At 51.9% G+C, this 130,360-nt stretch overlaps 9 protein-coding genes across 12 annotated transcripts; 6 read left to right on the forward strand and 3 right to left on the reverse strand.

Moving 5' to 3' along the window:
• The first annotated feature begins 29,718 nt into the window (after positions 1-29,718).
• MAP1A (microtubule associated protein 1A) lies at positions 29,719-44,503 on the forward strand. The gene is made up of 3 exons (XM_031053873.2): positions 29,719-38,425; positions 40,026-40,258; positions 41,150-44,503. Exons 1-3 carry the CDS (start codon positions 29,734-29,736, stop codon positions 41,303-41,305), a joined length of 9,081 nt encoding a protein of 3,026 aa, XP_030909733.2. The 5' UTR covers positions 29,719-29,733; the 3' UTR covers positions 41,306-44,503.
• A 2,678-nt stretch (positions 44,504-47,181) lies between these two features.
• Positions 47,182-90,890, reverse strand: PPIP5K1 (diphosphoinositol pentakisphosphate kinase 1). Of its 4 annotated transcripts, none has more exons than XM_034065950.1 (31): positions 90,870-90,890; positions 86,805-86,974; positions 86,341-86,422; positions 84,985-85,180; positions 84,808-84,898; positions 84,478-84,563; positions 84,088-84,242; positions 83,027-83,128; positions 82,593-82,754; positions 81,441-81,562; positions 80,880-80,981; positions 80,066-80,152; positions 78,926-79,001; positions 78,289-78,398; positions 77,625-77,710; positions 77,153-77,281; positions 75,613-75,734; positions 74,690-74,872; positions 73,661-73,802; positions 72,805-73,028; positions 71,680-71,807; positions 71,085-71,199; positions 69,559-69,666; positions 68,224-68,340; positions 67,804-67,968; positions 66,629-66,719; positions 61,650-61,772; positions 58,472-58,534; positions 50,449-50,586; positions 49,914-50,027; positions 47,182-48,888 (listed from the first exon to the last, which is right to left on the reverse strand). In XM_034065950.1, exons 3-31 carry the CDS (start codon positions 86,389-86,391, stop codon positions 48,227-48,229), a joined length of 4,050 nt encoding a protein of 1,349 aa, XP_033921841.1. In that variant the 5' UTR covers positions 86,392-86,422; positions 86,805-86,974; positions 90,870-90,890; the 3' UTR covers positions 47,182-48,226. The 4 variants fall into 4 exon arrangements, with proteins under 4 accessions (XP_033921841.1, XP_033921840.1, XP_033921842.1 ...); XM_034065949.1 differs by having other exon boundaries at positions 86,341-86,515; XM_034065951.1 differs by lacking the exon at positions 61,650-61,772 and having other exon boundaries at positions 86,341-86,515.
• Positions 90,891-91,656: 766 nt separating this feature from the next.
• On the forward strand, positions 91,657-100,297 carry LOC101881446 (creatine kinase U-type, mitochondrial). Its single transcript, XM_034065971.1, has 9 exons — positions 91,657-91,844; positions 96,394-96,592; positions 96,955-97,050; positions 97,168-97,389; positions 97,841-97,926; positions 98,917-99,040; positions 99,366-99,500; positions 99,719-99,844; positions 100,049-100,297. The coding sequence occupies exons 1-9, from the start codon at positions 91,696-91,698 to the stop codon at positions 100,163-100,165; spliced, it is 1,254 nt and encodes a 417-aa protein (XP_033921862.1). The 5' UTR covers positions 91,657-91,695; the 3' UTR covers positions 100,166-100,297.
• Positions 100,298-102,634: 2,337 nt separating this feature from the next.
• Positions 102,635-111,129, forward strand: PDIA3 (protein disulfide isomerase family A member 3). The gene is made up of 13 exons (XM_034065965.1): positions 102,635-102,861; positions 103,408-103,486; positions 104,337-104,454; positions 104,884-104,991; positions 105,845-105,974; positions 106,174-106,290; positions 106,772-106,897; positions 107,381-107,563; positions 108,080-108,188; positions 109,058-109,186; positions 109,912-109,991; positions 110,503-110,560; positions 110,793-111,129. The coding sequence occupies exons 1-13, from the start codon at positions 102,710-102,712 to the stop codon at positions 110,910-110,912; spliced, it is 1,509 nt and encodes a 502-aa protein (XP_033921856.1). The 5' UTR covers positions 102,635-102,709; the 3' UTR covers positions 110,913-111,129.
• Positions 111,130-113,884: 2,755 nt separating this feature from the next.
• LOC117436659 (peptidyl-prolyl cis-trans isomerase FKBP8-like) lies at positions 113,885-115,839 on the forward strand. The gene is made up of 5 exons (XM_034066128.1): positions 113,885-114,119; positions 114,202-114,368; positions 114,611-114,878; positions 114,946-115,118; positions 115,198-115,839. The coding sequence occupies exons 1-5, from the start codon at positions 113,885-113,887 to the stop codon at positions 115,837-115,839; spliced, it is 1,485 nt and encodes a 494-aa protein (XP_033922019.1).
• Positions 115,840-115,966: 127 nt separating this feature from the next.
• SERF2 (small EDRK-rich factor 2) lies at positions 115,967-116,566 on the forward strand. The gene is made up of 3 exons (XM_034065975.1): positions 115,967-116,021; positions 116,199-116,307; positions 116,383-116,566. The coding sequence occupies exons 1-3, from the start codon at positions 116,015-116,017 to the stop codon at positions 116,444-116,446; spliced, it is 180 nt and encodes a 59-aa protein (XP_033921866.1). The 5' UTR covers positions 115,967-116,014; the 3' UTR covers positions 116,447-116,566.
• A 1,911-nt stretch (positions 116,567-118,477) lies between these two features.
• On the reverse strand, positions 118,478-122,068 carry SERINC4 (serine incorporator 4). Its single transcript, XM_034065976.1, has 11 exons — positions 121,925-122,068; positions 121,688-121,834; positions 121,180-121,358; positions 121,033-121,112; positions 120,855-120,948; positions 120,581-120,792; positions 120,271-120,366; positions 120,074-120,200; positions 119,867-119,939; positions 119,363-119,646; positions 118,478-118,920 (listed from the first exon to the last, which is right to left on the reverse strand). Exons 1-11 carry the CDS (start codon positions 122,009-122,011, stop codon positions 118,704-118,706), a joined length of 1,596 nt encoding a protein of 531 aa, XP_033921867.1. The 5' UTR covers positions 122,012-122,068; the 3' UTR covers positions 118,478-118,703.
• An 818-nt stretch (positions 122,069-122,886) lies between these two features.
• On the forward strand, positions 122,887-123,744 carry HYPK (huntingtin interacting protein K). Its single transcript, XM_034065973.1, has 4 exons — positions 122,887-123,105; positions 123,217-123,272; positions 123,390-123,441; positions 123,573-123,744. The coding sequence occupies exons 1-4, from the start codon at positions 122,920-122,922 to the stop codon at positions 123,666-123,668; spliced, it is 390 nt and encodes a 129-aa protein (XP_033921864.1). The 5' UTR covers positions 122,887-122,919; the 3' UTR covers positions 123,669-123,744.
• Positions 123,745-124,048: 304 nt separating this feature from the next.
• Positions 124,049-127,637, reverse strand: LOC117435839 (microfibrillar-associated protein 1). Its single transcript, XM_034065970.1, has 9 exons — positions 127,493-127,637; positions 127,198-127,417; positions 126,716-126,845; positions 126,276-126,463; positions 125,672-125,780; positions 125,440-125,600; positions 125,038-125,197; positions 124,769-124,858; positions 124,049-124,666 (listed from the first exon to the last, which is right to left on the reverse strand). The coding sequence occupies exons 1-9, from the start codon at positions 127,569-127,571 to the stop codon at positions 124,484-124,486; spliced, it is 1,320 nt and encodes a 439-aa protein (XP_033921861.1). The 5' UTR covers positions 127,572-127,637; the 3' UTR covers positions 124,049-124,483.
• Between the last annotated feature and the right edge of the window lie 2,723 nt (positions 127,638-130,360).

A 130,360-nucleotide genomic window follows, 5' to 3' on the forward strand; every position in this document is an offset into this window, starting at 1 on the left:
TTTGCCTGACTTCTACCACATCTATTCACTTTTGTACTGCTCCTGAGCAGTGAGCTGACTCCTGAATAGAATTAAGGCTATCATAATCTCAAGATCTTTCCCCAGTGGTAATAACTTTAGTTAGCACTAGTGTCGCCTCATGTGTGATTTATGCTGAGATAAATAAAATGCCAAATGAAACTTGGCGCTTTGAAATCTCCCTTAGCAGTTCATCCTCAGCCATGCTAAGAACTTGATATTACCCATAAGCTTTGCCACCAGTCTGCTTTCTGCCTTTTCAGGTTGTTTATGAATATGGTGAACAGCACAAGCCCTGGTGCTTATATGACATGCCCTGTGAAACTGTAATTGCACTAAATCAATACAGCCTTTGATATTTTGACAGGCTTATTTGGTTTTTATTGAGAAGTAAGATCATTTTGTGTAATGCCATGTTCATTGGCATTCATTTTGTATTCTATCTGAATCTTTACTGCTGAATGCTCCATCCCTGGCAGTGTTCAAGACCAGGTTGGATGAAGCCTTGGGTGATATGGTTTAGTGTGAGGTGTCCCTGCCCATGGCAGGGGGGTTGGAACTGGATGATCTTAAGGTCCTTTGCAACCCTAACTATTCTATGATTCTATGGGTTTTCCAGTCTTCTAAGACTTAAATGCCTGAGCACTGAAGCTCAAATTGCAGGCTGAGAGCTTCTTAGTCAATCTCTTAGATCTTGTACAGAAATTATCTGTTTGTACAGACTTAGCCTGATTGCTGCAGTCTCCTACCACCATTAGTGTTAAAATAGAAAGAATTTCATTGTCTCTAAAATATATTCTTAATTTCTTCCAAATACAGAACAGAAATAATTACAGAATATTTCTGGCTCTATTTGACCTGCAGTGCTAAGCATTAAAGCAAGAGATAGGACAAAAGCAAAACCACGTAAGATCATATATAAAACTTTAATTCAAAATGCTGTTTTTACATCTTTAACAGATGTTTTTAATGCAAAGACAGCTCCTGGAAACTGCACATCTACAGAGTTCTCTTTGATAATATTGGGCTGCATTTTATGCATTTAAAACCAGTATACTGACTCTTCTTTGGTATCTAGACCTTGCTAAGACAAACAAGATAAGTAAAGGGGAAGAAGGATTAAGTAGGAAAAGAATATTTAACATGTGACCATTTCAATAGCTGTATATAACTTTCTGACTGATGTATTGGTCTGTTCCCTCTACTGTGCATGAATGCAGTTTCCCAGCTCTCTTCCTTTGCTTTTAAAGGATCCCTGTGTTGGTGTGGGCTTGAGGGAGTCTCTGAGCAGCTGTTCTCAATTCCTGTTTACCTGACTGTTGCATGTAAACAGTTGGAGTTAGGGGGCTTTGGGTGTTCCAGTGTTGTCCACTTTCTGGGCCTGAGAACCCTAGGCTGAGCTGTTCCCATATATGAGCTCATGGTAACATGTAGGAAGGCTTGGCCACAGCTGCTCACAGTGGGTTCCTCAAGGGTGAAGCATCTTCACTCACAGCCAGCAAATGTGAGTGAAGCTGTGCTATCTCCCTGCTGTGGTGTAGAGCAGAGCACCTGATGGCACTAAAGTGAAGTGGACTGCTGTGTCCTCAGCTGTCTGTGCTGGTGTACAAAGTGCATGTGCACCCCCCAGATGTGGCAGCCTCAGCCTGAGGAAGGTAAGACTGCTTCTGCTGCAGATTCAGAAGAGTGGAAAACTGTGGAAGGAGTCTGTTAATTCTGTTTTGCCATGAGATTAACGGTTGTCATGTGCTATTGTAATTGTAATGCCATAATTCCTGCTTCCTTAGAACACAGATGTCCCTCAGTCTGAGTGGCTCTGTTCCAGGATTTTGTTTGATTTGTCTTGCCCTGCTAACCATGGCATTGCTAGAACGTATGCCTCTTTCTTTGTAAGAGCTTAAAACTGCAGAATGGAGGCACTGTTTTCCTTTCCTGATCTGGTGTTGCTTCTTTCTGGGAGCATCTGAGATGACATGCTTTCTATTTGGTACTGAGGAGTTATAATAGTCTTTGTGCTAGAAAACCAGGAATTCTGGAGTAGAGTCAACAAGGATCATAAGGGCCTGTGTCTAGATGCATCTTCTTTTTGAAATACCAACTTGCTTTCACTCTATTCTGTGTAATGGAATGCCCTACTTGATTTGGAAACTTTAAGGTATAGTGTGCAAAAGCAATCGGCTTTTTCTGATTTCTGGCCAGGGCAAATGTGCTGCTGCAGAGAATCCACATCAGATCCCTGTAAGTTTTTATTTTGTGCTTTATGCTGCTGGCCTATATGAAGCAGTGATGGAACAAATAGGTCAGTCCCTGAATGCGAGCTTTGGAAAACTAGGAGCACTACAAACAAAATAAATTAGCTACCTGAAGACAGTTTCCTATTTTTATTTTAAACCAAATTAATGTTTTAACTATCATTTGTGGGGATTGATTTTTTTTGGTGGGGGTATGTTTTTGTGTTCTATAGGCATTTTAAGGTGAGGTGTTTTTTCTTTGTGTCATGTTGCAGCAGTCTGCCATAAACTGCAGGTCATTGTTCAGTGGCTAGTTACCAAGGGTTAAAGTCATGCCTCACTTCTAGCTTGAATTTATTTATTGTGCTTTCCAGCAACCATATTGCATTCTGCTTGTACCTACTAGGTCTGAGTTCTCTTCTGGAAGAAATCTTATTACCTGCAGCTGTCTTCTCACCTCATAAAGCATTCTGTTGCATAAGCAGGCTAATTTTGGGTGGTTTGACCTCAAGCAATGCTTGTAGCTGTGTCAGGATCCTTTCAATTTTAGAATCTTGGAATCTGCCTTTCAGAATTTAAAACCCTAGTCAAGATCAAAACAAAAGAACAACCAACCCAACAACAAAATGGGGTTGTCTTTGTAATGACCATGTTACTGATCACAGAGTTACTCTATAGCCCAAGTACACCCACAGCTAGCTCTGGACACTGAGCTGAGCCCATGGTGCTGTTCTCAGCTGTGAAGTTACTGCCTCACAGTTGACTGCTAGAATGTAACCAACATTACACAAGCCTGGTGTAAATTTCCTGCTCTTGTTTGTTTAGTCCAGTAGATAGATCAATGCTTTGGTACTAATAATGAGTTTCAGTTAACAAGTACTGTATTTTCTTGCAGGTAATCTGTTCCTTGATAACAGTTACCCGAGATTCTCCTAAAAATATCTTGAACAAATATTGTTTCACCAGCCGTCAGTCTTTTAAAACTATTTGGACTGTTCCAATATAAGCTAACAATCTTCTAGACTGTGTAACTGTTCTCTTTCTGCCTGACAAGACAGATTGCCTGACACAGACCTGTCCTTGGCTGCCTGAATGGGCTTCCCCACAGAAGCAGGAGTCATAGACCAGATCTTGATACTGGCTTCAGGATGGTTTGTGACTTTAGTTCAGGGATAGGAGACCTCCTAAAACTACAGGGTATAGCTTATAATAAACAACTCTGTGTAGCAGTGCTATGCTGCATGCATGCAATCAGCTCACATAGATGTGATTCCTTGGAGGCTAAGTTGCGATGTGTTCCAGTGGTCACCACAAGCTCGTTTCTTGTTTTGTATGGGAGTGTTATTCTTTGACCTGCTGTCTCTAAATGGGGTACTCTAGGCATGCATGTTCGTTAAAGAAAAATGTTCATTGCAGCCAAAGATTCCTGCTGTCTTGGGGGGAAATAGTAGATAATGAGCTATTGGGGGGGGAGAGGGGGTGTCATTTGCTGCAGAGAGAGAGTAAGACACTGCTGCAATGGGAAATCTAGCCAAGCCAGGTACACCTCTCCTTTCTTTAGTCATCACTTAGGACTGGGTGTGTATGGGAAGCCTGCTAGCAGTGCAGTGCTTGTGGGAGAATTCCTGAGACAGATACAATTTAGAATAAAGCTTCACAAGACAGACTGTTGATATAATTATTTAATTAGAAATAAACTGCTATAGTTACCTGCAACTCAAAATTAGTCTTTACACAAAACACAAACTACTGCTTGACGAGATTTTCATTTGTTCTCTGCATTTATCTCCACAGACAACTCAACTTTCAATTTAGTGAGTTCCTTAGATCAAAGCTCCTAGCACTGAGATAGCCACAGTCATGAACTCACTGGTAGCTTTTCTGAAGTTAGAACTTGCCCTACTAAATAATTAACTCTTGCTTCTAAACCAAGACATTGTAGTTAAATGTTGTGGGCAGTTCATGGAATTAAAATTCCTGAAGTGTATATGGAAGCAAAGGGTAAAGAGTGAGTTTGTCCTGGAACGGTGTTTTGGACTCTTCAAGGAAAGTGGAGGTAGTGTATTGTAGTGAGCCTGTTCTGCTGTACTGTCTTTCATACATAAAGGTTTGAGGCATCAGGATCTGTTTGAATGGGCCTTGAGAGTAGATTAACCCTTTAATTATATGGAAAAGGAAAACACTGACAGGGGAATGGCTGGCCCTTTTTTCAGGATACAGTAAAAGTCTATTTTGTTTTGTTCTCTTTAGTTCTTTGTGTGGTAAATGTGAATAATTCAACGATTTTCAGTCCTTTGTTATATGGATTTGGTGGAATGCATTTTGAATCCATTAAAACAGTAGGGTTCTCCCCCAGTGATATTGGTCTTTATCTGTAGAACTTTCCAGGACAGACAAGCTGGATGAGACTTAAATTTCTCATGGTTAAAGAGGAAGAGACAAGTGTGTGTGGGGGAAATCTAAACAACTCAATAGGAGAAGGCCACGTTTTTGTTGCAGATGACCCCTTCTCAGTAGTTTTACTCATACTTTTGTGAAGTGAAGCCTGTTTTGGGTTTTTTCTGCCTTTGTTTTTGACAGTAGCTAGTGTGGAAGTGGTTATGGCTATTCAGAATGTTACTTTGCCTTAAGGTAGGTGAATTGTCTGAGTTTGACCTAATCCTTCCTCTTTGCCTCTGAAACTTTATTGAGTACTTATGATTCTGCAGGAAAACCTGCAGTAGACAGTTTGACTCCTCTAAAGAAAGTTCTCCTGGAATCACTGTTCCAAATACGGAATTTGAGTGCTTTTTTTATCCTGTTTCATGGAGATAATTGAAAGTGGTTATTGATTTTATGTTTTTTCATTTTTTCCCCTTCTCCTCCATTTGTTTTTCATCTCTGATTGCATACCAGCTACATCCTTTCAAGAAAGCATGTGCTGCAGTGCTGATATCCTACAAGAGGGCATAAACCCAAGAGAGAATAGTGTCTAAAACAGATGTCCTATTTGATCAATGTCTAAAGAACATTTGATTATTTTCCATCTTTTCTGTTTCTTGACTAGTTGGTCTTGTAAGCAGGAAATGGCAGGTAACTGTAGCATTCAAACCATACAAACAATTTACTAGCACTAGTTTGGAAGGACTAACGTTTTCTCTTTACATTTAAAATATGCCTGTTCTGTAATCACAGCATTTGGTTATTCCTTCTAGTATCTTTGCATGTAGCAGCAACTGGCTCTTGTGGCTGTTAGTTTCTCTTAGGCTTTGGGGGTTTTTTTGCTTGTCTTCAGACTTCGATTCATTGTGAGAGAAGCCTCCATACAATGCCAGTTAAATCTGCATGAACCTGACAGGTTATGGGCTCTGCAGCTTCTAGAAATGTGGCAGCACTGTTCAGCATTGCTTATGGAAAAATTCCTGCAGTTCTACGTCCTTATTTCCAGTTCTGAATATCAAACTGAGGAGAAAAATGAAGCAAGATTTGACCGAGTCACAGAAACATGGCACTGTAGTCAGAGTATTGTCAACGTAGCTTGTCTTAGAAATTTTACCTGTGCCAAAGCCAATTCTGTATCTTCCTCTACCCTCTCATCAGCCTTCCTTTTGGTTTGTCTGGCAGGCTTAGCACCCTGCCTTCCATTTGCATCATCTTCACAGTTGCCACTGATACTTGTTGCCTGTCTTGTAGGATCCTGCTATGATTTTTGTCAGAACCATCCTCTGTAAAGCATCAGAGCATCTGTAACCTGGATAACAGGCATCTGGTGAATCTGCGCCTCTGGACTGACACTCTTCAGAAGGATGTTAGCAGCCTTTTGCCTCTGTTCAGGTGCTGGAAGCAGAGTTAGACCAGCAAGTTCCAGGCATCAGACCCTTCTTGGGGCAGCTGTTGCCTTTTAATAGAAATTCTTGGCTGCTTCAGAGAGAGTGTGATCCGAGGCAGCTTAACATGTCTGGCATTAAAAAAGACCCTTTGCAAGAAGAGGAATGTTGTGCCATATTTTGGCTCTTGGAACTTCACTCACATTGCCTTGGTTGCACTTCTTTCTTGCTTTCAGTGCTAGATCTGGTTTGTACCTTCTTCCCTTTGTGTGTCTGTTGGAACATGTGGAAAGCTTTGCTGTGCCTCTGGCTGGAGCAGTTCTGAGGGTGCTGATTGGGAACTAATGCTGGCAAAGGCATCTGAGCATTGAAACCAAGTGAATACTGTAGAAAGCATAGTTTTTTTCTTCAGGAAGATGCATGCTGCTTATTTGAAACACTTTTGGAGAAGTCTTCCATTGAACTCAGTGTTAGTTGTGTTAGGAAAACGTGAGGATTTGATACCAGTGTCAGTAAGAAATCACTAGCATGAGATCCTTGTCCCTCCTTTCTCTCTGCTGCATTAAGCCACTCCTTTGGGTGCTAAGGAGTCATGCTGCACTCATGCAGGGGACATGTGGCAGTTCTTGCTGTGCTCCAATATTTGCCTCAATCCCTCTTGTCATGTTCCTTTTGGTCTTTTAGTACTGCTCGTGTTTGCTCCAGTTTTGCAGCCTTGATTTATAAACCTCTTTGTCCTTTCCACTGAGAGTTCTAGACAGGTCATCTTCTGTCATTTTCCCTAAAGCTTTTGAGTTGCTGAGTTAAATTAGGATCACCATTTTTAAAGGCTTATTTTCTGGGACAAGAGACCAGTGTTGCCACAGAAAACTTGCACGGTTCATGAATTCGCTTAGAGTAGGTATTGGAAAAGAAGCTGGTAAGAGGTGCTGACAGCCTCTCTGTTCCTGCATTAACACAAAAATCAAACCTTACTTGAAGATGATAAAGAACTAAAGGGAATGGATGACTTGGACTATCTACCTTATAAACCTGACAAATATCACAGCAAGTTGAGAAGCTAATTCCTATTAGCTCAGATAATCACTCCTTTGGCCCTGAGGTATGAGAAAGATGAAAATAATATTCTCAATTTGAGTAGGAGAAGCCTAAATATGTAGTTGTGTTGGACCTGTAAAGCAGCTGTAAGAATCAAATACTCAAGGCATCAAAGTTTTCTTGAAATAGAAATATACATACAACTAACAAGGTGTCCTTCATTTCAGAAATGGTTGTTTAAAAAATAAGGAAACTTGCGAGAAGTGCAAAACAAACAGTCAGAATTTAAGCAACCATACAGAAGGAAAAGGTAAAATATCTGTAAGTAATAAAAGAGCTAGGAAGTAGAGAAGCCTTATTAAATAGTTGAACAGAAAGATGCACAAGTATTCAGCAAAACCAGGTGTCCTTTAAAAACCTCCTAGTGAAGCTGTAGAAAAGAGTAAAAACTGCTGTATCTAGGTAGAAGTGAGGATAGCCAAGAGGATTTTATAAGTGATTTGCCAAAGACTTGAACGATCAGTTCTTTTGATTTACTGAAAGCAGATAGCCTGCACAAGTCAGTAACTAGATACTCAAAGAAAAGAAATCCATCCAAGAGGATGGATGCAAATAAATCCCTGCACTTCTCTACAGTCTTCTCTGCACAGCATGCCGTGATGACAGCCTGCTACCTCTTCCCTTGTAGTTGCTATGAGGGGTTTATGTGATGAGCTCTCACAAGCCTGGGGTGCTGCCTGCAGAGGTTAGGGTTCCATGCGTTGAAAACTCTGTGCTTTTCATGTAGGGGTTTGGAGAAATATCTGTTCTTTCTCATATAATGCTATCAGGACTGTAGCTGAGTCAGGCCATGGTTGCTCTGTCTAACCACTTTCAGAAGCTAGTCCATGAGAATGTTCTTGTTAAAGCCTTTGGTCGGTAATAGTGAAGAAAATGTAGTGTATTTGGGTGGAAGACAGTGAGCAACTCAGAGCTATTGTTCAGAGAAGCACAACCTCTCTAGACTCCAGATGTATTGCAAGTCCTATTCAGTATTCTGCTTTAGCTGTAGTTCTTGGAGACCTTGTATTTCATAGACCCACAGGCTTCACTTACATGAAATGGTTTAAGTGTCATGGTAAAGCATGGAGCTGTGACCCTGGCTGCAGCCTCAAGTGTGAAAATAGCAAGTTACTTTTTAAAAGGTTTTTCTGTGTTATTTCTGCAGGTGTGGGGAAACAGCCAGTCTGTGGCTTCTCAATGTTTGTGTTCCAGAACATCCCAGTCAGTGTGATGCTGACTCAGGTGTGCAGTGATGAAGTAAATGTTCAAACTGTTATTAGTGTAATTCCATACCCTGAACCCAAGGAACAGAATTCCTCAGCCAAAAGGCAGGATCTTTGTTTCAAACCATAGTGATTCAGTGACTTGTCTCTCTGACTAATTGGAGAAGTTTATCATGTTAGCACAAGTGGGGGAAAACTCCACCTCTCTTCTTTAAGTCAATAGTAGAAATAAATCTTTCCTTGCATCAGAGGATAATAGTGTATTTAAATATCAGTGTTTGAGTGGTTCTTGGAATTGAACATTAACAAGCCTTTACCTCAATGCTAGGAAGAGTACGTGTTCTCTGGGGTTTTGTGGAGGGGGGTTGTTGGTTTATGGAGGGCAGAGCATGACTGATGTTGGGTTTGGTTTGTTGTTTATTTTTTTCCCCTTTTAAATTCTCAACCTCTGTATCTCTTGTTCCATGATCCCAGTGCCTGGTCTGTGCTGTCCTGTAACTGTCAGGTGAATCACCTGATTTCTTGAAGAACTGGAGAAATGGAAATGGTTTTGATCATAACTCTGTAGGTCTTCCTGGCTTTAGAAAGTAGCATTTGGGAACTAGAAGCTCAATGCCCTCCGTTTGGGAACTGGGAGAGACTTTAAGCTCAGTAAGTGCTTCCCTCATCAGTGCCCCTTTTCTTCTGCTTTTGATAGTTGTTTTTTAGGCTTTCTGAGATTTCTTTTTCTTAAAAAGCTAAAAAGTTACCTGCAACTGATGACACAAAGGCAGGAGAGCTGCTCTGCAGGAGGCTTTTCAGGCCAGTTATTTAACTGATGCATGGCAAAGGCAATAGCTGTTTTAAGGAGTTCTTCAGCTCCCAGTCTTGCCGGTTAAGCAGTTCTTAAATGCCAAAGAGCTGCGCTTTGTGAATCCACCCTGCCATTTACAAAGTATCGAGAGCTACGTTCCTGGCTGCTGGGGCCTGGACGTGTTTCCGAGGGCAGAAAGTGAGAGGTGAAATGGGGGCAGTGGATGCGCCAGACTCCAGCCTGCAGCCTTCAGGCGCTGCCGGTGCCAGCGGCACGAGAAGGGTTAAGGCTGCCTCCGGCCCCCGCCGGGCCGGGGCGGGGGAGCGGCGGCTCCTCCTCCGCCGTCGCCGCGCTCGCCGCAGATCGCGCTGTGCCGGTGCCTCCGCGGCGCTCCCGGCGCCCTCCGACGGCTGCTGCTGCGCCGCCCGCCGCCATGGTACGGGCGCGCCGTGGGGAGGGGGCTCTGGGGGTGCGGGAGCGGACGGAGGGGCCGAGCCGCTGGCTCAGCGCGGGGCGGACGGAGCTCTTAGCGCTTTGTCCTTGCCGGGATGCTCTCGGTGGCTCTGGAGGAAGATGCTCCTTTTTGTGCTGGGGTGACTGAATTGCGGTACCCGGGGAGGGGGCGCAGCCCCGCTCGGGCTCTCCTGCTCTCCTCTGCCTTGGCTCGGGCTGGGGCTGCTCTGCCCTTGCGGGGAGCAGGTGAAGGAATCTGTGCTGAGCATTCTATGACAGATGCGGGTTTTTTGTTCCTTGGAATTTGGTCCTGGGGAGGTGGGGGATTGTCATTGATGGTTAAGGGTAAGGGACCGGTGGCAAGAGGGAAAGGTGACTTCAGATGGAGTGTTTGGGATTTTGTTTGTTTGTTGTTTGTTTCTATGGGCGGTTTTTTGTTTTGTTGTGGCTTTTTTGTTGTGTTCCTTCTTTCCTTCATGATCTGAGGACCTCGCCTTTTCTCAGCTGCTTGTGGCTCAAGTATAGGAACAGAATCCGAATTCCCTAGCTGCTCAGCTGTTTACTGCACTTGTGGTGTTAGCTCAAACAGGGGAAGGGTGTATTAAGATGGGTCTAGAAAAGAATCTGAAGAAGATACTCTGCCTGCTAGGGACTTACGGAATCCTGCAGCATTATGACTTATCCCAGTATGGCCTTTCCTGAAGGTGGTGTGCTACTGGAGAAGGAAGGCGGTGGCATAAGGCATCTCATGGATGCTCCCTTTGGGCAGGGCTTGGTGAAAGCAGCATTAATGTCTGTATCACTGCTCAGCTCTGCACTGATGCTGGAATGAGGCTAATGCCAGGCAGGAGGGGGGGGGGAGGGTTGTTAAGGATGACTGTTATTCTGCTGATTAGATGCAAGAGAGCCCCTTTCCAATTTCTTTTTCCTTTGGTGCTGCACACCCACACTTGATTAGTTTTGAATCAGCTGAAGTCTGGCTTTAAGCTGCTCAACCCTACATTCTTCTGTTACAGGAAGACAGAAAGCATCCAAATGTGTCCAGTTAATGGGAGAGGAAAAAGAGAAGGTTCTTGTAAAGTGTGAGTGATGTAGCTTTTCTAGAGAAACAGAGGAGGCCAAGCTTGGAGCTGATTTTCATCCTAGTAGGCTTTAGGGAGGGATTTTGTGCTTTAGAAATGAGAATAGCAAAGTGCTTTGTTTTTTCCTAGCAGTGGTCCTTTGTCCCTGCTATGTTCCTTATGCAGCACAGAGGTATGAGGGGCCAGCTTTTCCCTTGATGATTATACCACTGCATCACAGTGGTATAATGTGGTGATGACACCTTTGCAGTCCACAGACATGGGGTTCTATTTTCATAAGGTGTCTTTGGCATTTTTTAGTGTTGCCACCACCAAACATGTTGTTGAGAGTGTGAAATCATCTGTACACAAATACTAAAATGTATTGAAATGTTTCAAAATAGGGCCTTCTACCTCCAGGGTCGAGAGCTAGAAGAGCTGGAGAAGGGCTTGGCACGTTGCACAGACCAGGGTATGTGACCATGAATATCTGCTGGTTTGGGTAAGAGGGAGCAGGAGGAGAGGCAAACCTCATTGCCCAGGGATGGAGCAGTGAAAAGAAGTCAGTAGTGATGCCAACAAACCCTCTCTTAATAGGGAAAAGAGGGGGCTGAGAGTGGTCAGACTGGGGCTGTAAGTGATGGGAGGGGAGGAGGAGGGAGCTGGAAGGGAGGAGCGTGGTTGTGCGCACACACACACACTGCGGCAAATTCTGCAGCTGGTGCCTGCTGGCTTATGACTGCAGAGGAAACAAGCTCTGCTTCAAACTCTGATCTCAGACAAGGCTGTTTCTATTCCAAGTAGCTCTGGTTCCACTGTGAAAAGCCCTGCACGCTGGGCACTAGTCCAGTGTGATAGGGATTCCTCTTTCTTCTGATGGGGCAGGGGGCTTTTTGCTGTATAGGGTCAGTACCCTCCCTGTCTCCTTGGTGGCTCCATACTGGTTGACTGCATCCAGACTGCATGATTGTCCTTACACTTTCTCCAGCAAGTAGCTATCACATATAGGACAGGAACCCTTTTTTAACTCTCCTTCCTCTCCTTTCCTGCAATCTGACAAGGCCAGGCTGTCACATCCTCCACCCTGCTCACATTCTGCAGACAGAGAAGTAGCTTTGCAGTAGTTTTTTTCATGACAAAACGATCCATGTCCTGTCATGTCTTTTTGCCACTCTTCCTCGTGTCTGTGTTGCTGGCATACCTGAGTCACATCCTCAGCAGGTACAGTGATAGATGGATGATGGACTTGAGCATAGGAGTATGGTGAGCAATAGCCAGGAGAGGCTCTCTTTGGTGAAAGCAAGGAAGCCATGTGTACATGAATAGGAGGTGCAGTGTGTTTCATTCAAAGGACTATGCCCAGACACTATGGTAAGGGTGGAAGAGGAGTTCCTCAGCATGAGTTTGTATGTAACATGGTCCTGTGTTCCCTGTACATGTTCATATTCAGCCCATTCCTAGATAACTCCTGGGATGACTGCATCTCACAAACCAAGAAGAAACTGAGAGCCAAATAAGGATCCAGGAATATTTCTTTGTGATAGGTATGTGAGTATGGAGATCCTCATCGGTACTATTTCTGGCCCCTTGGCTAGCACAGCCAGTATGCTGTGTGCATTATCACAAGCTGTCCACTACTAATTGATGGGTAGAAGTGAGAAACCTCCAGGCCTTTGAAAGAGATGCTATGGGAGACCAAAGAAGGCCGGATTGTCTGGTTAGCCCACAGGGACCTGACAGTAGTAGCTAGCTAAAGACGAAGGGTGTATCTGCTAGCCTGTGAAATCTTTATTAAGCAGAAGTACGTGAGGAAGAAAGGGAGGTGGCAGAGCATATCCATCAGCCCAGTAACCATGTATGAGGAAAGAGATAAGTTATATATAAAGAAACAATGCAAAGTGCAAGGTCCTACACCTGGGTTGGGGCAACTCCAGGCACAGCTACAGGTTGGGCAGAGAAGAGATTCAGAGCAGCCCTGCAGAGAAGGACTTGGGGTGTTGGTCAATGAAAGACTGAACATGAGCCAATTCAGTGTGTGCTTAAGCCCAGAAACCACCCATGTGCTGGACTGCATCAACAGGAGTGTGAGCACCATGTTGAAGGAGGCGATCCTGCCCCTTTACTCTGACCTCAACTTGGAGCACTGTGTGCAGTTCTGGTGTCCTCAGCATAAAAAGGACATGGAACTGTTGGAACAAGTCCAGAGGAGGCCACGAGGATGATCAGGGACTGGAGCACCTCCTGTATGAAGACAGGCTGAGAAAGTTGGGGCTGTTCAGCCTGAAGAAGAGAAGGCTGCATAGAGACCTCAGAGCAGCTTCCAGTATCTGAAGGGGGCCTACAGGGATGCTGGGGAGGGACTATTCATTAGGGACTGTAGTGATAGGACAAGGGGTAATGGGTTGAAACTTAAACAGCAGAGGTTTAAACTGGATATAAGGAAGAAATTCTTTACTGTGAAGGTGCTGAGGCACTGGAATGGGTTGCCCAGGGAAGTTGTGAATGCTCCATCCCTGGCAGTGTTCAAGGCCAGGTTGGATGAAGCCTTGGGTGATATGGTTTAGTGTGAGGTGTCCCTGCCCATGGCAGGGGGGTTGAAACTGGATGATCTTAAGGTCCTTCCCAACCCTAACTATTCTATGATTCTATGACTGTAGTGACAGGACAAGGGAAAATGGGTTTAAACTTATACAGGGGAAGTTCAAGTTGGATATAAGGAAGAAGTTCTTTACTGTGAGGGTGGTGAGGCACTGGTACAGGTTACTCAGAGAAGTGGTAAATGCTCCATCCCTGGCAGTGTTGAAGGCCAGGTTGGACAGAGCCATGGGCAGCAAGGTCTAGGGTGAGATGTCCCTGCCCATGGCACTGGGTTGGAACTAGATGATCGTAAGGTCCTTTCCAACCCAAACCATTCTGTGATAATTCCATAACTTGCTGTGCCTAAATTCTGTGCCTTGTTTTTACTTTTGCTTCATACTAGAGAAATTGAGATAAGTTTCTCCATGTGCTGAGTGGTGGCCACAGATCAGTTCTCCTCTTGCACCTTCCTCTCCAGGCTCTCAAACTTTATTACTAATGGAACAGCAAGTTGTGTATCTGGGTGTTCAGGAAACTTTGTCTGTCTGAGGTTTTATTCATAGATGAACCTGGTCACTGGTGTCCTGGGCCAGCAGGTTCTTGGTTCCCCTGAGACAGGCCTTTAAGTCTTGCTGAACTGATCCCTTAACTGTATAGAATAGCACTGAGTTGGCTTTTTATTTTATTTTTTAAATGGTGAATTCCATTTCAATTCATTTCTGTCTTTCTGAAAAGTAGCATCCTGGTTCCTGGGATGTCTAGAAGAAAACGAGTGAGCCCTTTCTTTGGTTTTGGAAGTAAAGGCTTGGATATTTCCTCTAGGAGAACAAAGGTTGAGGATCTCACATGAAAGGAGGCATGTAAGTCACAGAGGGGGTAGGATTTAATATGCACATACAGCATAAATTGTGCGTCTTTTTGCACATATTATTGTCTTTCATGAGCCTTCTTGTGATGCACCAAAGTCTCTGGCAATTTACTAGAACCTGCCTCAGGGCCCTGGCTTTCCCAGTTCATGCAGGTGTGTCGGTTCCTGTGTCTGGCATTCTGCAGAGAAAGTCTTTTGTAAGCTCGTACTAACTTCTGAGATCTTGGAGAAGAAGGTGCGATGGGGAGAGCTCATCTACAGCCGCCAGTCAGGCATGTGGAAATCTTATCTCCTTGTCTTTAGTGGGAAGCAAAGGTGAGAACAAATCAGAGCTTAGGCACAGCAAGACAGTTTCAGACCCCTCCTATGGGAAAGGCTGAGCCTCTTCTGAGTCTCCTGGTTGCCAGCGAGACACCTCAGGCAGCAGTTGCTTAATAAACAGTTGTTATTGAAAATGTGCATAAAATACCTGACCTGAAACTTGTAGTTTTAAGATTGGAAAGGAGGGTCCATTCCTGCCCCTGGGGTACTGGCCATGATAAGAGAATAAAAATACCAGCTGTCAGGACATGAGCAGTACAAGCTGCAGTCCTAGCTCTCACCTGGAGATGAGTCCAGAAGCTGCACAGTACCACTGCATGGCTGGGCTGGCATTTGCTAGTTCTGCTTTGCAACTATTTTGGTAGTCTTGAGAAAAGTCCTTTTGGCAGTTTCCAGAGAGAAGATAAAGGCTTTAAAAGCTCAGCACTGGTTTTCACAGTGTTCAATAGCTACAAATATTTTGTGCTAAAACATATGGCAGCATAACTGGCAAGTCTGTGTCATTTGTTTCCCCTATTGATTTTCAAGATAAGAGATTCAGTTAAATACGTTTGCACTTGCTGTAGCTAACCTTTATTTCACTGGGATCCAAGCCTCTCACCTGTGCCACTCTCAGGTTAAGCTCTAGTGCCAAATTCTTAAATAACTGAGGAGAAAATTGGAAGGAAAATGCCATTAGTATCTCTTTTCTGAATGTTGCCTGAGGAATATCGGTCAACAGGCACGGAAGCTGCTGGTAACTATCTTGGAGAAGTAGGCAAGAAGCCAGTGAGTTACCTTCCCAGTGACTAGACTTACGTTGCAAAAAGCTTCCTAAACTGGTTTGAGAGGGGTAAGTTGAAGTACTTGGACAGAAATGTGAGCACTGGCCAGGCTATGTAAGATGTAAGTGGCTTCAAATGAATACAACTCCTTGCCATGAAGGAAAGCACTGGAGAGGGCAGTTCTCTGGCTCTGATCTGTGTGGCCTCTCTTTGAAAAGCCAGCTTGCAGGCTGCGAGGTGTGAGCACAGTGGCTTTGTCCAGTTCCTGCTTGCTAGAATTGCATGAGAGTTTTCATGGCTGTGGGGCTTGTTCTTGCTGTTGGTCCATATTTGAAGGCAAAGACAATTGTTAGGGGAGAAGGGGGAGTGAGAGCATGGAAGAGTCCTGTGCTTGCGTGGCTGTGGGGCAGCTGAACAAGTGAGAGGCCCTGAGACAAAAGTGTTGTGGTGGTGGAGGCCTCTTCTCATCCTTTTTATTGTCCCAAGTCAGTAAGTTCAGTCCCTGATTCCACTGTGCAGGCTGCAAGAGACCTGGCTAGACTGGGTAGCATGAAGAAGCAGGGGCTCATGTTACGAAGTGAGACTTCACTGCAAGGCAGACTGATGGGAGGCAGTGGCTGAGGTGACTTATCACCAGTACTGAGAGGAGGTGATTTCTCTCCTCTGCTAGAAACCTCCCTGACTTCTCCCAGATGCCTCTCTTCAGTGCTGAACCAGACAGGGCCTGCATTTGCTAGCAGAAGACACAGGAGGCCTTGAAGAACTTAAAACTACTTTTCTGTATTACTGTCACAGTACCCCATGCTGCAAATCAGATCCCAGGAATCCAGACAATGCAGAGAATCCAGCAAGTGGCAACTAGATCCAGGAGTGTAACGTCAAAACACGGCAAAGAAAGATGTTGGCAGAGGTCAGCTGCTTTTTCTTTGCAGAATAGAGTTGTCCTCTGCTTTACTACTCCCGGGCACAGAGAGTCCATAGCTGGTTAATATCTGTATCTTAAATGAAGATGACATTCAGCACATCATCTTCAAAACAAGCAGGTGAGAGGGAAGAAGAACTATGTAGAATGAGATTGATATCAGTATGGAATAGGAAGGAGGCTTGAGGAGTCTAAATAGACGATAAAAATCAGAAGCAGGAGCTTCTTGCCAGAAATTTGGCATCTCGATAGGTGAACATGAGGAAAATGCAAAATTGTTTATTTGTGGCAGGCATCCCTCCCTAGGTACAGCTGAGTTCTGTCTGCCTCAGGCTGCCTCATTATACATTTTCTATTGATCAGTTGTCCAAAACGGCCCCCCAGAATAAAAAAGCCCATCAGAACTAGGGCAAATGATGGGCAGTACCTCCAAGTCAGTCAGCATTACCCAGAGACTTCAGAAGTAGGAGAAATGTACAGTTTTCTTGAATCTGTGCTATGTCCTGGTTGTAAGAACATGTACCCTGTGATGCATATTCTTATTAAAATGGAGAAACTGGAAGCTGTCCAGCTCTGGAACAGGACATCTGCCTCAATGCCAACAGAAACAGTTTTATGGGAGCCTCTGTTCAGGAATGGACAGCAAATAACAGCTGAAGTCCCACTGAAAGGAAAACATGAAACATTGATTTGGTTTCTGAAGGGACCATCTACAGGTCTGCCAGGGGCTGCTGGAATGAGGGCACCAGATAAGAGGGTATCTTGGGGTGTGTTAGGTTTCCTTCTGTGTGTTTAGCTGGAGACATTTAAGAAGTTACAGCTCCAGATCTTCACAGCTGGAGACAGCACCTCTGTGCAGAGCTGTGTTCTTGGTCCATGTGAGTGCCATGCGCTGTTTCACAGCAAAAGGGTACAAGGCCAGCTTGAGTCAACAAAGCTGCTTGAGGGAACAGGGTCTCTTGTGACTGATTCTGCACCTGCCAAACTGGACAGAAGCACTCATCTTGCCTGTTACTGTATGTAGCTCAGTGGTGGTGTAACTTCCAGTTGAGTTAGGAACAGTAACTTCTGGAAATAGATACAGCTGTTTCCAGAGTATCTGTGTCTTCAATTAGTGGCTCTAAAATGGCTGAGCTATCCAATTGCTCTTTAGCATAAAAGTGAGACAGTGTGTGCAGTTAGGAAACAATGAGATGGTTGCTATGGTTGGCACAGTATAGAAAGAGAAGTTGCGTGGGAGAGGAGCTGGAAGTGGCATGAAAATATAAGAGGGAGGAGGGAAGATAGGAAGACCCAGACAAATGGTTAGGAGGAGTATCTCTGGGATGTGCCAAGGGCCCACAGCCTCCCATACCTTAAAGAATGGTTCACCTCCTTCTCTTGCCCTGCTGCGGGTTCACCTCATGTCCAGGAGGTGGTCTGCCATTCTGCAGAGCCTGCTCTTACTCTGAAGCATTACTAGATCTCCTGACATGCAGTGACAGTAAGGTATGAAATATCTCCATCTAGAGCCACAGAAGGAGTCCTGAACATGCTGTCAGACACCTCAACCCTCTGTCCTGACAGACCCAGCAATGATTCTGGAAACCAGACCTTGTTCACCATTCTGTGCCCTTCCTGCTTCCCACAGCAGCTCTCCACACCACATGCTGCTGGTTTTGACTGTAATTAATAATCTGTTGTGCTTTCCCATATTCTTTAAAAGCTGCTGCTCTCTGGTCCTCCCAGAGAGAGTCTTTGACCATAGTGAGTAGTCACTGCTGTGTTTTTCCTTTCTCTGAGCTGCCTAAGATTGTTCTCAATTTCACTCTGATTCTGCTTCTGTTGAGAAACTTCTTTCCTTCTTGGAGTTGTCCTGCTGATAACTGTCTTCATCCTGTACCTTTTACACTATGTTGTCCACTTTCAGAGTTCTGCAGCTTTTAAGGCTTTTTTATTTCCCTCTGAGCTATTCCAAACTTCGTGCCTATTTTGTCCCAGATCATCTACACTCTTCTTTCCTGATCTTAGCACTTCACAGTACCTTTTACACTGAGAGAGTTGGGTTATACCAGTGTTTCCTGAAAGCACATCCGTGCCCAGTTGTCCTGTTTGTCCTCCTGAAGAGAACTGAGTAGATGCACTGGTTGTAAAACTCTCAGCTGGAGCCTTTGGAGGAGTACAGAACATCATCGGCTGTGCTCTGACTTCACCTAATGCTCTCCATGTGCTCTGTCCTCTTCCACTTGCTCCTCTGTGTGCTGCATTGCCAAGTCAGGCTTGAGGCAGTGCCTGTCACCCTTTTCTCCATGTGCAGAGCCACACATCAGGAAACCCTTGAATTCTAAGGAGTTTAGTGCATGTGGTGGTATATTCCCAAGAGGGTGATCTTCTACCTCTACCCAGTTTCAGTCTAACCGAGATATAGTTACTAGTGGTAAGTATACCATATGTGCCCAGAATTCCCATCATTCTGTGTCTGGCATGTTAACTAAAGCTAAAACCAGTACCTGGAGATTGGCCTTTGTCAACCCTAACCGTCTTGCAGCAGGTCTGGGCTGTTACTCCCACAGTAATGCAAGGATGTCCAGGTGCAGAGAAGCTAAGAGCTCATTCTGAGATGCACAGATGTGTGGATGAGGCGGAGCTGAGTGGTGACCTGGCAGCTGCTGGCTGTGTGCTGGCTGCCAAAGCAAGCTTTGTGTTCATATCTTTAAAGCCTGAGGCAGTGTGAGGGGCTGGCCCTGCCAGCTGTGCCCTGGCAGGGTGCTCAGTGAGCTGGGTGCCCCTCAGGTGCCGGTGCAGGACACTGCTTCCAGCGAGTGCATCCATGCCTCTCACTGACAGCACACGGCTTCCCTGCTCTTGTGGAGGGCTGGGTCCGTACTGGGCAGGAGATAGGAAGCTGTATTTGCACAGGTGGGATAAGAGGCAAGACCCTGCTCAGAATTCTGTGCAGGACCTTTCATGTGGCCCATATAATCTCTGTCCCAAGGAGCTGTAGCTTGCTGTACTCAGTATAGTCCTGCAGTGTTTGTGCAATAATGCATTGTTTCATTTTCTCTGAATGGACACCATCTGGGGCTGGATCCTTTTTCTCCCATTGGCCCAGAAGAAGCTGCAGTTGGAGTCTTTACAGCACCAGAATGAAAGTCAGTCACTGTCTTGGCATTGTGATGGCGTTTCAAAATGAAGGAAATGGCAGGCTTTCAGCTTGCACTAATTCATGTTCGTTATGCAAAACTGTATGCTCTGAGAACCCACATGAATGATTTGACTGTCTTTAGAGGTGGTCTTTTCTCAATAGTCAGAAAGACCATGTTACACAATGCTCAGCTCTTCACTAAAGTGTAGCAAAAGTACCGAACCCTAGCGATGTCTAGGATCTTCCTGTAAGAAGAGTCTCTTCACAAGTGCCACTCTGAAGACATGTTCATAATATCATTCTTTGCTCATCACTTACTCATCCTAATGGTCACAGCAGAACTAGAAGAGTTTCAGGGATAGGTGACTGGATATGAGGGACTAGAGAAACTCTTCTCTTCAGGAGCTGATGGCAAAGACCAAAGGTTTTCTGCCTTGGTGGTGAGATGACGGATAGAAACATTTGCTAGAAGCACACAGGCAGAATGTGCATTCAGGCACAAAGTGAAGACTTGTATGAAACAAAACAATTCAATGCTAATGAACCTTGCTTGCACAGTTATTGGGGGAGAGAAGATTTCATTTCACATAGCAGCTTGTGAGTGTGGCTTGAGAAGGCTGAGCAGGATCAGGGATTTGTGTTCAGAATGCACTTAGCAATCCATGGTCAGGGAGGGATGTTCAGATATTTGTTCCAAGCAAGCTGAAGACAGAAATTCTGGGGGGGGCTGAGAAGGATATTCCTTGTACGGGTGAATGTAATGAAGGAATTTTGCCGTTTGGAGTGGTATTTCTGTGCATGCATTTTGCTGAGACTGGGCTCTAGTAAGGGCAGATACCTGGCAATGACCTGAGCAGTGTGTGCTCTCAGTCCCTGTGCAGTCACAGCCGCTACTTGTTTCTGTTGCACGTAGTTTTTGTTTAGCAAGAAGAATGTCCCAGTCTGTGTTTGAATCCTTTGTCTGCCCAGCTGCTCCTGCAGGCCTGTGTAGAGGAAGCAGCCAGCAAAGGATTCCTCAGGCTGATGAGCACTTGGATTCAAAGAGACTCTGGGATGATGGGTATTCCTGAATGTGGGCACAACCCAGTGTTTGCTCTGTCACTTGCAAGGGTGCCTGCCGCGGAACGGACTCGGTCAGAGATCAGTGTGATCAGACAAAAAGCCATTTATTGCAAAGCTTTAACTCCTTATATACTATTGCTTACACACACCTACAGTAATCTGGCATATCATGATTGGATACTTGTCTTGAAGACCCTTAGTGACTAACATAGAATTGGTTAAGCACAGGTGTGAGAACTTGACCTCGAATGCTTGCCAACAGTCCACAGTTCTCATCACTCAGTGAATTACAGCTTCTTCTTATCTTGCTTGCTTAGGCTTCCTCAGGCCTCCCACGGCCTTGCTGTATCCCTCGGAGTTATTCAGAGTTCATGTACCAAATATCCATTCTCCTGTGAGAACTGTCTCCACATCTTCCCCTTTTTAGTTTTACTAAAGGTTTTTTACAATTTGGTGTGTCTGCTCTGTCACTGCTGGACTCGTGTAACATAACAACCCACTGCTCTAGGCAGCATTAGCTCAGTAAGATTAGTCTGATTTGAAGTCACTGGAACCTTTATAACATGTGGCATACCAGTGAATCCTACACACCATGTAACAGGTTGGCATAATGGGGATTTAACAGATGTGCTCAGTATACTTGTCCATTACCCATGGTCACACATAATAGAACAAATATTACAAAGATTTCTACCATTGCTGTTTCTTTATGTGGTTGAGTTCTGTGGCTTTGTATATTTTGCTGGCAGCCAGTATGGTCCTGTTGATAGCTGTACACAGCTGGGCCTGCCCTTTTTCTCCTGGATGGCTCTCTGATAACAGCGGAGGCCATCCCTCACATCAAGGTCTGGCATGACATGTGTCTCCACCGCTCTATGCCTGCTGGGTTACAGCCAACAGCAGAGCTAAAGGTTCTTCTTGGTGGCAGACACAGAGGCCAACACAGTCTTGCCCTTGACTGTGGTAGCAGGCATTTGGTCAATCTCAGTCCTTGAACCTTGTTGTCAATGCAGAGTTTCACCTGCTTAACCCAGTAACAAGTCACTACTACAGCAAAGCACACACAGATTTACATGAGCAGAGTAACTATCACAGAGTGCATCAGCATGTTGAAGATGCTGATGACAGTGAGTAACTAACCAAAGAAACTTCTTACCAGTGGAGTTCTCCCACCCTCTTAATTTGTTCCATTACCTGCTTTGTAACAGTACCATCATATTAGAATATTTCTAGCTTTTACCTTAGCATTTTCTAGCAGCTGCTGCAGATTTGCATTCTTTAACATCTCTTTTACAAGTGACAAATCCATACAATACAAGGTATAGTTTCTTGTTAGCAACTGGCTAGTAAATACAGGTGGTTTTATATGCAAAATCCCAACCTCTAATAATAGCTACTTTACAAGCATGCATATTCAAGCTGTTACTTTTCAGTTGCCCCCAAGTGATGTTTTACCATCATTTGTTTCTCTCTATCTCATTCTGCTTGGAGTTTTCACGGTCAGCTCCTGTAGATGATGCATCGAGTTCTTCCACTCGTCTGTCCAGCTCATGGCAAGGCTTGACAAACTTTGCAGGCAGCTGCCATGGACCTGTAGGTAGGAGGACACAAATATACCCCTTCCTCCAGATTATCAGTTCTTGAGAAACAGACAGGTTAAAGTGACTCCTTAAAGCAGAAGCATTCTGATGCAAAGGGGATGTGAAGCAGCTGCAGAAGTAAACTGTACAGTGTTAACAGTCAAGTTTGCTGTAGCATTACCCTTTTTTTTGATCACACATGCATATTGTCTGGAAAACAAGCTTGAAGCAACACACAACAAAACTACCGTCACTAATAACAGCTAGAATGAGTTATCATTACCCTTCTTTTCTTTTTTTTCAAAGTCACTCACCCTGCTTTGCACAGCTCAAACCACCGGCTATTGGCAGCAGCAACAAATACCTGCCGCATTTCTGCATTAACCCTTCCTTGCCCAAAGTGTTAAACTGCTACCCATTAAAAACTTTTACATGAACCTGACAACAAAAAATATACAGAGCACTGCCTGCCCTCATCACACATACACACACACAGACACACACACACACATATGGGATCCCACAAGCACACTGCACACAACTACAATATTTGAAACACAAAATCCAGACAATCATTGTTCCCACTACACAGTCCCACATACAGGACGTGGCACAAGGACATTGTGAAGACTATCAGGAAACCAGCTCCGAGGAGCATCATTGCAGTGCGAGGAGGCAGGCTCAGCCTTAGTGGGTGTCCCTGCAGAGGCTCTGCCTCCCTCACATCGCATGAGGCTTGGGCTTTTATACTGACCAAAATGCACACTCGTTCCGACACAGGTGGCCAGCCTATGTTGGAGGAAGTTGCCAGCAATGTCTATAAAGGTTTCCAAGGGTAGATAGAAACATGGACATACTTATATTTAACAACTTCTAGTACATAAGTGTCATAGAGAGACTGTATCAAAGGAGTTGTATATGGGGTCCCAACTCCACGGTCTGACACATTCTGCCTGATACTCCTGATAAGAGCATACAAGAGATTTTCCCACTGCGGGTTTTGAACCAGCATATACACCACAGGGAAACCATGCAATACATCTGCATCCCCCACCCATCTCACTTCTCCCTTTACAGATGCCCATTTAGGACAAGGATATGGGGGATATAAATCAGGCTTCTTTTCCAGATGAATAGGCTCCAGGTCAAGGGCACCATCCAGGTCAGCATTGGCATTATCAGGCGTCAGAATCTCAGGAGCAGCAACAGCAACTGATGAACGTGCACAGGCTCCTTCTCAGGGTCAATAGGACCTGAATCAAACTCCTTTTCCTTACTCCAGAGCAACAATCTTTTTAGCATAGCTTCATCATAGTCTGTCCCTCTCACAGAGAGGATATGTTGGAAGAGCTTAAGCATTACTTCTTCTTCTTTACTTAACTGTTTTCCCTCCTTAAGCTCCCTTCCAACCATCCGGCTGCTCACCTTATTTGCACTGTGCAGTGTCTTCCAGGCTCACAAGGCTCCGATCTGAGGATTCCCTCCTCTGAGGCTTCTGCCTCCCAATCTTGGTCCAGCCAGATCGATTCCAGCTGATTTCTTCACAGCCCAGTGATTCACACCCTCTTCCATTTCAATGTGAACTTATAGAGGGTCCCTGTTCGGGCGCCATTTGCTGCGGAATGGACTCAGTCAGAGATCAATGTGATCAGACAAAAAGCCATTTATTACAAAGCATTAACTCCTTATATACTATTGCTTACACACACCTACAGTAATCTGGCATATCATGATTGGATACTTGTCTTGAAGACCCTTAGTGACTAACATATAATTGGTTAAGCACAGGTGTGAGAACTTGACCTCGAACGCTTGCCAACAGTCCACAGTTCTCATCACTCAGTGAATTACAGCTTCTTCTTATCTTGCTTGCTTAGGCTTCCTCAGGCCTCCCACGGCCTTGCTGTATCCCTCGGAGTTATTCAGAGCTCATGTACCAAATATCCATTCTCCTGTGAGAACTGTCTCCACAGGTGCTGTTGTCACTGAACTGGTGTAGCAGCCGCTGACCATGAGCGGGGACTGGGGCACTTACCCCTCACTCAGTTAGCATCTGAGCCTCGAGTTTGTGTGGTGTTCTGCTTTATCTTGGAACTAAGTTGAAGAACAGTTTTGGGTTTCAGCACATGTGAAGTGATTCAGTGTTTCTGGAAATGGGCTCTGTGTGGCTGTGCTCCTGTACCCTGAGAACCAGCTACTGCGACTGAAGAAGGGGAACCTGCCTGACAGATCAGGAGCAAAGCTCAGGAGAGCTGCATTGCTTCAGAGTCACTGAATCGTAGGTTGGAAGGGACCTCTTGAGGTTGTCCATTCCCACCTGCTCAAGAAGGGTCAGCTAGAGCAGGTTTCCCAGGTCTGTGCAGTTAGGGTTTGAGTGTATCCCAGGATGGGTACTCCCTCAACCTCTCTGTACAACCTATTCCAGTGTTTGACCACCCTCATACCAGAAAAAAACACTAAAAATGGGGTTTTTTGCATTCAGATGGAATGTGTCTTAAGTTGTGCCTTTTGCCTCTTGGCCTGTCACTGGGCACTGCAAAGAAGAGAGTCTGACTTCCTCTTCTTCCTTGCCTCCCATCAAGTGTTCACACATACTGGTAGATCCCTCCCCAAGCCGTCTCTTTCCCAGCCTAAACAGTCTTGGCGTTCTCAGCCTCGCCTCATGTGAAAATGCTTCTATCCCTTAATCAAATTCGCCAGACCCAGTACTTTGCCATTCCTACCTTCCATGTGGACTGGGCAGAATGTGAACCAGCCACACTTTGTTCACCGTTCTTGGCAGTGACAGCTCCACTGCTCCTGAGGTCTGAGCCTCTGAAATGGCAAAGAGCAGCAGTGTTTCCATGCCCGTTCGCTCTGCGATAGATCCCTTGCCATCTACAGCTGACATGGTCCTCCAAGCACTGCCCTGCTGGTCCTGCCTCTGCAGCACCTGGTGCTGGGAAGGATGCCCACGTCTGGGCACCAGTGACTGAACCATGCCCAGAGCCCTCCTTTCCCATGGCACAAGGAAGAGTCTGCTGGTGCTGGCTGTGCACACCAAGCTGTGTTCTCCAAGTGGTGTGGGTATTGACTACAAAAAAAGTCTTGTCCGGGATATATAGGCAGCAAGGGGGCAGAAGTTAAAGCCTGAGCAATGGCTTGGATTTCACTTTGTCCCAGACCTACTGTTGAAAAAAGGGAACAGATCACTTCTGTTTGCAATGCTCTAAGCCGTGTGTGAGTGGAGGTGTTTGGTGTGGGGTGAGCTGTGTGAAAACTGCATGATGCATCAGTAAGCAAGTGAGGTACTCCTTGTGTTTGCTGCCGAGATCTGAGCAACGCCTTTACAATTACTGTTACCTTGAGAATGAGTGGGTTTATGCTGCTTTTGGCTGCAGTGCTCCAGAGCACTTCCTGGGCCCCCTCACACTGCTCCCTGTGGGCTCTCAGCATTACTTTTTTGAGCAGGAGCCTGGTTCCCAGCCTTTCCCATCCACACACCACATCCCACATGAGGTGGCAGAAATGCCACTGACATCCATGCAGGCATTTCCTTTGCAGAGTGATGGCTTTGCTTGAGGCTGGAGGAACCATTTTTAGACAAACTGAAGGAACACAAGTTCAGAAAGCAGCTAGAGATGCAGACTAGAAATAGTTCAACTGTGAGCATAGAGCCACTCTCATTTTGGGTTGAAAGTTGCCTTCTGGGCATGTCTATCTAGTTTATACTTTATTGCTGGCAGCCAGGGTAAAACATCCCAGAAAACTGAGTTTGATTTAACTCAGTTTATTGCTTATGGAGTCACATGTGTCTTAAGTTGTGCCTTTTGAATATTGGCCTTTCTCCGTCTTCTTTCTTTTTGTGTCCTTCTGTTGGGTTTCTTTGAAATATCAGTTTGATTGAGCTGGTAGAAGGATTGAGATCTGCCCAGGAAGAGAGCTGATGGGAGGCTGTGGAATCAAAAGGGGGGAAGCAACAACATTTACAGAGAGCAGCAATTGTCTGGAAGATGAAAACTACAGCTAGATGTCTGTTTTCAGTGACGATCTGTGGCCCTCCAGTCCAGGGCTTAAAGCCTATGAAAGATTTAAACCCTACAAATTATACATTCCAACAGTTAAGTTCTAAGTGTCTGGTTTTAGAGTGGATATAATACCCAGAGACAGGGATTTGCAAAGACCAGAATGTAAAAAATCACGTGCTGCTTGCGGTGTGAAGGGAAATGCTGCAGGAAGGTCCTGTACTTTGTCCTGGTTCACAGCACTGTTTGCTGTGGGTACATAACAGTGGCTCTAGTGCTGCCCTTCAGGACAGCAGGCATTGCCACTCTTCTTCCTGATAAATTAATAAGGCCCAGGCATTATGTCAGTATTTTGCCAAATATCCATGCAAAGCCTATGCCAAGGTGAGCACACAAACTGCTTTTCTGCACTGCCAGGACCTTGCTTGCTCTTTTTTGGCTTTCATTTTTGCTTAAATATATGGAGGGCAGAGTCCTGTGGGTGCCCGTTTGTGACTTTCCCAGGGGGAGACAGGAGAATCAGCGTTCTTACCAAAGAGGTGTTCCCATAGCAGCTCTCAGAGCGTATCTGGGTTAAAGAAAAATGCACCAGAAGAGAAAAAAAAATCAATAAGAATGATGCGAGATTGGTTCTTGGTGCTGCACCACTCACTGAAGGGTGAGCTGGCATCCACCAGCTGGCTCACAGAGCCCTGTGGTGACTAAGGCTTGGACAACATCCAGAGGTACTTCTCCAAGGTAGCTGCAGTGAGGCGAGATGCTCCTGGCTGGAGGAGATAACTGCACTGTGCCAGCATTTACGGCACAGCTATGGCAGGGCTGCCTGGCACAGGCGCACAGCTTGGCCTGGCTGGTGCTATGCATTCAGGACACATTGGAGCTGAGCTGCAAATTGTGCTCATCCAGAACTAGGATTTTTTTCCCCCCTACTGAAAAGAGTTTGCTTTGTTCTATGAGACCCGGGCATTGGGTCTAGAACACATGTTGAAGCCTTGCAATCAAACCCATGCAAACACTGTCTCATCAGCTTCTCCCATCCTGTTTAATCCTTTGCCTCTCCCCAGGCCAAAGAACCCTCCATCACCGGAGTGATACCCTGGAGACAGTGATCCTGGTAAATCCCAATGTGGACAGCATCGTGTCTGAGGTAAGGACCAGATGCTAGTGGGTTTTCTCCATGTTAGCTCTTTCACGCTTGCTAGACATAGAGGTCACAATCATCACTTTGCACCCTCTGGAGCATTTGAACATGCTGCTAGCCTGCTGCAAGGTGTGCAGAAGCAGAGAGGTGTTCTGGTCTTGTTAATAAGGTACATGCAGTAACCAGAATTCTGTGGCAGAATTTACTGTTAGACAAAGAAAGACATGAGAGCCAAGGTTTCTTATGTGGTACTTGTTTAAGAATGAGCTGCTTCCTGGAAGAGTTAGTCCCTAGCATTCCCTGATTTTAAGGGTTTCTTGGGAGCTGGTAGAGTGTTTGAGCAAACAAGGTGGAGTGGCTTCTGAGCCTTGAGCATTTTAGTCTGATGAGAGCCTAAATGTGGTGCCCTTTTGCACGGCAGTGTAACACCAAATATCTTCTCTCATTGGCCTACTTTCTCAGTGTGAATTATGATGTGACATATGATGTGGAGCTGTGCTGGGCAGACAGTAGCAGTGTCTTCCCTCTTCAATAACCTGCTCTCTTGTATGAGTGAAAAACTTATTTTTTGGCTATTTGTGAACCACATGTAAGTATTGTTTGCCTGTGTGATTGGGTTTCTGGGTGCTGATGAGGAATACAGCTAACTTTTTGGCTGCAACGCTCTGTCTCATGGTAACAGGTCCGCTCATTGGTGTGTGATTCATCAGCCCACAAACTACTGATCTTCTGTGGTCAGAGCTCAGATCAGGAAGGAGACTTGATCCTGCAGACGGGAACCTTCACTTACCAGAAGTTTGCTGAGATCCTGTCAGACCCAGAGGTGAGTGTGAGCAGTAAGACAGCACATCCCCTCCTGTTCACAGAGCACAGGACAGAGCAATGCAGCCTGCACTGCTCTTTCAGGTGGCAGATCTGCTGAGGGATGGGCTTGAAACCCAGTGAAAATTTACACTCCATAAGATTGATGCTATGGCCGTGGGCATCTTGCTTGAACTCCCTGGCTTACGTTTGCTAAGGTGGCAGCATGAGTGGTTCCACCTTTAAGTGCCTAGTTTGAAATAACCTTCCAGAGTGCCTCTGCAGAGGGCAGACACTCAACGTTTCTTACAGCAGGTCTTAAAATATCTGTGGGGAGCTTCCAAAAAACATTAATCAGAGGCCATCACTGCCCTAGTAAATGTGGCTATTTCTCCTCATTTCACAGTCAGTTCAGCAGCATAAGCTGTTCACAAGGTGCAGAGTGTTCATTACGGGTGTCTGAAGATGATGAGAGGATTACTAAATGCTGATTAAGTAACTACCCAATGATTAGATGACTGCAAATGCTGTCATTTAATCACAGAATTGCAGAATCATTCAGGTTGTAGGGGCACTTGAGAAGCCTGTACCCCAGCCTCCTGCACAGAGCAGGGGCAGCACTGAATTTAGTCAAGATTGCTCAGAGCTTTGTCCAGTGGCATCTTGAACACCTTAAAGACATTTCTGAACCTGTGTTCTGATGCCGATGACATTAGCTTTCCTCAGAGGCTTTAAACCCTCTTTCTGTTGACATTCATAGCCGATACAGGTGTGCTGCTTCAGTCTTTGATAAACCTGACTTCACTGATTGCTGTATGCCAGATGTTTAGAATGTCTCTGATTGAACGTACAGTTGCTGCAGGAATGGCTGGTGATGTTTTGATGAGTGGTAATCGTTGCTGTCATTAAATCAGAAAATCTGCCCACCTTCATTTATTTTAGGCTGATTGTTCTCATTTATTTCTGGTACCTATTTGGATGCTAACTAGTTAATTAAGGGCAGTCTAAGGAGAACACAGTGTAAAGCAGTGTAGTAATCTCATTGCAGATACTTAGGAAGTCTGAAGTTTAATGCTGCTTTGATGGGGAAATGTTCAGCGTAGCTCTAAGGAGCCTTGGAAATGTTATTGACCTTAGTTCTACTCACTGATCATGTAGCACACCCCAGCCCTCTGTGTTACTGGAGATGGAGTCACAACTTTCACAATAGGTCCCAGGAAAGAAAATGAGTCTGAATAAAAAAGAAAGTCCTATGGCACTGAAACTGCACCTGTGCTGTATGATCATTCCCTAGCCAACGACCAAGGGTCAGTCCAGACAAGGATTGAAAAGGGTATCTCAGGGTTAGAATTCACAAATCAAACAGAAACTTCTACTTTTGAGCCCAAGCCAGGGACTGATATCCCAGGTTACATAGAAAGAATTAAGGAATGAGGACAAGTTGGTTCCTGCTTTCCTTTTCTTTCCTGAGGTCTTGTCCCTGTGCCCTCCCAGCAGTCAGGAAGCAGAGCAGCCTGTCAACCTGAACAATTTCAAAGGAGGGCAGAACATGGCCCCATGCAACGATTTGCAAAGGGCTTTTGCTTTTGGACTGTTTAACCTATCCCCAGTGTTTCCTGTCAGCAAAGGGCTTGTGGTGCTTCACTATTTCTGCATTAACTGGCAGAAACACTGCCAGGGTTGGTTTTTTCTGAAGTGCCAAGTTGGTCTCAGAGCTGTATTTGACCTTTAATTGCTTGTGTTTGTCTCATTAGGTCACCCAGATTCTCAGTGACACTGATTCAGATATCAAGGCCTCCCTTACTGTGTCGTGCTTGGGAGAAGGAGACTGGAGCAACCTTGGACATCCTCGATTTCAGGACATCATTAATCTGAAACTGAATCCTGATCCAGTTCTGCCAGAAATGGATGGGGTGTCTGAGTTTGCAGAATATGTCTCTGAGACAGTTGATGTGCCGTCTCCATTTGATCTCCTGGAGCCACCCACCTCAGGGGGCTTTCTGAAGCTTTCTAAGCCCTGCTGCTACATCTTCCCTGGGGGAAGAGGTGACTCTGCTCTCTTTGCTGTCAACGGGTTTAACATCCTTGTGGATGGTGGTTCTGACAGAAAATCCTGCTTCTGGAAGCTGGTAAGGCACCTGGATAGGATCGACTCGATCCTGCTCACCCACATCGGTGCAGACAACCTACCTGGCATCAATGGGCTGCTGCAGAGGAAAGTTGCTGAGCAAGAGGAGGAACAATCCCAGGGCTCTACCAACTACAGTGACTGGATGAAGAACCTAATTTCTCCTGAGCTAGGGGTGGTTTTTTTTAATGTTCCTGAAAAACTGAAGATGCCTGAATCCTCCATGAAGGTAAAGAGGAGCATCGAAGAAGCTTGTCTGACACTGCAGTATCTCAGCAGACTAGGCATTAAAGCAGAGCCTCTGTACAGGGTGGTGAGCAGTACCATTGAACCTATCACACTTTTCCATAAAATGGGAGTGGGTAAGCTGGACATGTATATACTGAATCCTGTCAAGGACAGTAAAGAAATGCAGTTTCTAATGCAGAAATGGGCTGGTAATAGTAAAGCAAAGACTGGCGTAATTCTTGCAAGTGGGAAAGAAGGTGAAATTTCTGTTCCCTATCTCACATCCATCACAGCCCTGGTCGTGTGGCTTCCAGCCAGCCCAACAGAGAAAATTGTAAGGGTTTTGTTTCCTGGAAATGCTCCTCAAAATAAGATACTGGAAGGTCTTGAGAAACTCAAGCACCTGGATTTTCTGAGGTATCCAGTGGCTACTCAGAAGGATATCACTTCTGGAATACCTCCAGCTGTGCTGAAGCAGACCAAAATTAAACAAAGAACTGACAGTAAAGAGAGTCTTAAGTCTTCCCCCAAGCCATCTGTGACAAAGCAAGCTAAGAAAGAAGAGGCAGTGGAGGAGGGGATTAAGGAGGTAAAACCGGAAGTCATAAAGGATGCTAAAATTGAGAAAAAGGTTAAAGAACACTCAGAGAAAGTTCTGGAGAAACCTGTTAAACATGAAAAGATAAAGACAGAGACAAGTGATGCTCTGAAGGCTGAGAAAAGAAAACTGGCAAAAGACAAGGTTGGAAAAAAGCATCTCAAAGAGAAAGTATCTAAACTGGAGGAGAAGAAAGACAAAGAAAAGAAAGAGATCAAGAAGGAGAAAAAGGACTTAAAAAAAGATGATGGAAAGAAAGAGGAAAAAAAAGATTCCAAGAAAGAGGATAAAAAGAAAGAAACAAAACCAGAGTCCAAAAAAAATTCTAAACCAGACTTAAAACCATTTACCCCAGAAGTAAGAAAAACATTATACAAGGCAAAGGTTCCAGGCAGACTCAAAACTGAGAAGATCAAGATCAAATCTGAAAAGGAAATACCTGCTGACCTGAAGATGTCACCAGTGGAGAAGGCACCTGTACAGGTGGAGCCAGAAGAGGCTTCCATAGCTGAACAGAGGTTAGTCCTATCTTCACCAGAAGATCTTACAAAGGACTTTGAGGAAATGAAGCATGAGGAGAAAGAGGCTTTGCAGGTGATGCAGGAAGTGTCTGATATTGAGGTTAGTGATCAGATTATGAGAATACCTGAAACTGAGATGAAAGACTCTGCTGACATGATTGCTCAGAGCTGCCGTGAAGTGGATCAGCTTCTGAAAACAAACACTTCTGATCAGGTAATGACTACTGCTGATATGGAAGAAGCATCACCAGCAGAGGAAAAGAGAGTCCCTCAGCTAGAACCGAGAGCAGGACTTGCTGACAAAATAGAGGATGAAAGAAGAACAATAGATGAAAATCGTGATGTGAAACACCATGAGACAAAGGCTGAGCAGGACAAGGATGTTCAGCTGTTGGCAGACAAAGAACAGGTACCATCACACATTGACCTCTTAGCAAAGGGTGTTCGATCATCAGTGCTCAGAGGGGATGAAAAGGAGGAAGAGGAGAAAATCCCTTTGGACAGAAAACAAAGGGAAACAGAAACAAAGACTTGTGAGGGGACAGAGGCACGGGAAGAGGGTGAGAAGGAAAAGAGAGAAGATGTGATAGAAAAGGCAGAACTGGAAGAAAAGGAAGAACACCCTGTGAAGGCAGAGGAGAAGGAAAAGAACAGAAACTTCTATGAGCTGAATCAGGATGAGAGGGAGGATAAAATATTTACCACTACAGAAAAGGAAAAAGAATTTAGTGACATGGGTGAGAAAAACAAGTTACTTGGAAAGGACATGAGAAAGGAAGAGTCATATCTGAGCAGTCTGCCAGTCACACCAGGGGCAACAGCAGAACATGTGTCATATATCCAAGATGAAACAATCCCAGGATACTCAGAAACAGAGCAGACCATTTCTGATGAAGAAATACACGATGAACAGGAAGAGAGGATCCCACACTTGAAGTATGATGTCAATGCCTATGACATTTCTGTTCCTGATCACCCAGGCTCTTTTGAAGTAATACATGGAATACAGGCCGTGCCTGCTGCTGACCTTTCAGCCAAGGGCTATGTTGGCCAGGAGTCTGAAATCCTGGCGTATCCTACAAACATTGTGGCAGCACCTCTGGCTGAGGAGGAACATATATCCTCTGCTACCTCCATTACAGAATGTGATAAGCTTTCATCTTTTGCAACTTCAGTAGCAGAAGATCAATCTGTTGCATCTATAACGGCACCACAGACAGAAGAGACTGGGAAAAGCTCTTTACTGTTAGACACAGGAAACAGCATGCCCTCCTCTCGGACTGAAGCAACCCAAGGTCTCGACTATGTTCCCTCTGCTGGCACAATTTCTCCTACATCATCCTTGGAGGAAGACAAGTATTTTAAATCTCCACCCCCTGAAGATTTCCAAGCGTTAGCAGAAGGAGAGAGAAAACTGGAAGCTCAAAAAAAGGATCTTCATGAAGAGGCAGAAGATGAAGAGGAAGAAGACGGGACTCCAAATATTGAAATGCCTGAGAAACTCAGGGGGCATTACAGTGCCCCCATGTTTGCTCACCAAGGATGTCCTGATCACGTGTTAATTGATGCTCCCATGCAGGTGATGCAAACCTCTGGTCTGCCACTGTCCTCTGAAGAAACACCATTTTCCCAGGTTGATGCTGCAGAGGCTGAAGAACGATGCATGAGTCCTGATGACAGTACGGTCAAAATGGCCTCTCCTACCACTTCTGGCCCCACTAGTGCAGGACACACACCTTTCTACCAGTCGCCAGTGGAGGAAAAACTAGAAACAGTAGAATCAGATCTATTTGAAAAACAAAGAGATGATGCTGCCAAGAAATTGGAAGGACAAACTTCTGTTGTGGTGAAGGGAACCAAGGGTGAAACTCTCGGAGAAGATGAGGTATCTGCAGCAAAATATAGACATGAGAAAGAAGTGCCTGGACCTGTGCAGCACAAGCTGGACCAGGGCAGTGACGTTCCAGTGTCTCCTGGAGAGGAGGTGCAGGAAGAACCCCTGGGGAAGGAGGAACTGCCCTGGCTCTCCTACCATAAGCAGGACACAGTGGTGACAGGGGAGAAGCAGGAGCATCCTGTGTGGCTCCACCCCAGCACAGGTACATTTCTGGAGCCAGAAAAAGAGCAGGGAACCAAGTCCATGACAGAAAGTTTAATGGGATTTTCAAAGCACTTGTCCTTTGAGCCATTCTCTGCCACAGAAACATCTCCAGGGAGTGTGGATCCTCCACAGTTCACAAGCCAAAGCAAATCTGAAAGTGACAAATCTTCACAGTTTTCACCAGATGACACCAAATCACTTTCTTTTACAGAAGAAAGTATTGGTAAAGAAAAGTCCTCAGATATTTCTGTTAGGGGAGTGACTGCAGAAGAAGGAAAACTGTATTTCACAGGAGACACCTCAGAAGAAGACAAATCTTCTCATGTTTCCATTAAAGACATTTCTCCAGAAGAGACTAAATCTATTTCTCTCACTGAGAGCCCCAGCAAGGAAATCTCCTCAGACACTTTTGTTAAAGGAATGTCTTCAGAAGACATCAAATCTCTCAGTTTCACAGAAGAGAAAGCTGTGTCTGGCTTCACTGCTAAATCCCATTCAGAAGCTACGAAATCCCCAGATTTCACAGAGCAGAGCCCAGCTGCATATGAAAAACCATTGAAAATTGGTGCCAAAGAACTCACAGAAGAAGTGTCCAAATCTTTTCCTTGTCCAGAAAGTAGCTCAGTTAAAGACACATCACTCAGAGATAGTTCAACTGAAGATATGTCTCCAGATGACAGCAGTTTATTTTCTGCATCAGAAAAGGGTCCAGTCAGGGGAAGAAATGAGGGCTTGGACTCTCAGGAAGTGTCTCCAGATGCAAAGGGCTTACACTTCACAGAATGTAGCCCAGCTGAGGATAAAACATCTTCACACATTTCTGCTGAAGGTGTAAAACCTTTCAGGTTCAGCGAAGCTCAAGAAGAAAAATCTCCCGAAATGGAAGAATTTTACATGAAGGATTTAAGTTGTGAGAAGAAAGTGTGGTTCCCAGAAGAGGTGGAGGAGAAACCTGTTCAGGGAAGGAGGCAGAGATACGATAAAGAGAGAGAGAGCACATTCCTGGATGAGGTACCAGCATATGAAACAAAACCCTCTCCTAAAATGCAAGAGGAGGAGATCCTGTCTCCTAAAGTGCCTGCCAGTCACACCTGGAGGGGAGCAGAAAGGGAAATATGGGGCTCTGCATATGGGTATCTTCAGGAAGGAAGAGATGCTGGAAGAGGAGGGCAGTTACCCAAGGAAGAGGATGAGAATCTCTGCTATGCTGAAGACAAACTTGTGCTACAGCAAGCAGAAACAGCAAGTTTAAAGACAGAATCATGTGATTACAAAGAAGGCACACAGAAGAGTGCCAAACCTTCATCAGAAACGAAGAAAGAGGAAACAGTTCCTACTGACATCACGTTCCCAGAAAGAACACAGATGGAAAGTTCTCTTCTGTCTTCTCGATATGTCTTTGGTGAGGAAAATCAGGCCAAAGCATTAGCTGGAAACAAACAAAGGCAAGAATTGTTCTTGACGTCTAAACAAGATTACTCCTACTTAGATGATGATGAGAAAGCTGCTCTAGATATCTATGCAAAGTCACTAGACCAAGCACTGACAGCATCTCCCCTGTCTGTAATAGCTACTGCTCAGGAAAAGGAGATAGACACACCACCAGAAACAGAGAGGCCTTACCAGTTAGATCAGTGCAAGCCACTGTTACAGGAGGAAGTCCCACTGAAGAAGACATCAGTGAAATCAGACATCCGTGGTTTGTATCAGGAAATAGACTGTCAATACAAGTCAGATAGAAAGCAAGAGGATGACTGTAAATCCACTAAAGGTCTCTATGACTCTACAGGAATAAAAGAGCAGATGGCAGCAGCATCTACTCTGTTGCAATCCACAAGACCAGCAGAATATGAATATATAGCAGCATCCCCAGAAGGAAGTGCTTCAGGCTCAGGGCAGCGTGCACACTCCCTCCTAGGACAAGGCCCTTGTCAAAAAAGCAGTGCTGCCATGGGGGAAGCTGAGGCTGCAGGTTCTGCCAGCCGAGGGGCATATCCTCCAGAGACCTATTCCATGAGCATCCCTGATCCTTATTCCTATGAGGAAGGGGTCTGCAGACCCAGAAGTGATGACAGTTTTACAGGACAAGAGCAAGAAGAAAGAGAACCAACTCCCTACCCTGATGAAAGAAGTTTCAAGTATGCTGACATCTATGAGAAGATGATTGTGTCTGGGGTTGGATCCTCCTCCTTCAAACCCAAGGGTGCAGACAGCCCAGTTCACACTGACAAGATGCCAGCAACAGCACTGAGTTCTCAAAAAGGTCAAAGCTTTTATGTCTCTGCAAAGGAAGAAGAGTCTTGCCTTTATACCTCTGCTGAGAAGGAGTTGTCATCTCCAGCATCCCCTAAAGATAAAGCAGATTCAGCCTTCGACTATACAGACATCCATGAAAGATACTTGCCCTTGTCTGAAAGAGATAAGCCTAGGATATCTGCAGGACAGGAAAATCTGAAGGCGTCTTCTGGTTTGCCAGAAGAATTGGACTCTGAACTGCACCCACCATCTGCAAGCACAGCATTTGCCTCTCTCACAGACATGACTGATACATTTTATCAACAGAAATCAGCTGCTTATGTTGATGCTGCTTGTCCCGATGAGAACATCCTTTTGTCCAGCCAGGAGCAGGTATTCCTGAAATCTGACAGCTCAAACACCAAAGGCACATACTATGAGAAAGCAGGTCGAGGGGAAGAAAGCACGAGTGACTCCGAGTTAGAAAAAGGTGCTAAGGAGAAATCTGAGAAGGAGTCTAAACTGCACAGCCCTGCTAAAGGTACAGGCACAGCCTATGCACACATCTCAGCGATGGACAAGTTTCATGTACCAGAACCCCTTCTGCAAAGCACGTGTCAGGAGTCCATTTCACCCGGTTCTACTGCCTCGTCACCCTCTGATCCAGCATGGAAAGAGGAATATGGAAGTAGGAAAACTGCATCAGCCACTGTTGTGGGGACACGTGTTGCTGGTTACAGGGACCTGTCAGACATGGGCAGGGATCAGCAGACTTTAGGAGTGTGCCAGCTGAGACAAGACCCTTCACAAATGCGAGAAGTTGCTGAACATTCCACAAAAGAATCCCATTTCTGTGTAGCAGATTATCCAAGTGCTGCAGCAGCCTCAGAGAGCCAGGACCAAGCCATAGACCTGAAATATGCTTCTGGAAAACAGGAAGAGGCATTCCAAAAGAGCCCAACAGCAGAGGGCACAGTGATGCACAGCCGGTCGGGATTCCAGTGCTCCCTGCTAGGAAAGAGTCAAACATCCAGTATGCTCAGACATGAGCAAACCTCGGCAAGCTGTTCTGGGGATATCTCTCTTCCTTTAAAGACTGCTTGTGCTTTACTGTCAGACCAGGAGAAGAGAGATGAGTACTTGGAGGTTCCTGAGAAAATCAGCAGCCTTGACTCATCTTTTGCCAAGTTCTCACCACTGAGTCCATATGAAGAAGATAAGTTGTTCTCCAAAGCTGTGGAAAGGGAGGCTGTGCCCCAGCATCAGCTGAAAGATGAATCTTCCAGCCTGTCAGAGGAACCTTCATCTGAAGCTACCACTCCTGTGATCCCAACCAAAGCAGGAAGTTTCTACTCCCATATGCTTTCCACATACACAGATGCAGGAGAGGAACCAGGAACCAGGAGTCATTGGGATGTGTCTCCACAGATTCCAGATACTGCTGTGAAAACACATACAGCTGAAACCAAAGACTTTGTGTTTGCTAAAGAACATGGTTCTCCATTCGCCAGTGGCGTGGGTGACAGCATTTCATCAAGCAGAAAGGAGTGGCAGAGCTCAGACCCCACACCATTCTCTGCAGAGAAACAACGGCAACCCTGTGTAAGCAGCCCAGAGCAGAAGACACCATTTGCAGAACACCCAATGACATTGACACCTCTCCCTGATGTCCTGACATCATTTCCTCATCATCACCACAAAGCTGAAACCACAGCCAAAGATGAAACCACAGCCAATGGTCCAACAGAGGTGAGCACCAGTCTGCAAGCTTTCCAGAGTACATACCATGCAGCACAAGCAAAAGATGAAGCGCCATGTGCCGATTCTGACAGCAGTTTTTCCCCATATGCAGGCAAAGCAGACACAGAGAGGCAGAGCCGTCCTTCCTCTCTGATGTCCCCTGCACACAGTTTCCAGCCCTTTTTCCCAGATGTGCAGAGGGGTGGAAAAACAGAGGACCATGGAGATGCTTCCCATGAGATGGAGCCACATTTAAGAGGCAGTTCTGAGTGTGGACAGAAATTCTCCTCATGTGAATACAAGCACAGGAAAGGAGAACTCTCTCCCTCATTCATCAACCCAAGTCCTCATGAGCTCTCTGAGGACAGTGACCTCTCACAAGAGGATGGTCACCCTTCAGTGCAAGGAAGACCACCCCACACTGGAAGTAGCCCCATGCAAAGTGCCACAGTGGAGGAAACTCCTCCGACATCAGTGAGTGATTCTGGAACCTCTCAGTCAGACTCGGATGTCCCGCCTGAGACAGAGGAATGTCCATCCATCACAGCAGATGCCAACATGGACTCGGACGAAGATGCTGATTTCCTCCCAGTGGACAAAGCTGTTGGGAATGCTCATCACACCAGTTCTAGGTCCAGCCATGATCCTCAGCCTGTTCCAATGGTAGATCCCCATCCTCACCCTCCTCACCCTGACGTCTGCATGGTAGACCCTGAGATGTTGGTAAATGAGCAAAGCATGAGCAGAACTGATAAAATCTCCAAGAAAGACATCAAAGAGAAGAACAAAGGTGTGAGGAAGCCTTTGAGCAAGCCCAAGTCTTCCTCACCTGCCCGTAAAATAGACGTGAAAGGGAAACGATCCCCCACTCCTGTGAAACAGCCATTGGACAAACCTCAAAAACCTGTCACTGCCAAGAAGGAAAGAGATGGTGGAGAAAAGCCCAAAGCACGCAGTGGAATAGTGCAGGCAGAGGAGGAGTTATCCCGGAGCAGCCACAGCAACCCTGGCAAGAGCCTTGTTAATGGCATCAAAACAAACCCTGGTGAGAATTCTTCCTTAAGCATGCATGTCCATAGAATCAGAGAATCCCAGACTGGTTTGGGTGGGAAGGGACCTTAAAGCTCCTCCAGCTCCAACCCAGGGACCCCTTCCACTGGAGCAGCTGCTCTAAGCCCCTGTGTCCAACCTGGCCTTGAGCACTGCCAGGGATGGGGCAGCCACAGCTTCTCTGGGCACCCTAAAGAATGGAGACAACTGTAAACCAGCTGATGTCTGTGGTCTTAGCAGCTGCCCATTGCAGACACTGCGGCAGAGGGTGTAATAGATGGGGGGGGAAGGTTTGCGGAGGCAGTACAGGAAACTCCTCTCACATGAGAACAGCTGAAGGGAAAGACACGAAGAGAGACCTAGTGCATGTGTGTTGCAAATACAGCCCAGGAGAGGCAAACTGGTGTCACTGACAGATGGTGTCACGGACAGCAGTGGCGATGCACAAGCCGCATGGTTGATGAAGGGGCTGCCCATTGTAGTGGGGAGTGAGAGCCAGAGCAGTGAGGTGGTCACAGTGCTAAGCCCAGAAGGGTTCTGCAAAGGAATGTGGACTGAACTGAGAGCTGAGGGAGCTGATGCTCATGGTCAACTGACAAGCATATAGGGTGCAGTCAAGAGAGAGCCTGCATCAGGGTGTTAACAGAGTGGCTATACAGAACAGTCATATCTTGGAGGTGCTGCACAGAAAAACTGGCAAGATGCAGTGCCTGGATATGTGAGTCTGAAGGGGTGGTTGAGACAAAGTTATAGGATAGAGGTTGTGCATGGAGCAGTGCTGTGAGTTGCCCGAAACAAACCTGGGGTGAGGAGTCAGCATCCCTAAGACTGGCTGGGAAAGGAAGGGATTCTTTGTGTAGCAACCAGGCAGCACAATGAGGTGTCCATCTTAGTAGTTAGTGGCTTTTTACTCACAGAAGAGACTACCCAGAGTTCATAGTATATGGAAGGAAAAAGAGGACAGAGGCCTCTGCCATTGCACAGAGAGCAGGAGAGAGAGGAGGGACAGTCCTTCTATGGGTTGTGTGTCTGTATGTATGTGCATATATTGCTGAGTATAACAGCTCTTGTTTGACCATCCCTTATCTCATAAATGTAAGCAGCAGCAAATGAAGAAAAGAGGCACCAAAGTTTGATAGGAAAGAGCAACAGGGTCCTTGGAATGGCAGCAATTCACAGGGATGGCAGAAAGCTGGTATGGAGCATCCAGAAGGCTACTGTAATACCTTAGGATAGCATATAAAGGCCATCAGAATGGGTTTCTTTAGCAAAAAAACAACAAAATTCAGTACTAAATTGGAATGACAACTCTGCAAAAGCTAATAATGGAGGTTTGTGTTTCCCTTCTTCAGGAAAAGCTTCTGAGCCTAAAGACTTCCAGACCCCACAGAGCAGCAGAACTCCCTTTCCCTTCCAAGAGCTGTGGCAGCAGTGGTCCAGAAATACAGCCAGGTCACCTCTGAGCAGCAGATAAATGGATAAATGTTAACTTTGTTGCTGCAGCTTCCTGGAATCCAAGTCCTTCAGTGTTAATTTGAGAGTTTGTCCTTTCCAGGAGGGTTTTGAGAGCCTCTCTTTTCTTTTTTTTCCCAAAGCTTCCAATAGTCCTAAGAGCAGTTTGCCTGTGCCCATGGGCCCACCTGTCTATGTGGACTTGGCATACATCCCCAACCATTGCAGTGGAAAGAACACGGATCCAGAGTTCTTCAAGCGGGTTCGAGCATCATATTATGTTGTGAGTGGGAATGATGCAGCCAATGGAGAACCAAGCCGTGCAGTGTTGGATGCCCTCCTGGAGGGGAAGTCTCAGTGGGGGGAGAACCTGCAGGTAGGTTACGGGAATGCCAAGGAGTGTCAATACACTACTTGTGTCACAGGTGCTGGGGAGGAGGTATGTATCACAGAGATACCCAGAGGGAGTACACGAGGACATACTGAGAGGAAGGATATGGTACTGGGGAAGTATTGCTCTGCAATCTTAGAAGAATAACTGTTTGTACCCGTGATGAGGACAACCCCAAAGTGGTGTGAGTAGAAGCAGGAGGAAACATTTAGCAATCATACACTCCTCCTTGTCTTCCTCAAGCAAGAACAAGCACCATCACAGTCTGTATGTTCATCACAGCTTCCCACACCTAGTGGCATCTGTTGCTCACTGATGATCTTTCTGATAGCAACTTTTTATTAGTGCTTTCAAACCAGAGTGTTCTAACCGACAGTTGTTGCTCAGTTCAGTTTGCAGGACATTCTGGGTAGGCACTCTTTCTGAAGCCAGGTACAAGAAAGTGTGTATGTTCTTTCAGATCGAGCAGCCTCAGATTTCAAGGTCCCAGAGTTGCACGTTGGGTCATTAGGCACATAAAGCCTACTGTCAGGCCGTTAACAGTGGCACTTTCAGAATTGTTAGTTTTCACACTGAGGGATATTTCTAAGGCTGTTTCAGGAGCTCCATAGGGTGATGCTTTCCCCTGCACTGCAGCTGTTTTCATCATTAAGATCTTAGTCCTGCCAGCTTGCAGCCATTGTGCTGGTAGTGCATAAGATAAAGCACCAGTTCTGCCTTAGAGAGCCTGACCTCTGAAAGACATTAAATAGAACAAGAAGTACCAAGGGTACAGTGTTCCAAAATGAAAGGGAAATTTTAGCCTCAGCTCCTGTGGGCATTGTTTGTCACTGCAGGTGTTCTCAGACAATTGTTTCTGCTGCTTTCTTTTCCCAGGTGACATTGATCCCAACACATGATACTGAAGTCACACGAGAATGGTACCAACAGACCCATGAGAAGCAGCAGGAGCTAAACATCATGGTACTGGCAAGCAGCAGCACTGTTGTGATGCAGGATGAATCTTTTCCAGCCTGTAAGATTGAATTCTAAATCTTCCACACTTTGCGTTCATCCATTGACTCTCCAATCACCGATGCAACATCAGAGACACCATCTAATCACAGTCCAGTTCTTCTCTGGTTTAGTCCTCTACATGGTTCCCATTTGTCAGGCAATCGGGTATCCATCTAGCTCAGCACTGGATGCCATAAGAAAGAAGTGTAGGGCTCTAATATTCTGGACTGAGCTGAGAACTTGTGCAAGAGCAGTTGCAGGCCAGGGGCACTTTCATTTTCCCTGCTTTATTCGGCTGCCTGTACCGTTTCTGTAGACTATTTTGGCTGCCTTGCTGCTGTGAGAGCTTGTTCTACTCTCTTCCTGGCTGCCTTGCCATTTAACTTGTAGCACCACAAACCTCATCTTTCTGGTGAGGGCTGAAGTGCTGCTGCTGCATGTAGACAGTGCATGGGGGGTAGGGGGACAGAGAAGAAAACTAATCTGCAAAAAAAAAATGCACCTAGGAAATGAGGGAAGGCAAAACCCTCCAACTGTAACATGACAGTGAAGGTCATTCTTCCATCTCCCACCCTGAACATACAGGTGGTGTTCTGAACAAGGGTCTTGTACTCCAGCTGGGCAGGATCCCTGCTTGCCAGCTCTCTCTGCAGGTTTCTGTCCCCAGTGTTTGGTTGTAGCATCCTGCTTCATCTGCTGGCTATGATCAAGGAACTGGGATGAAGGACAGTTTTGGGGATGTAGGTGGGAGGGGAGGGTTCAACCTGTTCTTTGATACAAAGAGCACATTCCTAACCTGCTAACTTGAGCTTTGCACTCACAGAGTGGCCGACTTACTCCTGCACATCAGCAGTGTGACAGTGGGAGGCACAGAGGGGCTGTTGCCTGAGGAGTCACACGAGGAGAGTATCCAAACGCACAACTACAGCCCCCTCTAAAGTAGAAGGGCTCAAACAACCCCGGCCACTGTTTGCCTAAGATGTACGAGAAACCTCCCTGTCCTTGTAAACCAAAGGCTTTCTTAAGGACTGTGGTGAGGCACCTGAGGAACCCACCTGATGAAGGCTCGTGTCTGGCTGGTGTAGCTGATGTGTGACAGCTCTGCAGCAGCAGCAGGTCCCTTGCTGCCTGTTTGCCACTGGCCCGAGCTTTGTGTTGTCCCCCCACGTGTCCAGGATGCAGGGACCAGAACCTGTGGTGTAAGGAAAGAGAACCCCTTCCAAAAACACTTGGGGACAGTAGTTTAGCAAGTGTAGCTGCTCTCAGGCCTCCCACACCAGGGGCAGGGACAGGCAGAGTCCTGTGGCCAGCGCAGTGGAGGTGCTGTCACACAGTGCTGTGAGCACTGCGCAACCGGCTGCTGGCACACCTCCTGTGCGTGGTGCTTGCTGGCCATCCTGGCACGAGCGTAGCCCCAAGTGCATCATTCCTACTAACAGTCACCCAGAGCCTCCTCCGTGTCCAGACCCATAGAGCTGTGGAGCTCCTGCAGGGGAGCAGCAGCAATGTTAGGATCTGAGGGTGTTGCAAGAGGGACTTACCACAAAGATGGTGTTTATCTTTCTGTAAGACAAAAAGTGGCAGGAGGGTGTGCTTTGGGGGAGGGATGAGCTAGAAAAGCAATACTGCAAGGCTTGACATACAGCTCAAAGGTATTTCCATCTGCTGGGTCACCCACTGTGCTTGGCCCGGTGCCGAGGTCTGACTTCATAATAAGCATCCAGGACCCTGTGTGCTGTGCTTGCCTGGGACACATCAGTCTCAGTGCTTCTTTTCTGGCAGCTGACACAAAGAAAATGCTGCTTAGAAATTTGATCCTGGGATTAAAATGGAGTTTCTAGGGAAATTGTTTATTTTGCATTTAATTTATATATTTATTTTTTGATGTTAAGCTGAGTTTCGTGTGGATTTAATATTTTAATTTATACATGTTGACATGACACTATGTGCTCTTAGTTCAGAGGTTTCTCAGTGCAAATACTGCAATGCTGCAATTTGAACAGCAACATACAAAGGCCACAGAGCACCTGAGGGCAGCAGCAGCAGGGCTCTGCCCGCAGCCAGCACTGCCATGTCTGTACCGCAGCGGCTGCAGCACAAGGCTGAGGATGGCCACAGCAAAGCCCTTGTTAGGAGCATGTCAGCTCACTCAGGGACTTAGCAAGTCCTTGCCCTGTGCTGTACTCAGTTCTAACCATGGAATCACAGTGTGTCTGCCAGAGTAAATGTCATTCTCTGTAACCCGATGGGGTCAGTGCCCATGAGTGCTGGTTATGGCAAGCGACTGCAGGTGGTACCACAGCTGCTCCTGCTGCCCCTGGACACTGCTGGGGTATGGGGGGAGCTCCTGGCTCACCTGCAGTGGGCTGCTGCCAGCAGTGCAGGAACGAATGTGACCCTCGTTGACTGGCTTCCTGGATCCTGAAGCGTGGCTAGGTGTAAAGCTAGTGCACTAACTTTAGATAGACCCACACATGAATGTTTCTCAGTTTTAAACTTGAAGCAATTGTGACTAGGCAGCAGTAGTAGTGAGGCTTTGCAAGGTGCCTGCGTCCTCCAGACCGGAGTGTGGTCACTGGCATTTGTTCCAGCAAACCCCATGTGCTCGGTGCTGCTGCTCACTGCAGCCGTGCTGCTTGGACACCTTTATCCTGGCCAGTTTGCTTCCGCCTCGAGGCGCCACACTTTTTGTTTAGTCTTTTGTGTCCGTCTTTTCCCCCTTCAACTTCTCTCCTTCCCCCTCTCCTCACCTGCCCCTCCCTCCCTCCCTCCATCTTCAAAGACTACGGGAAAAAACCTTGTAAAAATGCCAATTTGTAAAGATTCTGCCCCTGCTGAGCCTGCAGGAGCCAGCAGAACCCATCCAGAGCCAGAGGTAATACACAGCTATAGAGAGAAAGAGTTAAACTCTGCTTTTGCTTGTTTCTGCATGTGGGCAACAACGCGTAATCTTCCTGTATGTAATAGGTACAAAATACTATTTTAAACCTATAATTAAAGAAGTGAACGTCTTAACTGTATTGAAATGGCAACCTGTGCTCCTAGCTTCTTCTATGCTAAACATCTTAAGAACAGAGCCCTGATTCTTTTCTTCAGCATCATGTTTGTTTTTTAATTTAGTTCCTCAAGTTCTGTCCTTTTGCTCATTTCCATGTGAAACACTCTGTAACTAACTGCTGTCGAGAGAGGAGCCCAACACATTCATAATAAAGCCACATTAACTGCGAACAAGAACACTTCCAGCGGTTTCAAACTGTTCTTTGAGTGAGTCTCTGCAGGGACACAAGGATGCTGCTGCCTTCCCTCCCGTCCACAATTTGAGGTGAGCCCCAGCTTTGCCAATAACACCTCACCTGCACTGACACAGGGGCATGGAGCCTACCTGGGACCCCCACCTCCTTCCCTGCCCCCCGCACCAGGGACTCAGCCCTCAGTGCTCCAGTGCGGAGCCTGGCACAACCCATCCTGCTGCTGCAAATCACAAACCATTACCCTCAAGCAGGAACTATTTTCACACTGCTTATGGACGTGGCTATGCTCCTGCCCACGGACAGGCTTTCACTGTACATACCTTTCCAGAGGTGTACAGTGGTGAGAGCCTAAGGACCCTCCTGCAGAGCAACTTGAAGAGGCAAGCAGCAGTCCTTCAAGTTCCTGGGCCTATTGTCCCCCTGTGGCCAGCAACAGATCAGCCATCTGCTGAGCAGCACTGGACCCAACAGTCCTGGACCACAGGAGGAGCGGGTGCATAGGACCCTCACTCACACCAAGGGCAGATACCAGTGTCCTCTGTTGGTCATCTGTGTCTGTCACTTGCTGCACAGGATTTGGGGAGGGAGATCAGGATTAGTAACTTGTGGGGAAGGGGCATGGCTGTGAGAAACCAGAAGAACAGATAATCAAAAGACAGGTCCCAGTAAGACAATGACACAGCCCTCCCTTCATCAGCTCTTTCAGTATTTGCCAACTGGTACACCAGAGGAGCTTGCAAGGCAAAAGCAGCAGCATTGAGTTTGGTCTTTTCTCAACACTCAGGGCTGCCTCGACCTTGAAACACCAAAGCCCAAACCCTGCACATGCTGCACAGCCTGACCCTTCCTGCAGCTCTAAGGACTGGTTGAGAGAAATCCTGCCACCTTCACAGTGCAGTGGCCATCGCTGTACTCTGGCTACTTGGTACAGACTGTTGCTCTTCGCTGCCTGTTCTGCCGCACAGCCTGGGCCATGTCTCTGTGCTGTTTTCCTGCTGCACACACTGTCAACAACTCAGAGGAAAAAGGGTTTTACTTAATTACATCTGCCAGGGATTTGACAAGCCTGATCCCAACTGCCACAACCACTGCAGGCAACGGCTGTGGCTACACCCAGCCAGAGATGCAGGACCATGCAGCAGCCACTTGTGCACATCACTTCTTATGTAGCCCAAGGGCATTTGAAAGTGCACCTTAAGCTGCATTAGCATAGATTTGAGGAGCAGGAACTAGCTTTGGCAAGATTAAGCCAAAAATACCAGCTTCTGCTGCTGTGCTCAGAAACTGTGCAACCACCCTTTTCTCCCCCCTCCTTTGTGAGTTACAGCCCTTCCTTACACCACCCTTCTGTTTGGAAAGGGCTTTGTGGATTAATCACTCCTGCTGCTAAGCCAAGGAAACACGGTAAAGACACTGCTAAGAAAAGATGGTCAGTGCTCACATCTCACAACATGTTGCAGATGTGCATTTGAAGCATTAGAGCATCATGAAAGACAATTCTCCACAAAGGCAGCCAAAAAGCAGCTCTCTTAAAATAAAAGGCACTATCCCTTCTTGGTGCCTCTATGCAAGAGAGCAGACACAGCCCAGAGCCCCACTTCTGCACCACTGTGGGCAGCCCAGCTTTCTCCTCAGCTGTCTGTAGGACGATACCTGCCCTTGAGTTCAGGACTTCTGCTCCCACAGCACAAGCACCACCAGCCACACGTCACCAGCCTGTCTCCCTGTTACCCTCTGACCCTAGAAACATCACAGTATTGTCACTATGCAAAGTACTAATGCAGATAATTTCTGGCTAGAGGACTCCAGCAACCAAAAGATATAGTTAGAAGCTGAAATTAGACACCAATTAGAATTTATAGAAATCCTTTAAATTTAGGGATATGGAGGTTTGTATTTTTCATTACAAACCCCTTCTGGCCTCTCTCTTGGGCCCAGTCTCTCACTGAGCTGCAGAGCCACAGCAGAGCTGTGGCTGTGAGCGGCTTCCCATTGTCATTCCCACCATTAGTGACCCTGGGGGGTACGGGATCCGGTGCTGCTCTGCCTCCTGTGCTCCTGGGGCAGGGGCCTGTGGCCTCAGGCCCCCGGAACCACCCACGGCCTCTGTTCCTCCAGGTCTTTAACCCAGGGTTGCCAATGAAAGGGTGGGTGCTTCCCTGCAGCAGGTCCCCTTGTCCCATAGCCCTGCAGGAGAGGACAGCCAGGCCTGCCCCTCGCACGGTGCTGCATCCCAGGCACTGCATCCCAGGCACTGCTGAGCTACTGCACGGCAAGTGCCAGTGAATGTGACCTTTCTCAAGTGCCCGGCCTGGCAGGTAGGGGTTATCGGGCGGAAGGAAGAGCACTCTGGCTGCCTGCAGGGCTGTGCAGTGTGTGCTTGCTAGTGACAGTGAGCCATGGACCGAGACGAAGGAGCTGAGCAGGCTGACCCGGTGTTTTCGTCCTACCACAAACCATCCTGGGGCCTGGGCAGCCAGTACCACCCCCCAGGATGACCAGTGCTTTTGTGGAGGAAAAGAGGTGTGTGGCCTTCTTGAGCACAGCCCCATGCCTATGCACTCACTTCAGCCACAGTTCCTCTGGGACAGCAGAGAACAAGCAGCACTTGCTCCCTCGCACGCACTGCTGCCCAAGTCCGCATCAGAGACAGAGACACTGGACCCACAGCATCCATTTACTGTGAACACACGTCATCATCACAATACAGTGTGGATATCTTTGGGCACAGCTTCACAGAAACACAGGTCCTAGCTACAGACAAACACAGACTTGTCCACAAATACAGGAGGCGCAGGAGGCACAGCCCTGGCCTGCACTCAGGAGGCGGCAGGGACACCCGTATTGACCTTGCCTTCAGGCTTGTGCTCACAAGTCATTTACATAAATATGTATTAAATACTTTTTATAGATACTAGATATGTCGTTACTGGTTTCTAATAATCCTGATTTGTTCAAATAGCAGTTTTTAAACATTTCTGTCACCAAGACTTCAGAGCTGTGCCTGCCCGACCCTTGGGGACCAGAAAAAACCCGTGTGTGTCCTCCCTGCCCACCTCTCTCAGGCTCCCGCCTGCCCGCCCAGCCCAGCAGGAACACAGCAAAGTCTACACCAAAGAGATGTTTTCTTGCAAGTGGCAGTCTTGCACCTCATCCCCTCACTACTCTCCTTCCCACACTCAGAATGCTTTCTGCTTCTCCTAGTCTTCCTGCTATGGACTCTCTGGACCTGTTCTTGGTGGCCAGTGATGGGAACTGAGAGAGGAAGAAGGAAGGAACAGAGGAGGTTGGTGGTTGGGATGGATCTGATTGCTCTGGGCCCAGACTGCCTTTTTCTGTAGCCTATGGGCCAAAAAAAATCTCAAGGGAGCGTCTGTCCCCTTTGGACTTACCACCCCAAAAGCCTTGGCTGTACCCATCCTTTAACTTTGCTGTCCCAGCAAGCATACATCCCTTGGGACACCAGTACCTGCTCCATGGAGGTGCCATGCATTTGTTGTTCACTTAACAAGGCAGAGGAGATCACGTGCCAAATGGCAGAGCTGGCTTGTGGAGGAGCAGAGCAGACTCTTTCAAACCCCAAAGTCCTGTGGCCTTGGGACATGGCTTGTTCTGTGCTGTAGACAGCCAGCTGCATGAGGTGCTGTATGGGAAACTGGGCTGCCTCTGGGCTAGAAGCGCTTGCAGTTTGCTCTCCAGTGAGCCACTAATTCTGCTGGTTTCCCTGACACTGCAGCTGCAGCTCCTCCACACTTGTCTCAGGAGGCAGGGGCTGCCCCTGGCCTGGCACAGCACTGTCCCCCAGCAGTTCCTTGCCCACATGCTCTGGGTCCAGAACCAGTCCCAGCAGCTCCTCTTCACAGGGACCCAAGCCCTCCTTAGACAGCCCTGACTGATCCAGGACAGTCATTCCCCCTACACACCCCTCACCTGACTTCACATTCTGCCCAGCCAGCCTTACATCAGACCCTGCACCACACTCTGGGCTCCCGGTGTTACTTGGCTCTAACATTTCCCCAGATGATTCTTCTTCATCCAGCTCCACCATGCTCTTCTCTGGGTTAGAGTCCTCCTCCACCAGCTCCTTCTCGCACAGCTCCAGGACCCTGCCTGGCTCTGTGCCCTTATTCCAGGTGAGGGTCTCTGGGGCACTTGGGTCCAACAACCCACACACCTCCACCTCCACGTCAAGCCCGCTGCCTGGTGGCTGCCCCTCTTCTTGCTCAGGGGACTGGCTATTCAGCTGCTCCTCACTTTTTGGGGGACTGATGGAAAGCTTCTCAGTGAAGCTGAAGCGAGCACAGTTGTCCACAGAGGTTGGGGAGGATGGGCCTGCACTGGAGACTGTGCTGGAGGGGCCACTGCTGTCTGCAAAGAGGAAGAAAGATCTTCAAAAATGAGCTGACATTTCCCCAGCCCAAAGCCTGGGCAGACCCCAGCTGCTGCTCCCCCACAGTGCTATAGCAAGTAGGTGAGGGCAGTCCATGCAACCTGGCCGAGGCCTGCAGCTGCCCCCTGCCTGTACTGCTTGGCTGAGGAAAACCCAAGCACATAACCCCTGAATGCTAAGCTCGAGTCACCACTGGAAGAAGTACGGATTCTCCACTAATGCTTATTCTTGCCTTATACTGTACAATGAGCAAAACTAGAGAACAGATCTAGCTTACATCTAATCCAATAAAGGGAGGATTAAACAACTCTTTCCAGTTAGATCAGTTCCCTGACCTTGCTGCCTACACACACACTCTCTACTCCTGGCACAAGGAGTGTACAGCCAGAAGAGTAGGATTGCTCCTTCAGTGGCAACCCTGACTTGTGTTATTAAGACATTCACTGTGCAACTGCTGCCTAATCCTCTACCATTCGAGTACCAGTCAGATCTGCAAAGGGAGCTAACAACAGCCACCAGCTCTGCTGAGACTGTGACATGTGAGGCTCAGGGGCTGCAGAAAAGCTTGTAAGTGAAGAGCTAAATGATTGTCCTGCATGGAGCTCTGGGTGAGGCATGGATGTGGCTGGTTATGAAAAGGGATTTCCATGTGCCAACACTGAGCTGGCCATATGCCACTGAGTATTACAAAACTGGAGATGAAAATGAGGTGCGTTCAGGCCCTCTATGTCCTAGCGCACAAAGCAGAGGATGTCTGGAGAGACAGCATCCATCCAACAGCACACGTCCCCAGGACATACAATACTACCGAGAGTCCCTTTTTGCATCTTTCTTTGGAAAGTATGACTACTTTCCCTTTTACCTATTTCCCTTTTCTGTTTCTGCTCCTTCAAGGGCAGAGCATAGAAACCCTGAGCATGAATATCTGGCTTCCACCATCTGGTACCCTTTACTTCCCTCCCTCACCATCACATTGACCCATTATGAAGAAGGGAACACTCACACCAAGGGGGCTTATCCGAACGCTGGCGCAATGGCAAAGAGGATGATGACAGGATTCGCTGGGACATAAAGGGGTCTCCTGGTATCTGGCTGCCAATCATTGAATCAAACAAAGCTTCAAGAAAAGAAATACACAGATCAGTAATATTCAGACAGACATAAAGGAATGGCTTGTAGCCCAGCAGCTATAAGCAGGCACTCCCGGAAGGGCTCAAGAACAGTGCAGATTCAGAGACATGCCTGTCCATCAGCTCCTGGGAATCTGAGGCAACAAAGCTGGAGTTTGTATCCATGTCACCGAACTTATCAGCTACAGACAGACCTGACCGATTACTTGGCTCTCAAGTAAGTGGCCTTGGATGGCTGTGAGCTGGACCCCACAGCTCACTCCTGGGCTAGAACACCCTAGAACAGGTTTGTTGGTTTTGTTGCCAGTCCTGTCAGGCTGATCTGTCCCATTAACACAGAAGACCAAATGCTCTCCTTGCCTCAACTCTGTTCTGGCTCACCCAGAGACAAGCCCACCTCACCAGTACCTGCAGTAGACTGGACATGCGACTCACTGCAGCTCCTGCACACAGCTGTCAGGAACTCGTTGACCTGTCGCAAAGAGAGGGAGTTGTGCAGGGTCTCCAGGGGATAAATGGTGGGAACCATGGAACAGCCTTCAAAACCTGGAAAGAAACCCAATCAGAAAATGAATAGAGCAAACAGCAACCTAAATCCATGCAGGACCACTCATAGCTGAAGGAGCTGGGCAGTCTGTGAATCAAACAGGCATCCTCAGGCCTAAGGGCACCTCTTCCAGGCCGAGAAAATCACTGCTAGGCAACCACATGCAGTAACAGACCTGAAAGCAAGCGTCCAGGCACACGCAGAAGGAAGGGGAAGAGGAAGAAACATATCTTAGCAGCAGCCGTGTTTGCTGCAAAGCCTGTGACCCTTTTGCTAAACTATATGGTTATATTGGAGAACTTAGCACAGTGCCCATGTTTTACAGAACCTTAACAGCATTTGAGAGAAGTCAACAGAACATCCACAGAAGGACCCACCACCTTGGCCCAGCCTGGCCCAGCCCCCCTTGTCCCATCAGCAAGGCAGCGCAGGCTGCTACAGATGCAGGGAGCAGCAGAGCCTCCACTCGCACCTCACAGCCAGCATCCCCAGTAAGGGATGGGCAATGTTCGAAGTATTTGTCCCCTTAACAAGACTTCACTGCCAGCAAACCCAGAATTAGTACAAATATGTATCTCAACATTTAAGACACTTGCTCAGAGCTATGCTGCATCACAGCCATTCACAGCAAATTCTTTGCTGCTCAAGCCAGCGGAGTATTATCGCAAAGCATATTCCTCTTCCTCCAAGCTTCTTGGCAAGGTTTTGTGGAACCAAGCCAACCTGAAAGTGTCAGAGAAGCAAGGAACAAATGAATGAGTCTCTGAGAATACGGGAATGAGGCCTCCCCCTGCCCTGCAGCTCCTGAGTTTAAAGGCCTGTAAACTTAAGCTTAGGCTTTCCATTCTGTGACTTCCTAGCTCAACTGAGGAGCTCAGAAAGACCCTGAAGAGGAACTGGGTCCCTTACAGAGAAGGAAAATTACTTTGAAATGCAAGAAGTACAACAGCTCTTGATGCTCTACTGTGTCAGGATTGCTGCCCAGCACACTGGCAGGCTATCACTACAGCCTGACAGCACCTAAGGGGAAGACCTAAACCAACCTAGATTATCTAAGTGTAGTCACTGTTCCAGTCACCTCCAGGAAAGTCTCTGCTCCAATCTGCTCATCTAACCCAGTTCTGCAAGAGGCAAGGAGCATGAGCCAGCGGATGAGCAAAGCCACATGTAGTATGAGGAGGCTGCAGACCAGATCATCACCAGGTTGCAGTGCTGCAGAGATGCTGCTGTAACAGCTACTGGAGATAAAGAACCTTCCAGGCAGTCCAGGGAGGTTTACCTATGCCACAAAGGGCCTACAAACATCAATATAAGGCATGAAGGGTAACAAATCCTTGGCTAGGATGAAAGAATATAAGACACAGGAAAAATACCATACTCTTTTGTCCCTTGCTGAGAGTCCTGAGAGTGCATGTGCTGAAAAAGGAAGAGTATCTGTTCATTATTTTCTCCTGGGCATTCTGGGAGAGGGAGATAAAGGACAAGACTTAACACCTTGCTGTGTGGAGATGGTTGTGGAGCACACAGTATGAGGCTGATGTCATTTCACAACAGAAGCTGTTTTAAGAGGGACCAAAGTTGGCTCAGCTGTTAGGGTCTCCAGAGGAAAAGGGAAGAAGTTTGACTATACCACAGGGCAAAGCAACAGATGTGGAAGATACACCGGAGGCACTGATGGGGATCCAAGTGATTGGGCACGATGCCTGCTCGCACAGATCAGCGCTGTGGCACTTAACTGGTCTGAAGCAATTGGAGGAAAAAGGAAAAGTTTTCCTTCTGGAGGTGAAGCACTACTATTTTTGAGGAATCCCTCTCATTTGCGCATGGCAGCCTCCTTCCCCGCACACCTCCCTTACCTGCCTAGCTGCTGGAGAGGCAGCATCCTGACCACAGCAGAGCCACAGCAGAAATCACCACTACAGACCATAATCCTTCCATGCATCACAGCAGCTCTGGCCGCTGCTGCACCACACGTGATTAACAAAGAACCCACATCTTTGGGAAAGGCAACAACAATAAAGCACAAGTGCAAACACAGGAGCCTTTCCAGCCAGACAGGTCCCCAGTGCCAACTGCCTGGCTACTGCAGATGCTTCCCAAAGCCTTTTCCCAGGGTGTGCAGGGCAGGAGTCTGTGATGCTGACAACAGCATAAGAAATCAGACAGAATTCCATTCATTTTGTACCAAAGTCATACAGCAGCCCTCAGAGGAATGAGTTTGTTCAGGTTTGACAACACTAACTGCATTAAAATACAGAGGGCAATCTCCTCCCTTCAGAGTGGGGTCTGCCCCGGAGGGGGAGGCATGTGGCATGGATCTGCTGAGCAGAGTAGATAAAAATGAATCCCAAAGTCCACTGTAATCTTCTCCACAGTGTGGTTATGTCCCCAAAACTTCTGTTCAATGAAATAGGAAGAAACCATCTGTTAGGCTAAAGAAAACAAGACTTGGTTAAGGGAAAAACCTTAAGCTAGACCAGGCAGAGGAGTCTGCTAAGTATGTTATCTTGGATGTCCAAGGTGACTGCGTGTGATGTGGGGGAGCAGCTATGGGAGACACTGCACCCTGAATCAATAGTGCAGCAGCATCCTGACACAGTGGCAGAGAGAATGGTGCTGCCGGGAGAGGCACACTGCAGGCAGGAGCACCGGGGGTACAGCTCAGCTCAGGGACTGCAAGTCCTGTTTCACCTCTCCCAGGCACATGGGATGTCAAAGCTGAAGGCCCACTCTGGTTATGGCTGAGTTAACTGTGCTCCAGTTCAAACTCTTTTCCCCAGACCCTCATGTTCTTGGCAAGTGCACACTTTACTGCAGGCTGTCTACTCAGTGTCATCAGGGCTCATGAAGTCTTCCAGAGGTTCAGGGACCAAGTGAATTTCCCCTTACAGTAACACTGTTTCAGAGCTGCCTAGTACCAACACACAGCACCTCATAAGAGCAGTAAGAGGGTGATCTGGGTACAAGCACCCTTGTGCAGAAATCATCTAGCACGGTATACTTTATAAAGCAAATGGAGACCTGCCCCTGCCTCACATCTTCCATCAAAACCAGGCAATCCCAGATTCCCAGGAAACTCCAGCAGGCAGTGACTCTTCCCCCCAAGCAATCCCCCAAACTCCACTGACCTGGGGCTCGGAATTGCTCTGAACTTGATGTGCCTTTTCCATAGTCCCTGGTCTCCCCCTGAACTCTGCTAAGCTCCTGACACCCTCATGTACCATGGTGAGGAGCTTCAACTGTGTGAGAAAAACCACTTCTGCCTGAGGCTGCTCCTACTCAATTCATTAGAAACCCCCCGGCTCCTGCGCTGGAGCAGACACTGAACTCAGATCCCTACCACCCAGAACACTCCGACCAATATCACAAACATCTTTCCCAGACTGCAAATTTCTACCTTTTCCACATCATCCCAAGTGGTGATGGTCACATCAGAGCCTCCACCTTTAAACCTGAACTTGGGGCTGTTTCCCTTTGTCATGTACATTTATTTACATGAACATCACCGGGTGCTTTACTGCCCGCTCACTATCACAGGGTGTCCTCTGCTCCTCCACAGCTGACCCACGGCTTCAGCAGAATCCTAACTCACTACCCACAGGGACTTACTTCACACTCTTTCCCACATAGAAAAGCACGGGTTTCCAGAGAGATTGCTTCAGAGCTCTACTGATGACCCTTCCAACTATGGATGCCAACTTATATTATCAACTCCCAGATTCTATCTTTTAATTCATGCTTGTTTTGTGTGGATAGAAGTACAGTTGAAAACTAAGAAAGAGTGGGTAGGAGTAGGCATGTTCACAAGGAGGGGATGTTGGGCTGTCAACTACAGAGACCAGAGAAACAAACCCCTGGTCCGAGAAGAGCCCCAGCAGGAATCCCAAGCATTCTAATTAGCTGTGAGCTTGATGAGACTGAGAGAACAGCAAGAAGGAACTGGCTGATTGCAGAGATCCGATTCCCACACAGGAAGGCTGCCACGCTGAGGTGCTCAGCTCAGGCATTTGGCTGCACAACCCAGCACCATGCTCAGCACACGTGGCAGATTGCTGCCCAAAGCCCCAAGTCCATTTCTTCTCCCACCAAAGCTCACAAGAGAAGCTCAGCTTTGGCTTTGAAGCAGTCTGCTGTGTCCCAGCATCTCTCCCCTTGAAGCAACTTTGCTCCTCTTTAGTATTTGTTGCTAGGAGACCAAGGATTGTCCTAATTATATATGAAAAGCAACTGCCATTTCCAAATTGTCAACTTGACAGAAAGGGCCATATTGAGAGAAAAACAGACTGTGTAAGAAAAAAATCTCCTTTTTCAGGCTCTGAAAACACTTGATCCTGCTGCTTTACTTCATGGAAAGCTGCACTGCCTCTGCCCCTTACACCTATGGATCTGAATGAAAAAGGAGGTCCATGCATCACATCACACAGCGCAGCAAGCCACATGCACCAAGCAGGTTTTATGGTGCCAGGTAAATGTTAACAGCCAGCCTTAGGTAGCTGCCTGTCTGAGACAGGAATCTTCCTGCTTGTCTTAGAAGCACTGAGACCTCAATGCATCAGACTTCCCGTCTGTGCCAGAGGCTGAAAAACACCAGAGAAACAGCAGCAAGCTGTGATCTGAAACAGCTAGATTCTATGCAGAAATCGCCTACCTCTTCCCATCAGAGACATGACACACTGCAAAGTTCCTACCAGGCAGAACAGATGCCATGCAATGCAGCCACGCAGAAGCTTGGTTTCTACCCTCTCTTAACTCAGTTTCTCTAGAAACAACACAATTCCACCAGCACTCACTTCCCCAAAATTTCCACAGCAAGTTCACTGTGCATGTGACCAGCTGCAGCCTCCTTGAGCTTCTTCCTCCCCATAGTCCTACTATTCACTTTGGTTCCTCTGCTAATAATGGGGCACCTTGTGGTACCCCACCAAGACCTGCGCAGAGCTATCATGCCAGCCTGGCATCACACTGGTACTTGCTCAGTGTCTAACCTGAAGGGCTTACCCTGGCTAAAGGAAGAAGGCAACGAACAATTGCCAGAGATGAAAAGAACACAGTTTACAGCCACACAAAGAGCAGTGGCTCCATGTGGAAAGGCTACTGCCTAAGGCTCCAAAACTGCCGGGTACAACAGCCCACACAGCTTGCTGCAGCAGCAGCCCAGAGATGTAAGAGATGCAGTGAGGGAAATGCTTTCCTTTTTTAGAAGCAAAGCATACTTTGCATTCTCAAGCAGTGGTCCCCGCTCAGCTACAAGAGCATGGGACCAAGGCAGCTGCAGCGTGCAGTACCGTAAAGACACTCCAAGTCCTCCTGCCCTGAGATCAGCCAGCTCCTGAAGAGGCGCAGGTGGTAGGAGCAGTGCTGGAGGTGATGGGCTAGAGCGGCATCCAGGGAGATGTTCCGGCTCGTGGCACAGTCAGAGGAAAAACGGCGCAGCAACTGGGCAACGTGGAGGTGCTCAAATGTATCTGGAGGAAAGGGGCCATAGAGAGTGAGAGGGGACAGAGAAACTGCAGAGCTGTGGGCATGGGGCTGCCAGCACCAGGGCTGCAGGGTGGGAACAACCCGCACCACACACTGCAGCCCAGTCCCTCCCGCAGCAAGCAGGCCAGGAAGACCCTTGGATCTACATACCCCTGGTCACGCTGCAGCACGCCAGGCTCCTGCCCGGCCCATGCTTTGGCACACGCAGCTCCAGCGCCGGGGCAGGCCCTGAGCAGGTGTCATCTTTGGAAGTGGCAGTCTGACAAGCGAATACATTTTAGGACAGGTTCCAAATCCAACACAGCTCAGGTTTGGCTACGTAAGGTCAGGCCCACGCTCACCCTCCCCCAGCTGAGACAAGAAATCCAAACTGCAAACAGAGTGTTCCAGTCCTGCATCCAAACACAACCTCAGCACACGAAGAGAGCAAACAGCCCAGGGTTTGATTGAAAGCAGAGTGCTCAGGGCGTGTTAGAATGGAAGGGGCACAGAAGTGCTGACCTCCCTGCTCCAGACTCTCAGTACAGCCCTCTGGAATCTTCTGTGCTATCTTTGCACGGCAGACAAGACACCAGCATGCAGGCATGTCTCCTCCATGTACACAGCCCCAGATCATGCTCCCAAGACTCACAAGACAAGAGCACAAAACCATCTGGCCCTGACACTGACGTCCTGGCCTCTCCTGTGGTTCACCCATCCCATTTCACCACACAGAGGCAGCTCTTCAGAAACAACATCCAGAGTCAGAGCTGTGAACAGCTTTTGCATCTTCAGGCGCGTGGCTCACGTGGCTGAACACCTTCCTGCTAAAACCAGTGCCAAGCCTAGACCAAATATGCCAAATATGCCTTCAAGCTCACACCTGCTGGACCTCTGCCTTTGCTTTCTTGATTATGGAGCACGTTGCCACTTGGGCAAAACCTCACGTTCAGCATTATCCTGTTTGGGGTGGAGGCATTTGCTGTACAGTGTGGCTTAGGAAAGACTGGTGCCTGGGACAAGTTTTGCTGGCAAGATAGAACAACACATCCTGCTGACACACATCACGTGAGCCCAGATGGTATCCAGACATACAAACAAGTTGAGCAGTTGACCAATCTGGGAGAAACAAAACCAAGCAAACACAGAAAATAAATTCCCTTCAGTTATCTGAAACAATGAAGCCCCATTCAGCTGCCCCTTCCCCTTTCATCTTTCCCAAAACTTTGGTGTTTGTAACAGTCTTCTGAACTTCTTCCATCTTCCAGATCATGCAGAGCAGAATATCTTCATATTTACTAGAGCAACAAGATTGCAGAAGCAGCCTTGATCGCATAAGACAGAAATACTTAACCTGGCATCTTTCTGTGATCTGCTTTGATTCAACACCAGGAGCCATAAGGTAGGAGCGGTGCTGTGAAGCAAACCTTGTCAAGAGTTTCTGTGCAAGACTCAGATAGTAAATACTAGTGCAAGACATCTGCTACAACAGAGCTAGTGGTCTTTAACTTCAAAAGACTCACAGTTGAGGTATTGGGTTAGTAGCAATATGAAGCAGAGACAGTGATCAACAGAAGCACTGTCAGACATCCTTTACCAAGCCTTTCCACAACTACCAGCATGCCAGGAGTGCAGCAGGTCACCTCTCCCAGTGGCATGTAGCCCATCTCCTCCTACCTCAGGCCCAAGCCAGCACTATCCCCCAATAACAGACAAGTGAAAGCTCTGGAAAGACACCATTCCCAGGACAGCATCTGCAGGAAAGGTGAGCCTACTCCCACCAACATCACCATGACTGGAGTGACCAAAGGACCACCCAAACAGATACGTTTGCAGATAGGAGGCCATGAGGTCACCAGTGTGACTGTGCTGAGGAGCACCATGCATGGGGGAAGGCTGTCAGCACTTCCTTCTCCCCCACCCTAGGCTGCACTCTTCCTGGTGCCACGTGAGTGGCCTCAGGCTATCCTTGTCTTGGTTCTGCAGATCTGCAGTGTAAAAACTGAGGACCCAAGCTGCTGAAGCTTTTAGGATGTGGAGTGGATATTCCCCCCTCCCCCCAAATCCAGTGGCATCCCACCCGAACCCCCACCCCACCAAAAGGGAGCATGGGAGAAGGCCTTAATGTCAGCAGTGGAACTAAGGGCTGCTTTAGGAGTCCATTCTCAGAGCCACTGCTCTTGCTTTTTCACTGGGTATACAAATGCCTTGGGGGACAGCAGAGGAACCACTGAGCTGTCACAGAGGATGAATGAACACGTTAGTCACAGTGAGACAATGGGGGAAGGTGAAGCATGTTTGGACACCAGATACAGACACAATAAAACCACAAGAGCGCTGAAAGGACACTATGTGCAGAGAGAATGTAATGTGAGTGTGGGGTTAGGAGTGCAAGGGAACGTCAAATCAAGGAAGCAAACGTACCATTAGTCGGATGCTTTGCAAACGACACAGAAAATCGTTTTACGGCTGGCATAGACAAGAGCTCTGAGGAAATAAAAACAGATCATCTCAGTTAACAGCCTGCTCCTAAGGATTCCCCAACCTTCATAAGCTTGCAACTACCCTTTCAGGTTGACCTGCTGCTTGACCCCCACAATGTGCTCCCATTGGAACTGCTGTGGCAACCCAGGCACTCTTGAGCTGCAGGTCTGACCGAGCCTCTTGGCTTCCTTGTGCTCTGCTGGCTCCCCAGTGACCTTGCACTGCCCTGCAGGGTCCCCCTTGACACCACAAAACCTCAGCCACATTCTCTCCATCACAGAATCTCACACCTACCCATCCCATCTGCAGCCATTCTGTGAGCAACCCAGGCTCAGCCCAGGGTGAGATGCAGTGAGGCCGTGCTCACAGCTACAGGAACACATGGCCAAGCAAGCAGCAGCACCAGAGAACAGCTCTCAGGATTCACCTCTGCCCAAGGAAAATGACAATCATTCTGCAAAGGAATTGAAGAGCTCTGGCGTAGCCAAGTGCAGCTCAAACACCCTTGCAATATAAGCTAATAGAGCTATTCATGCCTTCACAGGTAAATCAACCAACCAATTAGGGAACAAAGAGAAGACCCCTGAAGACATGCCTCTACAGTTCTGCTGCTCACAGCATTTCAGTACAAAGAGGATTAGGGATACACTGTTTGAGTGGTCCTCAGGCTTCTCCTGGCCATATTCCAGGCCAGGCCAAGCTCTCACATAGAAATCACCCATCAGACAGACAGTGCAAGGACAGATTCTATGCAGCTAATGGGATGAAAACAGATGAGCCTTAGAAGACACGGATTAGTCTCCATATGCACCGAAGGAAAAAAAACCCACCAAAATGCAGACAACTTCAGTTTATTCCCACTTCGGAAATTCCTAAGCTATCATGGGAAAAAGAATGTTCTAGGTCAGACCCTCTGGATGCAGGATTTGATGAGACCTCAGCCAGTCATATCTTTTGCTGCTATTTGGGAACTTTTAGGAAATATTCAAAAATGCTTTGATTTCTCTTTCATGTTCCATGTGTCCGTTCCACCTAGTCAGTAGGGTCCTTACACCTATCCCTGCACACACTCCTAGAGATACACAAATCAATTTATGCTCCACACCCACACTGTGCTTCTCTAGCTACATCCACTGTCTTTGACAAATAATATATTTAAACCAACTCTCAAACTTGCAATTTCCTTTGCCACTATAACAGCCATAAAACTGTTTTTCCCTCTTCAAACTCAACAAACAGAGCACGGCAACCTTCTCTACACATGCAATCCCTTAGAAGTACCCTAGTCCTGAAGCTGCAGCAGCCAACTGGTAACCATCACCATCCTATCCCACATCTCCCCCTTGCCTTTACAGCACGTCAATTTAAATGGTACTGCAACACAGCATATTGGATCCCTGCCTTCAGATGAGTCAGCTTCAAATCACAACCATCAGCTGAGGCTGGGACACAGCTTTTCACTGAAGTGTTCCTTAGCCCTCTTCCAGACCCCAGTAAGAAGACTTCAGACATAAGGAGCATGTTAACTTCACTTGAGCATGTCTTTGATGAAGTGCTATAAGCCATGCACCACGCCTTGAAGCATCACAGCCATGGGGAAAAAATATCATGCAAAGATGTGCTCCAGAATCTGAAGGATTTTAAACATTACTAGCCTGATGACTGAAAAAGGCCTTGATAAAAGTGTGCTCCTGCTATAGCTGCTATGTTACTGTATTCAGCTCTAGTGATGTTTGGTTTAAATGCCATTGTTCAGCATTTCACTGGTGTTCATTTAAGCAGGAACATGCAGAATGAAGGCCTTTTCCACATTCCAAACTGCCTTCTCTGGAAGCTAAACACCCTTTTGCCTCCTACTTGGTTTTGCAAGCCTCCTACTTCTTCCTCACAATTGTTCTTACTGCAGCAAGGCACTGCTAGCACAGGGTGCCACAGCACACTAACAAACATGAAGAAAGAAGTGTAACATCCAGATGAGTAATTCTGGGCTGTGTTAGTCACACACTAGCTAAATCAGTCTGCCCATTAAGTATTGGAAGATGCAACTGTGTCCTGGCATGCAAAGACCTTGGCACTGAATTCAGGCTAATGCAGCAGGACCCTGCTCTGGGCCTTAAACATGAGCAGCCAGCTGCAGGTACGCTCATACCACACAGCCTACAGAGAAAGGCAGCACAGCACCAGGACTGAGCAGGATCTGCTGTTCCCAGCTGGAGACAAAGCAAGCAATCTCTGACACTCTTCCCTGAGAATTAGAGCTGCCTTAGATTCATGCTGCTTGCAGTTATGGAAGGAAAACAGTCAGAGACCTCTCTGGCCTCTTCAGCAGCTCTCCTGGTATTCACACCCTGGTCTTGTGCCAAACACCATGAGCTTATTCTGGGACCTCTGAGCCAGCACTTGCTGCCTTGAGCAGCTCTGACTGGTACAGCAGGGTTTACAAACCTCTCAGTTTACCCTTCCTGTCTCTATCACTCCCAGCCTGGTGTGTGCTAGGGAGCTCCATGAAAAGGAGAGAAGCAACACAGTTTTTTCTTACACAGTGAAAAGCTGCACATAAAGCCAGTATAGGTAATGGTCTCAATACAACAGCGTTTATGAGGTTCCAATAGCTCTGAGACTGGACAGCAACTTTCTGCCCTGATCACCTAGGCCATTTTTCTTTCCTCAAAGCTGGACAAAAATCCAAACGAACCAATCTCCTGCTTTTCCCAAAGGCTCCAAATTAATAATCTTCCCACCTTGTAATCCACCAGTGCCAGGGTTTGTTATGATTCCAGTAAGAAAGGCACTCAGACTCTGTAAAGTATTGACTACAATACTATTTCTTAGAACTAATAGAAAGAAAAGAGGGGACAGATAATTTTACATCCATTCAGATGCTGGGAACCCTGAGTTATAATACCATACACAGCATAAAACTCCTCACACAATAACAGCTCCTGTCTTGTCCTACCAAGAATCACAATTTCTTGGGATATGATAAAATGCATTACTGGAGATGTGATGAATATGCACGTTCTACTGTCATTCTTCTCAGCAGTCTGTCTTTGCCTCAGTCGCATCCTGAGACACCAAAGTCCACAGATCAACCACTGCTGCACAGGGACACACATACCGTCTTTGTATGTCAGGCTGCTGGCAAACTTTTTGCCATGGCTGCGAGCGTAGTCCTGGAGGTTGGGGGCACTGGAGGAGCCTCCCAGCACAGTGGTGCTAAACAGGCCGGTGCATTGTGACCCTGGAAAGGCATGGAAGGTGTTAGTATTGTATCTCCACTGCATGCAACTTGAGAAAAGCAGGGTTAGTCAAAGAATAAGGAATGAACTGGCCACTTCACAGGCAACCTCTGGAAAAAAAATGATGCCAGGGAGCATAGGGAGGCAGTATCTCCTATTCTAAATTCAACAATGCCAAATGCACCACAGGTAGCCCAAAACTCAGCACCAGGAATGTTCCTGTCTCCATCCAGGGGTTTATTTCCATTTGGCTTTCTTGCCCTGCCCTAGGAGAAACACCTTGACACCCTCCAATCAGCAAACCTACATACTCATGTCAGAAAAGCCAGGATGCCAAATCAGTGATGTCCATGTCACAGGCTTCGTGTTTCTGCTCCTTTGCCCCTTCTCTTTGGAAAGCTCCTTTTTCTGCAGGACAGTGAGAGGAAGAAAGGACTGCCTGACCTGTTAATCAGCAAATGTGGATTAATCATGCTGTCAAGCAGTAAGGAAAGCAGTGTGAGCAGAGAGCTTGTGTTCAGTAATGGCTGCCTAGATGACATTTCACACCCATCTGGTCATGTCTTGCTACCCCAGAGAGGACCCAATTGCTCCATGACCTACCCTTGCAAAGCACCAGGTGCACCCACAGCATGGAACTTTGCCTATCCTATAGTGAGGAATATGGCATGCAAGGTGTTCTCATGCATAGGAGGGCAACCTAATACAAGTGCCTTTGGCAACTGCTGGTGTTTGCTTCTCCAAAGCACAGTGTTCTGTAGAGTGACTGACATTATGTGATATTTAAGGGAACATAGAGCAATTGAAACATTATCAACTGAGGAAGGCAACTGTGAGTGAGACAAAACCTTATTATATGCCAGACAAATCCACTATAAATTCTCTGCTAAACCATCTTGATGCTGAATTCTGAACTGAGAATACCAACTACTAAAAACAACCTTACTCCCACACATAAAAGGCTTCCAGAAACAAGCAGGTTGATCTTGTTCCACCTTGTCTGCCAAGGCAAAAAAAATTACACACTGCCTATTAGTATTTAACTGGATCAGTACAACTGTTACTACTGTTAAAAAGATTCTGCCTATACTGATTAGTCTTCTCTGTAACCTCCCATTTATGTGGCTGAATAGCGTAAAGGTTTCCACTTCCCAGAGCTTCTGAGCTGAACAAGCCCTGATCTCCCACCTTCTCCTCCAAGGTTGGGTACTCCAGCCCTCATCCTTCTCCACTGCCCCTTTATGGTCTTATACCCACCACATCCACACCTTCTTGCAGTAAGAACCCCAGGACAAGACAGCAGAACTTCAGATGCAGTCTCATAAGAGGTGAATGAGGGGAAGAACTATCGCACAGCTACTCACAGGCCTAAGCTAAAGACATCTGCTCCTGGGAGCTGTGGGGTGTGACCTGAAGGGTTCTCATATGCACTGAACTTCAGCTCTTCCACCGCTGTGACACCGCTGGTAGCTTTCCTCAGCACACACTAGCACATACATGTCCTTGGACAAACAGGCGACAAACTCTTGCCCACAGGGTGACTGATACACAAGTCTTAGAAAATTTCCTCCTCGTGGCTGGAACTGGAGCCCAGTGCTGGAACTGGAGCCCAGTGCTGGAACTGGAGCCCAGTGCTGGAACTGGAGCCCAGTGCTGGCTCAGCACAAACTGGAGTCTCTCAGAATGCAAAAGAAGCTTTGTCAGGCAGCAGCCAGGATGGTGCCTCCTAATCGTCCTTCCGCCACTTAAAAGCAAACCAGCAACAGAAATAACTTCAACAGATAAAAATGGAGCAGAGGAGCTTTGTGACTTTCTATCTTGAGCAACCTTGTGCCACTAATCGTTAAGCTAAGGATACCCCACTGTAGACAAAGGCATCCTGGTAGCACCCTTAAGCCAAAAGAGAATTTACAGAGATGACGCTATGGACAACAACAACTGTCTACAGTGAACTCCAGGAGCCCACTGTAGCCAAAGTAAACAAACACACACACACATCCTAAAGAACATAGAATCATAGAATTGTCAGGGTTGGAAAGGACCTTAAGATCATCAAGTTCCAACCCCCTGCCATGGGCAGGGACACCTCACACTAAACCATATCACCCAAGGCTCTGTCCAACCTGACCTTGAACCCCACCAGGGATGGAGCATTCACAGCTTCCTTGGTCAACCCATACCAGTGCCTCAGCACCCTCACAGTAAAGAACTTCTTCCATATATCTAACCTAAACATATGAGCAACTTGGAGTCAAGATGTAGCAACATTTGCTAGAAATTCCTGTATGTGGTGGATCTTTTTTTGTATATTCAGATGTATCTTCAGTATTTCAGATATTTAACAAATGGACATCCCTCATTTCCTTATGGGAGTCTCAGCACAAAGCTTCATGCCCACTGGCAATACAACACCTCTATTACTCAAACAGCAAGGAGTGATTTCACCCCAGTTTGAAGTGCTGTTGGAACCAAAGAAAGGCACTGAAACTTTCCCAGGCTTCTCAAGCTAGGAGCATACACATTATTGCAGATAATCCACAATAATGCACTTGCTCCTGCCCAAAAAAACATGGCATCCTCCAAAGCATCACTTTGCATAGACAAAGCAATCTGCAGGCCACCCTTTTTCCATAGACTTTAAAGGCTTTTTAAGGCTTTAAATTACAGGAAGGACACCATTCTGGCAGGTATGGCAGCAGGGTTATTACAGGACTTCTGTCCTGCTTCCCATTCCTGCATGCCTAAACACATGAGGTTAGACCTGAACAGACATTCTCCCAGAGAGTCTGTTCTCCCAGAGATACCGATAGCCTGCCACTGTCAGAAAAGCTCAGGGGCAGCAAGTAGTATCTGAATGAACCTCTCATAGCACAACTGCTGAGACAAGTATTAAAGGCAAAGTTCAAGCTCCTATGAGCTCTGTATTATAGAATCATAGAATAGTTAGGGTTGGAAAGGACCTTAAGATCATCTAGTTCCAACCTAAAAGCAGAAGAAACTAGATTTCTACAAATAGGAAAGGAATCAGAATGATTCCCTGAAGAGCTTGACTTCTACAGGTAGAGGCATCATCCTTCTCAACAGTTCTCAGGTTAAGAGAAATTCACAGAAACACAGATATCCTAAGAACCAGGGATTGTGCAATCTGGGGTCTCTCTTCTGAGCCTGCAGCTGCAATACTTCATAGAGAAGGATCATGGCTGGGCTGAGTAACCAGCCAGAGGTCTACTGTCGCAGATCAGGTCTATCAATTCCTACTCAGTGTTTTGTCTCTGCAGAGCTTCACAGTTGGGAGAGTGACAAGCACAGGCTTCCCAGCAAGGCAAGTCAGGTAAGAACTTGGGATTAAACCTGCTGGGATCACATTTCAAATTCTGTTGTCAAGGAAAAGCAGTACTAAACAAGGGTTCAGCGGAGCAGTAGTCTTCTCTATTGCCAAACAGACATTCCTCAGAAACCTGGAAAAGGCTGTGGTAAGTAGACTGTAACATCTGCTTTCCAGAGCACATGCCTTCTGGTACTCAGGCATACCAACAGTAAAGATAATTTGTATGTAGCATTTGATGTATTCAGTAATCCTCCAAGCAGCTGCCTGTGCAACACCTCAGAAATGCTTGTATGGATTCACATGGATTCACAGAATAGTCACAGGTATCTTCAAGCCTAAGCAAGGCAGTTTGTTACAGCTACTATATCCTGCAGGTGGTCTGTGAAAGGCAGAAATAAGTAGATGTACCACATGAAACAGCACATTCAAAACCCACTATGGCCAAGGCTATTGTGTCTTCATGAAAATAATATGCATCAGCATTCCTTCTTAGATTTTTCCAACTGGCTGGGAGTGTAGCTGGCAGACTCCAGGAATACTTCCTAACCACTCTGGAGAAAATTCCCTTTACTTGGTAAGAACCAGCTTCCAAAGAAGCAGTTCATTCAAATGCAACAAAGAAAAGATCAGGCTTTTTCAGGCCTCCTGGCTGCAGGATGTCCACATAACAGAGTAAGTAACTGATGAATCAGGAATGCTGCAAATCTAGAACCTTGCCAGAGGGCAAAAACAGGTTTAAAGGAAAAAAGTGGGCATAACTTGGGCAATTCCACCTCCTGGTGCTTATTAGTCATTTGCAAGATCTAGCTTTCACAGCTGTCTTTGAACCTCATGACACAAAGACAGCTTTTTAGTTTCCAAATAGATCTTGCTTTAGTAAAAATATTTCAGGAAGAATTTCAACTACTAAGCCATAGTTGAGGTTAGGATGACAGGGATTGGTATTCTCAAGGACAGGCAGAAAACACCAAGTACCCCAAAATATTCTCTTCTGCTGGCTACCATGCAAAGAATGGCTAACCAGGGATTCCAGTTCAATTACAGAGCTGTCAAACACCATTGCAGATGACAGATTTGCTCCACAGAAGAGATTTTTATGAAGCAAAGGCAGAAATATAATAATCTTACATGAAGAGAACCTTTGCATATAAACTGCAGTTCTGCAGAACAGAAAGCACAGCAATTCTCATGAAAAATTATCTCTTCCTACTAAGTTCAGGAAATGGTAGAACAAATGATAGCAATGTGGAACCAGAAGGCAGCCTGCAAGTACGCAGCCTGCTCTGTTGCTCACATACTATAAAGGATGAAAAGTGCATCTTCCATTGCTAGAAGCTAAAGAAGATCATACACAAAAGGAAATACAAGATAGTCTCTACAGTGGTCTAAACAGTAACACTAAAAGAAAACATGAAACATACAGAGAGACATACAAGGAACTAAAGCCACATGTGTATGTGGAGAGACAGACATGGCCACAGAAATGCAGAGGTCCAGGTGAGCAGGCTGGTTACAGGTCAAGTACAGTACCTAAGCCACTTTGCTTCATCTCAGAAGACTGTCTTGAGTAACTGCTGAAGAGGCGATAACCTCCTGATTTGGAAGAAGATTCAGACAGCACCTGCAAAGACAAAGAGCATCATTAGTGTCATGCTCATTGGTCTCAAAAGCTTTCATACACCGACTGAAGGGAAAGTATGCCTTTTCCTTAAAATCACAATTTGCAAGCAGCATAAAAGTACTCATATGCCAAGACTGTGACAGTGCACGTTCCATTTATGTTCAAGTTTGCATTGGGCTGTGGAACAGTGGAGATTTCAGAAGTATGAAGGGACTCAGGTACTGAGCTCCTTGTCTCTCAGGTCTCTTGCTGGGATCAGCAAGGCTTCCTACTTTAGTAGCAGGGAAGTATATCCCCTGTGACTTAGTATGGGCCTTTAGAAAGAGCCCGACTGCTGCATGCAAGTTAAATTATAAGTGACACAAAGATGGAAGCCCAGCTAACAACATACCTTGAGCCCTAATTCTGTGCTTTCACTGGTTCAGAAAAGGTATAGCAAAAATGCCCGTGAAGTTCCTCCAAAAGGAGGGGCAACTCTAGAGCATTTTGAAGGTGCCAGCTGCCTGCTGACTGTGCAGCTAGCCCTATCACATGTAACAGCCCTGAAGGAGAGAAGTGAGAACAGTAAAACTGATCTTTGTTACTTTTTGCAGATCAGTGAACAGGACAGTTCTAAACCCTGGCAGTTCAAACCCTCTGTAGTAAACCCTCCAGTTGGCAGGGACCTCTGGTCTGCGCAAGATCTTAGAGGGGAGACAGGAATAAGAAATGTGAAGCTGAACTATGAGAGGTAAAGGGCCTAAGGGAAGGCAAAGATGTCACCACAGTTAGGTGAAGAGATTGCATACAGGCTTGCAGCTGGTTACCCCGATGCCTCTACAGAGCACATAATCTAAATGATACCTGTGGCTTTAAGCATTTCCTTACTTGCTTTTCCTCAGCAGTTCCTGTGACCTGTGTTCTCCCTGTCCTTCCTGAATGAGGACGAGTCTGGGAGGCCTGTTTTTCCAGAATATCTCTCTTTAACATCTGCAGATCTGTTCCCAGAATCAACTCAAACTCTGGCCATTAAAAGGAATGCCAGGAAACCAAAACCAAGCAAAAGACCTTCATTAGAACAACCAGGGGTGCAGGAGGCAGTTACCTCCATGGAGCCAGTCTTGCGGTTCCTGATCAGCGGTGACCTTCGCTGAATGCTGACTGGCTCCGAAAGCTGCGGAGATCTTTGCTGCGCTCGGTCTGGCTCATCCATGCTCTTCTCCTTGGAGAGATCCTCCAGGCTGCCTTGGTCTGCTTTCTTGTCCTCATTCTGCAGAAGGGAATCATTGACATCTACAGGCACATGGCTCTGCAATGCTCCCCAGGCACTGCCCAGCCCTGGATCTCCAGCTCTGGGCGGCTCAGGAGGACAGCAGGATGCTCAGACTGCCCTGGTAAGCCCTGGGGGTTAGCAGGGAGCACAGCCCACTAGTAGCACACAGCAAAGCTCAGAAGACCCTCTGCTGCTGGAGCCTGGCTGGGAGCAGAGGCTGACAGGGCAGCCAGAGCCAGGCAGCATGCTCACCTCTGCAGACGCAGGGCGAAAGCCAAACCCTGTGGGTACGTTTCTATCTTCCTCACAGCCTTTCACGCCAGGGCTGAAATGCAGCTCCACATGGAAACGCTCTTCTGAAGATGGGTCCTGTGAACATGAAGCACAGGGAACAGGTAAATAAATAATCATCAGTGCCATTGTCAGCACAGGCCATGGCCTAGATCTGCATCCCAAGTGCATCCTTCTGGAAGGAAAGCAGAAGCAACAAGAAACCATGAACATAATGGCTCTAGGTTTGTCTCATCCAAAAGGACAGCCTGTATTGACACAAAGCTGAGGCATTCAAATTGTTGGTATTTTGTGACAATAGCCACTAGAGGACCAAAATGGTCCTCTGAGGAATTGGGTTGTATGTATATATCTCTAGAGACAAGTCTGAAACACAGCCCCTTCTGACCCATGCCTGCTGCAAAACCAGCACATGGGGGAGGCAGAGACTGGTTCCCTCCTGGATCTTTAATCAGGTTGTTCCAAGATTTAAGTAACTGTCTCTAAAATGATTTTTTTTCCCTTTTTTTAAGGAAGCCACAGCTTTTACACTATCTGGCTTAATGATGTAAAACCAAAAGTTTCACCATCTCTACTTACTAACAGATTTACACCACTCCTGAGAGCTCTACAGAGACCTTCGTTATTTTCTTTTACAAACAGCACCAGTAAATATTTCACTTCTACCATGAGAACCCACATCAGCTCTGTGAATACAACATTCTAACCTGATGGTGTATGGAGGAAAGGAACTGCATCCTCACACACTACAGCCCCCTGCAGTACAGGAGCTGGGATTCAACCTGCTTATGGTCATCACCATCAGCTTGCACATTTCAGATGTTTTTTAAATTATCCTCTTCACTACCTGAAGGTACCAGTATGTAAGTCCCTGATTATAGCAGTGTATTTGTTAAATAAAACACAGTTTATGAATGTGGAATTTCTGGATATTGTCTACAAATATATTTGGATTTTTTCCCCAAATATAGTTTTTTAACTTATTTTTCCTACTGTTCCTTTTAATTAAGAAACCACAAATTCTTTTGCACCAGGAAATGCTTTAAAACAGACAGTACTGGTTACTGGAGTTTGCTATTACTGCTCAGGGTGGCATTTGCTGTCAGGTAACAAGCATTAACTGGATCACTGCCTCCCACCTAAAAATAAAACCTAGCAGTTGCACTACTGATCCATCTGTCTTTACACACAAGTGGAGAGAGCTCAGGCTACAGACTTCTCTGCTGAACTCATCTCTCAGGAACTGGGCTTTGCATCATGGCAGGAGGTGTTTTATCCTACAGCTACATCCCTCACCTTGTTGTTGTCCTCGTAGAGCATGATAACAATCTGGGTCATGTAGTTCAGCTCTGAGATAGCACTCAAATAGTCCATGGCTCTCTTCCACTGCTGGTCTTTGTTTTCCTGATATATACACATAAACAGTTGCATGGAATAAGCAACAGCAGACACCTTGCAGCATTCAGTGAAATGGGTCTCAGGGAGTTTGTTTCTCCGCAAGATAACAACACTGCCAGGACAAACACCACCTTGCTTAACTTGCATGAAGAAAGATGACCTTGCAGTGAGGACAGGGGGTGGTTACAGGAAGTAGGAACTGCACAGAGGGACACTACAGCTCCCCACACAATCCACGTGCAGACCTGAGCACAGCCAGCTGCAAGCCCCCTGTGCCACACTGACTGGAGAAAAGCATAACCCACAGCAGGTTCCCAGACACAGTCATCCCCAAATAGCGGCTACAGAAATCTCAAAAACTACAAGCACAAGGAAGGAAACAGTGCTACATAAGGGACAAAGGCAAGCTGCTTTTACATGATGCTGAACAAAAGTCTAGAGGCCCATGCAGGAGCTTGGGCTCCAGGCGGCAGAGCATCCCACCCCGCACTGCTTCTCAGCACAGCCAGGGAATGGCTGTACCTGAAATGCTACTCCTGCTGCTGTGGGACATCTCACCACCTTGACAGATATAAAGTAAACCCCACTGGGACAAACGAACCCAGATGCAGCCTAATATCCCTGTGCTGGCAACCCAGCATCCTCTGGCACTCAAGACAGAGAATCAAGTGACATCTTACCCAGTGAGCAATTCAGAGGTACTTGTATGATCAGTGCCTACAGATACACTGAGCTTCCAAAGACATCAGAAATCACACCTGCTAAGCAAGCCCAAACTCTCAAGGCATTTCAGAACACCATGCTTAAAAATGGGAGGATAAATCTGAGAGCCTCCCAAGGAGTCTGAAGTTTTCTCAGGGTCTGCATGCCAGCTCCTTCAGGAAGCAGGCTATGTGAACAAGTGAAGGTTGGACTGGATGAGTTGGTCCCCTAAAAATGTGCAATTTGTCCCTCTGGTAGGGAGCACCCTGTATGCATTTAAAACCCAAAGTCAAACTGATCTATTGACTCAGAAATGACAGAAAGTCACTCAATAACAGAGTCAACCTCTTGAAATAAAGGCTTGCAGGAAGCAGGAAGAGAGAAATTTCCTCATCCCATTGCCTTGTACTGCTATCCTCCTACACAGGTAGGACTCTACTCATCTGAAACCAGCCGGACAGCTCTTGGAGGAAACATGCCTCTGTACAAGCAAGGCAGGCAGTGTCAGGACTGAGGAAGAACAATCCTCCTACATGCTGGAAAGGCAGGGAGCTGCAAAATGCAAACACAGCACAGATGGAGCTGGCTGGAGGCCACTAATGCACGTCATTACCGGGGGAGCTGGCTAGAGGGGCAATCTACAAACATACACCGTCCACATCGGAAGGGCCACTGAGAAAAAGCAGGGAGGCTTACTCTGTGAGCATTGCTGGGACACTTACATCCAGGAGCCCCCCATAGCGGAAGATACTGAGCAGAGAGTGCACATGGCTCTCACTGGTGAAGTAGAGCCGTGTCCGAACGTGGCGACCTGGTGACAGAACTCCTCTTGAGTACCTAAACCAAAATCAACCCAGTGTTATTCACAATCTGCCGATGAATTGCCATCTCTCATACAGCAGCATTTCTACACACCTAATGGAACATAACCCCACACTGTCAAAGAGCAGCAGGACCAGAACAAACAGTGAGAGCATCAGGCACAGAAGCAGCAAGTTTTACATTATCCTAATGGAGACACATGGCGGGCCACAGGTGGCCTCATCATACTAGCACTTGCCCCTTGCTGAAACAAGGATGAAGGCACAGCTATTCAACTACAGTGGGCTTTAGCTCCTGTGGCACCGTGTTCCCACTCAGCAGTCTCAAGGTGCCTTTCCATTTCTCTTCTGTTCTAGAAGCACCACCACTCCTCCCTCTTGGTGTGTCCTCCAGTGTATGTTGAGTGTCTCCTTCCACACCAGTACGCTCTTCTGGTGTGGTTCCCACACACTGCTCCAAAGCTGCCCTCCCTGCCACCAGCAGCACAGTTCTTACAAGGGATGTAGTTTGTTGACAGACTCATCTTCATGGGTTCTCTGTAGGTCCAACTGGATCTTTTTAATAAGAGGAAGACAAAAGCCAATGGCAATCTCCAGTTTCTCCTCCTTATTAATCCCATATTCCTGCAGGAACAAAACAGTAGATACCCTTAAGCCCTGGTTCTTCACTACACCCACGTGAAAGGAGGCTGGACATCAACAGTCCTTTCTGAAATCACCACTACATTTAAGCAAGGACAGAAAGGGAAATGTCATGCAAAATCCTTCTCTATTTTTTTCCCATACTGCAGAGGGTAACAAGGGACAGAGACTCCTCCCACTGTCTATACGTGACTGTCACTATTCTTCCAGCAGCTGAGAGGCACAAGTACCATCAGGGAACCCCTTTTATGACATACAAACTTATACCCTGGCCTGGCATGAGCATTAATGCAACAACTGCTATCTGCAGAGATGAAACTTGAAGTGCTTTGCTGGAAACAGCCAAACTGCATCTTGTCAGGAGCACTGTGAAGAAGTTTAGAAGAGCAGTTCTGGGCACAAGCACAATTAGACCTTGCTGGTAGAAGCTCATCCCATCTAAATGAAGCATTTCTGCCAGAAGTGGAACAGAACAATGGTCAATACAGAGATTTATTGCATGTGGCCCTCCCTTCTTCTCCCATGTTCATGGGCATAAACTGTGAGAAACAAGCCAACTTTGCCAACTGAACAAGTTCTAGTTTGACAAGAATAACAAACTTGCCAGAACAAGCCTTGACTTTAAGACAGAAATCTCTTTTCCTTTGTTCGGTGTTGTATGTGGAAAATGGGAAGTTGCTATGGCACGCACACAGCTTGCAGCTGTGCTATAATGCACTACAGTGAACATAGAAATGCTGCAACATCATCTGTTCATTATTCTGATGCTGTCAGAATCCCCATCCAGGAAGACAGCTCTGCCACACCTTAAGCCACAAATGGTTTTGGCCTCATATGAACACTTCTCAGATATATCTGAGGAACACCTGTGATAATGCTGCCTTGAGAGTTAACATGCAAGAGAGCCAAGAAGAAAAGACAGGGAAAGGATAAGAAACTGACACCACAGCTATCGTCACATGCACAAGACAGGCTGTACCTGGGGTATGATCACATCTGCCAGGGCTTTGGAGAGTTTGAAGAGTTCAGCTGTGCCTTCCAGTTTGAGTGCACAGTTGTGCTGCACATCGTATTTGATGCAGTCATAGATATCAGGGATCTTGCTGATGTCGTAGCGCCCATTCTTCATGCGGAAGTCTCGCTCCAGCTTGCTCCAGCGCTGCAGCATCAGTTCTAAAGTCTCACTGTGGTACAGCTGCAGGTCTAAACACAGAGAACACCCAACCACATTCACATCCTCACTGCTTCCATGTAGAGTTCAAGTGACAGCTCTGACTCCCTTCTCCCAGTACAGAAGGGCTCTGCTCATGTCACCCACAGGGATCCTAGACTGGAAAATCCACTGGACCTGTTGCATGGAGTTTTAACCTGCAGAAACAAGCTACTCCCAAAATACTTGAGAAAAGTGAAGCTGTTTGCCTGTTGGCTCATATCTGCTGTAAACTGTGTGAAATATCCCACAGATGCCTCTTAAAAGCCTCTGCACTGTTACTAGGAAAGTTCTTAGAGATGAACAAATCATGACTGATAAACTTACTGTTTATAGTCCTGAGCTCCCTACAGGAAATGCCTGAAAAAGTCAGGCCTCCCTCTCCAGGCCATACTGCTGCTGTTCACATTCACCCAAACCCAAGATGCACATATCATGCCCTATACATCACAGCTCTCTTTAACTGTAGTTGAAAGTGAAATAGGAGCCTTCTACATAAGTAGCACATACAGCATTTTGCTTTAGAATTTCTTTGCTACAAACATAAACCACAGTGGTGTTTGGGAGCTCTGAAGATGTAACAACAAAGAATCTGCTCCAGACTCTTTCCAGTTCTGATGCTCACCTGCAGATTTGGGGTCTTCCAGACGTTTTCGTATCTGGGAGGTGAGATTCTCAATCAGGCTGAACACTTGGTTGCAGACCTCAACTGGGTTCTGGATAAACATCATGGAGTTGAGCAGAGAAGCACTGCCTGTAGGTGCTAGCTGAGAGAAGATACCAGTAGAGACTAGTTAGTACCCTCACAAACTGGAAACACACAATGTCTACCCTTTGCAGCTCTACTGCTTTCTGATCTGCACAGAAGTGTCCCCAGAAGAGCAGTTCTGCAGAGCACAAGAGGCCTATTCCTAGGGGTACTTAAGCATGTTTTAAAACTTTCTCAGGACCAAACTCAGAGGGAGCAAACAATTGCTCCTACCAAATCAAACCTCCCTCCACCTACATATCCACTTGTCTAACTTTGCTTCTGTGCTTTAGCAGAAGGGTTTCACAGAAGTTTTAAATAGTTGAGATGGTAAATCTGTTCCTTAATGGTGATGGATTTCATCCAGTAACCAGATCTCAGCCTGGGAAAAACTGTGGTCTGGGGACTTGTTGGAGAAGTGGATGTAGTGCTTTTATTGGTTGCTGTGCTGGATGTAGCCCTCTCCTCTGTGCTCTCTCCTCTGCACTCATCAGACACTGATAAGAACACAAAAGGGTTTGTATCCAAACAGTGTGCTCACACATGCACAGAGCAGAGATCTGGGATGCAGCAAGGTGCATTGCCTGCCCAAAGGAACTGGTCAGCGTGCAGCAAACCATGAGAACTCTTCTTTTAGCATACCTGTAAGTATAAAATGCCCTGGGACTTCTAATAAGAGAGGAAGGTACCAAGTGATTCTTGAAGGGGACAGTGGAGCAAGAGAGGATTATCAACTGGAGAAGGGCAGGAGCTGGCCTTTCCCTTCTTAAGTTCAGTTTATATCCTGTCATTTTGAACTGATCTCAGAACAACCAGCTACTGTTCACATACCAGCAGGCTTCACATCAAACCACCACTGTTCTCCTTCCAGATACAGAAAGCAATAAAGCCCCACAGGTGCTTTACCTTTTCGTAATCCTCTTCACAGAACTCAGCATCCTTCTGCATGATCTCATGCAGTCGTGCCTTCACTCGGTGTTGACAGCTGCTAAGGGAATCACTGTCACTGTCCAGGAGACCATTCATGTTGGCACTTTTCACCATTTGCACCAGAATGGGGGTCAGCTCTCCTTCCAGAGCCAGCAGACCCTAAAGCAACACCAAACAAGGTTTCAGCTATGTGCAACCCAAGCAAAAAGCAGTTCTGGTAGTTTCATGGCCAACCTTCAGTCAACTTAAGTGAAATCCCAACTGTCCTTAAGAAGCAGTTATACAGCAACAGTACTTACAGTCACCAGTGACTCTGGAGTGCTCCTAGAGCTACTCAACACAAAAGGTCAGCACAGCCTGCACAGCCCAGATATGTCTAGGTAATTGCTGAGCAGCCACCCCAGTCTGCAGAACAATGCTGATATAGCAGAGGCTCTGAAGAACAGCTGAGGTCACCCTTGGCTCTAGCTTTAACTGCAGATGAACCATTTTCCCCCCACCTCACACTGCACCAAAGACATTTCATTCCCATTTTAAATCCAGCAGTCAAGGGATAACCACTCTGGCTGGGCAGTCATCCAAGAAACGCTCATTTTGGAGGCAATTAATACTCAGCAACAGGTTTGAAGTGCTCTGACATCAAATACTCCATAAATAACCCTTTCCCCAGCCGGAGTCCTATCCTGGACAGGGTACTAAAAATAGCATACACATGCAGCTACACTAGATTTCCAGTACTGCCCCATACACTTGCTATTTAGTGTACCACCATCTTCCCAACAGAGAGGGGGAAGCTCCTAGGACAGCTCTTTATTTGTCACCAGAGGTTTTCCTTTAGAACTGGCATATTTTAAGATTAATGCAGCAGAACTAACAGATGCCTAAAAGGGAGGAAGAACCTTTGCAAAAGCTGCTGCTGTCATCTGAACTCGTCCCTCATCTGAGGCATAGATCTTGAGATCATGACGGTAGGTGCTGTGCAGTCTGAGCAAGCCACATCCAGGGAAACCAGCATAGTCACCTGGAACAGAGAACAAACTCAAACTGCATATTCTGCCACCTGCAAAACGGTCAGATGAATATACTGCTTTAGACAACAGACTCCATTGTAGTAACAAAGTTACGCAGAGAATGAATCAGTTCCACAGCCAGCATTTAGGCTTGTCCAAACAAGACCGTTCTGGCTGTCGATGATGACTGCAGTGGGGTTCAGACTTTGCTTAAATTGGGAAAGCTTATTTTGAGGAAAAAAGAGAAAAATCAAACGTCCACCAGTGAAACCTGATGCTGCCCAAACTCTGCAGCAGCCCTCCCTGAGTGTGACTGCTCTGCTTGCCTGGATAGCTTGAGATGCACAAACCCCTGCCTCCTTCGACGTGTGTCTGCCATCAGAACTGCAGGCAGAGCTGCTCAGCAAAGCACATCCTGCAGCACGAACTGATGGTTTGTGTATGATGACTGGGTCAACCACAGGAGTCAGATCAGGAATGGCAGAAAGCAGCCCATGCAGCTTGAGTGAGACTCTCCACAGACAATGCAGTGGTGACTAATTTCCTGCTGCCTGGAATCCCATGATGATTTTGCACAGTACCCAGTCACACTGCATGAGAAGACAGGAAAACTGCTCCCAGCTCTGAGCTCACAACTCAGAGAAACACCCTGCTAGACAAGGACAGACATCAGCCACAGACCAGCTATCTGTCTGGACAAAGCTGCCATGTTCCATCTGCTACCCAGGAACACAGCATCTCACAGCAAAATAAGATCTCTCCTTCTCCATGAGTGACTGTGTGAAGCAGAAATCTCCAAAGCTATGACTCAGAAGGACTGAAGTCACCTTGTACATGCTCACACCGAGTCTGCTGTGAGCAAGAGGGAAGCCACTCGGTGCTCACCAGATACATAGCACTTAGTTCAGAAATGGCATCAACTAACACCTTAGGGCTCAGCCTCTGTACTAAATGCTTTTCAGAGAGAATTACGGCAGAGAAAATATGGAGAAATTACCTTCCTATTCTCCTGGCTCGAGGCAGAATTACCTGTGTTCCAAGAGAAGATTTCCTGTTTTCTGCATCTGACCTAAATCCCTTGTTAATCATATGGAAATTCATATTTGCTGCATCAGAACATATCTCACTTGAGCGGCTCCTCTTTTGTGAATACTGGCCCATTAGTTGGAATAATGCTAATTGTGCTCCAAAACATGCTGGCGTTTACCCACTGCAGCAGACATCTCTAGCCAGCTTAGGGAGCTCTGGGTGCAAAACCCACTGGAATTGTTTATCCTATCCTAGCCAAAAGCACGAAACCAGTAAAGACCCAAGTCACACAGGCTGCACACAGCCCACAGGTGTCTGAGCACCCTGCACGCTGGTGACTGCAGGGCTGGGCAGTCTGGCACAGTCACAGGACAAGACCAGACACATGGGCAGAGCTCACCTTGGCCACCGGGGTACATACAGCGGAAGGCTCGGCCCAGCTCTTCTGCCTGGACTCTTCCTGCTGGTGTCAGTTCCCCACCCCACTTGAGCACCAGGAGAAGGGAGGGGGAAGACTCTCGTCGAGCTTCTAGGAGACAAAGAGGTACTCACTACATCAGATCCCACAGCTGAGCTTGCACAGGGAGAGGAGGGGAGGAAGAGGAGCTCGTCATCAGCATCTTGTAGAGTGTTATCAACACAAGCCTGACCCAAAATCCCCAGGAGCCAAAACAGCAGGTATGAAATTAAGAGACACTATTTTTTGAAGGCACAGGCTGACATTCATTAAATTTGAAGCATAAGCCCTGTGGCACCATCATGGTATGTTGGAACATGACATTATGCATCACTCCAACCCCCATATGTTGTGAGCAAAGGTAAGATACGGGTCACTAATTTTGCTTGCATGTCCAGAGAACAGGTTTCTTTACCTTCATCTTCACTTGCAGCTTTTGGATGTCCATGAGGCAGATAGGTCAGCTGAACCTTACGGTTAATGCCAGAAAAATGTCCATACCTGTCACAAGGAGAGGGAGGAGAACAATTCAAACAAACCAGCCCCACTCACCTTTTGCCCAGAGGTCTCCAGGCAGCACACAGCAAAAATACAGCACAGGCAAGAGACTTCTTGCTGCAACACCAATTGCAACGCAAGGCGAACGTTTCTGCCATCTACCTGTGACCCAACATGCAGCCTCAAAATCAAGCAACTCCCCCAAATTCAAGTCAAAGATCCACTCACTTGCCTGCCCTTCAGCCGACAGCTCTCTGTGCTCTCATACCTCACTGGGGCTTTAATCAACGTTAGTTCATTTCTAGCTACATCTTTAACACGGGAATCACAGAAAAAAAACCCCTAGTCTGCCAGCACCCCAAGGAGAACCACATCCCTAGTGAGCAGAGAGAGCAGGGGAAGGAATCACAGCACAAAGTCATCCTCCGAGCTCCACAGACATGGCCTGAGCACAGACACTGCCTATGTATGCCACAGCAAGCTACGGGCCTGAGAGAAACCCTTTCTTTGCTTCTGTGATGCCAGCACCAGACCCACAGCTCTAAGGCAAACTCACAGTGCCCTGAGATACGAGCCCTTACATCTCCAAGACGCTCTTTAGCTGTTCCAGTTTGGATTTCCTCTCCTCAATCTCACAGTCACTGTGGGTTCCCAGGTCCACCACAAGCTGCCGTGCAATGTCCAGCACTTCCTGTTGGGGAGCAGACAGTCTCAAGCATCCAGCAACTCTCCCTCGGACTCACCACTCTACTCCTGCAAGGCCTCCAGATGGCTTCACCCAGCATTAGGTTCACACAAACACGCACCAGGGACATGTCACTTCACAAGACACAGCTCAGGCAGGACAAATTTCATGCTGCAGTTTGGCTCATCCCCACCCTGTGCTCCAACCCTGTTCAGAACCAAGCAAGTGCCTCCAACTACCCCACTCCTTCACCTCAACCCATCTTTCACCAGAGGCATCCACAGCAGATGGGCAAGTTGCATCAGGTCATCCCCATCCTATAGTCCTTTGTCAGCCATGAACAGTTTCCATTCCACTCTTGGAATGGAACTGCTATCACCCAGCTGAGGGTGCACACAGTGAGGAATAAGAAAGGGAGTGTTTGTGCATGACACTGTTGCTCTTTTGAAGGTTTCCACCCTCCCAAAGAATTGCCTCACACTGGGATCTGTTTTACCTGCACGTTCCACACAGTAGCCCCAGAGAGGACTCACCTGTAGCTGCTCTGGTCTTTTCAGCTTCAACTTTCCTGTCTTGTAGCCATCATATTTCTCAAATAATTCAAAGAACCTGAAAAGACAAAGAGCCTGATCCAGTTTCTGCTGTTTTAGGCTACAAGAACTGTCTTCCCTTCATAGGCATTCATGCTCTGTTCTTCAGGGAGAACAAGTAGACCCACTGGCTCCTTTCTGTGCTTCAGAAATTCTGATAAAAACAAGTGTTTCCAGCTTCAGGTACAAAAAGGAAGCAGCCACCAGCTTCCCATTTAGTGAGGCTGCCCTGGGTTCAGTTCTAATAGCTATTTTTCTCCTTTCCAGTATCTGGTGCAGTGCTGGGTTTTGGCTTTAGTCAGGGAAGAACACTGGTAACACACCGATGGTTCAGCTGTTGCTCAGTAGCACTTACCCTGACCAAGAACTTTTCAGTCTCATGCTCTGCCAGTGAGCAGGGACACGAGAAGCCAGGAGGAAGCAGAAACAGGACACCTGACCCCAACTAGCCAAGCGGGTATTCCATACCATAGCACGCCATGCCCGGTATAGAAACTGGGGGGAGTTACCCAGAAGGCCCAGATCACTGCTGGGGTCAGGCTGGGTATCAGTCGGCAGGTGGTGAGCAATTGTATTGGGCATCACTTGTGTTTGCTGATGGGTTTTTTTCCCCTTTCCTTTTCCGTATTAGAGTCTCTCCCCTTGTTATTCCCCTTACCACTATTATTCATGGTAGCAGTAGTGGTTTTGTATTGCACCTTAGTTACTGGACTGTTCTTATTTCAACCCATGGGAGTTACATTCTTTCCATTCTCCTCCCCATCCCACTGGGATCTGGAGGGAAGAAAGGAGGAAGTGAGCAAGCGACTGCATGGTACCACGTTGTTGGCTGTGCTTAAACCACAATGGGGGCACTTCCCTTTGCAGCACCTCACAGAACTTCACTCTTTCTTGCAGTGTTCACACAGAAGGTGCCAGATCCTTATGGGAAAGGGGGATCCCTCAACTGGGCAGAAAGCATTTGCTTGAAGAGAGCCAGGAAAAAGCACTGCCCCCACACACTCAGCCCTTGTGCTCCTCGAGGCAGGAAAAACACCTTCCTCACTTCTCAGCAGCACAGCATCTTCTTGCCTTGACTCTTACCGGGGATGCTTCACTTCCATTTTCATCTTCTGCTTTGGGGTGCGATCTCCATGCCGGATGACAGCAATAACACAACGAAGCTCCATCCTGAAGAAACACAATATACATCTGACAAATGTGCCCCTACACTCCAGAATTGCCACCAGAAAGCAATTCGCCCTTGTTATTTCAGTTCTATCCTTTTGACAGCTGCTTTTCTCATGAGTGGCAGAACTCCCATACGAAACCAAGTACAAGGCTATAAAAGCAAAGTACTGCAGACACTACCGGGTCATCTGGTTTGCTACAGTAGCATCTACTTTGTTCACTTCTTCCAAGTATGCAGGTGTGCTGAGGATCATAAAGAAACCTCTGCCTTTGATCTTTTAGCCTCAGATGGTGGACAGTAAAGTGAGGGTCTGCAAGTGTACAGGTAATGTGAGCACTTTGGCTGATTGTTTCCCACCCTTTCCACTGGCAGCTCCACACGCCTCTTCCCCAGGCAAGCAGCCTACTGGATGCTGAGCCAGCTGCAGTGATGCCCTCATCAGCTTCCTGTGCTGACCAAGAGCTTGGGCCTTCTGAAAGCCATGGGAGCATTTTCTGCAATTCCTGCAATGGCTGCTTGTCTGCATTCACCAAACCTATGACTTGTTTACCATTCATCACCCCTTTTGTGTGCATGGCTAAGCCTTTCCACAGGCATTTCAGGACTGCAACCAACACAGTAGCTAACAACGTCACACTGGACAATGTCTGTCCCTGGGACATGGTTTGCACTTTGTCCCTCATCTAGCCATCACCAGCATTCTTTTGAGAAGATGCAGTTACTCACATGGTGCCTGAAGTTGTGGGGACGATGGGAATGTCTTCTGCCTCTGTTGGGATGGACCAGGGAATATGAAACTGGGGAGCCAATTCCCGCATGATTATATTTCTGGAAGAAATTATAATACAAATCTCACAAGAAATTCCATTCCCTTGGTTCTCCATCTTCTCTTTAGTGGTCCAAGCTGGAAGATTGGGAGAGCCACAGGATTTCTCTTCATCTTCCTTGCAGAGACATCTACCACGCCATGGACTAGCTAGTGAGGGCACCTTAAAGGGACACCAATTTTCCTCACATCACCAATACTGCAGCTGGACTTAGCACCCAATGGAAAGTCCTGTAAAATACATCTAGCTGTAGACTAGACAGCTAATGCCAACACAGGCAGGAGCTCCAGGGGCTAAAAGTAATTAACCCTCTTCTCCCAGAGCCAAGCTCTCACCTGCTGAACAAGTGTCCCTGCAAGAATCACCTGCAGACCTCTCCAACATACTGATCAGCCCTCCATGTTCAGTTTACCTTGATACGAGTTATTTTACCTGCTATCAGAACTCTCATTGTACATACCCAAGGATTTTGGCACAGTCATCGTAATACTTCATGGAGTTCTTCACAAAGCTGAAGCCATTCACATCACAGACGAAAGAGTGGCCGTTTGCCCGCAGGAGGTCAAACCCACACACTGTTTGCTGTATGAGGAAGCAGAGAACGCAGGACTCAGGTATGCTGTGAGGGAGTGCAGGAGGGGACAGCAGCCCTGGCACACACAGAGCAGCCAGTGCACACTGCCCAGTGCTGCTCTGCCGGTGCTGCAGCCATTCTCCATGTTCTCCACTCCATGCCTGCCCCATGAGCCTTGAAGACGTGTGAAAATACAGCCACCAGCCAGCAGGAACAGGCCCCTTAGAGGAGCCTCTACACCCTCACAGCTGTATCAAAAGCTCAACCCATGAGCCCCCAGATTAAGCTGTCAGAGCCACCCCCCACCTCCCAGAGCTCTAAAAGCCTTAGACAAGAGCAGCCCTGGCTCTCCTGCTCTTGCCTCTAAATCCAACATTTCTGAACAGATGGACAGATGGAGAGACAATAAGCAGTGCAGGCAAAGACATCCTCCACTAGGTGAAAGGGTGGGCTACAACGTAGAACAAGCCCAAAGCTGTATGAGCACAACTGCATGGGTTGCAGAGGGCAGTGGGGGTAGAAGCAGAAGCCAAGTGCTTCTGCTATTGCCATTGCTGAACATGTCATGTAACCATACCTAGACTCACACACTCACTCTTCCAACCTATAAAATAGAACACAAATATGCACAAAAGACATTAAAAATAGAAGAAAGCAGAGGAGAAGAAGATGACCAAGTTTTGCACATAAGCACAACTAGGAAACAGTAAAGATGGGATGAGCACAGTTCAGATGGACAGAAGCATGCTCAGAACCTGATATCAAATACTCAGATGTATGCTGGACACCAGCCACCTGTGAGCAGGGAGGGCATCTGCTGCAGGCTCTCCTGCCTTCCCAGTCATCTCTGACCAGCATTCTGCCATGGCCAGCAGGACCAGCTGCGCCCAGCCAGCAGAGACAGCAACTTCCAACAGGCACCCAAGACTGCAGCACCAGGCACACATCGGGGTAACAGAGCTCAGCCTTTAACACTGACTGAGGTTTGGATCAGACATTCACGGAGTATTCTGCTTGCACTGGAGAGGAAACACAGACCTTAAAGGCTACACAGACTTTCCGAGCAACTAGTTTCTCCATGGCAGTCAGCATGACCGGGTAACGGATTTCTTTCCCTTCACTATCCCGTTCAACCTTTCCATCCAAAGCAGGGGATTTGCGAGCCTCAGCATGGGCATAGTCCGGCCCCACAGTATACACCTGGGAAGAGAAACAGGTGAACCTGACATAACCAGCTAGACTGACTGCAGCTTCCAGAAGGTGTTTCTACTGCAGATGTAGAGAGAAGAACAAATGGTCTCATACTCCTCCTGTTACTACCTACAGAACACCTACTCCCCACTTTGGGATCCAGGCTGCACAGTCAGCACCTCACAAACACTCCAGAATCTAAGCAGGACTAAGCAGGACTGCCCGGCTTTCAGGAATCCCAGGCCTGCTGAAGGATGGAGATAATCCAGACTCTTCCTTACCTTTACATCAGTGCCATCTGTAGGCATAAATTCCTCATAAATGTAGGAGCCTGTCTTCCTCACACTGCTCTCTGGGGAATACACACTACTCCGGCTGCCAATCTGAAAGTACAGAATGAACACCTGAAGGAAGAGCATGTAGCTCCTTTTCTTAGACAGAAGAACAACAAGAGTAAGTCTCATTGCACATGCCAAGAATTAGCAGAATGCCTCTCAGAACCCCCACCTATTCCAGCACACTTATTTATACAGGACAAAAGAGACTCCAAAACGCAGCCTCTTCCAGGCTTTAAAGACAGACCATTAGGTTGACTCCAATCACTACAAGGATATGAAACAAAAAACAGTGGCTATGGACCTAGAAAGAAAGGAGCCTAGCTAATAATCAAATGAGAATAAAGGATGATGGGCAATAATCAGAGCAACTTAACTTCCTTCTCAGACAGTTGACCGATCCTATGGGTACAGGATGATGTTGTTTTCACTTTTAGTAAGGCTTTGGATACAACCTCAAGTGGCATGCCTGCACATCACTTAAGGAAACAAACCATTTATTAATGGCAGATATGCAACTGGTTGGGAAAAAGATACATCACAGCTATTAACTGTGTGCTGGCAAAGTGGAAGGGTGTAAGGGCAAGATACCCTGTGCAATCTAAGAATGAATACCTCGTTGAACACGTTTTCAAGCTACACTAAGCTGAGAAGGGCAACAATGATGCTAGAGGACAGGAACATAAGTTTAAAAACAATTTATCTCCATGAACTGAGGAAGTGATCTGGAAAAACCAGCACACAGCTCAACACGGAACATGGCTCTGTGCCTGCTGGACAGGTCACATCTCAAATGGGAAGGCAAAGGCAGCACTACCACTAAAATATCTCCTTCTGCAATTCCCAGATAGATGGAGTTGAGCTAGAAGTTCTAAGGTCTAGATCTCCCCAGCACAAACCCTTCCTTTCCTCTCCACCTGCCCCCAACACTCCTTCCTGAAGCCACATGGGTTTCAGAGCCACGTGTCTGTTGGTTCCAGCACCAAATCTGGACTCCCCCTCCTCACCTTCCGAAAGAGCCGCTGGCTGCCCCCACCTGCTGACGTCGGGTAGTAAATATACACATTATGGTCTTCAGCACTGACCGGCTTCTCTACAAATGGCTTTGGGAAAACAGCTCCATTTACCTCCACGTGGTCCTCTCCTTCCACCAAGTTGCACTCTGGAGACAAAGCACAGCAGCAGCACTTCAGGAAAGGGTGCAACAGCCCCAGTGCAGAGCTAAAGCCCTTCAGTCCTGGCCCAGCAGACAGTTCTGCTGTTGGGATCTTTGCTCACAAAATACAACAGACTTGTGAATCAGGCCTCTCCAACTGATTGTCAGTACCTGTTTCCTGCAGAGTATCTTAAATAGTGCAGTACATGACAATGGCTTTCGGTAGAGCCTGGACACTGACCTTCTGGTCTATCAGGATCTCGATTGAGCACAGCATAGCGGGGCAAATCTATCCCCTCTTCTTGAAGGATACGGTACACTTCACGCCTGTAGAGGACAGAAATGGTATCACAAGAGTCTAGAATGTCCTCAGTACGTGCCAAGGCTTCACTCCCACAGATGAAGAACAAAGGCAAATGAACACAAATATCCTCAAGACCAAGAAAGGTCCCCTTCCTCCCCATCTCACACATTTGCTTGTGGCCAGGAAGACGAAGTTTGCATAGCATGCCGAGGAGAAGAATCACACAAAGGAAGAGGGAAGGTGCTTTAGTGGATCACACACACCTACCTGTCCTGGATATAATACTGCATATCAAGGTCATTAATCAAAAATGGCTTGCACAGCTTGGCATAAGCAACTGCTTTATCCAGGGGGAATCCTAAAATACAAAGGCAGGGAGTGGAAAATGAGTGGAAGGTCCATTGCCCAGATCTCAAGTATGCTAAAGCCTAACAGACTTTTTACCTTTGGAGTGGAAGGATATGAGGCAGTCACAAGAGGGCCAGTTCTCCACTGGTTCATTCAGGATAACATCTTCCCCCATGATCACCACTGTGATATACTCAAACTTGCACAGACGCTCCAGAATCTGTGTCATGGGCTTTGACTTGGACTTTTTGGTCATGGCGCAGATTCCAACCACAATCTGTCGTTCTGGTGGCTAAAGGAAGACACGGATCAGTTTAGCACTAAGGTACTACATTTTTAGTACTAAGTACTAAATTCAATAAATTGAATTTAAACTATAACAATGTAGAAATGCAGAACAAACATAGAATGCACGACACCCTTGTCTCTAAATTGGAGAGACATCAATTTGATAGATGGACCACTCAGTGGATAAAGAACTGGCTGGATGGCCGTACACAAAGAGTTGTGGTCAATGGCTCAACGTCCAGCTGAGACCTCTAAACTGTGAATGCTCCGTCCCTGGTAGTAATCAAGGCCAGGGTGGACAGAGCCTTGGGTGATATGGTTTAGTGTGAGGTGTCCCTGCCCATGGCAGGGGGGTGGGAACTAAATGCTCTTCAAGCCCTTTCCAACCCTAACTGTTCTATGACTCTGTGACTGCGGGTTACCCATCACAAAACCATGGCTTCAAACTGTAAGCTGAGACACTTCAAGTTACTGCACTGACTTGCAAAGTCAACACTCCACAGCAAAAACATCTGGGAAATTAAAGTTTCCAAACCTTTCACCACACCTGATAAATAGCTCTGCTGAGCATGAAGGTACACAACACTGCATGGGTTCGAACAACCCACTTGCAACGGAGACTCTGGGTACAAAGGCAATGGAAATGACACTGCACTGGTGTATGGTCCCAGCAATTCACACAGCCAGCAGCAACATTCTTGCTGCATGCACGTCTCGTACAGAACACCAAATGTAACATTTAACATGATGCTAAATAGGGGCCAAAAGCAGTCAAGAGATGCAGATCATTCTCTTTTCTGCATCCTGTTCCTAGAGATTACAGAAAAGAATAAATGCTTCCTTTCTGCAGACACAGCTCTGCCCTTTTCATAATTCCCAGTATTTGTCTCAGAAATGTCCCTGGTGAAAGAGGAAGGTTCATGGGAGCATCAAGTTAAGCTGCTAGGACAAAGAAATCTGTTGCACCTGAAAAAGACCTGCAAGCAAAAAGGCTGGGATTGCTGCAGCATGAGTGAGCATGGCAGCGGAGCGATGCCACACAGCCTGTGCCACGTCCCAGGGAGTTCCAGCTGCCCGCGGCCTCAGCAGCAACCACACAAACCCTGGCTGAGACCCAGGAATTGTGCACAGACGCTCCAACCCAGAATGCCGGCACCTCCTTACCGACTCCTCCTCTTCATCATCTTCAAAGAAATCTGGTTCATCTGTCTTCATGTTTGATCCCAGAAAGTCCGTCTCATCATCCCTGGAACCAACAACAAACCTGGGAGTGGAGTTCTCTCCCTCACTGGAGGTCGTCAGGGACGACATTGCAGCTCCGGTGGCCGACCATTCCGCTCTGGAATCCCAGCATGCAGAAAGGGAGAGAGAAGGTCAGAGGCAGGGTGAGCCAGGGTCAGCCGTGCTACTGGAAGCGGTGATGGTGGGGAGGGCAGGGACCCATCTGGCTTGAGTCAGCCCAGGGATGTGTTGCCCAGCACAAAGGGGAGGAGCAGGAAGAGACCCTCAGGGTGGGAGGGGATCAGTATTCAGGATCATTTTAGATGGGCAGCTCCATTGTGCAGTTAACCCCTTTACGCTGACTGCGAAAGGGACAGTGTCACCACCAGCGAATACATGAAACTTACAATTATGCATGCTCCAAGCCACTGTCTAAATCATGGATGGGGGCAATGGACACTCTCACAGGCTCGTACACCCAAAGACATCAAGTGGGACTCCAGAAGTTAGGACAAAGCTTAGGGCAGTGATGGTGACTTCCCAGTTGCCAGTTTTCATCCTTTCAGCTCAAGAAGACCTGCAGTAACAGAGAGATCCGTTTGAGAGGAGCATGAGTCTGCACAGAGGAGGGAAAGAGCCAGCTCTTTGGGAGGGAACAAGGACACAAGAGGAAGCATCAGCAACAGTCTGGGTTGCAGGTCAGGGCTCCTGAGTTTGCAGGCTGGCTCCAATTTACTCTATGACCACAGAAGCTGATTATCGGGATACAAGCTCTGCTTTATAAACACCAGGAAAGAAAGGAGAGTGCCTTGCACTGTCACCTACAGCAGCAGCCCTGCCTGCCACAGCAGCTGCCAGGTCTGAATACACCATGCATGCCCTGCACCCACCAAGGACACAGCTGCTCACCTCTGACCATAGATGCACACACATAATGTCACACTCCTGCCCTTTACTGTCTTCCTCAACTGGAAAGTGGCCAAAGACATTCCTCCCATGCAAGTGCAACCTTGAGAAGAGGGCATTGTGAGCACCTCATGTTATTACATACCTCCAAAAACGGGCATCAGACACTACCACTGCTTCTCATGCTCTCACATGCCCTCAGCACACCCCAGATGCCTTCCAGCATCCCCCAGACCAAGCCCGAGTTTCCTCCCCCATTGAGCATGGTTCCCTTTGCAGCCAGCATAGAGCAGGAGGCTGCACTGCCATGCCCAGTTGTGAGCTCCCAGTGCTCTGGCAGCTCCTCTCCCCCGAGCAGAGCCACCCCCTGCCAGCATCACGGGTTTATGGTAGGCGTGAACCCCCTCACCAGGAACACGGGTGGGATGGGCAGGACAAACACACAGAGAAATTCCTGTGGAAATAAGGGGCAGGAGCAAGCATGGCTGCACACAGAACGGCTGCGCATGCTCCCCAGATGGACAAATGCAACAGGTAAGCACTGAAAGAGCTGGAGCAGAAGCAGGCCCCCATGTCCCACAGCCGCACCCCAGGCGCCAGTTTGCCAGCAAGCCTGTCCGTGATCACACTGCATCTACCGGAGCAGCTGACACCAACCCAACAGGAACCAGAGGTGACAGAGGGAGCCTGGACTCTGCACCCAGGCGAGGCTGCCCGGGCGCACCTGGCTCTAGCATAGGCGGGTACCCAGTGCCACCTGCTCCCGCAGGCTACACAGGCACCTTCTGAGTGCTCTGCACAGCTCTGCTTTCACACTAGGACATGAGCAGGATGCCCGACATGCTCAGGAACCATCTCTACTCCTGTGCCCTGCTGCCAGTGCAGAATGAGACCTTAGCAGCTCAATGGCTGATGACTTAATGAAGGAAACCGTGCCAGGAGATGAGGAGGGTTCTCCAATCCCTTATGGGCCTCCCTCCTGGAAAAAAAAAACAGATCAAGCAGCAGGAAAACCTTTGCCCTAAGAAATCATTGAGTTCTCCACATCCCTGCTCCTGGCGCAGGAGAAACCCTCTGCCTTATCTGTAGCTATTTCTACAGGCCAAGACACCACACTCAAACCAGGCAAAAACCTGGAGTCTTGCTGAAGCCAACAGCCACTGATGCATCAGGCATGCCCCTGGTGTTAACAGGGAAAGCCTCATGAGCTCAGGTTGTCTCTAGTGTGAGGAAAGGGAGGGCATAATGAAAGCCTCTTAAAGTTTCTCTTTAAAGTAGATCCCTTATCTGACTAGATTCATTGCAAGAGAGACCAGAGGCTCTTGATGAAAGTTTTTACCTACAGGCCTAACTAAGGCAGGTAAAATTCAGACAGTCTGTTGCTGTTAAAGGGAAGCAGGCAAACGGAGCTCTATCCTGAGCTCCAAAGCTTTTGGCCATTACCAAAGGCCAGTAACAGGAGGTCTTGTCCCCATGCCTGATTCAGCTCCAGTGCTGGGTGCCAAGAGTCCAACTTCCCTCACAGAAATGGCAGCAGTGAGCTCCTGCAGGGTGCTCAGCCCACACCACCACCATTACCTCCTTTCTTCAAACCTAGAGCTATGAGAGGCAATGACAGTTCATGATGCTGACAGTTCTGCATCCTCCTCACTGCTTCCTGAACTAACTGCTCCTAGAGGTCATACATCCAGTCCAGTGCCTACTTGCAGAGAGCACTACAGGTCTTACCTTTCACTAATCACAGCAAGCAAATTAAGTGTTAATAGTGCTGGCTGTATAGTCCAAGAGAGACAAAAGTGTTTACATAGCTCTGACACACACACATAGAAAGGTAAAGATGGAATATTCAGGCTTGCTGGTCCCATCGCAGCTACACGAGGAAGTACACACCAGCAGCTGCAGTTAGACATTCTTGCACTCCCTTCCCAGAAGGGCAGCTATGATCTCCTGCACAATCATACTGAAGGCTACTATAACCACCTATAGCAGCCAGAAGCTGCTGACCCACAACCTGGAACTGAGACACAGACCTTGCCTATCTGTGTCCTGGGACTAATTCAGCTCCCTGGACCACCCTGTATTAGTGATAACAAACTAAGTTTAGTGAGTTGTTTTCTGGTTCCCCAGCAGTTCGTTCTGGCACTGTCCAGATTAGGATGTTCACGGAGTAGAGAGACTTGTTCTCTGTGCCCCACTTCTGAGGCACCAGAAATACGAGGGAGAAGGCAACATGACCAGGTCTTGTATTAACTCTGTACTCAGTGTGGCATTGCCCACGAAGAAGAGTGGGCTTGTGCATCACCTTCTGTTTCATTTGGGTTTTAAACACCTGATTTCAAGGTGCAGCCCCCACACAGGGGCTGGAGGATGAGGACTGCAGCAGCTGAATGAGGCTCACGATGTGGCTGCAGCCACCAGCAGCACAAGAGACAGCTCCAGGCGCAGAGGCCAGGCCGTTGCTCCCAGGGAGCACTAGGAGGGAGGCCCCAGGAGTACAGATAACAACCAACCCGAAAGGCTGGTCAGTGATGCACCTTTGCCCAAAGTGACTCCCACTGCCACAAGGGCTGTTTGTACTAAGGGCAATTACACACTTACTTACAAAAGGTGAAAGCTGTACTCTTATCATAGACACTTAATTGCTTCAGAAGAAAAAGAACACCTATTCCAGAGTTAATAATTGAAAGCTCTTTGGAGGTGGTGTGTGAAAGCAAGCTCTCTGTTCTGTTAACAGAGGTTCAGCATGTTCACAGCCAGGAAGCTGCAGTCCAGCTTCTAAACATGACTTCTGCCATTCGAGCAGCACTTCTGGAAACTCCCAGCCCGTGTCCATCTCCAGGAGCAGCCCGCGATGGTGGAAGCACTGTGGCTGCCCGGCCAGGAGCTGCTCTGCTACACAACACCCTGCGAGCTCAGAGCAGCCTCCTGCCTTACCGCTCCTGCGCCGGAGCGAGCGCTGCGCTGCTCACAGCACCGGCGGCGCTTCTTGCCTTAGGAGGTCTTTTCTAAGGAGGTTTCTTACTGACATCGTTAAGTGTGAAACTTCAGAGCATCACAATGTACCTGACACACAACGAAGGTCCGTCCGCCCGTGCCTTCAGGCCCTTCCCTCGCACCAAGTGCGATGCAGACACAGCCCCGACCCGACCGCGGCTGCTCCCGCAGGGCCTCTCCCTCAGCCCGGCGGCACTGACACGGTCACGGCAACCCGGACGCCGCCCGGAAGGGGCTGCGGGGCCCGCTCAGCCGCCGCCCGCCCGCCGCCCCACCGGCCCGCCCGGCCAGAGGCGGCGGACGCTGTGCCCGACAGCCGCGACGGGCCGAGCCGACCAGATGGGGCGGCCGGGGCAGGGCTGCGGGAGCCGCCGCTGCCACCTACCCTGCACCCCCCGGCAGTGATCGCCGAGCCGGGCCCAGCAGCGGGCGGCCGGGAAGCCCCACCCCCGTTCCCGTTCCCGTTCCCTGGCCCGGCGCAGCCCGCCCGGCCCCGGCGCACCGGGGACGCCGCAGCACCCACGGCGGCAGCAGGGGCGCAACGCTGGACGCCGCCATTACCCTCCGCTCACCTGCGGCCTCCGAGCGCACCCTGCACCGTCGGCGCTGCCGCCAGCCAATCAGAACCTGCTGACGACCGAAACCAGCCAATGGGCGGGCAGGAGGGCGGGGCCGGCCGGACGCCGACCGGGCGCCACGTGGCGACCCCTGGCGACGGCGGAGAGCGTTGCGCGGCCGGGCGCGCAGCTCGCACGTTGGGCGCGGGCCCGGCGCCGGCACCGGCTCCGGCGTTACCACGGCAACCGCGCCGCGTGCGCCGCCCCCGCCGCCGTTCCCGTCCCGCGGGGTCCGTAGCGCTCCCTGCCCCGCCGCTGTGAACCCGCGGGGCTGCGGGGCCGCCCGTGGGGCACCGGGCAGCGGCGGAGAGCGCAGTGAGGTGGGGGTGCCGGTGACAGCCGCCGGTGCCAGACCGGCCTTCAGGCGCTGTCCGCCGGCCCCGCCACGCATCCCGGGCTGCATCCCACGCGTGGCTCCCGCCCGTGCGGAACCCGCGTCCGCCGCTCCCGGCCTCAAGTGCGCGGACTTTCCTCGGCCTCTCTGGCGGCTGAGGCCGCTCAGTGCCCGCGGACCCGGCCCGGGGCGTGCGGGTGTCCGGGGCTCGGGCCGCGCGGGTGTCCGGGGCTCGGGCCGCGCGGGTGTCCGGGGCTCGGGGCGCGGCCGCCCCCGGCGCTGTCCGCCGCGCGGTGCTGAAGGCGGCGGCTCCGCGGAGGGGCGGGGCCCGCGGTGAGCAGGTGGCAGCGCCTCGCGCCCCCCTGTGCCCGGCCGCTCTCCGCCTCCGCGCACCCTCCCGCTGCCGCCGTTCCCATTCCCATCACGTTCCGCTCCCTCCGCTCCGCTATGGCCGGCACCTTCGCTCGCGCGCTGTCCGCCCGCCGCTCCGCCGGCCTGCTGGCCATGGTGGGCGCCGGCTCCCTCGCCGCCGGCTTCCTGCTCGCCCGGGACCCGCTCAGCGCCGGACACCGGCAGCGGCGGCGTTACCCGCCCAGGTACTGCGGGAGGGCGGCGGGAAGGGGCCGGTCCCTGCGGCACCAACGGCGGGGAGGGCGCGGGGCTGTCCCGGGGAAAGGGGGTCCCGGGTGCGGCGGGCGGGGGTCCGCTCGTCAGCGGCATGGGGGTGACCAGGACGGCCCCGGCCGGCGGCTGCGGGGGCTCGGCCGTGTTGGACGGAGCCGCCCAAGGACACCGGTGGCTCCGCGGGGCCTCCGCGCCCTCCCCGAGGGTTGGGCCTCCCCAACAACCGCCCCAACCGCCGCGCTGCCAACGGGACCCGCACGGGACCCGCCCTGAGCCGGTGGCGCGGGGCATCCCCTGCGCATCCCCTGCCCACGGCCCGGCTCCACGGCACCGTCCCAGCACTGCCGGCAGCACCGGGACCAGCCGCTGCCCGCAGCATGGGGCGGGAGGGAGCTGGAGGGAACAAGGGTTCGCCAGTGGGGCTGGGGGCTCTGTGAGCTGCTGGGCAAGGCAGGACATGGCGCGGCTGTGGCAGGAGCCAGGACACTTGCCAATGTCCTGGTGGGAACTGGATGGAGCAGAAAGACTCATTCTCTCCTCCTGGCCAAGCACCCTGGAGCTCCGCCTGCAGGAGCCGGTGTCAGGACAGAGCTGGAGCCTCATCGGCAGCCCCCGGGGACTGGCGGCAGCTCCTGGCCTGTCCTCATCTGGTTGTAGCAGCCTTCCAAGGGCCACCCTTGGGGACAGGGACTCCTCTATTCAACAGAGAGGTTTCCTGGCAGGTCCTCACTCTTCCGTCTCAGGCAGTTTGTAAAGGGAGAAGTGGAGGTGCCTGCAAGGGCTGAGCAGGCAGTCCCCAGCCTGGATACAGACGAGCCCTGGGATTTGTGATCAGGACCTGTGGGATGTGGGCATGGAGCCAAGCTGGGCCAGGCGGGTGCCTGCAAGGCCACGGCCTGGCTTAAGCATGTTTTTGGGGGTAATGCTGGCTCTCCAAGAGCCCTCGCCCTATTTACACAACCTGTGCCTGATCTCTTAAGCCAGATAAGTGTCACAGCTGCAGAGCGGAGCCAAGGTCCAAGCACCAGCACATGAGGCCTTGTGTCACTCCCCCTTTGAACCATTCTTGCCAAAGGCAGCCCAAGGACCCTGGCTGGGCCACCAGCACACGGGGTGCTTTGGGGCTGGAGGCTGGAGAGGTGCTGGCAGGTCCTGCTCACTGCCCAGCCCCGAGGAGCATGGGGGGCTGAGGCATAGGATGGGGCTGAAGGCAGGAGCTGCCTGTGCCTCACAGGCACTGAGCAGGAGAGGAACAGGGCCAGAATGGGAGAGGGACATGATGGCCACCAGCTGATTCTTCCTCCTTGCCCTGGCACCGGCTGCTCAGTCTGGCACGCTCAGGTCAGGAAAGCGAGGAGTGGGATTTCCTCCTCACCCTGATGCCAGTGGAGGCGGTGCACAGGCAAGAAGCAGAGTGGGGAAGGAGGCAGCACGTTACTGCTCCAAACACATGCAGCCGCTGCGATCCCTGCACCAAACACTGTGCAGTCAGAGAGCGGTGAGACGCTGCATTGCAGGCTGAGAGCCATGCTCGTGCAGAAGCTGAGTGCTGAGAGCAGTACTGAGGCTCAGAAAGGAGGGGACAGAAATGGAGCCATTTGAAAGAGTGACGAAGGTTGGATGTTACTGTTTATTTGCCTCCAAAGATGTGAATAAACAGCAGGGAATGAGAGGCTCAGGTGAGTCTGAGGAGGGGGTGAAATCAAGGTAGGGAATGTGTCTGAGAAGCCCTAAAATGAGCTTCCTGGGAGGGTCTGTTCAACTGGACATGATTTTGTAATGGTGCCGACAATGGAAAAGACCTTAAACAGAGCCCCAGGACCCAGCCACAGCATCCACTCTGCAGGGTCCAGTCAACCACAGTGATTGTGCTCCTCTGCTCTTTAAGTTAAATAACAGGAGACATTGGCAACAGCCTTGAGGGATCTGAGCAGAACTGCTTGTCATTGCACTGCTTGTCACTGCACTGCCTATCATTGCACTGCTTGTCACTGCACTGCCTATCATTGCACTGCTTGTCACTGCACTGCTTATCATTGCACTGTCACTGCACTGCTTATCATTACACTGCTTGTCACTGCACTGCCTATCATTGCACTGCTTGTCACTGCACTGCTTATCATTGCACTGTCACTGCACTGCTTATCATTACACTGCTTGTCACTGCACTGCTTATCATTGCACTGCTTGTCACTGCACTGCTTGTCACTGCACTGCTTATCATTACACTGCTTGTCACTGCACTGCGGTGCCAGTGGCCACCCTGGGAGGCTCGGGCACTCCCCCCAGGAGGGATGTGGGAACGGAGGTGGCAGCTGCAGTCCCACACGGTGCTTCATTTGGACGACAACGGCAGCGTTCCTGCCAGAGTGTTTCCACACAAAGCCCAAGCATCATCCTCCTGCAGAACACAGCATGGGCTGCACTGCCTGCAGCAGCCTGAGCACCATGCACCCCGCACACCCCACACAGACCCCATGCACCCCACACACCCCATGGACACCTCTCATGCACCCCACCCCCCCACACACACACTCCATGCACCTCACGCACCCCACACCATTAATGCCAGCCCCCACAGAGCTGGTGACGCCAGGGATGGCACTGGGGGTTATGGATCATGGTGCAGAGCCACAGGGAGATGCAGCGGGCTCCACTGCCAGGGAGGCTGCCCCTGGAGAGTGCACCTCCTGGTGCAGGGACAGGGAGGGCAGCGGCTCCTGGCATTGCCCTGCTCATCCTGACCCCCTCCAGCTTAGCTTAAGAGCTCTAGGAAGGCCAAAGAGAAACTCCCCAGATTTGCGGCTGTGGTTCAGGGCTGTTCTGGGGAATGTGTGTCTGGAGCAGGAGCAGAATGAGCACTGCAGCAGGCACAGACCCTGCAGGCAGGGATGGAGTCTCAGGGATTTGGACTCTGATACCTGGGTGACGGTTGGGACTGCCCATAGCAGACAGCATGTATAAACCTGCTGCAGTCTCCTACTTACTGGGGGTGAGCTTGCTTCCCTTAGCAACCTTTGCTGGCTCTCTGGACATAGTCTGCTGCCACCAGGGTGGAAAGTGCCGCAAGCTGTGCTCCTGGCAGCACTGGCTGTGCTGCAGCAGAGGAGGAACTTGTCCAAGTGTCCCATTCTGATCAGCAAATGCTTTTTATGCAAGTGTGTCTCCCCAGACAGACGTGGGTCTGCAGCCAGCCGGCAGCAGGGGCAGGAGGGAGGCTGGGCAGGCTGTGTCTACCGTCAGACGTGTCAGCTTCTGAACTGGAGCATCTCTACATGGCACAGATGTGGGTGGGCTGGGGGAGCAGCCCTTGGACTGCACGGCTTGGGAAGAGTTCCAGCCTGGAGCAAATGCCTCCTTGCACTGGTCCAGGCTGGAGCTGCCAGTGCTTTCCCACGCAGAGCAGACCCAAGCCCTACCTCCCGTTCTTTCTGCAAAGCACAGGATGCCACAGGCAGCAAAGAGCCGTAGGCGAGGGGCCAACGCACATTCCTGTCCTGCAGACGCAGCAGGGAGGCCTCAGCGGCTCCGCAGCACCAGGACCCAGAGCAGGACCTGAGCACCGCGGGGTGCCAGGACTTGGTGCTGTGATGGCAGCGGCTGCTGCTCCCACCGGCCCGGCCCCACACCAGCCTCCTCACCTCCTCTTGCACAGGGGTGACCCCTGCCCAAGCTGTGCCTCCCCCAGGGCAGTGCCCCTCCAGGCACAAGCCACCAGCCAGGACTCCTGGGCTGACACGGGCCAATCCTGACCCACTGTGGCAACAGAGGCACCGCTTCCAGCAGGAGGGATTTGGCCAAGGAGAGCACTGTTGGGTCCTGCCCTCCCAGCTCCACATGGACGCAGAACAAGCTCAAAGCTCGGCTAAAGTGGGAATGAGGTCAGGGGATGGCCTCCTGCTAAGCTGATTAGAGGAAAGCATACCCCTAATACAATAAACTGCGCCGGAGCAGTGCGGTTCCCACCAGCTGCAGATTGGGGTCAGCCAATCTCCTGCCCCACAGCATCCAGGCTGTGGGGAATGGGGCCCGGGGCCTGGCCAGTGGTTGAGCACGCAGGGTCCCATATGCTTCTGCCTCCCACGCCCAGTGCACACCCAGCCCAGTGACCACAGCCCCAATGCTGGGCAGCACCATGGAGGAGAAGGGGAGCGAGACCCCCGGCAGCTCTGCACTGCCTCCTGCTAGCCTGGGCTGGAGCTGAGGCTGGGGCTGGCATGGCCACTGCTTAGCCAGCAAGAGCATTCCCAGTGCCAGGCCCTGGTACATGGCTGATAAGGAGCCGCACCCAAACAACCAGCCCAGATTTGTTCATGGACTCTTGTCCTTGTGGCACTGTCAGCCCTCAGCCCAGGCTGCTCCCTGCCCTTGCCATGCAGTGCCTCTAACTGCTCTTCCTTGGCCTTTCCCGGTGTGCACAAGCAGAGAAGCTCAGTCTACCTGCTCAGAGCTCCCCACTCCTGCCCTGAGGGTCTCTATGTCCTCCAGCCCCAGAGGACTCATCTGTCTCTCCTCCTGCAGTGCTGAGTACCCTGACCTGAGGAAACACAACAACTGCATGGCCAGCAACCTGACACCAGCCATCTACAGCAGGCTCTGTGACAAAGCAACCCCAAATGGCTGGACCTTGGACCAGTGCATCCAGACGGGCGTTGACAACCCTGGCCACCCCTTCATCAAGACTGTGGGCATAGTAGCTGGTGATGAAGAAAGCTATGAGGTGAGTGGCAATCCTGCCTGCGGCAGCCTGGTACCTGTAGTACATCCAGCAGCCTGGATATCAGTGCCCATCTCCTGCTGCCCGGCCTGGGCAGCTGCAGAGGCCCCTTGGCCAGCCCCAGTGTGTCCCTGCAGGACACGGGGCTCCTTCAGAGCAGCTGCCCTGGAGCCCTGCATCCTCCTCCTCCTCCTTGCTGGGGCAGCAGCGGCCCCAGGGATTGCTATTGCATTGGATGGCAAGACCCACCATGACCCCAGCCACCCTCTGTTGCTCCCCTGCTGCCACGTCCCCAGTGCTGGTAGCAGGGCTATGTCCATGGGGTGTCAGGTCCACATGGTGCCCATCGTCCTGTTTGCTTCCAGGTGTTTGCTGACATATTCGACCCCGTAATCCAGGAGAGGCACAATGGCTTCAACCCGCGCACCATGAAGCACTTCACAGACCTGGACGCCACAAAGGTGCAGGAGCTGGGCAGTGGTGCTGTGCACGGGGGTCCCTCCCCAGGCCTCGGGGACAGGGGCCCTGCCAGCACTGGTGTCCTCCCGTGAGTGCCCCATGGTTCCTGTCTGTTCCAGATCAAGTTTGGCCACTTCGATGAGCGCTATGTGCTCTCGTCCCGGGTCCGGACCGGGCGCAGCATCCGCGGGCTGAGCCTGCCGCCAGCCTGCACCCGTGCGGAGCGGCGGGAGGTGGAGAAGGTGACGGTGGAGGCACTGAATGGCCTCACCGGAGACCTGTCGGGCCGGTACTACCGCCTCAGCGAGATGACGGAGAAGGAGCAGCAGCAGCTCATTGACGTGAGTCAGTGCAGCTCCCGGATGGACAACCCGGCGCCCATGGAGCTGGACCCCTCCCTTGGTGTTGCCCCTCTGGGAGGCTGTATCCTCCCTTCCCAGCCCCATTGCCCGTTTCCTGTGAGGCTGTGCGTGGTGCAGAGGGTGTTCATGTGCTGCTCAGCCCTCCCATGAGAGGGAGGATGGAGCTCAGTGAACACAACTCCAGTAGCTCACAGCCCCTCCGGCTGTTGTCCCATGTCCCTGCCCAGGGGAAGGCAGGTTTGTGGTACATGGCTGGTGTCCTACCAGCCCCTGGAACAGGGTGGGCTGTGCACCAGCAGGTTTGTGCCTCCCTGGCCAGGAAGGCAGGGGCTGCTGCTCACAGATGGGGACAGCTGCGGTGCAGTGGGGCAGGGTGCCCTGACACTGGCTGTGCAGCCCTGGCCAGCCCATGCACTCTGCCTCCCTCCAGGACCACTTCCTCTTCGACAAACCAGTGTCCCCGCTCCTGACAGCAGCAGGAATGGCCAGGGACTGGCCCGACGCCCGAGGGATCTGGTGAGGATCTGCCCTGGCACCAGGCAGTAATCGGGGCAGAAAGGCTGGGGCAATGCTGCTGCTCCATCAGGCTGCCCCAGCCCTGCCACCACATTCCCCACACCGGCCATACTTTAGACCCAAGCACACACGGCACCAGTGTTCACCCATGGCTCTGGGCCTGACCTGGGAGCCCCTCGTGAGCTGCAGTCAGCAGCCACCCACTCCATGCACAAACCACATCATCCTCCTGAAAGTGGAGCTTTGGAGCCAGCCCCTGCTGTTGGTGCTGCCCGCTCTCACCATCCTGTAGCGCTTTGCACTCCAGGCTGCCAAAACCCTGCCCAGGCAATCCCCAGTGCTCCTTCTGTCCCCAGACTTATCCTGCCATGATGTGATCTTACTGCTCACCCCAGCATCTATCTCTGCACAGCCATGCAGCATTCCACACACCATCACTCACCTGAGGTGACAGCCAGCTCTCACCCTTGCTGGCACAGCACCTTTATAGCAGCCTCATGGAGAACAGCTCCACAGCACACATGGTCCCCAGCTTCAGCCACCCCTTAATCCAAAATCCCAGTGTGGATCCCACACCTCAGAGCCCTCTCCCACTGCCTGCATGGCACAGGAGCCATGTTCCTGTCCCCAGTCCGGGCAGGGCTGCCACCACGCTGGCACCGAACTGCGCCTCCCAAGCAGCATATGTACATATGTCATATGTATGTGTACATATGTACATATGGCACTTGAGCCAGCACCCATCCCCTGCAGTGATGCATGTGGATGAACGCTGGCCTGTCCCCAAGAGCATCTCCTGGCTGGCTGCCTTGCTGCCAGGCTGTGCTGTGGCAATGCGCTCCCAGCCATGGGCACAGGAAGGACTGGAGGGCAACACTGGCACCATGGCCACAGGGGCAGAAGGGGCATGGCTGGGTCTGGTATGGGGGGCTGGGTGGGCACGAGGCCTCTGCAGGCCACCAGCACAGTCAAACACTGCCCCATCCCTAGGCACAACAATGAGAAAACCTTCCTGATCTGGATCAATGAGGAGGACCACACACGCATCATCTCCATGGAGAAGGGTGGCAACATGAAACGTGTCTTTGAGCGGTTCTGTCGTGGCCTGAAGGAGGTGAGTGCTTGGTGGCCCCACAGCACCTGGCCCTTGCCAGGCAGCTTGGCTGCGGCTGAGCGGTGCTGCCATGCCTGGGGCTGAGCGGTGCTGCCATGCTTGGGGCTGAGCGGTGCTGCCATGCCTGGGGCTGAGCGGTGCTGCCATGCCTGGGGCTGAGCGGTGCTGCCATGCTTGGGGCTGAGCGGTGCTGCCATGCTTGGGGCTGAGCAGTGCTGCCATGCCTGGGGCTGAGCGGTGCTGCCATGCTTGGGGCTGAGCGGTGCCAAGCACAGCGGGGCTCCCTGTGGCCGGGACTGAGTGGCTGCTTGTGCCTCTGTCCCAGGTGGAGCGGTTAATCCAGGAGCGAGGCTGGGAGTTCATGCGGAACGAGCGGCTGGGCTACATCCTGACCTGCCCCTCCAACCTGGGCACTGGACTGCGAGCGGGTGTCCACATCAAGCTGCCACTGCTCAGCAAGGTATTACTATGGCCAGGGCTGTGGGAGCTGCAGGACTGCCTGGCACCCAGGAGCTCGTTTCAGGTTCCCCCAGGGGCCAGCCTGGGTCTGCTCAGGCAGGGTTCCCTGTGGGAGTCATGAGCCACTGGCAGGGTCCTGTGAGTGCCAGGAGGGCTGCTCTGGGGAGCAAGTGGCGGCTGAGGGTCCCACTGAGTGCTGACACTTTCTCTGGGTACCAGGACAGCCGCTTCCCTAAAATCCTGGAGAACCTCCGGCTGCAGAAGCGTGGGACAGGCGGAGTGGACACTGCAGCCACTGGCAGCATCTTTGACATCTCTAACCTGGACCGGCTGGGGAAGTCCGAGGTGAGTGTGGGGCAGAGCTGCTTTTGGGGAGGGAAGTTCTGGACAGCCCAATGTGCCCCAGCTGCTCAGGGGCCATGTGCCAGGGCTGGCACACGGGTGCAGTGGTGGCACTGCCTGCCCTTGGCACCAGTGGGGCCAGCTGGAGCCTGGCTGCTGTGGCATCCCTAGACAGCCCCTGAGTCCCAGTGTGTGCTCCTGATGCAGGTGGAGCTGGTGCAGCTGGTGATAGACGGAGTGAACTACCTGATTGACTGTGAGCGGCGGCTGGAGAAGGGGCAGGACATCCGCATCCCTGCCCCATTGCCACATATCCGGCAGTGAGCTGGACCAAGGCAGCGACAGTCCTGTGGGACCCATCTCCCCTCATCCCCATAGCTTTTGTTACCCCTGTGTCCAGCATGTTGCTGTATTCTGTTACCCACAACACACCAGATCCCATAAACATGCGCTGCTTTAGCCATGGCTCAGTCTCCCCTTCACCCAGCACCCTGTGCCCTGGAGAAGGGCTTGCACCCAGTTCTGGGTTTCCTGCACTGCAGAGAGCTGCTGGGACAGACAAGGCCAGGCAGGGAAAGGCACTTTCAGGCCACGTGCTGCTGCGGGCAGGGAGCAGAGCTCATCACTTGTGCCCATCGCAGTTTATTCCTGGGATGCTCACAAAAAGCATTGGGGCAGGCAGAGTAGAAGAGACAAGGTGAAGGCAGACGGGGGCCCGGCTCTGCTCCTGCCTGCAGGAGAGAAAGCACTGTCAGAGCTGAGTGTTCCAGCCCCAGCACTGTATGGAGGAGCTCACGTCTCTGCTGCTGTGGGTGCTCCAAGTGCAGTTCTGGGCAGGGGCAGCACCATTTGCCCCAGGGTAGCACGGAGCTGGGCTGGGGTCTCTGCAGGAAATGACAATGCAGGGGCAGGCTGGGGCTGGCCACACCACACATGTAGCAGCCTGAGCACCCAGTGCTGCTGGCCACGAGTGTCACGGACACAGCCATGAAGAGGATGAACTGCAACAGGCTGGCAAGCAGCTGGGGATGAGACAGTGATTTGCGGAGCAGCAGCACAGCCACAACTTCAGAACCTCCTCCCTAGACATGGATGACAGGACCTGCAAAGCTGCATGAGCCCCATCTCTGGCAGGACACAGCCCCAAGCATCCAGCACAGGTCCAGTGCCACCCAGCAGCGCCCTGAATGAGCACCCCAGTGCATCACAAATGCACCAGGTTCTCCAAGGCAGGAGCACCCTCGCTGTCTTGGAGCAGGTCCCAGAGCACGGCTTGCAGCAGAGAGCAGGACTGTGCTGTGCTCCAGCCCAGAGCTCCTTGCCCAGTGCCCCAAAGCTACTCTAGGGCAGCTTCTCCACGAGGAAGCTGACCCAGGGGCAAGCGGAGGTTTTACTCTAAGCTGCAGTCCTGACGCTCCAGTCCAGGGCTGGCCATTAAGCAGAGCACGTGAACTGGTGCTGCTCCCACCACACCTGCACCGGCAGCTTCCAGATGTCAGCAGCGCTGCCCACGAAGTCTGGCTCCAGACCCTGCAGCTCCCAACCCTCCTCCGACAGAGGCAGCTCCGAAGGCCCCACGGACAGCCGGGACAGAGCAGTGCACAGGCCTTAATGCCTGACCAGCCCCAGCCCTTGCCCCTGCCCTCCTCTTGGCCCTGCCCGCTCACGCCGCTTCTGCCCCGCGGAGCTGCCTCCTCCATGTCTCGGCCCGGGGCTGGAACCCGAGGCTGGAACCGGCTCCGCTGCAGCTGACGGTGCAGAGGTGTTGTGTTACTGATGCCGGGAATCCGGCGGAGGCGGTGGCAGCCGGGGCTGCGGGCACCGGACCGGCCGGACTCCGTGCTCCCACCCCGCGGCAGTGCCGGAGCCGTCGGCAGCGGCCCCTGCTGGACCGGGGAGCGTGTGCGCGAAGTAACGGGTCTTAGGAAGAGCCTCCGGGGAGCTCCAGCCTCTCTGCACTAATTCGTTCTTACAGACCCCGCGCATCCCGCACGGAGAAAAGCTGTCCAGGGGCCGGGACACCGAGCCCGTAACCCACCGCGTTCCCAGAGCCAGGCCTCTCGGTGCCTGGGGGGAGCCGGTGTCCCACGGCCACTGCTGCTGCTGCTGCTGCGGGGCAGATGCTCCCTCAAGCTGCCCCCAAGCTGTCAGTGGAGCATCCAGTGATGGAGCCCAGCGGAGTTTCTGTGGGTGGTTGGGTCTTGCTGCGGTTGATATTGAAACAGAGCAGAAACCTTCCTGTGCTTCGAGAGACGTGTGTAGATACCAAGCAGCTCCTGAGGCTCTGCCTTCTCCTCTGCCTGCAGGGGTGGGAGCACAGCCTGGGGGGCACTGAACACCACCGAACGAGACCTGTCCAGGCAGCGCCCTCCAGACAGCAGCAGATGGGGCACTGCGGCATGAAGAGGGGGAAAGCCACGTTTGCTGCTGGTTTAGGGAGCAGTGACAGCCAGGGCCAGGCTGGGCTGTGAACAGCGTCACACAGCTGCGGCCCGAGCCCCGGAGCTGCCGCCCGAGCCCCGGAGCTGCGGCCCGAGCCCCGGCAGGAGCCGCTCCGCACCCGACGGGAGCCGCAGCAGGAGGAGGGAGCCTGGGGCCGAGCCCCGAGCACGGAGCAGCACGTGCGGGACGCGAGCGCCCCACCCAGGCCCCGCCAGCCGGGACGGAGGCGGGATCACAGCGCCTGGCCCCGCCCAGCCGCGTCGGCAGCCCATTGGCAGGGACCGGCATGACGCGAGCAACGGCAGCCAATGGGGAGCTGCCACACGGCAGATCCGGCTCGGGGGGCGGGACTTCCGGCCTGCGGCCCCCGGTGCCTGTTCAGCCTCCGCCGCCGCCGAGGAGGGAGCTCCCCCCGCCGCCGCCGCCATGTCCGCCCCGCGGCCGCTGCCTGCGCTGCTGCTGCCGCTGCTGGCGCTCACCGCCCGCGCCTCGGACGTGCTGGAGCTCAGTGATGCTGACTTCGAGAGCGGCCTGGCCGCGCGCCCGGGGCTCGTGCTCGTCGAGTTCTTCGCGCCCTGGTGAGCGGGCGGGGGGCGGGAGCTGCGGGGGGGGCCGGGGCCGAGGCGCTCACCCCCGGCCTCACCCCACCTCACCCCCGGCCTCATCCCCGGCCTCACCCTCCCTCACCCCCGGCCTCACCCCCGGCCTCACCCCCCCTCTCACCCCCGGCCTCATCCCCGGCCTCACCCCCCCTCACCCCCGGCCTCATCCCCGGCCTCACCCCCCCTCATCCCCGGCCTCACCCCCCCTCACCCCCGGCCTCATCCCCGGCCTCACCCCCGGCCTCACCCCCCCCACACCCCCCGGCCTCAACCCCCCCTCATCCCCGGCGTCACCCCCCCCTCATCCCCGGCCTCACCCCCCCTCATCCCCGGCCTCACCCCCCCCCTCATCCCCGGCCTCACCCCCCCCCTCATCCCCGGCCTCACCCCCCCCTCATCCCCGGCCTCACCCCCCCCTCATCCCCGGCCTCACCCCCCCCTCATCCCCGGCCTCACCCCCCCTCATCCCCGGCCTCACCCCCACCTCACCCCCGGCCTCACCCCCGCCCCGGCTCCCCTCAGGTGCGGGCACTGCAAGCGGCTGGCGCCGGAGTACGAGTCTGCAGCAACCCGGCTGAAGGGGATCGTGCCCCTGGTGAAGGTGAGGGAGCGGCTCCTGGGGGGCACCGCTGGCCGGGGGGTGTGCGGGTACCGGGGGTACCGCAGCTGCAGTGCGGTCTCGGCTCGGGCTGTGCCGGCCTTCGTCCCTTTGAAGGCGCAGGCAGCAGGGAAGGATCTGGAAGCTCAGCCTTGCGGAGCTGCCGCCGCCGCCGTGTGCAGTGTGACGGGTGTGTACGGGCGTGTGAAACGGGGCTTGCCTGAAGGGAAGGAAGAAGCCTCCTGTGAGCTGCATAACCCAGTGTGACACTGGCCTGTGCTGCACCTCACGGTGGTGTCCGTTGGGCTGTAAACTGAAGGATGCTGTCCAAGAGCCTCCTTTTCCACCAGAAATGCTGCCCAGTTTTCTCAAATTGGGGTCTTGCCTTGTGGGGAGTGGTGTGGATTCCTGGCACCAGGGCCTCCTTCCAGCTGAGCTCAGGCTGTTCAGGCATTGTAGGGACTTCAGGACTGATACAGTGCTGAGAACGATGGATTCCTGTGAAGCCTGTCATTACTGCAAGTCTCCCTGTCATCTCTCCAGTAGTTCATTAGATATTTTCCCATGTCTGTCACTACACCCCTGCTGCCTCCTTCCCTGGTCTTAACTGCAGAAACAGGCTCTGTGTAAGGGTACCCCCAAGCCTCTCAGTCAGCTGTGTCAGACCTGGCTCTCTGGGTCTTGTAGATGCTTTGTGGGTCCTTGTGCTTCATGTGAAAGGAATCCAGCCTTGCTAAAGACACATGAGATCTTTCAGAACCTCTGGACTTCATATGTGATAATGTGGACAATGGCAGAGCCGCTCTCTTGTGCGTTGGGTGCTTGGTCTCTGGGCAATGCTCTCTTCCTTCAGGTTGACTGTACAGCAAACTCAAACACCTGCAATAAGTATGGAGTCAGTGGATATCCCACCTTAAAGATTTTTCGAGATGGAGAAGAGGCAGGAACGTATGACGGGCCCAGGACAGCAGGTGAGAGCTCATCAGCAAGCATCTGGCTTCCCAAAGAGATGCTGGAAGGAAGGGCCAACATATAATAGACTTGTGTCAGGGATTCTGCACCTGTTGAGGGATACAGAGAAGGTCCCCACACCCCCTCCTTGCCCTTTCCAGGACTCCGTGTGCTGGCAGAGCCCTGGATGTTTATTATTTAAAGCTCTCCTGCAAAGGTGAAGGTTTCCTCACTATCTTTAGCACCTGGTGTCTTGGGTGTGCAGTACCTGGGAAATGCTAGAAAATGAGAAGCTGGTGGTAGTGCTCCTTCAATTCATCTTATTCATTGTATGGGAGGGGTGTATGGATTCTGCAGAAAGAACTTTGTGTTTCTCAAGCTTTTGAGGAGCTTGAGAAATGTCTTGTGGAAGTTTGTATCGATACCTTTGATTGTTGAACTCTTTTCAGATGGGATTGTCAGTCATCTTAAGAAACAGGCAGGACCTGCTTCGGTGGCTCTCAGTTCTGTAGCTGAATTTGAGAAATTCATTGGTGATAAAGATGCTTCTGTAGTGGGTGAGTAGCTGCAGTGCAGCACTGAACTGAGGGGATACTTGGCTCTGGGACATGTCTTGAGGATTAGGCTATGGAAGGGTGGGAGGTGGTTTCACTGCCTGTAGCAAGAGACATTCCAGACAGAGCCAAGGAAAAAGGTTTTTCATCATGAGACTGATGATGCCCAGAGGGTTTTGAGACCTTCACAGGCAGGCTGGGAGGGTTTTTTAAACCTCAGGTGGACAAAGCTCTGAGCAACCGGAGCTGACTTGGAAGCTGCTCCTGCTTTGGACGGGAGGTTGGACTCTGTGACCTCCTGGGCTTCTTTCCAGCCCTTTTCTTCTTTTTGCTGTGATTTTGCCTGCCTCCCAGACCTCTTTTGGCTGGTTGACAACAGCCAGCTTTGGCTTGCTAGAAAGTGCATTCAGGTGCTGTCCTGTGACACCTGTGACAGCCATTGTTCACAAGGGGTGATGGCAGCTTTCCTTCTGGCAGTTCAGGTGCCATCTTATGAATATAACTGGGTGGATATCAGCGTTTCCAAACTTACTTTTATGAAGTCTTTTTGGCAGTTGTTATCAGTAGTATTGTGTGTGGCTACAAATGGATGTCTTAGAGCTCACAGGACAGCTACCTTTGGCTCAGTGACTAAGCTGGGTGGACTCTCAAGTAACTTTGTGCTGGTGGAAGGGAGAGAGTATAGAAAGGCTCCAGTAAAAATAGGAGAGAAACTTTCTAAGATGAAGCCTTGAAGATGCATTGGTGGACTTGATGCAGAAGGGATCTTTCAGTGCATTGTGGAGATAAATGTTGAGGGCTGCACAGTGACTGCTGTTGGGTCAGTTGGGGTTCACCATCTGTCTTTCTGCTCCAGGCTTCTTTAGAGACGGATCTAGTGATGCTTACTCAGAATTCATGAAAGCCGCCAACAACCTAAGGGATAACTACCGTTTTGCACACACCAGCGAGGACCAGTTGGTGCAGAAGTACGAGGAAGATGGAGAGTAAGTTGCTTAACACAAAGATTTCTTGTTATTGACATATTTGGAAAGAACTCATTTGTTATCTGGATTCACTTTCTGAACATAACTTCCCCATTGCTTGTTATGGTAGGTTTTTTGTTTCTCACTGTAGCCTGTCTGAATAATGGGAAGGGTCTGACAGGGAGGCCTAAACTAATTCATTCTACCTGCCTCCCCTCAGGGGTATAGTCTTATTCCGTCCTCCACGCCTGGCAAACAAGTTTGAGGACAGCTCCATCAAGTACACAGAAGACAAAATCACCACTGGAAAGATCAAGAAATTCATCCAGGAGAACATGTGAGTGATTCCTCACTAGAGAATGTGGTAGACTGGACCCAGTTAGCTTTGATCCTGTCAGAACTTGTTTTCTCTAGCGGGCACTGCTACCGCTTCCTGCTCAGTGTCCAGAAGAGCTGTCTGGCCCACTCTGTTACCTTTGGGGTCCACCTTGCTGGAAATCCTGGCATGGCTGTTAGCATTTACTGTCCATATTCTAACCACCACACGTCTGTTTAGAACCTGAACTTCCTGAGAAGTACGCCAGCCTTGGACTTACTGAGGTCAGATACATCCATTGAGGTTGTGGCTATAGATGGAGATTTGACTTAGAATAACATAGTACATGAAGGAGCACAGTGTTTCATCCTTAGCTCTTATTGATAACTGGCATTTAATGTTTTTGGGTGGGGAAACAAGAGTGGGCTGCATCAAGGCTGTTGCTGGAGGTGATGGGTTCTGGGCAGTGAAACTGAAGCTGCTCTCCTGTTTCATTTGATAGCTTTGGCATCTGCCCACACATGACTGAAGACAACAAAGACTTGATCCAGGGCAAGGACTTGTTCGTGGCTTACTATGATGTGGACTATGAGAAGAACGCAAAGGGCTCCAACTACTGGCGGAACAGGTAGCGGCAGGGGGTTACTTGGCCTCACTTGTTCTGTAGCTCAGCTGACAGCTCCTCCGATTGTCCCAGGAAGCTTCCAGCTGAGTTTCTGATCAGAATCATTGTGGTGACTGCTGCCTGCAATGTGTGTATTGTTTGAACCGCCTCCTGCTTGCTTTTGAATCCTTAGTCCTTAGACCTCAAATATAAACTTCCTCACTGGTGCTGTGTGGGATTCTATTCTTTGAGTTCCCCAGTGTCTGTGACCCTGGTGAACATGCTGACAGGGGTGGAGGATGAAGCAGGCCCTGTTCACTGCAGACATAGGCTTAGTTTTCTGCTTCTCTACACCATTTCTTTAGTACTTGCCTATGCAAAGCACATCATGTAATTGAATTCCTTGCCCATTGTGCACTTCAACTTGAAGGGTCGTATGTCGTGTGAAGAAAATGTTTCAAGGAATAATTCTTTGTTTTGTGGTTTATGTTTTTCTTTTCTCCTCAGAGTTATGATGATTGCAAAGAAATTCTTAGATGCTGGCCACAAACTGTCCTTTGCTGTTGCCAGTCGCAAAACCTTCAGCCATGAGCTGTCCGAGTTCGGCCTGGACAGCAGCACAGGGGATGCGCCGGTTGTCGCCATCAGGACTGCCAAAGGAGAGAAATACGTCATGCAGGAAGAGTTCTCGTAAGGCTTGAGCTGAGAGTTGCCTCTCGCTTGGTGCACTTTGGTCTGAAGCTCTCTGATCAGGCCAGATCTGTTAGCTGGGAGGAAATGGGAAAGCTGGATGCTCCAGCTAGAAGAAGTGATTGCTGGGTCAAAATGAGTCCTCTCGTATGTTTTCCTGTCCTTTAGAGTTGGCAGCCCCTCCTGTTGTATAAAGATAGAATTTAACTTGATATTTATGTGTCTGGTTAGTAACTGAGATGCAGAGGGAATAGTTCCACCTTTCTTCTTGAAAAAAAAGAAACTTAAAGCTACTTGAAGGCCTAAAACTTCAAATGGTCTGAGTACCCAGCCTCTTGCCAAAACTCTTTAAGGACATCTTTGCACTTGTTCTGGGGTCTTTAAGCCAGCCCCAGACTGGTGCTGCTGGAGATGCAGGTGACATATGTTCTGTGGGTGGAAGGAGCTTAAATCAGCCTTGAAAGCTTTCCCCTCCTGTTTGTGTGCTGATGGCTGTAAATGTCGCTTCACTTTCAGCCGTGATGGAAAGGCTCTGGAGAGATTTCTGCAGGATTACTTTGATGGAAACTTGAAAAAGTATCTGAAATCAGAGCCAGTCCCTGAAAGCAATGATGGCCCCGTGAAGGTGAGTGCTGCATCAGGCATAGCAAAGCTCCTACCAGTGGCTGTAGAAGCAGTGTTTAGCAGCAGATTCTGTTCATATGCCAGTGTGTCCGATGCTGCAGGTACTGTGTCATGTCACCTTGGGCAGCCTCTGCCGTGCTAGCTGGAGGAGGACTTAGCTCCCTTGTTGTATTGCAGTTTTCTGAGCCAAGGGAGAAATGCAGCTTGCAGTTTTGATTCAATTTTATTCTCTCAGTGTAGTAACTGCTGTTTGATCACACAAGTGATGTGCTCTACAAGTACAGGATCATCCAGATTTACATGGATTAGGCCAGGGCTTGCTGTCTTGGCTTGTGCTCCCTCATGGCACAGCCTCAACTTGGTTGTGACAGCACTATTTCTAAGGAGTTACATGTTCATCTCGTTGCTGGGGAGCAGTATAACTCCTGCCTTTCATTCGTCACATAAGTTTTGCCCTGAATGGAAGCATTCTATAGCCTGGGTTTCTGATGAGGGCCTTAACCAGGGGGTGGAAGTCACTGTTTGTGTGGGGAGGGATGGACCCAGCCAGTCTTCCCAAACTGATTCCTCAGCCTGCAATTTGCTGGGATTAAAAAAAATGATTTTGTCCTCATCTTGGAGAATACCTGATGCAAACCTCACTTGCAAGTGGTGCTGCTGCCTTGTGACAGGTTTTTACCTGCAAGCTGGGATGCTGCAATTTGGTGAAGAGATGAGTGTTTGGTCACTTTGCTGCCTGCTGTGTAGGTGCAGCATGACTTGTCCTGTGGGAGGGCCAGGCTTTCTTGGCAGAGGGTATGGAGCATGTCCTGTTACAGCCTCACTTTTAACTTGGAAGGAACCCTAACTTGTGTAATCAAATGTTACTAGGTGGTGGTTGCTGAGAACTTTGATGAAATCGTTAATGCAGAAGACAAAGATGTCCTGATAGAGTTTTATGCACCCTGGTGTGGCCATTGCAAGAATCTGGAGCCCAAATACAAAGAACTGGGGGAGAAGGTAAGTTTGGGGCTCTGTTGCAAACACAAAAGAGAGTTTTGCAGCACTAAACAATCCCGCAGGTTCTGTCTGTCTACAGTTTGTGTAGTGAGGCATAGTTGTGCTTTCCTGAGGACTGTGAGTTTGGGCATCTCCTGCGGGTGCACAACTACATTGGCAGGATCTGGAGCATGGTAGCAACCACACTAGTAGGTTTAGCCAATGTCCTTTGCTGTGGCACAGAAATATTCATTGATTCAGTGAATGTCCTTGATTGCCAAAGATCCTTCTTGGGTCTTTTCCCTCTTCATGATTCACAGTCTCCCATCTGGTGAAGGATAACACTGCCCTGCACAGTTGCATGAGTGGAATGAGTAAATTGTTCTTCCATATCTGACCCGCTTTTTGGTATCTGTCTGCCAGGCACCTTCCTGAGCTCTGCACATCCTCACTGCTGCCCTGCAGCATGAAGGGAGCAGTTGCTCTGGGGTTCTCCAGAAGCTGTAGCAGCCCAGTTCAGCAGGGAGCACTGGGATGTGTGTGCTGCATCCAGCTGGCTGAGGAGGGACTTTGTTCCCTCTATTCCTGTTGAGGCAGAAGTAATAAACTGCTCAGCAGAAATCTGCTCACCTGTTAGCATGCTGTGTGCCCTGTCTTCCAACACAGCTATCTCAGGTGATGTTGGTTGCCGAGTTCTGGTGTTAACTGCTATGGATTGGTTACCGATAAGCTTTTTCTACCAACAGCTCAGCAAAGACCCCAATATTGTCATTGCCAAAATGGATGCTACAGCCAATGATGTGCCTTCTCCCTATGAAGTCAGAGGGTAGGTCTTACTGTTGCTACACCATGTCAGTGAATGTCTGCATGCTTCTGTCTCTGACCCACAACCTCAGCAGGGGAGCTGAAGGAGTCTCAGGAGGATGGGGTGGGCAATGGGCATTGAATTGCAAGATGTTCACTTAGTGTGAAGAAACACAGAGTGAAAATGAAGGACATCCATCCCTCTGCTTCCCTGGGATTGTTCTGGTGTCCTGGCTGTGCCTGGAGGCCTGTCTTGCTGCTTTTCAGTCTGCTGTGATTCTGTATTTGGCAGTCTAAAAATGATACTGGGCTGGGTTTCCTGGAAACAGTTTAGGTGGCAGACATGGACAGGGCTGAGCTCAGCCTGTTCTGCAGCCATGGCCAGGCTCTTGGGGGCCACACTGCTAGGTATGGTGCTGAGCTGTTAAACCAGGGGAGTGCAGGGGGTGAGTCCCTGCTGTGGGGGCTTGCCTGCTGGTCTGAAAGACAGCAGAGCTTGTCACGGGTCTCAAGTGTCTCTTCTCTCTCCCCAGCTTCCCCACCATCTATTTTGCTCCAGCTGGCAAGAAGCAGAATCCAAAGAAGTATGAGGTGAGTATTTTGCTGCTTTGTGAAGAAGTGAAATAGCATCCAGGTGCTGAGGTGATGCTGGGCCCTTCTGGAGCTGCAGGTGCCACTCTGCAGCCAGCAGCACCTCCGTGTGGTGCCTGCTGCAGACCCACAGGAGAGCTCTGCTGCCCTCCCCTCCCTGCAGCTGCACTCTTCTGTAGCAAAGGAGAAGCTCCCAGGGAGCCTCTGCTTCATTGTCTTGTGCTTTCTGCAGGGTGGCAGAGAAGTGAGTGACTTCATCAGCTACTTGAAGCGGGAGGCAACCAACACTCCTGTGCTGCAGGAGGAAGAGAAACCCAAGAAGTCCAAGAAGAAGGTGAAGGAGGATTTGTAAAGTACCCACTCGCCATCTTGTTGGGATGAGCGGTGTGCGAATTGGGGAAGCACTGGGCAGACTGGGGCCAGTCTGGGTTGTGGAGGGTCAGTGACCATGTGGGCCGAGGAGCCCCAGCTGCTGTATGTAGTTGTGTTTCATTTCCTGCCGCCTCTTGGCTGCGCTGCTGCTGCTCCAGCTCCAGCCTGGGCTGTGCTGTGGGAGGGGTGGGGGGAGGCTCATTTTCTAATTTTTGTTTTTGTACATTTGGAGAAGTGAAACAATAAAAATGACCCCTTAGGACCGAGTGTCCCAGTCCCACAGAGCCCTGCCCACCTAAACCAGGCTCTGCTCCTCATGGGCAGCAGCTTCCCCTCTGTGTCTGTTCCCTTCACTGAGCCTTTAGAAGTCTGCTTCTGGATATGCAGTTCTGCCCTGAGCTTGTTCTTCCTCAGTTAACGTCAATCCTTCCAGAATGTGGTACCAGCAGCAGCTGTCCCAGGGTGCTTTTAACCTGGTGTGAAAGTAGCCAAGTGTAGTGGGATGCTGCTAACTACCCAAGTGCAGGTAGGGCCAGGGCTGAGGGTATCTCACAGCCAATGGGTTGTGTGTGGTTAGGAGTGGCTCATTACAGGATCACTGCTTCTCTTGTAGTGCAGGCTGGTACCTGGTGCTCTCCAGGAGGGAGAGGACTTGGATGCTGTGCTGCAGTCTGGTGTGGGCTGTGACTGACCATGGTGGGGTGTGCACAGTGCTTGGTTCTTCCCACCCAGGATGTGCTCACTGGGCTGAGTGAGCAGTGAGGGGCTGTTCTTGCTCCATCTTGTGCTGGGAGTTGAAAGTGAGGACCAGCAGCCTCCCAGAGCCCTGCCATGCTGCAGCAGTTACCATGGCAAGAGCCAGTGCTTGCTTCCTCTGCGTGTTCCTCCCCCACAGCTCCAAAGCCTGTGTACCAGTTAGTGCTGCTGGAATTCTCCAGGTACAGTAGATCCTACAGCACTTAACACACTGTTCTGTCTACAGTAGCTCTGCAGTACAAGAGTACTTAAACCACATCCACCATCATACTCTGCTCCAGCTTGTGAGTGCTCTGCAACCAGAACCATGTGCTGCAGTTAAAGTGAAGCTAACTGGGCATCAATTGAGGAGAAATAGGCATCTAAGGAAGCTTTTGTAGCTTAACTAGGCAAACATCATCACTTTTGGCAAGAGATGTGGGGAAAGCAGGTCCATCCCTGTCAGAGGTTGAAGTAACAGCCTTGAGGCTCAGGCCTCAGCATTGTGTTGCTGGTGCCTGGCTCTGCCTCCCCTCTGCAGTCAAGGTCTCCTGCAGGGATCAAGAAGGGAGCTGTCCCCAAGGGACACAGCAGCAGGCGGCTGGGGAAGCATTGATGGCAGCAGGGACCTCCTGAACCTCCTTTATCTGCCCTCAGAGATCTGCTTCCTCCACCTCTGGGAGGCCAGGTCCTGGCCTTGCACTGAGGGTTTGGCTGGGAACTCCCCTTGCCTTCAAACTGCAGAATCAGGCTGTGTGACAGTGATGTGACAATCGATGCGATAGCTTCTGATGGAGGGATTCACAGTGCTGGAGCCAGGGGAAAAAATACATAGGGAGCAGCTCTGGGAGGGAACCGTGTCCTGTCCCACCTTGAGGTGGCTGCAGCTTCAAGCACCTGAAACCCAAAAGGGGTGGGTGAGTGGAACCAGAGCTTCAGCTCAGCTCACACCTAAGCGGGCCCTGGAGCCTTACCTCCTGCAGCTCGTTCGTGCCATAAGTCTGCAGGGCCTGAATGTGGACCAGCTCTGAAGGGAAGCCCTGGGGTTGGCTGCCCCAAGCCTGTGACTCCTGCTCTGGGGGACATGGCAGCCGGAGCCCTTTGCTGTCAGGATGGTCACACCAGCCTTCTCAGGAGCCCGGACACCTTTGCCTGCAGACACAGCATGACAGCATGGGATCAGTCCCTGCTGATGGGACAGGGTCATGGCAGCTGCCCCAGTGCTGCTGCTGCCTCCTGCTCACTGGTACACCCCGAGACTCCCAGATGTACGGAGCTGCTGCCCTGGCCATGGTGAGCAGTGGCCACCACATCTTAGGGCCAGCTGGTCCTGGATGAAGCAGTGATGTGGTCCCAGGTGTAGAGCAGTGCCCTGCAGCCATAAAACCCCAGCCTGGCAGGGAGCAGAGGCTTGGCAGCCACTGTCATTCAGGCCAGTGCCACCCACAGCACCCCACTAACAGGTACAGCTGAGGCTGGCTCAACAGCAGCTCTGCTGTGGGGCTCCTTCATTGGGACAGTTTGTACTCGTTCAGCAGAGGCTGTGATCTCCTGGATGCTGCCCAGGGTGTCCAGCTGGCCCTAACCTGGGAGAAGACCCTGCCTCCAGCCAGGCTGGCCCAGCCCTCCTATCTCCTCAGGCCCCCAGTGTGCTCATCCCCTGCCCCCTGGTTTCCCTGTAGCTGCCCCAGGCTCCTGGATCCCCCTCACCATGTCACCCTTGGGCTCCCCGGTCCTTGCCCGTCTCCCCACTCACCCCGTGGCTGCCCTGGAAGGCGATCACGGGCTCCGGTAGCCCCTGTAGCAGCACCAGGCACTGAGTCCCACCTGCAGACGGTTCTCCAGTCCCCTGCCAGCTCAGTCCCACCCGCAACCGCCACCGAGAGCCGCAAAGTGCAGGAGGCTGAGCCGGGGCCCGGACCCGCAGTCCCGGTGTGCGGGACCTCGGCGGGAGGTGCCGGGAGCCTCGCGGTGGGGCTCGGCCTGACCCAGCTATTTTTGCCCCCGGCCCGGGCTAATCCCCTGAGCCGCTTCCCAGCGTTAATTCCGAGGAGGGATGCGCTCGGCGGCGGCCCCGGCGGCCCCGTGCATTCACCGTGTGACAGGGCCGGAGCGACGCGCCCGGTGGGGGCTGAGGGCCACGGGCACCGGGCGCCGAGCCCTGGGGCGGCACGGCCAGAGCCCGGCTCATAGAGGCGGAAGGATCAGAGAGCAGGGATGCCGGGACCCTCTCCCGGCGACTCCCCAGAGAGGGAGGTGGGGGCCGGCAGAGGGCAGCGGGGGCCCGGCCGGGGCAGGCGGGTGCGGTTCCGTCTGCCCCCCACCGCCATCGCGCTGCCGTCGGTGCACGAGGAGGAGCAGGTTTTCTACCGGCGGCTGGAGGCTCTGGCGACCCCAGGCCCCGGCGGCTTCGGGCCGCTCTTCGCGGCCGACGGCTGGAGCGACCTGACGGGTAAGCGGCCGCAGAGCCGGGCCGGGGGTGCCGGCCCCGGGGGTCCCGGGGCAGGTGTCAGGGCCCCCGCCGCCTCCCGCAGAGGACCGGCTGCTGCGGAAGCGCGTGGTGAGGGACGGGCAGGACGGGCTGCGGCCGCGGCCGGGGCAGGAGGTGTCGGTGAAGGTGCTGGGCGCGCTGGAGGACGGAGCGCTGGTGGAGCGGGACCCGCGGCTCACCTTCGTGCCGGGCTACGGCGACGTCGTGCAGGTCAGCCCCTGCCAGGGCGCGGTGCGGGCCGAGCGCTGCCCAGCGGCACCCCCGGCCAGCTCCGCCGTGCCTGCATCCGCAGGCCCTAGAGCTGGGCGTCCCCACCATGCAGCCCGGGGAAGTTGCCTTCTTCCTCGCCGCCTTCCCCTACGGCTACGGCCGCCCCGGAAGGTAGGACGGGCAGGGGCAGGGGGACCCGGCAGGCAGAGCCGGGGCGGGCAGCGGTGCGGGAAGGGCGGTAGGATCGGGGCGAGCAGGGGCTGGGCACGGGCAGCCGGTGCTGTACCCGCAGGGAGCCCGACGTGCCGCCCGAGGCGCCGCTGCTGTTCGAGGTGACACTGCTGGAGGTGCGGGACGGCCTCGAGCAGCAGCCGCTGCCGCCCGCTGCCCGCCTGCGCCTGGGAGCGCAGCGCAGGGAACGGGGCAACTTCCACTTCACGCGGGGCGACTTCCCGGCCGCGCTGCGCTCCTACCGCCTGGCGCTGAGCGCCCTGGACGGCCCTGCCGCCGGTGAGAGCGGACGGGACGGGTACACCGGGGTGCGGCCCGCGGGGCGCTGAGCCCTCTCTCTCCGCAGCCCCCCCCGGGCCGCACGAGGAAGAGGAGCTGCGGGAGCAGCGCGTCAAGTGCTTCAACAACTGCGCGGCCGCGGAGCTGAAGCTGCAGCGGGTGGAGGAGGCGCTGGCGGCCTGCGAGGCGGCGCTGAGCATCAGCCCGGACAACGGCCGGGCCCTGCTGCGCCGAGGGCAGGTGGGCCCCGGGCGGCCCTGGGCCGACCCCTGCCTGGCCACCCGCTACCCCCCGCTCCTCTCCTCTCCTCTCCTCGCAGCTGCTGGCGCAGCAGGGCCGGGACGCGGAGGCCGCGTTGGTTCTGAGGAGAGCCCTGGAGCTGGACCCTGCCAACGAGGTCTGTCCGGGCGGGGAGCGCTGCTCGGGGCCCAGCGGGACCGGCGGGGGTCCCTCCGCAGCCTCGGCCGCCGCAGCCGCTCTGCCGCCCGCAGGTGGTCCACGCGGAGCTGTCGCGGCTGGTGAAGCGCCGGAGCGCCCCGGGCCCCGCCGCCCCACAGGAGCCACCCCCCGGCCCGACGCCGCCGAGCTCCGGGTGCGCGGCCGCGCCGTCGGACCGGGCTGCCCGCGGGAGGGTCGGGGCCGGAGCCCGCTCGACGCCATGGCGCTCACGGCTCCCGCCCCGCAGGGACCCGGCCCCGCCCTCGGCGGAAGGAGCGGCCTGAGCAGAGCCCGTCCCGAGGAGCGGCCCCACCGGGAGCGGAGGGGAGGCGGAGAACCGGAGACAGCGGAGGGAGCCGAGCGGACAGCGCCCGCCCCCCGCCCGACGAGGCCACGCCCCCTCCGTTGCGCCACGAATGGGCGTGTCCCCTCAGGCACCGCCCACTGGCGCGTGGGCGCGGCTCCGGCGCCTGCGCTTCGGCTTCCGCCTTTTTCGCCCCCGACGGCAGCCTGGCAGCCGTAGCCCGCGGCCAATCAGGCGGGGCCTGGCAGGAGCCGCTCGCCAATAGAACGGGGGCGGGGGCGGGCTCAGCGCGGCTATTGGCTGTGCCGCTCCTTTAAAGGGGGGCGCGGGGTGGGGCGCAGGGGGGTTGGTGCGGGACGTGGCGGCGGAGCGGAGGGAGGGCGGCAGCGGAGCCATGACCCGTGAGTGCGGGACGGGCCGGGCCGGGGCCGCGCAGCCGGGGCCTGTCCTGCGGGCCGGGACCGCCGCGGGGGACGCGGGGAGGGCGGTGCCGTGGCCGGGGCGCGGGCTGGGCCGTGGGGACCGCGGTAGGCCCCGGGGCCGGGCCGGGCCGCGCTGAGGCGGCCGCGCCGTCGCAGGCGGGAACCAGCGCGAACTGGCGCGGCAGAAGAACCTGAAGAAGCAGAGCGACTCGGGCAAGGGCAAGCGGCGGGACGACGGGCTCTCGGCCGCCGCCCGCAAGCAGAGGTGAGCACCGCACCGCACCTCCCCGCTCCCCCGGTGCCACTGCCGGTGCCAGCCCCGCAACGCGCTCTCCCGCAGGGACTCGGAGATCATGCAGCAGAAGCAGAAGAAGGCCGACGAGAAGAAGGAGGGCACCAAGTAGGCCGCGGCCGGGCCGGCAGCAGCAGGATGCCCAGCGCAGCCCCGGGGCCGCGCCGCCCCGGCTCTCCCTGCGCCCACCTTGGGCCTGCCTCCTATTAAAGTAGCTCGTGGAGCCCTGCAGGCCCCGTGTCCTCCCTCCGTGCGCCCGGGCGGGGGGGCTGGGAGCGGGAGAGGGCTCCGGTGCTGCCCCCCCCACCCGGAGGGAGCGTTGGCGCTGGTGCGGAGCGGGGATGGACCGGGAGCGGCAGCTGTGGAGCGGAGCAGCTGCATCTGGGGGTGAGGAACAAAGATGGGGCCGGGCCTAGGCCGGGGAGAGCTGCGGACATCCCCGGGAGGGCAGAGGGAGGTGGGGGAATGGGAGCAGGGCAGGATTGTGCTGCAGAGGATGTGCTGTGGTGGGGAAGGAGGTGTGGGGTGATGTGGGGCTGGGGCCAGGGGCGTCACAGCTGAGCCTGGCACAGGGGGAGCTGCAGTCGGAGCAGGGATTGTCCAGGAGGGGCTACAGAGCCGGTAGCCAGCTCGTCTCCTGTGCAGCTGCAGTGTGGAGCTGCCGCGGGAGGATACTGAGGTCCAGTGCAGTGCTGTGGACCTTGCTTTGCTTTACCATCCTCTTCACTTGCCTGCAGGGCCAGCAGCAGCAGCAGCAGATGCATTTATTCCCCATATACCAGCAGATGCTTTATCTGGAAGCCCACCACTGCCGGGAGGGACACCAGAAGCTGCTCCTGTGCCTCTGCATTGGCTGGGGCTCAAGGGTGCTCAAGATGTCTCCTCTGACCTGGTTCTTGCAGCGGTGCAGCAGGGAGCTGGACTGCGGGTGCCCCAGTCCCCTGCCAGCACCATGGGACACGGGGGTGTGGATTCCTCCTTCCCACACCCCTGGTGAGATGAGTGGTGATGGGCTCCCCTGCCCCCCAGCCTGGGCCTTGGAACCGGATGGGGAGTTACCGGTTACCTCTGGTGCAAGGGCAGGAAGCTTCCTCCTGCTGAAGCAGCTGACAGAGCTGCAGGGTCCCTCTGCCTCACCTCTTGGGTGGCTGGGGCCCTGCTGGGTGGCAGATGCTGTGTGAGGAGCCCCAGAGCAGGAGCTGCCAGCGAGCAGAGCTGTGTCCGTGTCCCCAGCCCAGCTGCAGATCCTTCACCTGGCTGCCCTGGGAGTCTTGTGCTGCTGAGCAGGAGGCTGTGTCCGTACTGGTGTCACTGTAGCCCAGACCTCCATCCTCCCAGGTGCTGTGTCTGGAGTGGGTGGTGAGAGGAGCCACCCCCCCCGAGTCCTGTGCTGAGGGCAGTGCTCAGAGGGGGATGGCTGCAGCCGAGGCTGCCTCTGCACCCTCCATCCCTCACTTGTGGCCAGTGCCCCCCGCATAGGGGCTGTGGGTTCTCAACCATCTCTGCAGGGCCTGATGCTCCTTGCAGGGATAAAGCAGTCCCCAGGGATGTGTCCCCTTGGCTGGCACAGGGGCTGCATGGGTGTCCCTGCCTGGCATCTGTCCCTGAGCCCCGTGTGGGTCCCAGCACCTCCTGGGCAGAGTGCAAGTGGGAGCCCCCACTGCTCCAGGTGTGGACCCCACGGTGTCTGCACCACACTAGACTGGACCTGAGCATTGCCCCCCAAGTTGTGATGTCATCACCTCCTGTGGGACTGTGCTGGCTGCTGCAGGCCAGTGGGCTCGGGGCTGGTGTGAGCCCTGGCTGCAGGTGTTAGTGCCCATCCTGCACCAGCCTCCACTGCAGTGCAGGGCTCCTTGGGTGACACTGGTTCCCGTGGAACCACCCCACTGTATTTGCCACATGGGCCTGGAGCCAGTACTGCACACTTTGGCTGGGCTCCCCTGATGCCCCAGCTCCTGGTACCTGAACCAGTACCCCCAGTGCTCCTGGCCCTGCCACCCCCAGGACTGTGCACCCCTCCAGTAGAGCTGCCTCAAAAGTGCCTTGGTTGCTGTTGCTGCATGGGCAGGGCTGGTGCTGGGGGCAGACTGCACAGATTCAGTTTTCTATCAAAATGTACTCAAGGAGCTGTATACACCGAGCACACTGTGGGGGGAGCAGGGATGTGGGGCTGGCCGGGGCAGAGCCCCAGCTCAGGGCAGCTGCTGCAGCAGGAGGGAGCCCGGCAGTGCCCGGGCTGAGCACCCACCACCAGTGCAGCACAGGACCCGTGTCCTGGGAGCAGCCGCCTCCCGTGTCCCCTTGGGCCGTGAGGGCCCAGGGCCCAGCAGGGACCCCGGGGCTGGGCTCAGTCCATCCCCGCAGGGCTATGTGGAGACACTGATGCGCTGTGGAGCGCGGCGGCGCCGCAGGACGCGCAGGGCTGGGCTGCTGCGCCGCTGCCGGGGGGGGCTGCCGAGGCAGAAGGGGCTCAGCAGCAGCCACAGGTAGAGCAGGACACAGGCCCAGCACGAGGACACCTTCACCCAGAAGGTTGACCAGCTGCCGTGTGTGAAGGTTGTCTCCAGCACCGCGTTCTCGTAGCTGGGGGGACAGTGCAGGCGTTGGGCGCTCCATGGACACCGGCACGGGGCTCCCAGTGCCACTGCAGCCACTGGGTCACCCTGTGGCCCCACAGCTACATGGCCCTGGGCGCATCCCACCTGCCTGCAGACCCCCTGGCCCTGCAGACCCCAGCCTGACTCCCTGCAGCGCAAGGCTGCTGTTGTTTGACGTGGTGCTGGTCTGTGGGTGCAGAGCTGGGCGCTTCCCAGCAGGCACCGGCTCGGTGATGGCACAACCCGGAGCAGAGGGATGGAGAGGAGTGAACCATTGCAGCCTGAGCTCATATGGGTGTGGGTCAGAGCTGGCAGGGTGATGGCACTGCAGGGTGGTGATGCTGGGGGTGACAGTGCTGGCAGGGCTGCATGAACAAGAGGGAAGGGGAGCAAGAGCAAGAAGAGCTGGGCAGGAGCAGGGGATGTACCTGAACCAGTTGGTGAGGGTCATCATGACATAGAGCGAGGCGAGGAAGAAGACGAAGTGGAAGGCTGAGTAGCTGTAGACCACCTTGTCCCTCTCATCCTGGATGATGCACTGTTCCCTGGCAGGCTCCTCTGCTTGTTCACACGTCTGCTCGGTGCCTGGGAGAGCACCAGGCCACGGTGGCTCCTGCAGCCTCAGGCTCTGCCCTCCCTCCAGCAACCCCCTGCACCCACCTCTCAGCTCCTCCTCCATCTTCTCAGGGCAGCAGAAGCAACAGGAGGGTTTCTGCAGAGAGAGCAGTGTGGTGGCAACTGCTGCTGAGCCCTGGCACTGGATCAGCCCTGCCTGGCACTGGGGCTGCTGGTGAGGTGCTGGTGCAGGCAGGGATGCACCATGGGCACCCCCGTGCTTGGCTGGATGAACCTGTCCCAGGGCTGTGATGGGGGCCTGGGGCAGCAGGAGGACACAAGGCTCAGCTGGGGGCTCAGCATCCCACTTTACTCACTTTGAACTCGAAGCTGTAGACTTTGACCATCCAGAGGGGTCCAAAGACCTCAGCAAGGTAGGAGGCTTCATTACTGTGCCCAGGAGACAGGCAGAAATCATAACATGGGCACCCAGCACCCTGTGCCAGGACCCCAGCCTGCCCCATGGACCCAACACAGCTACAGGAGAGCTGTGCCTGCTGTGAGCACACCGCGGGCACACGCACCATGCAAAGAGCACACAGGCGTACATGATGGCAGCCCCCAGGATGGCAACTGTGGTGTCCTCTGTCTGCAGCTCGTCCTGCCGCAGGCCCGGGAAGCAGACGGTGAGGTTCTGCCCTTTGTAGAGCACTGCAGGGAGGTGCAGGTGAGATGGGTGCTCCCCCAGCACCGGGTTCCTGCAGCGGGCAGGAGCACCCACCTCTCTCGGGGGGACGGCTGGACAGTGCAGAGAAGGTGAGGTACATCACATAGCAGCTGATGATGGAGGACTGCAGCAGCCCCGAGCGCGGCTGCTCTGCAAGGAGGGGGTCAGGGTGTCACCGGAGAGCCATGAGCTGCCGGATGGGCCCCACATGGACCCTGGGAGCCCCCACATCAAGGTGCATGAGGGGAGCTGTGTCTTCCCCAGGTGCCCAAGTGCTGGCCCTGAGCTGGGAGCCCACAGCCACAGGCAAAGGGTGCAGCCAGGCCTGCCATGCCGTGCCAATGCTGTGCCATGCCATACTCACTGAGCCGCACACAGGGTGTGATGGAGATGAAGGACATGATGCCACAGAGGCTGCCATTGACGGTGAGCAGTGCCTTGTTGAGGTGGCAGGCGGCTGGGTGCGTGTAGTACTTGTAGAGGAAGGAGAAGGCGGCGGAGGCGAGGGTGTAGAAGGCGGCTGTGGCCAGCAGCACCGCCAGGTACCAGCGCTTGTCCTGTGCAGCGCCCGTCAGCCTGCGGGACAGGGGGTGAGAGGCAGCAGGGGTCCCATGCCCCCCCCAGCCCCCGGCACTCACCAGTTCTTGTTCCAGGTGTGTGCGAAGGCCGTGATCAGCACCAGCTGGATGAGGATGAAGGCGAAACCCCCACAGACGCCGGTGTAGTGCCAGGCTGGGGGCAGAGGGCAGAGCTGGGCTAGCACAGGGCCCCTGCACAGGGCATGGGCTGTCAGCTTGGGCACAGCATGGGACGCACCTTGGATGAAGCCGTCCTCAGGGATGAAGAAGCTGGCAGCACAGAGCCCCAGCAGCACCAGCATCTTCAGCAGCCAGAACCTGCAGGCAGAGAGCGTCAGGGGCATGGGGAGCCTGGCAGCGCCCGACCCCTGCGCTGTGCCCGTACCCATTGTGGAGCCGTGCGCGGCAGCCGGCGCTGGAGCGCACGTTGAGCAGCAGGGCAGCCTGCGCCAGGTGGAAGCAGGCAGTGCCAAAGCAGACCCGGTACACGGCCGAGGAGCCCACCAGCTGCTCACAGTCCATGCCCCCGGGCAGGTGTTGGCACAGCACCACCGCGAAGGGCACCTGCAGGCACAGGACAGGGAGGCTGGCAGGACCCGCACCCTGGACTGACATCCCTGGCGTTACCAGTACCTTCTTCATCCCCAGTACCTCTTGGGACCTGTCATCTCCAGCATGCTGCAGAAGTCCTGCATCTCCAGTAACCCTGGCACCCCTTCCCCTTGGCACTCCCAGCAGCCCTGTTACCCCCAGTGTTCTCAATATCCCAGTACTCCTGGCTCCCCCAGCACCCCCAGTGCTCCCGAGACCCCTGTGTGCCCCTGGGTACCTGGCATCCCTGGCACCCCTGGGACCCCCTGCACCCCAGGTGTTACCCCAGCCCCAGCCATCACCTTCTCCCTGAGGGCTTGTGCCACGGTGCGGGACAGCATGAGGCAGCACACGGTGGAGGCCAGGACGTGCAGGAGGGTGTAGAGGACGCGGGTGCTCGTGGACACCCGGAGCCCGCGGCAGGGGCTGCAGCCACAACCACAGCACAGCTGAGGGGTGCACACGGTCAGTGGGGACCCCAGAGCTGCTCCCGCGCCCCAGCCCCCCCCGGCCCAGCCCCGACCGTCCCCTTGTCCCACCTGGCAGAGCAGTGAGTGCAGGATGCGGCCCCGTGCCCGTGTCCCCGCCATGCCCGGCCCGGCTCTGCTGGGCCCCGCTGCCCTCATGGGATTAAGGGGATTGTGTGCTCTGCCCGCCCAGCCATCTGCTCGCTGCTGCCGCCGGGCAGCCGCTGCCGGGGGCTGCGGGCCCGGCCAGAGCCCGCTGTGACCCCCGGACATGGAGCCATGGGGCCATGGGGCTCTGGCCTCGTCACCCCCCAGCCGGGGCCGGGGCACGGCTGCGGCTGCAGCCTCGGGGCTCTCCCTCTGCCCGTTCTCTCCGCAGGGAGGAGGCTGCAGGGGACGGCACCGGGACCGCTGCCCCCGAGGTCACAGGGACGCCCGGTGACACAGCGGCTTCCTCGGCCGGGAGGCCGGAGGCAAAGGAAGGGCTGTGGCTGTTGGAGCCCGGCCGGGCACCCGTGTGCGGGAGGGATGCGCCACAGCCCCCGCAGCACCACCGGCTTTCACTTCACGGTTACAGTGTCCTCATGTCACCACGGACGTGTTCTGCTTGTGCCGCCCCCGGGCTCTCCGTGCCCATGCACGGCAGTGGGAGCGGTTCTGTGGGCGCCCGGTGCTGCTCGGGCTCAGCGATCCCAGCGCACGGCTCCGTGCTCGTCCCCATTCCCTGCGGGCAGCGGGAGGCGGCTCCGTGCCCAGCTCGGAGGCTCAGCCCGGGCCGGGGGGGCGGATCCCGCTGCTCCATCCGCTGCCCCCTCCCCTGCCGGGGCCTCGGCCTCGCTCCGCGGCACCGGAGCTAGGACCGGGATCGGGAACGCCCCGCGAGCCCCGGGGCCCCGCCCCCCGGCCCCTCCCCCGCCGCCAGCCCCGGGGCCACGCCCCCCCGGGAGGACACCGGAGGGGGGGAGCGGAGGAACCCCGCGGCCATCACCCGCTGCTTCCGGCTGCCGCACGTGACCGGAAGCAGGCTCCCGGCGGCGTGGTCACGTGAGAGGAAGGGCGCCGGCGGCATGGCGGCGGAGGGTGATGTGGAGCTGGAGCTGGAGACGGAGCCGAACGGCGGCGGCGGCGGCGGCGATGGAGCGGGAGGGCGCGCGGCAGAGAAGCCGCGGAAACACGACAGCGGAGCCGCAGACCTGGAGCGAGTCACGGACTACGCGGAGGAGAAGGAGATCCAGAGCTCCAACCTGGAGACGGTGCGGACCGGGACCGGGATGGGCGCGGGACGAGCCTGCCCCGGTGCCTGCCGCGGTGCCGCGGCCTGAGCCGGCCGGTGCTGCAGGCCGTGACTGTGCTCGTCCTCACAGGCTATGTCGGTGATCGGAGACCGGAGGTCCCGGGAGCAGAAGGCGAAACAGGAGAGGTAACCGCGTGTGCTCGCTCGTGGGTGCAGCCGCTCCGGGCCCCGCTCCACCCGGTCACCCCTCGGTCTGCGGTGGGAGCTGTGGGTCACAGGGGGTTTGTCCGTTTCTTGCCGCAGGGAGAAGGAACTGGCGAAAGTGACCATCAAGAAGGAGGATCTGGAGCTGATTGTGAGTAGGGGGCAGTGTCCAAGCCCGTGGGGACAGTTCGGTGGCCACACGCCGGCTGCACCTGCAGCCGGTGCACGAGTGGTGGCCCCGTCCCACACCGTGACTGGCTCTGCTGCCGCTGTCCCTTGCAGATGACAGAGATGGAGATCTCGCGGGCGGCCGCAGAGCGCAGCCTTCGGGAGCACATGGGGAACGTGGTGGAGGCTCTCGTCACTCTCACCAACTGAGTGCCAGGCGCAGGGCTGGCTGCAGCTGGATTCTGTGTCCATACACAATAAAGGTGCTGTTGGGGGCAGGTGTCACTGTGGTCTGTGTGGCCAGGCGCCTGCCTTGTGGGTTCCATAGGGCACACAATGCTGATACATGGGGGCCAGCATTGTGCTGGTAGCCTGGAGCCCGATGAGGTGACCAGCAACCTGCCTGAGCACTGAGACCCACTGCTCTTCCTGCCTGTAACCTTGTCCCTCTTGGGGCAAGGGCACTGTTATGATTGGGGTGCAGTGACAGCCACACGTGTGCCCTGCCTGATGCCTCCCCGGCTGCACTACTCCATCCTGGCTTGCAGAAGGTACAGAACAGGACAGCCACGTTCACGGACAACAGCCAGAATGTGTAAGAAAATGACTTTAATCAAACCCACCCCTCTGTACAGGTAGAAAAGCCAAGCCCTGCACAACCAGGGAGAAGAAAAGGGGTCACCAAAACAGGGCCTGAACTGACAACAGGGAAAGTACAAGCCACAGGGACCAGGCAGGTATAAAGTCATTCATCCCTCCAGAAGCAGGTGCACTGGAGTTGCTGTGCTCCTGCACAGCTCCGCTGGGCTCTGATGAGGCTCCCGGGGTGGCTTCCAGTGGGATGCTGGTGGGACTGTGGGCCTGGCCAGTATGAGCAGGCTGTTGTCCTGCACGGCACCAGTGCAGGGAGCCTACCAGGCTGCAGCAGCACGGGGAGCGGGGAACTACGGCAGAGAAAGGGTTTGTCACCACGTAAGTCCCAGCACAGCCGTGTCCTTCCTGTCCCTGCCTGGGCTCCCGCTGCATTAAGTGGTTTTTCGCTTCTTGGCCGAGGGTCTCTCAAAGACATCCCGAACACCCGCCGCTTTCTGCTTGAAGAACTTGGTGTTCTGTGCACTCTCCTGGCCCCAGGCAGAGTCAAAGGAGGTGGTGTCCTGGTCCACCAAGTGTGTGTACTTTGTCCGTCCTGAGCGCCCGAAGTTCTTGACCTGCGGAGCAGCAGAGCTGATGAGGAGCCATTCGGGGAGGACGTGGGGACCCACTGCTCCACCTGCACCATGAGGAACCGTGACCCCAGCCAGCTCACCCACCTGCATGACTTTGGGCAGTATCGTCTTGTTGAAGTGGTCCTCAAGGGTCGGGGCACTGAAGTCCCTCTTGTACACCTCCTCGTCCTCATCCTGTGGGGCAAGCACACACCTGCTCAGCTGGCACATCCCCAGCAAGTGCCAGCAATAGTTGAGGAGAGCCCCTGTGCCACCAGAAGGGCACCCCCAGCCCCATGTCACTGCAAGGGGAAGCTGTCCCCATGGTCTCACAGCCCCAACCTCCAGCACAGCCGTGCCCAGGGAACACTCACCATGAAGAAGGCTCCGCGGTGGTAGTACTTCTGCAGGAACTTGTACTTGCCCTTCACCGCCTTGTTGGTGATGACCTTGCCATTGGCCCGCAGCTCAGCCCGGCGCTCCTCCTCCGTCAGGTTCCGCATGCGCTCAATCTCTGCCTTCTCTTTCTCCATGCTGGGCAGAAGAGAATCCCCTGAGAGCCACATCCCACAGCATCCACAGGGATGGTTGCTGCTGCCATCCATGGGGACCTCTGCAGGGGCACAGAGGCACCCGAGGGCGGAAGGAGGGGCTCTGCTCGCTTGGTCCAGCCAAGACCATGCCATTGAAGGGAAGGCCAGGGAACAGCTGCCTCCACTGCCTGCGAGGCCTGGGCCACAGGCTTCCCACCTCATGCCTATGCAGACAATACTTACGCTTCTCGTTCTTCTCGGTCCCGTTTGATGCGCTTCAGCTCACGTACTTTCCAGGCCTCATACTCCTCCTCATCATTCTCATCATCTGTATCAAGTGCATCCAGTGCTGCCAGTGAGCGCTTGTTCTCCTCCAGCTCCTTCTTTGCTTCCTCCTCTACGATCTGCAGCAAGGAGCAAGCTAAGCTCACTGAGGCAGCTGCCCTCCAGCAACCCCCAGTCTGCTCCATGGTACCTTGAGCGTGTACTTGCGCCTCTCCTCTGCCAGCCTCTTTGCCTCCTGCTCCAGCTCCTTCTGCTTCAGGGCCTCTGCTTCTCGCTCTTGGACCGTGATCCTGTCCTTCCTGCAGGCAGGGACCCCAATCACCTTCAGCCTTGCCACAGACCAGTGCAGCCAGCCAGCTCCTTGCTGGCTTCTCCCCCTCCTGCACCACAGCTGCTTCCAGCCTTCACCCTCTCCAATGACAGGCTGAGACCCAGGGCCCTCAACCCCTTCCAGTGTCACCCATGCCAAGGCTGCTGCACGATTCCCCTATGGCTGCCAGCAAGCACAAGAGCAATGGGAGGGCAAACCAGTGGCTATGGGGCTCAGCCCACTGACAGTTTCTGTCTGCCACCATACTGCACTTGCCCAAGGGCTCCAGTCAGACCCCACTGCGACTTCAACCTGCAGCAACCTGTCAAAGGGCAGGGATCACCCCACACTCCCCAGCTTTGCCCTGCTGGGATCTGATCATCACATTCCCCCATGGAGGAAGAGGAGGCCATGGAAGTGCCATCTGCATGGCCCTGGCTGCTGTGACCTTGCCCAGGGTGACCCACACTGCCACAGAACCCACTTGCGGATGAAGACAGGTTTGAGACGTGGCTCCATTTCGTCCTCACTATCTGTGTATTCCTCGTACTCAGACTCTGACTCGGACTCTTCTCCAGACCGACCCTCATCTTCCAACTCCATCACTTCCATCTCCTCAGTCTTCCTCTCCTGTGCTCGCTGACGCATCATCCCGCGCCGGCGCTCGATCTCCTGCAGAGACAGACACAGAGCAGTGGAGAGCTGCCCCGCTGCCCTCAGACTCCTCTGTCAAACACATGCAGTGTTTGGATGCTGATGACGAGGTGACAAACCCGTCCCGTGCAAGAGGAGAGTGTCCCACCAGCTAAGTCACAGCCAGCTGTGACATCTGTCCGGCTCCACCAGACATGTCTGTGCAGACAGCAGGTCCAGCCTGTGCCTTCAGAGCTCTCCCATGGCCATTATTCAGCTCTACAAGCTCACCTCATCATCGATCTCCTCCTCTTCCTCCTCGCTGGTGTCCTCCCGCTCCAGGCGCCAGGCTTCCCCCTCCACCTCTGAGTCGCTTTCTCCAACCACTTCAGGCTCCACGATTTTTCGGTGTCTCGCCAGCCTGCAACAGACCAGTTAAACAACAGCCAATGTAAAGAGCCTGCGAGAGGCTGGCTACTCAGGGCTTGTTCCCAGCGAGCCATGGAAAGCACTGGAGCTGCTGAGTGTGGGCAGAACCCAACATGTTCTCTCCTGGGCACCAGCAGCTCCTCCCTGGCCATGCTCTGAGCTGTGCCCTGGGAGATGGGCACTCCCGGTGCTGGCACAGCTGGAGCCTGAGGCACAGAGTGAGAGGAACCAGAGGCTCTTGCCCTGCGTGCAGAATGTTCTCAGCTCCATCCCGGTGTCCTGCAGCTCCCATCGTGCGGCAGCACCGGGTCTGCCCCAGCCCCGCAGGGTCTTCCCGCACTCACCGCTCCTCCACATCCTCAGCGATGCGGTTCTGCAGGCGGCGCAGCCGGGGGTCGTTGGCGACCTCCTCCTCCTGCTCCTCGGGCTCCACCTCCTGCTCCTTGGCCTTCTTGATGAACTGGAACTCCTCATCCTCCTCCTCCGAGGACTCCATGGGTGCATAGTCCGGCCGCTTCCCCGACACGTACCGCTTCACCTTCACCTTCTCCATGGACAGCTCACCTACGGGCGGCCGGGCGGTCACCGGCGGCCCCTCGGCCCCGACCCCCCCCCCCGCCGCCGGGACCCCCCCCTTACCCTTCTCATTGCGGACGGGCACGGCCCCCGCCGTGGACTGGATCGGGGGCTGCTTCATGAGGGCGCTGGGGACCGCCATGGTGCCCGCTGCACCGGCTCCGAGCCGCCGCTCACCGGAGCCCGCTTCCGCCGGAAGTGACGATCACAGCGGGGTCACTTCCGGGGGCCGCCGGTGTCCGCTCCTGCGGAGCGCTGGGGCTCGGCTCTGTCCTGCAGGGGCAGCCCCGGGCACGGGCCCCGTCACGGCCGGAGGGCTCCAGCTCCGGCCCCTGCCAGGCCGGGCTCCCGGTGACCGGCGGCGCTGCCTTTGGGCCCTGGCACCCTCCCGGGTACGGGGCTGGCCCGGACACCGCGGTTCTGCCGCCGGGCACCGAGCCCTCGGCCTCACCGGGACTCCCTGGGCCGGTGGCGGAGCCGGGCTGCAGCGCTCCTGCCCAGCTCCAGCGTTCCTGCCCAGCTCCAGCGTTCCTGCCCAGCTCCAGCGCTCCTGCCGAGCTCCAGGCCCCAGGGCAGCCCCGGCACCGCCGGCACCGGGAGGCGGCGCTCTTCCCGGTGCACGGCAGCCTCTGGCCGTGCTGCGGGGCTGGGGCCGTCCCGGCGCTCCCGGTGCTGGCAGCGGCTCCGCTGCGAGCGGGGTTTTCCGTGGGGCCCCGCGGGGCACGGCGGGGGCGGCCCCTGCTCCAGCCCCTGCTCCAGTCCCCACCCGCAGATGGGGCTTCTTGTGAAGCGCAGCAGGACTGAGTCACAGAACCGCAGCCACTGTCTGCGCCACTTCCAGCACGGGGGAAACGGCCTCCCTGCAATGGGGAATGTGGGACACGGGCCCGAGCCGTGCTCTGACCCCCGCTGCTGCTTCAGGCTGCACCAGTCTGGTGCCCTCCGGCTGCAGCATCCCTGCGGCAGCCACAGCGGCTGGCACAGCTTGGAGCTGTGTGCGGAGGGACGGGTGCCATGGGATGTGCAGGGCTCCCTGGTACCCCCGGTTTGTGGTTTGCTGTAGTAATGAGGCAACAGTCGCTATAACCCCACAGCAGCCGATGTCCCCCCCAGCCTTGCCCAGGGGTAAGCCAGAGCTTGTTCTGTGCCTCTGGCCCATGCACCCCGATGACAACCGGAGCTTCTGCTCTGCGGGAGGGTTGTCAGCATGTTCCCACCTTGTGGGTCCTGCGCCGCCATGGCAAGGAGCAAGTGTTGGCACAGGCCTCATGAGCACATCAGTTAAAGGGAGAACTGGGAGCTGCACACAAAGCACAGGGTGTCCCGTTCAGGTGAAGCCAATCCAAAGACCTGGGCAAACAGGACAATGGTTTGAGGGCCTGGTTGGGCCCTGTGACTGCAAGGCCTTGGAGGCTGCGGAGAGAGGTGGCCCATGGCCTGTGATGTGTCTGCTCTGCCAATGGCACATTGTCCTGGGCTGCTGGCTCCATTGCAGCACTGGGGTGTCCTGGAGCTGACCTGCCCTTACCAGGTGCCTGGGGATGTGGCAGGAGCTCCTCTCCCCAGTGCAGCACCGCTGCCATGTCCCAGAGCAGGGATGTAGATAAGGTCCCTGAAGTGCCTGAGCTGCAGTGTTTGTGTCTGCAGCTGCAGCACAGCACAAGGTCAGCCCCAGTCCCTGCGCTGATGTTGTGTCTGGGAGCGTGGCCACGGGGCCCTGCGGAGCGCAGCTCCTGGTGCAGGCACAGCAGTGCCAGCTCCATGCACTGGGACCTTTCCAGGAGCCTGCTCAGAGCTTCCAGTGGTGAGGAGAGGACAGGGGCTCCCAGGAAAGTGGCCTCAGCTTCGAGGGACAGCACAGGCAAGTGCAGGGAGCAGGGCTGGGAAGTGTTTGCAGCATGAGCATGGGGTTGCTGTGCTCCAGCTGAACATTCAGGTACTGGTCTGGTCCCTCTGGGTGTCCCCTGCCTGCCCTGTGCCCATTCCTTGGGTTTCTCTACTGTTCGTGAGGATCTCCTGCCCTTCCTCCACTGTGTTCCCCAGTCTTCCTCCTGGGCGGTGGGGGCTCTGCAGGCAGAGCTGCAGCCCCAGTGCTGCTCTGCTGTGGGGCAGATGGGTGGTTGCATCCCTGTGGGAGCTTGTGCAGCCTCTGCAGCCCAAGAGCCAAAACCTGACCTGTTTTCTGCATGGAAGTAGGTGTGCATTGATCGGGCTGCTGCTGTGCCACACCAGGGTGTGCTTGGCGTGGAGGAGCATGGGGGTCTCCCCCCAGCCCTGCTCTCTGTGCCTGTGTGGGCTCCTGGGGATGCTGCGGGAATCACCTGCAGGCTGACCCTGCACAGAGCTGCCTGTGAGCTGGGACCCACTGCACAGAGCACTGATGGCTCCAAGCGAGGTCAGTCAAGTGTCCAAGAGGCGGTTCGTGCTGCAGTAGCCACATAGGCACAGCTGAGAGAGGTGGGAGCATTAGGGTGTGGGGGGAAGCAGCTCTGCTCAGATTCAGCCCAATGGCCCTGGGAGGTTGCTGGGGAAGCAGATCCCATCCGTGTTGTGGCTTTGTGACAGGCTGAGAGCTGGGCTGGGGCAGCCTGGGCAAGAGAAGGCTCCTGAAGGGGAGACCTGAGAACAGCTCCAGTGCCTGAAGGGGCTGCAGGAAACCTGGAGAGGGGCTTGGAACAAGGGATGTAGGGACAGGCCAAGGGGAATGGCTTGAACCTGCCCAAGAGAGGGGAGACTGAGCTGAGCTCTGAGGCAGAAGCTGTTCCCTGGGAGGGTGCTGAGGCGCTGGCACAGGGTGCTCAGAGCAGCTGTGGCTGCCCCATCCCTGGCAGTGCTCAAGGCCAGGTTGGACACAGGGGCTTGGAGCAGCTGCTCCAGTGGAAGGGGTTGGAGCTGGAGGAGCTTTAAGGTTCCTCCCAACTCGAACCAGGC

Source organism: Melopsittacus undulatus, chromosome 9, assembly GCF_012275295.1.
Source record: "Melopsittacus undulatus isolate bMelUnd1 chromosome 9, bMelUnd1.mat.Z, whole genome shotgun sequence".
NCBI lineage: Eukaryota > Metazoa > Chordata > Aves > Psittaciformes > Psittaculidae > Melopsittacus > Melopsittacus undulatus.

Coding starts and splice junctions, on each gene's coding strand:
- LOC117436659 (XM_034066128.1), top strand. CDS start 113,885: ATGCCGGGACCCTCTCCCGGCGACTCCCCAGAGAGGGAGGTGGGGGCC. Junction 114,120..114,201: donor CGGCTGGAGCGACCTGACGG/GTAAGCGGCCGC, acceptor CGCCTCCCGCAG/AGGACCGGCTGCTGCGGAAG. Junction 114,879..114,945: donor CCTGGACGGCCCTGCCGCCG/GTGAGAGCGGAC, acceptor CTCTCTCCGCAG/CCCCCCCCGGGCCGCACGAG.
- LOC101881446 (XM_034065971.1), top strand. CDS start 91,696: ATGGCCGGCACCTTCGCTCGCGCGCTGTCCGCCCGCCGCTCCGCCGGC. Junction 91,845..96,393: donor CGGCGGCGTTACCCGCCCAG/GTACTGCGGGAG, acceptor CTCCTCCTGCAG/TGCTGAGTACCCTGACCTGA. Junction 99,041..99,365: donor TCTGTCGTGGCCTGAAGGAG/GTGAGTGCTTGG, acceptor CCTCTGTCCCAG/GTGGAGCGGTTAATCCAGGA.
- SERINC4 (XM_034065976.1), bottom strand. CDS start 122,011: ATGAGGGCAGCGGGGCCCAGCAGAGCCGGGCCGGGCATGGCGGGGACA. Junction 121,113..121,179: donor CGCGCACGGCTCCACAATGG/GTACGGGCACAG, acceptor CTCTGCCTGCAG/GTTCTGGCTGCTGAAGATGC. Junction 120,201..120,270: donor CAGCCGTCCCCCCGAGAGAG/GTGGGTGCTCCT, acceptor ACCTCCCTGCAG/TGCTCTACAAAGGGCAGAAC.
- PPIP5K1 (XM_034065949.1), bottom strand. CDS start 86,487: ATGTCGTCCCTGACGACCTCCAGTGAGGGAGAGAACTCCACTCCCAGG. Junction 83,129..84,087: donor GCCAGCGGCTCTTTCGGAAG/GTGAGGAGGGGG, acceptor CTGTACTTTCAG/ATTGGCAGCCGGAGTAGTGT. Junction 71,200..71,679: donor GTCAACAAACTACATCCCTT/GTAAGAACTGTG, acceptor ATTTTGGTTTAG/GTACTCAAGAGGAGTTCTGT.
- LOC117435839 (XM_034065970.1), bottom strand. CDS start 127,571: ATGGCGGTCCCCAGCGCCCTCATGAAGCAGCCCCCGATCCAGTCCACG. Junction 126,464..126,715: donor AGGAGGAGATCGATGATGAG/GTGAGCTTGTAG, acceptor CTGTCTCTGCAG/GAGATCGAGCGCCGGCGCGG. Junction 125,781..126,275: donor AAACCTGTCTTCATCCGCAA/GTGGGTTCTGTG, acceptor CCCTGCCTGCAG/GAAGGACAGGATCACGGTCC.
- HYPK (XM_034065973.1), top strand. CDS start 122,920: ATGGCGGCGGAGGGTGATGTGGAGCTGGAGCTGGAGACGGAGCCGAAC. Junction 123,106..123,216: donor AGAGCTCCAACCTGGAGACG/GTGCGGACCGGG, acceptor TCGTCCTCACAG/GCTATGTCGGTGATCGGAGA. Junction 123,273..123,389: donor CAGAAGGCGAAACAGGAGAG/GTAACCGCGTGT, acceptor TTCTTGCCGCAG/GGAGAAGGAACTGGCGAAAG.
- SERF2 (XM_034065975.1), top strand. Junction 116,308..116,382: donor GCCGCCGCCCGCAAGCAGAG/GTGAGCACCGCA, acceptor GCTCTCCCGCAG/GGACTCGGAGATCATGCAGC.
- PDIA3 (XM_034065965.1), top strand. CDS start 102,710: ATGTCCGCCCCGCGGCCGCTGCCTGCGCTGCTGCTGCCGCTGCTGGCG. Junction 104,455..104,883: donor TGACGGGCCCAGGACAGCAG/GTGAGAGCTCAT, acceptor AACTCTTTTCAG/ATGGGATTGTCAGTCATCTT. Junction 106,898..107,380: donor TCCAACTACTGGCGGAACAG/GTAGCGGCAGGG, acceptor TTTTCTCCTCAG/AGTTATGATGATTGCAAAGA.
- MAP1A (XM_031053873.2), top strand. CDS start 29,734: ATGGATGGGGTGTCTGAGTTTGCAGAATATGTCTCTGAGACAGTTGAT. Junction 38,426..40,025: donor TGGCATCAAAACAAACCCTG/GTGAGAATTCTT, acceptor TTTTTCCCAAAG/CTTCCAATAGTCCTAAGAGC. Junction 40,259..41,149: donor AGTGGGGGGAGAACCTGCAG/GTAGGTTACGGG, acceptor TTCTTTTCCCAG/GTGACATTGATCCCAACACA.